Source organism: Cavia porcellus, unplaced genomic scaffold (assembly GCF_034190915.1).
Source record: "Cavia porcellus strain 051 isolate PalLab524CR breed Dunkin Hartley unplaced genomic scaffold, mCavPor4.1 scaffold_7, whole genome shotgun sequence".
Classification (NCBI taxonomy): Eukaryota; Metazoa; Chordata; class Mammalia; order Rodentia; family Caviidae; genus Cavia; species Cavia porcellus.
The window spans coordinates 75,162,664-75,284,559 of NW_026947490.1; the positions used below are offsets into that span (position 1 = coordinate 75,162,664).

Genomic DNA, 121,896 nt, shown 5'->3' on the forward strand with positions numbered 1-121,896 from the left:
GGGCATGGTGTGAGGGAGGCATGGGAGTGAATGGAGCTGCAGGTGATGAGCGCCCTGCCCTCAGCACCCCGAGACAAGGCTGGGAGAGGACTGTGTCCTAAACCTTAAGGTCCACATGTGCTCCAGCCCAAGTCAGCTGCAAGGCCTGTGCTGGGGCTGCTGCCTGGGCCCCACCTCTGTCCCCACCCAGGCTTTTGCCCCTTGCCAGGCTCCAACAGCACAAGGGTGTATGTTGTCTCACTCCATGGATGCTCCCCTCAGACTGAGTCTGACCAGATGGGTTCCACTCTTTGGTCCCTGACCTCTACCAGCAGCTAGCACAGGACAGACTGTGGCAGTATGTGCAGACAATGACTGGGATTTGACAGATGACACATGATCCTCAGACTGAGCACCCTGGCACCCTGCCTGCAGCATCAGGAGGTCCCTGCCTCCTCCCAGGAGAGTCGCTCGTTATTCACCTGGGCGTTCTCCCTCGCCAGTTCACAGTGAGAAAATCAGTTTCTCATTCAGCTTTTCCCCCTCCTCTGCTCCTGTTATCGGAGATGAGGACTCTGGGGCACAGATGGACTGGGAACCAAGGAAGCTTGTGACCACAGAGAAAAGGGTAAGGCAAAACAATAGTCTCAGCTTAGCCTTTGTTTATAAACTGGTGCTCATAAGTGCTTGTAACCCTGAACGCTGCAGAGCGGAATTCCTGTCTAACATGCCTCAACCAAAGAAGCCTCTTTAATTGGGAAGACTTTGGGCCTTCGCTAGCCTGCTGGTGTAAATCACTTGTGCTTTGTCAACTCTGCTCCAGTTACCTCATTATTCCCTGAGCTCATCAGGCATCCTCCCACTTAGAGAAACTTCTTACATCTTCCCATGGAAATTAATTATCTCACTGGTGACCCAGGTCCTCTTAGTCACCACCCCTGTGACTAAGGAAGAGACTGTGGAGAGAAGTCCTGGGCCACTACCAGCTCATTGCAAACACGGCAGTCTCTCCTGGCTAGGGTGTCCTCCACTCCCTGGGGTGGGGGAGCATCACAGGAAGACAGTCGTCTTAAACCAGGACGGTGTGTCTCCTGAATTTGACAAGACTCTTCTTCAAATACAGTTCTTCAATTTTTAGTACTGAATTAATCTTTCCACACTCCCAAACCTGCCCCTGCCCTTGGCCCCCACCCCCTAGCACTGCTGGCTCAGCTTGATTGCCAACCAGTCAGGGCAGAGTAGGTGTGGACAGGATGGAGGTTCTCAGGCTGCTGGAGACCCCAGCAGGCGTCACCAGAGGTGTTGATCGGATTTGATGCATCTGTAAATGTGCTGTGGCATTGTGTCAGCCTTGACAGCCAATCGTGTTAAACAAGCACTAATACCATCCATCAACAGCAGCTGGTACTGTCACAGGTGACTTTAGAATCTTAATCCTCTTGCATCTTTATACCACATTTTACATAATTATTTTCCTTTTGCACATAACATCTAGCGAGGCATGGACTTTTTACAGGAAGTTGAAAAGGATTTCTTTCAAAGATCAAAAGCAGCAAGCATGAAACAATAAGGAACATACAGACAGCCGAAAGTCAGTTTTCTTGCCAGAGAAAAAGGTATTATATAAAATCATTTCTCACTTGGTTCGGAGTTTTATACAGAACGAAATAAAAACAAGTTGCTGTTTTATAATCCCGTTGGGAAATGCTGTCTTGTCCTAAATGGCAGAAACAATGTTGGCCTCTTCCAGAAGAGATGCACCCCAAGGTGCCACCTGAACACCCCAGAAGGAGGAAGCCAGGCCCGGGTGCCTCTTTCCTCCCCTCAAGGTTTTTGCTGGCTAATTGGTTCTGCATGAACAGGCCCCTCGGGCCAGATGTGCTTAGTGCTGTGAATTAAGGGAATGTCAGCTTAATTGAGCATTAATATTAATAAGCTCATACAAATATGCCCCAGGGAACTGAATTCCTCCCTGGTAAGAGAGATGAAACCTACATTTTTTATCATGGGGTGGGAAGAACTCTTCAGAGATGAATGACCTAAACATTCACATCTTCATCTGTGTGTGCTCACAGAGGATTTGGGAACCTCGACCCCCGAAGAATAGCAGCCCACAAAGAGGTCTGACACTGGAAAACTCAATGCTGTTGGTGGGTGGAGATCTTGTAAAGGGCTTTCCAGGCTCCAGGATCCTGGGTGGCGGATTGCCCTTGGCCCAGGCACTCCATCCCAGTCAGTGCTAGAACCTGGGGTTAGCGCCACAGTGTTAGTGACCTTCTAGACTGATATAGAACCAACATCAAGGGTTTCCCCAAAGCACAAGGATGAGCACCCCTCAGCTAAAGGAGTTGTCAGGAGCCCGCACAGTGAGTGGTCAGCACTTGAGGAACCAGGCCTCGACCAAGAACCCCAAGACTCACATATTTATTTCAGACTCAGCAAAGGGTGACAGGAGGAGAACCCCGCTATGGGCCTGGGTCAGCCCCAGCTCTCTGATGAACAGTGCTGAGGACCCCTGTCCTGGAGCACAGACCAGGGTCACCGCAATGACCTCTCACAGGTATCCTCTTCTTAGGTTGATTCCAGCTGTGTTAGCCCTCAAAACAAACATGAAACCTCTTCCAAGGGCAAACACGTTCAGCTGTTTTCTAGATGTTATCAGCACACTGGAAATGAAATTTGGGCACACGCCTGAGAAGAGGAGCCACGGGGCCACCAGGCCCAACAGACTGGGAGGGTCCTGCAAGTGTGTGCCCTGGGGAGGCCCCGGGGGCCATCAGACCACCTCTACACATGGACATGGATGGACCAGTCCTTCTTTCCAGCACCATCATTTCAGATGCTGCAGCTGCTTAGCCTGGTGAACGGTTCTGCAAGGTGGGAACCCACTCTTGAAAGTGAGGGGCAGCTTTGCCAGCCTGGTCTGTGTCCATGCAAATCTGATCCCAACAATCACCAGTTCATTTCTTCCAGGAGGGGCCTCCTGCAGCAATATGGGGACCTACCCCTTCACCCCACTTTTCATGGTCTTCTTACCACTCTCATGGGATTTGAGCAGCTGGGAAACTTCTTTTGGTCAACTGTCACATTAGCTTGATTTTTTTTTTTTTTAAGTTTTTGGTACCAGAGATTGGACTCAGAAATGTATGCTTGCAAGGCAGGTGCTTATGCCAATGAGCTATTGTGACATTAGAGAGAAGTACTCTTTCATTTGCTTTTCTGATACTCTCTTTCTTTTCTTTTGCTCCTAAGATATAACCCTGAGGTGCAGGAGAGAAATTCCAGAAGCCTGGGGTCACCAGGGCTTCAGCTCTGCCTCTGCAGGAGGACCTGAGGACTTGTCACCCCCAAAGTCAGGGTTCTCTCACCCAGAAGGGAAAATCACAGGGTTGGGTTCAACAGGACACTGACTTTCGCAGGAGACACTGCCGGTGAATGGAGTGTGCAAATGCTCAGGGAGTATGGCCCGTGTCCCAAGAGAGTCCTCTAGGAGGCTCGGAGGACACTGGACACTGCCCCAAGGTGAGGCAGTGATGAAGGGGGAATGGCTCTTAGCACGGGATCACGGAGCCACTTCTGTGCATGGCTCTGTGCTTGGCACTGTTGCCCCTGCTGGCTCCAGACTGAGGACCAGTCCAAGCAGCCTCATGTGGGCATCTCCCTTGAGATGCGTGTGTCTTTAGCATGTGCCCTTCAGAGCAAGTCCAGACCTGCCGCCACCCCATTGTGGACTCCCAGTTTCATCAGCAGAGCTGACTATCACCCACAGGACTGCCCAGGGGAGACTGCACTGTCAGGGATGATTCAGAGTTGGGAGAAACTTATTTTCCCAAGTCCCATCAGGAGGGCCACCTGGATGACTCTCCTTAAATAAAGGGCAGTTATCTCCATTTTGGCTAAACCTGGCTCCGTCTCCACATGCTCCATAGGAGCCAATACATAGCTGCCCCCAAAAGACTCTGGTGGCTCCTCCTTGACACGCGTCCACTCTCAGCTCTGCCCCAGCACTCTGAACCCCCAACAGCCCTCCAACCAACAGGACTGGAATCCTAGGGCAGGGCACTTTGAATCACTCAGCTGGAGCTGCAAACAGGATGTTCATCAGGCCCCAGCCACTCCTCAGGGTCATAGCAGAAGGAAGAGGTAGAGGAGAATGGAGTGGCTGCTGTCACCGGAACAGACCCACTGGCCCAGAGGATTGAGCCACAGTCCTCCCCTGGTGGGGTACAGGGTTGGCCAACAGGTGCAAAGGCCAAAAGAGGAAGGTGGCATGTGGATCTCTGTCCTGGGAGAGACAGGACTCTTGCAGTCCTCCTTGCAGTGACAAGGGCCAGTGCTCACCAGGGCAATCCCCAGTCCACGTCTGCTGAGGCTGCCTAGACCTCAGTCACAGCTTCCACTGACTGTAAGTTAGTGGGCCTCTGGGCACCTTGTCTGTGAACTCTGTGTGATAAACACAGCCTTGCCGGTACTTAGGCTTTAGATAAAGTGGGTAAACAGACAAATGGAAAAATAAACAGGTGGGTGGTCAGCCACACATAGCTGCTTACTGTTAGAGGAGGTGACAATGAGGTGCTAACAGACACCCCAGGATGAACAGTGCCTCTTTAGTAGCTGTGGGTCCTACACTCCTCTCCCCAGAAGGACTGTAGGCCATGGGCTTCACATTCGGCCACATGGTCCCTGTGACTATGAAGCCTGCCTATTCCCCAGTAGATTAGGGATGCAGGGCTCCGCCAGAGGAGGAGAACCTCCAGGTTCGGCTGAGCAAGGGCTATGCAGCTGAAGCTCTATGAGCCTGCTCCTTCCAGAGAGGGACAGTCACCCCTTGGTGGGAGAACCCTGACTCTGTCCCCCTGGGCTCATCTCTAACTGTGCCTGATTCAAGTCTTAATAAGTCGGGAACAATGCCGTCAACCCTGGTGATAAAAGGACCACAGCCTTCTAAATCATCTTTTTGGAGGTAGGTCCATCTCACTGGCAGGAATTCTGCCTCTGCTGATTGTTCCTCAGCAGAAATTTGGATCTGAAAAAACCCTGCAAAGGCAGGAAACCAGACCCCAGAATATCCGGTGTTTTCCTCAGCCAATGGTTAGTATAGTCACACAATATTTCTTTGTAAGTTATATAGATGTAGTTCTCCTGGAGGAGACTGTTGAGTGTCCTTCCTCACATGCACTTGGCTGTTATCATCAGAGGAGCTGAGGACATTGTCACTGAGAGTGGCTGTGGTTCACTTTGGGGGAGCCCCAGTCCTTACTTTGAGCATTGTTTCCTGGCTCCAGAGGGGAAGATGGTGCGCTGTTCACTCTTCTGCAGAAGCTTGTCATGCTGGCTTCCTATAATGAACTCAGCTGTTCTTATTGTTGGAGGGGCTCAGGACCTCATCGTCACTGAGCACGGCTGTGGTACTTTTCAGAGAAGCTGTGGTCCTTACTTTGAACGTCACTTCCTGGCTCCAGTGCAGAACATTCAGCCTACTGGCACAGACTTTCTCGCTTCCATCACTGACCGTTGGGCCTTCCCAGTGCAGCTCCATGGAACAGACTTGCATAAGACATTGTCATGGGCTTCAGGCACTTGGGAGGCACTGTCTTGGGTTGTAGGTCCAATTGGACTCATGCAGGACATTACCATTAGATCCAGGTCCTCAGCTGGATTCTTTGGGGTCTTTAGTATGTGGATGGATTTCTTACACTTTTTGTGTTTGACTCCTTGGGTGACCATTGTAAAATACTATAAATTATATATCCTATATTAAACCATTTCCTTATAAACCCTGATCATAACAGTAGTCTAATGAATTTAAGTATATTTAACTTCCTTATAAAGTTTGAACTAACAACAGAAAGTTATTTCACAGCTATTTTTATAGTATTTTATTTTATAGTTCAGTGTGTGACTTCTACACATGTGTGAGGTGTGTACTGATCAAATCCAGGCTCTGTGCCCTTGCAAACATGCAGTAGACACCAGGCCACATTTACATGTGATTGTTTTAGTTTCTATATATGAGAAAAAATCTTCAGTACTCATCTTTCTGAGTCTGGCTTGTTTCACTGAACATAATCTTCTCCAGTTCTATCTCATTTTGCTGCAAAACACAGAATTTCATCCTTCTTTGTGTCAAATAATATTTCATTGTTAATATCTGTCACATTTTCTTTATCAGCTTATTCACTGATGAGACAACGGAAGCCGATTCTCTTAGCTCTAGTAACTAGTGTAGCAATAAAGATGGGTATGCAGGTGGCTCTTGTTATGCTCATTTCCTTTCCTTTGAAAAAGTAGGATAACTGGATTATTTGCTACAACTATTTTTAGTTTTAGAGACCTCCAGGCTTTGCCATCATGGCTGTATAAATTCATATTCCTAACAACAGCGTATCAGAGTTCCATTTTCTCTGCATCTCACGGACATTTGTTTTTGCTTTTACCTTTTTGATAATACCAATAGTATTGCCAGCTAATTTTGATTTGGATTTCCTCAATCTCTAATGATTTGGAGCATTTTTTCATATTTTTCTAGCTCTTCGTTTGAGAAATGTCCAGTTTCCACCACTGACCTTTTGGGCCTTCCCACTGCAGATCTCTGAAACAGACTTGCATGACACTTTGTCATTTGGTCATTTCTTGTTGTTTTTGTCTTTTGTTTTTGTTTTTGAGACAATGTCATCTTATGTACTTCAGACTGACCTGGACCTCACTATGTAACCCAGGATAGCCTCAAACATGTCACAATCCTTCTGCCTCAGTCTCTGGAGTGCTAGGATTACAGGCATGTACCACCCATTTTTAAATTGGATTATTGTTCCCTGGCTAAGGTTTTTGAGTTCCTGATGTGTTGTCAATATTAACTTTATGTTGGAAAATATCCCCAGAGGAATTGGTCCCCGGAATCAACCGAGGGTCCTGTGTAGGCAGCTCTGAGCACAGTTAAGTAACCTTCCAGGGGTCTGAGATCTGGGCGCAGAAGACTCAGGCTTTCTCAGGCTGGGCAGAGGACCTCCTGGGCCTCTCTCAGTCTGCACACATCATCATTGAGTCTCTGGCATCAGTCCCAGGAGTTTAAAGTCCACCATGTGACCTCGGGGTGACTAGAACCTTCTATAAAGCCTGCTTCTCACACGAGGTCACACTCAGAGATCTGGGATCATCAGGGACACAGCCCCATTTAGAACAAGATGGACAAACAACAGACTGGTGAGGAGGAGCTGGATTTCAGCTCTACAGCCACTGTTTCTGTCTCAGCTGATTCCTTTGCAAAATGGGCATATTCATCTCTACCCCCACACACTGCTTATGAGCACAGAGCTGTGGTAAAGTGCTCCAAACTTGTGGAAAGTTCTTCTCAGTTCTCTCACTCCTCCCATCTCTGCATCACTCAGAGCTTCCCATGGCCTAGGCCCAGCTCTTACCCAGACCACCCTGTCTGCCTGCCTCTGAGCCTAAGTCTGCTCCTGTCTGGGAAACTCCTGAGTGAGGCCACAGCCCATATCCACATCTACCCTGAGCCACTGGTGTCTGGCTGCCCTCAGGCTCACCGAGAGTCACCCTAGCTGAGCAGCTGCACCCTCCCACCCCATGGTGTTAGATATCTTCACTACCTGATTTTTAACCAGAATGGAATCAAAATGAAAAGAAATTAACTACATGATGGAGAAAACAGCCATCCAACAATTTTCAAAAGGCTTGTAGCTGCTAACTTATTTTAGCTAATTATTGTTATGAGAACAGATCAAAAGACGTATTTATCAGGAGGATTCAGTGGCGGGGAGAAGACAAAACCAGGCAAATGATCAAAATTTAATCACACGCAGCACAGCTTTGGTGAAGGGCTTTGGTTCACACACACACACTTCATCTCATTTGATCTTGACTGGCTCCGAATGAGCTCAGAAGATATACGATTAGCCACAAAGGACCACCCTTTGTATGACTCCATTTGTAAGAAGGGTCCCAGAGAGGCAAATCTGCACACATAAAGTAGATTGGTGGTGGCTGAGGGCTGGAAGTGGGCTGAACAACAGGCCATGGTTTTCTTTCTGGAGTGAGAAAACCACTCTAAAGCTGGGGCTTAAACATCACTCTTTATAAAGAACATTCAGAGGGAGGTTGAGTGATGCCCTCCTCACTGGTTTGCTCAGAAAAGGCATCTGTTCCCATAGCAGCCTCAGACCCACTCAGCAGCCACGGGCCAGTGCTTGGCATAACACCCGCCTGCAGGCCTTTATCCTGCTCACAAGATCAACCTCAGTCGGTAGGTGAGGAGTCTGGGGGTTCAGGAGTGGTCGTCTCCAAACTCACCCCTGCTCTCATTGCCTCAGCCTGTACCTCTGACGCCCCTACCCTTAACGCTCAGGGAAATTCTAGAAATCTATGGCTCATATCCTTCCTGCCAAATGTGTGCAAATACATCACTGTATTATGTGAGTCTTTATTACCCCAATCTTGTGCATTGACACCAGAAAAAGAGAAAAGCTAGGATGTGAACTGATCAAGAATTGAATTTCAGTCAACCCAGCCTGAGACCAGAGCAGGAGTGCATGAGCGTCATTGCTCCTCTGGCTTGTCCACACTCTCAGCACGGGGACAGTGCCACCCTGGACAGCTGCGAGGAGGACATGGACACCTTCCCTTGGTATTTCTTTCCAGCTGCATCACTAGTCTCAGGGTCTCAGGGAATTATTCCCTTCAGCCCAATTATGCTCCATGAGAACCAAATGAATACATTTTAGGGACACTGAAATTCACATTTTATGTTTGAACTTTGCATACAATGTCTTAAATTCAGCCTGTGTGGATAGCTGCCCGGGTCTCGAAGAAAAAAGAAAACAGTAATTAGCAAGAACCCAGGCAGGTAGGCAAAGTGGGTGCACCCCAGCTGGGCAGACATTCCCATAACTTTCGAAGCTTTTGGAGTTCTTCCCGTGGAGAAAATTTCTCAGCACTCACCGACTGCAAACCCACTTTGCTGGGAAAACATAAACACATCTAGCTCCTAATCACCATTTAGGGAGATCCAAAGTGAGCTCTCCCCAGGGATGGAGAACAGTCAGGAGCCATTCAAACCCATCTCCGGCCACTGAAAGCTTTCTCTCTGCAGAAAGATTTAAGCTGAAAAGGAACCGTTGATTGCCCGAATAAAGCCCCATGGCTTAGGTTTATATCCCACAGCTTGAATAAAGGTGATAGAAAAATAACCACATCCTTCCTATCCCGGGACTTCACCAATCCCTGCACAGAGCACAAGAAAGGTGCTTCCCAGGGAACTGGGTCACAGAAGTCCTTCCTCAGGGGGCTGCCTCAGTGGGTGTTCCTGCAGCCACAAGGCAGTGAGTGATGACAGCAGATAGGCCACAGCTGCCCGCCTGAGACAGTGCTGGCGCACAGCTGCCCAGAGTGGCTGCACAGGCTCGCATCCTCTTCGAGAGGGATTCGAGATCATGTCCCCACCAGGGCCATTTTCTTGTGGCCTGAGAGTCAACCGCCCTGACCTTCCTCTTCACTACATTTTTTTTTAACAAAAAAAAAAATAAAAATGATGATAGAGAATTTTAAAACAAAATAATAGGAGATTAACAATGGTGAGGATATTGCATGTTGTTATTGTCAATGTAGCTGCTCAGATCACAAGACACAGGAATGAAACAAATGATCAGCCAATCAGACATTGACAGCACAAACTGTTCTTTTTGATGCACTAGCAGAGATTAGTAGTTCAATTATCTATCTTGTATATACATTCTTTTCTTTCTTTCTTTCTTTCTTTCTTTCTTTCTTTCCTCCTTTCCCCTATCTCACTTTCTTTTTGAATTGTTTCTTTCCCTTTTACAACATCTATTTACATTTTGGATCTTATTTATTTCTTCAGTTTTTTACACTAGGGAAACAATATGATATTTACCCATGTGAGTCTGATTTATTTCACTTATGAGCATGGTCTCAAGTTGTGTCCATTTACCTATAAGAGCCTCAAGTTAATCCTTCTTTATAACAGAGTCATATTCTATTATATAAAAATCCTGCATTTTTTATCCATTCCATGGTTGATGTGCATTTAGGTTGTTTCTAAGATTTAGCTATTGCAAATTGTGCTGCTGTAAACATTTTTGAGAGAGGTGAGCAAACTTCTCCAAGAAGACTCCCTTTCTCTGGCTACACAGGAGTTCTCTGGGCTCAGGGGACACTAGCTCAGCAGGGGATGAAGATGGGATGGGGCAGTACGGTTTCCCCTCACTTGCCCACTTCTACTCCTGAGAGAAGAGGTGTAGAGTGTCCACAGTGAATGCAGACAGATGAAAGGTAGGAAATGCTAGGGCTCATCTCTTCCCAGGCTCTCAGATCAGGCAGCCCTTGCCAGGCTTTGCAGACCAAAAGGAAACACTTGGGCCATGTAATTTCAGCACCACATGACTCTAAGCTAAGCACCAGTCACTCAGTCATGGAACATTTTACCCAGCGCTTAAGTGGCCTGTTTTTTTGGAAGTCACCACCAATGACATTACGATGTTCAAGAGACATTAAAAAAGGACACGCCTCCCACCTGACACGGCTCCCCAAGAGCATGACTGCACAGAATTGCCCTGCTGTGTGCTTTGAGTCCCATAAGTGACAAGAACCCCTTTCAGGTTTTCCTTCCAGCAAAGATGTTGTCCTAGAAGCATGTGCTCCCACCCAGAGAGGGGCGAGGGCAAGTGTGAGCTCAGCACTGAGACCTGGGGAGTTGCCGAGGCCAAGTCCTCCCTCAGGGTGGCCCAGGCATTGTGTCACATGCTGGAGAGAAAACATCCTACACAAAATACAGCATTATAAGGCCCTGGTGGCCTGGGGAAATTACCTCCTGCCATATGCCCTGTAGTCTTCTGGAAATCATCCCTCACCATTCACCTTTTAATCAGGCTTTGCTGAGCTAATGGCCTGGGGTTAGAAGTGAGAAATCAGGGACCAGGGATTTACCTCAGCAACATAAGCGCCTGCCTGGCAAGTGCAAGATCATGAGTTCAATCCCGGTACCAAAAAATACAAAGCAAAATCTAATATATATATATATTAGAAAAGTGGAGAAGCAACAGTGGAGACTCCCAGGTCAGCCAGAATAGTCATGCCACCAGCTGGCATGCTGAGTGGGACAATGGGCCACCCATGGAGGAGGAGCAGAATGCAAAGCCCATAAATCTGGAAAAATAATGCCAAACCTAAACCCTGTTTGGCATCCACTTAATAAATGCATACCTCAGCTTCAAAATGCATGCTTCTTTTTACTTTCCAAATCACTTTCTTGGGCACATCATTCCAACCCAGGGGCCTCCGTGGTTTCTCTCCTGTGGCCTGGCTCTTATGTGAACCAATGTTTGCTCCGGTGCTACTCTGGGTGATATCTGTCCTCAGCCCTCTGCTCCACCCTAGAAACACAAGATGGATTATCAGGGCAGCTTAGGGGCAGAGTGATGTCTGGGTTGTGAATTGCTAGTTTTTCAGAGGAGTCAGGAGGCCACATTGTGCACCCCTGCCTGGCTGCTGGCATCCCCACTGCGTGAGCTCTGTGACAGTGATGAGAGACACCATCTGGGCTCAGATTCCATCCCTGGGATGGGTGCCAGGAGCTGGGCCTCAGAGGATCACTGCGGATGGGGGCACATCTGTCTGCTGGGGTCCGTGGGACGAGTTGTTATAGTTTATAGCTAAAATGTCCACAGAAGCCTTCGGTGTCCAGGGCTTTTGGAAGGTGTTAAAATGGCAGAGATCATAGAGCAGATTGTTGCTGCTATCTGGAAAGTTTTGCTGCTTTTACTTTACAAACCTTCAGTCCTTCTCCCAGGCAGGGGAAGCATCCACTGGGGCTGCAAGGGAATAGATTTCACCTATCATACGCAATTTATAGAATTATTTTCAAATATTCATCCAAAAAGTCAAATGCAGAGGAGTACAAGAGATCTGTCCACATGTTAAACGTCCAAAGAATCCAACTGAGGGCCTGGATCCCATGCCAAGGTCCAGCTGAAGACCTAGAGCCCACGGCAAGGCATTGCAAGTCTGTTTCACAAATCTGCACTGGGAAGGCCCAACGGTCAGTGGTGGAAGCTGGAAAGTCTGCGCCAGCAGGATGAAGGATCTGTGCCAGAGGGCTGAGGGATTTGCAGTAGAGCCAGGAAGTGACGCTTAAGGTAAGGACCAGAGCTCCCCGAAAGAGAGCCACAGCTACTGCTGGCAACAAGTGAGGACTCAAGCTCTTCCCATAATAAGACAGCTGAGTTCAGAGAGGCAAGCATCTCCAGGAGGATCAACAGCTCACTATCTTCCCTTTCAGTTCTCTTTTGATGCTGTTGGAAGCAAGCGTCGGATGGGCCTTCCATACCCAGCACCACGCTCATTCGATTCAGCTGGGTGTGATGAGGTAACCATTAGTTAATCCACCACAGTCCGCAGGAAGAGGAACCTCAGGAGTCACAGTTAAGAGCAGCAGGTGTACATGTGCCAGAAAGACTCTCAGTTGTTGGGCTCATCACACCTATTTAAATTCCCTAGTGGAAAACCTGAAGGAAGTCACAAGCCTGGGGAAGACTCAAGGAGATCTTTGAAAATATTTTTGAAATAAATTATCCATCATAACTGTTCAAATGACTTATACTCCCTTTGCTGCAGTGGCTAATTTCAAAGCAGGGCTGGAGCAGAGGGGAAGGCTGCCAGGTGGGAGCCAGCATTCTTACTGGTACCCTGAGGATGAGGAGGCTAGGTGTGGATGTGGGGCCACTGAACAGCCTGGAAGTGAGTTCTCTGTACCTAGCCCTCCAGCGAAGCTCTGCTTGGCCAATGGTTATGCAATTGGAGATGGGTTGGAGCAGGAACAGTGTTGGGGGAACAGGAGGCAGCTTGAGAAGGAAGCTCAGGCCACCACTACTGACCTAAGATCCTTCCAGACAAGAGTAGAGCTCCCTGGCTGTCCTTATCAGTCACGCTATCTCCTTTCAGCCTCTTTTGAATTTCGGTACTTTTCATGATCTGGGGATGGTGGCCAGGGGAACGGTACGAAGCCAAAGGTTTAGATATGGGCACAAGGTCAAGGCACAAGAAGCCTGAAGATCCAAAAGAGAGACAGGACAGGCCGGTGGGGAGTCCGTGGGAGAGACCACCGAGCCCTGCAGGGCGTCAGCTCCTTGAGGTCCCACATCTGCATACCGGGCCATGAGCAGGTAGCCTGGTTCTTATCCCTGCTGCCTTTTGACTGGCAACACCAGTGTCCCAGCTCTCTAAGTAAAACGTGACAATTTTGAATAAGAAAATAGTTCATTCTGAACCAAGTCACAGGTGGCCATGCATAAGAATTCAACCCAAGTAACCTGGAAAGACACAGTGACATGGACCTCCAATGAAAGAGGACACATAGCTTTAGAAGTGGGGAATCTTCTACAGGCTACAGACGTGATCTTCAACCCAACAGGGAAACCACAGCTGGATTCATCTGCCAACCTGCTCTGGCCTCACAATCAGGAGAGGCCAGAGGTTTGGTCCAGCAACCTTGATATCCTGATCTGATCCATCTCTCCACAAGGTCTCCATCCTCTAATCAGAGAAATTCCAATAGTCTGGAGGCTCCTTCACACAATCTGCCACTATGGAGAACTTCAGTTCCCACAGCCAGCAAATCGCTGAGTCCAAGGAAACATCACCCAGTGTCTTAGTTACTTTTCTCTCGTTGCTGAGACAAAATACCTGACACCCCAAATGAAAGGAGGAAAGGTTTATTTAGCTCACAGTTTGCAGAGGTTCAGTCCATAATCAACTGGCTTCAAGGCAGGGTGACATGGCAGAGGGGCAACAATACATGGGGGGAGAAGACAGCAAAAGCAACAATTGAAAGAGGTGACAGCCAGCCTCTTTCCATCCCTTATGTTCTACACAGGATACCCACCCGAGGGTGGGCATAGCTCTCGCAGCCTTAATCCCAGCATTGGACCCCTGAAGATTATAGAGCTCATTCAGCTAGAGGACCGGTGCCAGCTTGCCAGACAACCTTGAGTCAGCACCAAAGTTATCCAGGGTTGCTTATGACCCATGACAGAGTCAGCTGTGTAGACTCTGAGCAGGGCGAGGAGAGATTCCTATTTATTTCAAAAGTAGTTTCTTTTTTATGCATCCCAAAATGTGATGGATCATAGTGGTTACCTAGAACTTTCCAAAGTTGCTTCTGCTATAAGCACAACACACAAAGACCCATGTGGTGGGAAGCTTGGACCCAGTTCAACTGGTACTGTTGTTGATGTGGGGATGTGGAACCAGGGCTCCATCTTCTCCAAGTGACACAGAGGGACACAGGGCACACTGTGACCACCAGGGCAGAGCAGGCCTTGAGGGACATGGCTTCTCCTTATCTTCAGATTTCTAAAGTGTATTACTTTAACCAAATATCCACCCTGAGCCCACAAAGAGAGGATACAGTAAAAATAACAAATGTAGAAGCTGGGGAGGAGGGAAAGAGACTCAAACAAATAAAGTGAGCTTAACAACACTCATTTCCTATGATGACAATAGTGGCTAACTTTAACAGAGCCCTGTGATAATAGTGATGGTTGCTAGAATCCCTCTCATTGTATAGTGGGGAAACTGAGGTACAAAGGAAAGAAAGCTTTTGCATAGAGTCTGTCTAAATGTAATGTGCCTCATAGGGAAGGCTGAAGCCAGGGCCACCTCTGACTGCCTCCTGCCCAAGTGGTGGCTCTGTCCTGGGACTGCCAGGCCCACTTCTAAGTCAGAATCCCATCAACAAGTGCTTGGCAGCACTTGTGAGGCTCTCCTGGTGTCCCCCAACCTCCGCATTCAAACTGAGCCCCACAGAACTCTTCGAATTTACAGGGATTTAGAGGCAGGGTTGGAATTTCAGCTCAAGTCCAGCTATCTCTGCAAGGCCAGGCCCATGACCTCATCTCAGTGGCCATCACTTAACACAGCATGAGGGCCATGAGTTCAAAGACAATGGTGTGTGTGCACATGTATGTGTGTGTATGTGCATGTGTTTCACTGGTAATTTTTCAAATTACTGGTTATAAAGATGGAACTTCTCTTTTGATGTGAGCTTTTATAACTGAAACACATTTTCATAGACTGACTTAACTTTTTTAAGAACTTTTAAGAACACAGCGGCCCATTTAAAGGAACTCCTAATCACACAGGCCTTAGGGTCCAGGCACTGTCTCCTGCCCAGGGAGCTGGGGGAGCACTGGATGCTGCTCAGGGTGTCGGCAATTACAGGCACAGAGCAAGACTCACATTGTGAGCTCCCCACAGAACCCAGAGTGCTTCTCAGTGGCCCTGGTGTGCAGGGGAAAGGAACCATGGCATTTCCATACCTACTTCCTCCCTGTGAGGCTGCTCCCATAATGACAGAAGAATGTAACCTCTTGTGTAAAAAGCTAATCAAAAGAAAAGCCAACTCAGAGACTGACTCACTTCTCGTGTCACTGGAAGCAGATACATCACAGATCCATACCCATGGATTTTTCCCAGAGCCCCAAAAATGTCACATCAAAAGAGTTGGGTTGTGACCAGTTCCTTCTTTTCCCACCCAGCCCCAACAGTCTTCTGTCCTTGTCCTGCTGCTCTCTCTGCTGTGTTGATTCTAGCCGTGAGAGCTGAAGTCTCTGGCTCAGCCCTGGGGGACTCTGTAAGGCAGCCCAGGCTACCAGCTGAGCACCATGACTCAATCAGATGTGGTCACTTCCACAGGTAAGACAGCAACTCAGGGGCAACAGTGCTGCATGAATGTGCAAATTCTCTGCTTCTTAGGGGCATCATGGTTGTCCAGACAGGATATGGCCGCAGAAGCCTCACCAAACTTCAACTGCCACTAAGGAGCCAGGACGAGCCTCCTGTTTGCTGAGACAAGTGTCTCAGGGTCACCCAGTCTTCCAGAGACATGACTGGTGGAGACTGTGCACTCACACTCATGCACACACACTGTTACTTGTCTTGCTTCTCACCTGCATCATCCTTCTGCAGAGCCTGGACCCTCGGGGACTCTGTCCCTTCTCTGTCAAAGACAGGAAGCCAAGGGAACCATGGGTAAGTGAGTTTGTACAAAGTGTCTCAGGGATGACTGCTCACTCGGAGAAAGTCCCCATTCCACAAAGACAGGAGGCCTGAGTATTACTCAGCTTCCTAGGGTGCTAGTTATGCAAACCGATCAAGAGGAGGTTAAACGTTGATCCGGCCCGCGGATCAGTCCATGGGGTGTACCTGGAGGGGGAATGGGGATTAAATAAACACATGGGGGAGACACAGAGAGAGACTGAGGCAAGTCGAGAGAATCCAATCAAGCCCCATTTATTCCGGAAGTGATCACATCTTTTATAGGCTAAGGGCGGGCTGGTGGGACAGGAAGAGGCTATGGGGATGAATACAACAGGGTCATCATCACGTCCGGGTATGTGACATAAGCAGGAGAGGATTATGGTTAATGTAGGCAGACACATTGTGCCCATAAGGGAGAGAGAGAGGCAGGGAGGCAGCAATGGGGCTGTCACACGGCTCCCTGTAACACGTCTGAGCTGGATACTGCACACCTGAGTTGCTGTGTTAGGATTCTAGAGCACTGAACAAAAAGAAACATCCAGTGATCTCTTCAGCAGAGGGACCCCCAGTAGTCATCAGACTTAAAGTGAAAAGATCAGTCAGTGAGGATCATACCCCATGCCCACACAGCTCTGCGTTTGATAGGACAGATGGGAACTTAAGGCAAGTGTATCCCACAGTCACGGTTTCCCTTGAGAATCGTTATTTCACAGCTAAAAGTACTGAAGCTTATCAGGGTAGCAACATTAGAAAGTCCACACTTGAAGCAGAAGATCTGAAGAAAAGATCAGGACTCTTGGTGGCACTTTGCTAGAATGTGTTTCCCACAAACTCCCATTGCACTGAAGAAGGCTGCTCAGCCCACAGGGCTGAGGACGAGGTGCACCCCCTCGTAACTCAAGCCTGTCTGTGCAGTTGCTAGAACATCTGCACCAAAATGTACCCTACATCCACACTCGAGCAGGGTGCCCCTGCTAGTCCCAAGGTGGCTGCAGGCTGGTAGGCCACCTCATCACACTCTAGAGAAGAAGCCTTGTTTTTCCTTTGCTCAGGACATGAAACATCTACTCCCCTCTCCAGTGAATACAGCCATCTCTCTGCAGGCCTCATGTGGTTCTCTTCATAGCCTAAGCTGTACCTCTATCCTTCCCACTCTGATAAAGTTCTGGGGCTCCCTCTGCAGTCTCCCAGCTGCCTTCACACGTCCTCCACAGGGGCAGGTCATCCAACCTGCTTCTGATCACCTTTCCACATGGAACAGCTGATCCTCAAAGATCTAGTGGCCTTGGTACATCCTGGTTGTGCACCCTACCAGGTCCTGAGCCAGAGGCACATTGCACTGCTAAGGGTGGAGACACCCACCAGGCAAACTCACCAGCTTTCAAGCACCCTGCCACTGAGACAAGGGAACAGAGACAAGGAAAAGATGATTCACTCTGTTTATTCAGCTGGAGACAGTGGGCCAAACTCCACACTATAATGCTCCATCACAACCCACATGGGCTTCTTTAGCATCAGGCTCTCAGTCTTCCTGGAAATTTGGAAGCCTGTGCTTGGTGATGGAGCCTGCCATGCCTGTGTTCTGAGAAGTAAATCTGGAGAGATTGGGCCCTCTGCTCTGCCAGCTGCAATGCTGAGGGCCCTGCAAGTTGGCACACTGTAGGCCACGTACTTGGCCTGCCAGAGCCGGGTGGAGTCTGAGCAGAGGTCACTGGAAGACAGACTAACTAGCCCATGCCTCCACCTCCACATCACACATGGCAGACACAGAATAGGGCTTCTGTCACCAACATGGCCAGGCCCAGCTTCCTAGGAGCTGTAATTGAATTCTGATGGCATAATGCTTTACAATCACCTCTTTTTCTGCACTAATGTCATCTCCAAAGAAACCAATAAGATCACAAAATACATAGAAAAGTCTTCCTTTCTGCTTAATGTCATTAATAAGGCTCGTGGGTGACCCATCTTTGAAGACCATGGGGAATATGACAGCCACTCCTATCTCAAAAACCCTTCAAGATCCAGCAGTGAGTTTCAGCTTTGCACTTTGTCTGAAATGTCTTCCAAGGATGGCAAAGAAAGCATGCCTGGCTTCTCTCTAATGGAATGCTTTCAGTATGGAGTTAAGCTAAAGTGAAGATATTTATGTTTTCAAAACATACTTGAGACATCTGTGCAAATGTCCTCCTGTGCCAATGAGCTTTAATCGACCCAGCCGTGACAGGGAAGAATCTCTGAGAGAGGAGGAGGCACAGGCATCACCACCCAGTGCCATAAAGGACAGCGCAAGGCTGGAAGTCGAGTCTGGAGCCTAGGACCTGTCCCCTCCAAGTGCTGACTCCTCCAAGCGCTGACTCCAGGAGAGGCTCCAGGAGCTGCAACTAGGGGTGTGGATGAAATCACCTCGCTTTGACTGGGAAGGAAGAAGGAACAGCAAAGGTCCAGGGGAAATCCCCAGCATATCTACACTTGTCACTGGGCTGCCATGGGGTGGGGCAGACACCAAGCCTGACCCGAGTGTGGATTGGGCTCTTGATCAGGATCCTAAGATTTTATCTCCATGGGGAATAATATAGTGCACAGGGTGGGCCAGACTGCTGGAAAGGATGCTGCCCACAGCCATGGTGTCCCAGAGCCACTTAGACCGGCAGGCTCCCCCAGCCAACAGCACAGCTGTTTTCCCCCTGTTGCTTGAGTTCTTGTGAAGGGGACAATAGCCAAGCCCTGCAGCACATGACTATTGTTCTCATGCTAGCATTCAGACAACTACTGTAAACCAAATGCATCTGCTGCATAAGTGATGCAAATCACTGCTTATGGAGCAGCGTTTTCATGCTCCACAGCAGGCGTGTGTGGCTGACAGGCTTCTTCCCCTCATGGCTTCTTCCTCCCATGTTGTCAACAGCCTGGGGCTGAGTCATGGCAGAGGCAGGAGGCTGCTCCCCCCAGCCCAAGAGCACAGCCTGAGCTGAACCTCATCCCCACAGTGTATCCCCAGACCTGCTGTGTATGGTCTTCTCATTCTTTCTAACAACCAAAGCTCCTTCAGACAGGTGAGGAAAGCAACATTCAGAGAGGCTCAATAATGTCCAGCATCATCACAAGAGGGAGCTTGTTTCTATACCACAGGCACATAAAGAGCCCTGCACATCACATCTGGGGACAGCACAGTGCCAGCATCTTCTGCATCTCTGCTTGTGCATCATCAGTAGACCAATACAGAACATTTTACAGGTGCATTTCTGCTTATGGATGTCTTACGGAAGTGTTTTGTTGATTTATTAAAACTAAATTTATGGCTGACAGTGCTAAACTCAAACCTGACCAAGAATTCGTCAACACACGGTCTTCCCCAAATGCACATCAAAGCCTGTTGTGCTCAGATGCTCCAGGCAGCACTTCTGGGGACATTTTAAGTGGCCCCAAAAGAATAACCAAGAGGAAGAGCTAAAGAGGGCAGATCGATAAGCAGCAGAATACAGAGGCTCCCCTAGACAGACAATTCAGATGCTGGAATAAAACATCATGAAGAGGTCCGGACAGAAGGAGCTGGATCCTCTCGACCCAGAGACAAACTAAAGTGAAAAGAGCTGGTCAAACATGCAGTCCCAGCCAGGGCTACTATTGGAGCTGCTAAGGTTAGCGGCCACAGTGCTCTGCCTGGGGTGCCTGACTCCCACTGCTGCAACTTGCCCAATCCCTTGAGCTCTCACCACTGCAACTTGCCCAAGCCATGGTCACACTGAAGTTGGAGGTCGGTGAGCTCAACAGAGAAGGGAGCCAGCAAGGGATCTACATTGACCTGCAGTGAGTGCTGGGAATAAGACCCTCCCACAGGAAAGGGGTGACCTACTGGACCTACAGGACCACATGTTGGAATTGGGCAGGACGGGAAGGAATAAAGAACAGCAGTGACTTCAGTTGGTTGTTCCCTTCCCAGTGCAGGTTGGTGGGATCTGCTTGGCCTGGTCACACCTCTGGCTAGGAACCAATAAGTCCTCCCAAATCAATTCTGTACACGCAGCACACACTAATGCAGTGAAAGCCTCAGCAGGTTGACTGACCCAGAGGGGAGGGGCCAGCACATGCTGCTTTGTTTGCACCTCAATGACCAACCACAAACTGGAAAGGGCAGAAATCCCTAGGCAGCACGCTTTAGAAAAACCATAACCAACAAGAAAAGGGGCTGGGACCTCTACTATACACCTGTTTGGAACAAACCAAAAACATGACAAGAGAAAGAAACAAGAAAAAGCCCCCAGCCTCCAGCCCCCAGCCCTGAGAACACGGATCCAGGAGAGATAAATACAGAAGAGATTGAGGGCAGTAACATGCAATATCAGAAACATCAGTGGACATAAAGAGATATTTTGAGGACCTCATAGATGAGCTCAAAAATGAAATGTTTAATCAAGTAAAGCAAGATATAAGTAGATTAATAAAAGAAATGCTAAGTACCTTTCAAGAAAACAAGACAGAAGAATGGAGGAACACAAAAAAAGGAGAGACATGTTTGATGAAGAATATAAAGAAAACCTAGAATACATGAAGCAGATTCAAAGATTACCAGGAAATAAAAAACTCCACTGAAAGCTGGCAAAGCTACTCAAAATAAACTAAAGATTGACTATCAAAACTTAAAGACAGGTTTGCAATGTGCGATCATGAAAGGAAAAATCTCTTAAAAATAACAAGGAAACAGGCAGTAACAATACAAAGGCTAGAAGATGACAAGAGGATCTATAACTTAAGAATAAAGAATGTGAATGAAGAAAAAGGGGTAAAAACAAAGGAAATGCAAAGGCTATTCACAGAAATAATTAAGGAAAACTTCCCAAGCTTAGGAAAAGGAAAATACAGAACTCCAGCCACCTACAACCAAAACAGAGATATACCCAGACATATAATAATCAAGATCCCATAAATTCAATAGAACAGAATATTAAAAGCCATCAGAAAAAAGAAACAGATTACCTATAAAGGAAAATCCATCAAAATCACAGCAGACTTCTCAACACAGACCATCAAATCAAGAAGAGCTTGGAACGAAGTATTCCAAGACCTGAAGGAAAATAACTTCGAGCCCAGATTGATATACCCTGAAAAACTGTCTAGCAATTAATGGAAAAACAAGATGTTTCCATCCAAAGAGGAACTGAGGGAACTCATGACCTCCAGTCCAACTCTACAGAAAATACTGAAGGACATTCTAGAAAGAGAAAAAAAAGAGTACCAGGATTTCAGGAACAGTGGCAGAGAGGCCTCAATGAATGGGGCAGAAAGTGGAATGAGGGAGAAAATCAGACAACTAATGGCAGAGAAATAGAATATCAGAAATGAGGCAGAGAGGGCTGGCTATAATCTCTAATATAGATGGCCCTGATACATTAAAAAAAAAAAAAAAAAGAAACATGGGCAGAGTAGATCAGAAGGCAGGATCCACCAAGATGCTCTGTATAGGAAATACAATTATCCCAAGGAATAGAATGGGGGAAAAAAGGAAATATAATTAATCTGAAAAAGATTTATGGACCAAAAATCAAATATGAGAAAACAACACTATGTAACGGAACCAGAGAGTAATAGGGGCAACTCAACCAGCACCTGCAGATAGGTTGGAAATACAGGCTTTAATAGGTAAAGGAATATAACTTGAGATCAAGTCCAGAAGAAAGAAGGTTCAGAACCACTTAGGTAAATAGTGTGCAGATTCCCCCCCCCAATCTAAAAACTGAAGGAGTCGATGGGACTCAAAATGCACAGTGCACCCTGTGAGAGTGAAAGGAGAGGAATAATCTAAAAAAAGAAGGCAGAGGATATTGTTAATAGTGTATTAGGATTTAAAACTCACATTACTCACACTGTCATTTCGATAGATTATACTGTTTCAGTTTGTCTACTTGCACTAGATTTGAGGGCACAGACAGCTATCCCAAAAATAGCAGGATATAGTAATCATCCTTAATGTCCTATTAACTTAATCTGAAGCCCTGTATAACTTATACTGTTTTACCATGACTGATCTTAGTTGAATCTAGTTTGTTAGATTGCTATTTGGTATCGACTGTTTGATGGATAGTATCAAGTCTGAGAGTATAGGCAACTACACTGAAGGTGACAAGATTCACTAGGATACCCACTCTAGTTTGATTATTACCTGCTTTTGAAGTTTTACACTGTCTACAATGTTTTGTTTTTATCAATGTTGTTATGTACTGCTATAGTTAATTATACTACACCTGATGATATAGACAATTCTATTGAAGATAACAAGAGACAACACAGTAGCCATTGTAGAACATCTTGTACTGTGGTTTTATACGACTATTTTGTTTCATGTTTTTATAGGAATATGTTTTGTTTTGTCTTGCTTTGTTTTGTTTTTCCCTCTAATACAGAAAGGATAGAAATACATGTTGAGACTCATGTATGCATAGAACAAATAAACAGTTTATGAGAACTGATCTTATAACACATGATGAAATGAACAAATACTTTGAAGAAAAAGAGACACCAAGATGCCCACTGTTGATTCCATAGCATCATGATGTGAAATCCAGAAATACTATTATTCTTTGTTCAGAGTGATTTTAACCTGTTTTGTTTTGTTTAATCTTAACGTATATGAAGGTATGGACAGCTATTTTGAAGAGAATGAGAGACACAATGACAGCCATTGTTGATTTCCCTATTGTCTGATCTTGAAGAGCTAAAATGCCTTCCTCGTCTTGTCCAGATCAGTTCTATACTATGTTGTTTCATGTGAATTCTCTGTATGTAAAGATATGGTCAATTATTTGGAAGAAAACATACAATAGGATAGATAGTAAAGATCTCTAATTGTCTTGCTTTGAAGTTTATGTCTCTTACATTTGCTGTCTTATATTCTATTTTGTTCTGTCCTGTTAAATTTTACCATCTTTAAAATGTAAACAAGTAAAAAAGAAGAATAACCAATAATGAGCACTAAATGTGGAGGGAGGCACTCAGCAGGTGTGAAGAGAAACTGTCAGAGGTGCAGGCTGGGGCAGAGGCAGCCCGTCATGAAAGAGTTTTGCTCTAGAATAAATTACAGGACATTATGGTGGTAGAAGGCCAAATCAGGGATGTTTACCCTGAAGTCACTTCCTCTTTCCCCTATCACAACTTCCATTTTCCTTTCCCGTGCATGCAAAGAAAATTCCAATCAGCCCTTTGAACATCATCAATGCTGGCCCTAAATACCATCAGAGGTTACATACACCCCATACCTCATATCCTGGTGAGAGGAAGAATCCAGACCACTCTTGGTTATGGTATCCTCTCCAGGTCCTTAGAATAAAGACCACTTTTACTTCTATAATCTCTTCCTTTATTGCACCAAAACACACTAACAGGTCTCCTGTCGTGTTTCCCAGGCACATGAGCCTGGGGAGACCAGTCTGCTGCTCTGCTCACGTGCACCTCTTGAGTGGCCTGAGGCACAGTGACTGCTGGTGCTGGGGTGACAAGTGCATTTCAGGAGGAGCAAATCTGCGGATGTGGAGCCTGGGAATCCGAGGCTCATCCGTACTTGCAGAGAAGTGGGTGGGTCAGAGCCTGGGGAACACACGGTGACACAGCCCGGTGTCTTTGCTTATTACAGCTTTCTCAGCTGGGTGTGATAGCTGTGCATACGCACACAGCTCATGTTACACCTTTCTCAGGCATGAATCTTCAGATCCGTGTGCATGTGCAAGAGTCACACGTTAGTGAGGTGACAGCCAAGCAAAGGGCTGGGGAAAGAAGACAGAGTCCAGCTTGGAGCCTGCCTTCTGCGACTAGACCCACCTCCATGTTAAACATCAGCCCAGGACTAAGCTGCCCAGGTCTAACAAGATGAATGGGACTTACACTCCCTGGGTCCCCAGGCATGTGCCCAGCGATTTTCTGAAACCCTCAGTCTCCAGCCGTAACTTCCATGTCATTGGCTGCAGATTTGACCACTCTATGCACTTTGGAAACATTAAAGTTCCTTTCTCCAAGGCCTTAGAAGATTGTAGAGTCCACTGCCCAACAAAGAGGCTAAGTGAAGCCACTCCCGGGCAGGAGTCACACTGCAGACCGAACCCCCATCCCATCCCCAGCCCTAGGCTCACCACCCTCGAAACCAAGCCCACTCGGGGCCCTGAACGCTTTTCACTGGCCCACTCCACTCTGTGGACTGCATCTCTCTTTCTTAAATAAATCACTGGGTATCCTGCTTCGTTATTTCCCTAGGACATCAAGAACCTGGGCAAGACGCCACCCCGATAACTTTCAAACTTTCCCATTCATGAGTCCTGGGTCTCAGCTACGCCTGTCATCTGCGTGCTCCGCATGGTCATATAAAGTTACTCATGATTGGGACCGTCCTCCTCAACACAAGAGCCAGTCCCATCAAGTGGCACTGAACTGGACATGAGACATTTGTTTTAATCTCACTGGGTTGTGTTGAATTTTTTTTTTTTTTTTTTTTTTTTTTACAACAGAGACACTGTATGTTAAGACAGAAACTAGCAAAATCAAAGCACTGCTGTGAAAAATGATACCCTGGTAAAGACTCATCTTCCAGACCTGATTATTATATTTTTCCCATTCTTTACCAGTCTAAAGTAGGCCACAGTTCAGTTCACTAGAGGACTGAAAGCCACTGCTAGGAGAATATAACTGTGGTCCCGTTTTAGAAATAAGCCTAAAATTCTTCTAAAAATTCAAAATAGCCAGGCATGGTGGTGCACGCCTATCATCCCAACACTTGGGAAGCTGAGGCAGGAGGACCACTGTGAGTTCAAGGTCAGCCTGGGCCACAGAGCAAAGTGTATCAAAAAAACAAACAATAGGAACAACCACAACAACAACAACAAAACAGATTAAAATGCACCATATTGTATTCATATTGTACTAAAAGTCCAATAATGATAACAGTGAATTTTTTGACAAGGAAAAAGATGTAGAATTGAAGAGTAAAATCAGGTATGGGGGCACAGACCTGTAATCTCTGTACTCAGGAGGCTGAGGCAGGAGAATGGCTACAAGTTCAAGGCCAGCCTGAATTCCATAGTGAAACCCTGTCTCAAACAAGAAGAAGAAGAAGAAATTGAACCCAACCAGTAAACGCAGGCACCCAGCTCTCCTAGGGGTGCATGGCTGTCTCCATCTCTACTGTCTACACCAGCAAGCCTGTACAAGCACTTCCGGGTCAAGCAGGGTTTACACCTCATCCTCGCTGAGCCTTCCTGAGCTTCATGCTGCTCCCCCAGAAAACAGAGGAGCTGTTTTCCTCCGAAGTCTGAAAAAATACAACTCACAGAGCCCAGCAGACAGTAGCACTGGCGGAGAGCAGGGGTAACGTGGGTGAACACAGCTATAGGTCCTCACTGGCCTCGGCAAGCTGGACCCCAGCCTCACAAAGTGACCCACCTTCCCCCGCCTTCTGTAGCTACAGAGGGAGAGGGATGTTTCTGACCTCAGCACACGCTTTATTTCAGGGTTGCTCCTGAGAACCGCCCCCCAAGAACCTCAGCAAGGAACCAAGAGAAGCCTTTGCCAGGACAGCCACAAATAAGGGAAAACAGGCACAAAACACGGGCAAGATCCTCCAGAAATGCTTCAGTGCTGTTGCAGTTTGCAGCCTGCCTGCCTGTGGATTCTGAGCTCTTGCCCTGGCTTGGAGGCCCCACTCAGCTGAGGTGAGGCACAGTGACTAGGAGAACAAGCATCTCTCCCTTCCCTAAATGTCCAGGGCGGGACACTTGCTTATTAGATTTAGCACTGAGTCCATTTCAGGGGCTTTGGATACACAGAGAAGGGAAGGCCTGCTTACCTTTGGGCCTGTCCATTGCTGCTGGTGTTTCAAACTAACTCTGCAAGAAGCAGAGTTTGTGCAAAAAGGCGTGAGTTTCTGGGCTGGGGAGTGGGGTGGCGAACGCATTACCAGCTGGCCTGGGGACACAGAGGCCTACTTCCCCTTGACTCCCCAATCTGTTGGCCCACTTCCTTCCAGCATGGGACAGGATTTTAGTCCTTCCCAGTTGATGACTGAAAACATGACATTGTTGTGTGAAAAATCTCCGATCCTGTGTGGTTTAATGGCGTTTACCGGCCGTTGGTATTTTTCTTTGGGAAAATATCTTTTTGTACCTTTTCCTCACTTTTCACTCTGCTGTCCCTTACTGATCTGTGTGTGTACTTGAATCACGAGCTGCTTAACATCTGCATTAGAAACACATTTTGCCAGTTTGATGTTTGTATTTGATTTTACTTTCTCCTTTACCAAAACATCTTTATTTTTATTTAGTAAGTGTTGCTCAATTTTCCTCCTTCATTTGGGGGGAAGGAGTTTGGAAAACACCTCCTGTATCTCAATATTATTAACATATGTATTTCTTTTGCTTCTAATATTTTATGGTCTTGTTTAAAGTAAACCCACGATCAGGCTGGACTTCATTTTGGTACGAAGGTGCATTTTTCTGCTTCAATATTCACTTTTTGTAGCTTTAAGTTTGTCAAGAGAGCTGTGAATTACACAGAGAAGCTACTGAACTTCTTTGCATTTTACTTTATACCTTAGAAGCCCAGCACGCGTGCAGCCCTGCAGAGACACAGCTGTCCCGTCCTGCAGCCTGAGCCATGAATGTGGCCTCTCGGTCCCCAGCACCCTCTGGGATGCAGGTCTGGGCCCCAAGCATTGTGAACAGATTAGATTTTCCAAACATGGCCCGTGCTGCGGATTATTTGCAAGTTTGGAGTGCCCCCTGCTGGACAATGATGGGAACAACACAAGCGAACACTAAGCAAACAGGTTCAGGATGGAAAAGGTTTTGCTAGGGACAGAAATAATAACCCTCAAGTCTATTTCTTTGCCAGTACCTTGATGATTTTATTACTGTATCTTTGTAGTATAATTTCAAGTCAGAAATTGAGATGCCTCCTGCTTTGTGTTTATCGCCCAGAATTGTCTTTGCTATTCTAGGTTTATTCTAATTCCAAATGAATTTTAAGAGTGTTTCTCTAGATCTGTAAGGTCTGTTAATGGTATTTTGATTGAGATTGTGTTAAATATGTATAACAGTTTTGGAAGTATGGCCATTTTCAAAATGTTGGTTCTTCCTAACCAAGAGGAAGGGATATCTTTCCATTTTCTAATATCTTCTTCAATCTCTTTTTTGAGAGTAGTGTAGTTTTCCACATATAGGTCTTTTACATTCTTGGTTAGATTGGTTCCTTAGTATTTCATTTTTTTAGATGCTATTGTGAAAGGTGATATTTCCATAATTTCTCTCTCAGTGAGCTTTTTGTTTGTGTACAGGAATGCTATTGATTTTTGAGTGTTGACTTTGTATCCAGCTACACAGTTGAATTTGTTCATTACCTCTAGTAGTTTTTTAATGGAGTTTTTGAGGTCTTCTATATAAAGTATTATGTCATCTGCAAATAATGATAATTTAACTTCTTGTTTTCCTATCTTTATTCTTTTTATTTCTCTCTCTCTTGTCTGATTGCTTTGGCTAGTATTTCCAGAGCTATATTGAATAGGAATGGTGATAGTGGACATCTTTGTCTTGTTCCTGATTCTAGAGTAAAAGCTTTCAGTTTTTGTCCATTTAGTATAATGTTGGCTGTTGGTTTGTCATGTTGGGCCTCTATCAGATTGAGGTAATTACCATCTATTCCAAGTTCTGTAAGGTTTTTATCATGAACAAGTATTGGACTTTATCAAAAGCTTTTTCTGTGTCTATTGAGATGATCATGTGATTTTTGTTTTTCACTCTGTTAATTTGGTGTATTACATTTATTGATTTGTGAATGTTAAACCATCCCTGCGTTCCTGGGATAAATCCCACTTGATCATGATGTATTATCTTCTTGATGATTTTCTGCAATCTATTTGCCAGCATTTTATTGAGAATCTTTGCATCAATGTGCATTAGTGATATTGGCCTACAGTTCTCCTTTTTGGTTGGATCTTTCTCTGGTTTTTGTATCAAAGTCATACTTGCCTCCAGGAATGAGTTAGGGATGATTATTTCTCTTTCAATTTCATTGAAGAATCTGAGGACATTGGCATTAAATCATCTCTAAATTTCACGTAGAATTTAGACATGAATCCATCAGGACCTGGGCTTTTTATTGTTGGTGGGGGGGGGAGTTTTTAATCACATTTTCAATTTCAGTAGCTGATATTGGGTTATTCAAAGTATCTTCTTGATTGAGCTTGGATAGTGCAAATACTTCTAGAAATCTATCATTTCCTCTGTGTTTTCCACCCTATGTGAGTAAAGATTTTCAAAGTAGGTATTCATGATCTTTTGAATTTCCATGGGATCTGCAGTAATTTCTCTCTTTTCATTCTTTATTGAATGACTGAATTTTTTCTTTCTTTCTCTTGATGAGGTTAGCTAGAGGTTTATCTATTTTGTTTATTCTCTCAAAAAACAGCTCTTTGATTCATTCATTCTTTGTATTCTTAGTATCAATTGCATTAATTTCTGCTCTGATCTTTATAATTTCATCTCTTGTATGAGCTTTCGGTTTGAATTGCTCTTCTTTTTCTAGAAGCTTGAGATGTAGCATTAGGTTGTTTATTTGTGCTTGTTCTGTTTTCTTGATATGACTATTTATTGCTATATATTTCCCTCTTAGGAGCAATTTCATTTCACCCTACAGGTTAGAGTATGTTGTATTCACATTTTCATTGAATTGTAGGTATTGCTTTATTTCTTCTTTAATTTCACCTGTAACCCAATGGTTGTTTAGAAGGTTGTTATTTAATTTCCATGTATTTATGCAGGTTTTGTAATTTCTTTGCCATTAATTTACACTTTCAGTGCACTATGGTCAAATAATATGCTTGAGATAATTTCAGTCCCTTTGCATTTACTTAACAATATTTTATGGGTTAATATATGGTCTGTTTTGTAGAATGCACAGCTGAGAAGAATGAATATTCTGACATAGTTGGGTGGAACACTCTATAAACTTCTACCTGGTCCATTTGCTCATAGGTATGAGTCAGTCCTATTATTTATTTGCTGGCTTTTTGCCTAGTTGATCTATCTCTTTGTGACAATGGAGTATTAAGGTTTCCTATTACAATTGTGTTCTTGTGTATCTGGTTTTTCATATTCATTAGCATTTTTCTTATGTAGTTGGTTGCTCCTGTATTTGGTGCATATATGTTTTTAATTGTTAGTTCTTCCTCTTGAATTTTTCCACTAACAAGTATGTAGTGACCTTCTTTATCTCTTTTAATCATTTTAGGTTTGAAGTTCATGTTATCTGCAAACAGAATAGCTACCCCTGATTTTTTCTGGGTTCCTGTTTCATGGAATACTGTTTTCCATCCTTTGATTTTTAATCTATGAGTTTTCTTTAGTGTCAGATGTGTTTCTAGTATATAGTATATTGTAGGATCATGTTTGTTGATCCATTATATCAACCTATTTCTTTTGATAGTTGAATTAAGGCCATTTACATTTATGAATATAATTGTTATATACTGGATCAACTTTGTCATGTTATGTTCTTGATGCTGGTTTTCTGCTTTTTCCCCCTTATTTAATTGCCTGCCCTGTCTGGTGGTTTCTTTCTGTTGCTGTTCTGGGGATTGTGGTCATTTTTATCTCTGTATAGTATGTCCTTCAGTACTCTGTCTAGGGTTGGTTTGGTGGACATGAATTTCTTCAGTTGTTCCTTGTCATGGAAGTATCTTGTTTCCCCATTAAATTTCAAAGAAAATTTTTCAGGCTACATCAGTCTGGGTTGAAAGTTGTTTTCTTTCAGGGCTTGAAACACCCCATTCCAAGCTCATCTTAACTTGCGTGTTTGTGCTAAAAAGTCTTCTGTGATTCTAATGGGCTTTCCTTGATAAGTGAGTTGTTTCTTTTCTCAAACAACTTTTAATATTCTGTCTTTATGCTGTATGTTTCGGGCCTTAATCATTATATGTCTTGGTGAAGATTTACATTGATTATGGCTGTTTGGCATTCTCTATGTCTCACTTATGTGCGTATCAGATTCCTTCCTCATGTTTGGGAAATTTTCTACTATTACTTCTGTAAATAATTTGCTGATATCATTTGCATTGACTCCTGCATCTTCATTGATGCCTATTAGTCTTATATTGTTTCTCTTGGCATCATCTTGAAGCTGCTGAATTGTCATTTCATGCTTCTTTGTTATTTTTATAAGTTTTATCCTTATATGATTGCTAGCTGCAATCCTGTCCTCAAGGTCCAAAATTCTATCCTCAGCTTCATTTAAATGGTTTTGCCAGCTTTCAATAGAATTTTTTTATTTCTTGGATGTCTCTTTAAATTTGTTTCATGAATTCTGCCTGTTTTCTATATTGTTCATTCAAGGTTTCAATCAGTTTCCCAGGCTCCTGTAATTTTTTGTCTATTTCTTCTCTAGCTATGCTGAGCAACTCCTTTATTAAGGTTGTCATTTCTATCTTTCATGAGAAATTCTTTCTAATTTGATTTCCTCTATAGCCTCATGGATTTGTTTCTTTATTTCATTTGCTATCTTTTCAGAGATTTCATGGGTATAACTTTTGAAGTCCTCTCTTTCAATGTCTCCTGTACTTGGTCCTGATGGACTAGATGTTTGAGATTGCATTTTGCCTTTTTGTTTTGTCATTTTCACCTTTTGGGCTAATATTTGGTCTTTCAATCCCACTAGTATCAACTGTCAGTAGCACATATCTTAGGGTCCTTCTGTGTAGTTCGTGTTTGTCCAGTTGCTGGGAACCACAATGGAGAGAAGGGCCCATAACCTGAATTCCTCCTGCAGCACCTGTTGGTTGAATCCTGGTAGCTTGGAGAGTTGAGAGTTCTATTGTCTTGTCTTCTCACATTTGTGTTGATTTTTGTGTGTGTGTATTTTTTTGGTTGCTTTTGTTTCATGCTTAGGTCTGGGTCACTTGTAATGGAAAAGTTTTATTGCTGATATGGAGATCTCTTCAGTTAAACTGTTCTTCTGTGATGTACTGAGACCATAGCCAACTGTAGTTCTTTGCTTCTGTCTCAGTATCTGACTGTTTCTACTAACTTGGGGAAGGGGGATGCAGTGTAACTAGCTTGGCACCCAGTTCTCTGGGAATTGACCACAGCATTGTTAATGTCATCAAGATAATCTTCAAATTAGCATACAAAAAAACCTATTAGAAAGGGAAACTGTATTGCACTGGCAATATTAAATAAATCAGATGTAGTAATAGGGCCCAAATCAAATGGATTCTGAGATACTCTAAGAACCAATAAGGAACAACAAAGCCTTAGCAAAGAAATCTAAAATTATAGCACCAAGATACTGATAAGAAGAACACATGATTTTCAAGAAGGAAAGGAAAATGAAAAGTAAATTATGTAAGAGGTGAGTCTAACATCTAAATAAAGGCTATGCTCTCAGTTCCCTCTCCTAAGTTACATAGCAGACCACTTCCCTGAGCAGCAGTGGGCAAATGTACAAGTCTCATTTAAGGAAGGAAAAGGCGAAGCAATCCACAAATGTGACTACCCACCCAGGGACACTGGGGGCATCCCAAAAGCTGTGACACTGTCATGAGCCAATAGGAGGAATTTGGCAATTTATATCATAGGCATCAACAAAAAAAAAAAATAAAGCAAAGAAGAGCAAGTCTTGAAGACTCTGGGGGTGCTATATATTTTTCACTTTCATTTTACATATATTATTATTCCAGTACTGCATTTGGGACCTTTTCCATGTAAAATAAGCTCCACCAGTGAACTACACCAGCAGGCTAGAACCAGCATGAAGGGCTTTAAAATCCCCAAGTGCCAGCCAAATCATTATGTGCTACACAGGCACGGACAGCATTAGGTCACAAATGTGTTCACAAATTCAGGGATGGTGGAGCTGCTAAGTAACTCAGTGGTGAAGCCCAAAGTGCAAGAGGCACTGGGTTAAACACCCAGGGACAGAAGTTAGGGAATGCAGGGAAGCAGGATGGAGGGGAAGAGCAAGGAAGGGAGGGACAAAGGGAGACAGGAAGGGAGGAAAAGGAAATATCCTGTCCTAAAATTCACATGGTGTCACAAGGGACCCTACTGAACCTGCTACTGAAGGTATTATCCTAACCCACCCAGCAATATGGCTCACAGATGCAAAATAAAGAAAAAGAGAAAGAGTTCCACTGTTGAGGAGCTCTGGGATGAGCCAGTGTTCTTTCTGGAACAAAAGACTTCCTCTGCGAAAGCTCATGGCATTTATTGGCATTAATCAGAAAGGTGGGTAGGAATCTGGGCAGAGTGCCTAGGAAGAGAAGCTTTGTAGTCTTATCGGGCACCGAGGCCTCTAATTAGCAATGCACAGGTAGTTCTGATGTATGTAAGGCTGGCACCTTTACTGCCAGGAACATTTGTTTCAGTGTAACCACTCCACATTATCTCAGTGAACAGCTTGAAGGAAAAGTCGGGGACAGTTTGTGGCCAAGGCTTTATTTTTCAGGAAAGAGCAGCATGGCGGTCTCCCACAGGACCCCAAGTCGCACAGAAAACACTGAAAGGGAACAAGGGTGTCCAGGCATGATGACACAAACTTGTAACTGCAGGTTCTCCCGAGGTCAAAGAGGCAGGAAGATCACAAGTTGCAATTTAGCGAACCCTGACTGAAATGAAAAATAATTGAACTACTAAGTCAATCTGCTGTACTACCTAAGCAAACGAACAAAAGATAAAATTGAAATGCACACAAAACACGTATCATACACAAATAATGGAACTCAGATTCCTGATTTTGGGTTGCACAGAAGGAAAGATGGAGTTGCTGTGAACTGAAAAGGGGCAGCTTTAAAAAGCTGTTTGCAGAGTCAGGAATGCACTGTGCTCTCCTTACACCTCGGGACTGTAAGACCACATGCAGGTGTGTGGCTCTGCAGGGCACCTGGGAAGTCTGCAGGTTAGGGACTTGGGCAATGTTCACGTCCTTTCAAACAAGACTTTAGCAAAGCCACTGCATGGAATCAGTGTTTTTAATTCTAATGCTTGTAAAGTAATAGCTCTATTAATAGCTCTTCTTTTCCTGTCTACTGTTTGAATGTTTGTTGGGTTTATTTTATTTAGATTGCTTGTTTTTGAGACAAGGTTTTGTTAAATGAACCAAGCTGTCATGAAATTTGCAGTAATCCAGCTGATTTGCTGACCACTACAATGACCTGCACCAGGCACAAAGTGCAGTCTACAGTGTCAGGGTTCCAGGGGTCCTTAGTTGTGGAACCTTCTTCAAGTACATGCACATGAACACTGCTGGTCTAATTATATCTGCTTCAGTGCACCCAAGGGTCCAGGAAAGTATAAAATACAAGAGAATACTGTAGTACCCACTCTGCCCAAACTACCTACCTATTCAATGCATGAACCATTGGTTAGGATTTCCCTGAAGTACTCCAGGCAAAAATACATATGAAGACATCCAGAGCAGTAGAATGAACTACCTGCCCCATAATTCTTCTCCCCAGCATCCTTGTGAGCACCCCAAAAGCTTTGAAATTCTGCTGAGCATCATAAGACATTTAGTTCATTTTGAAATAGGCATCATTCAAAAAAATCAAAGCAAAAAAAAAAATCAAAGCAAAATATCTCCAGCCTCAAAGATGGAGCACCTACATGTTTTTAATTTTTTTCATTTGTTATCTCCAGTCCTATGTTTGGAACCCATGCCCTCATGCATGTTAGGCAATAAGTCTACCAGTGACTTAGCCCACCAGCTACAGTCTTCAAAGCTGTCAAGGCACCTTCATTAACATCACCAAGTGCCAAGTAACAAATATGTAGTACTCAGAGAGTGAAAACAGCACAACTCAAATAAGATGAAGAAGGGAAGAGGAAGTACTAGCAAAGCCCAAGACAGTCAAGTTTAGCAGCAAAGAGACAGAGAAGCAAGTATACTGGGCTCACAAATGCATGGGAAAGTAGGGATGGCCATGACAGTGTGGCCAATCTCCTGCACAGGGTGCACGAGGCCCCACCTTCCCACCAGCCTGAGCCCCTGGGTAGCCACACGACTGTCCCATCTTTCAGCTAGTACCAGGACTGCTAGAAACATAGAGTCACTTTTATTGGACTTTCACTACTAAAGTTATTACAAAGTTCATAAAAGGACTGAATCTAGATTGAATATACATATATATATATATATATATTCTTTTCATTCTTACCAATTAAAATTTATATTAATCCACAAATGAATTTTTTCATTAAGTTAAAAGATCCATTTTCTGTGTTTGAAACTCAAATATTACAAATCTGAAATACTTATAATATAGTTAATACTATAATTATATATTATTATAATTTATAATATAATTAACAAACTATACTGTCAAATAAAGCTAATAAAAAAATCAGATTCAAATCAGAACTCCCCCAATGTGAGACATGAAAATTAGGGCCCCTCCTTGATCATGTTAAATCTTCTTGGTTCTGCGTTGGTAGTTTGTATGTACCTAGGAGCCTATCCGTTTCTTCTGAATTCTTCAGTTTTTTGGTGTACATGTTTATGAAGCTCAGTCATTAATAATCTTGATTTCAGCCTTTTCACTTCTAGTTGCATTGATTTGGGTATTTTTCTCACGTGTGTTGGGTAGATTGCCTAAAATTTTCTTTTGTTTATTTTTTTTAGTTTATTTTTAAAAGGAATAAAACAGCAATAAAACGAATTTTAAAAAGTGATGACAGTAGGAAATCTACAATAGCTACCATATTGCATATGGTTGTCCTCTAAGTAGTTGCTTAGCTTCAGGCTTGCAAAGTCAAGCAAACCATTCAGTTCCTCTAACCAGCTGGTGGCTCATGGGAGGGAATAGAGAGGGCTGTTCTCTTCCCAGCCTATGTGGTAGCTGGCTCACAGGCAGGGGCTTAGCTTCCTTCCTGTTTATGTTTTTAAAAAAACAGTTCTTTGATTTTGCTGTTCTATTTGTCTCAATTTCATTTATTTCTGCTCTGATCTCTATAATTTCCTTTCATGTGCTGACAGCACAATTATTTCTTTCATTAATATTTTTTCTTTACAGGAGAAGTCTAACTTCCTGCTAGATGAAAACGCATATGTGAAGTTGTCTCTGCCAAGAACACAGAAGATTTTCAGTAACTAGACTCTGTTCTCAGAACCAAAAAGGACAGTAAAGGATCCAGAGAATCTTTAGGTGTCACTGTGCTGCTCTAGCGGGAGCCCAGTTAGATCAACAGCCAGCTTTCCCTGGGCCAAGTGAGGGAGAAGGATCAAGAAGCTAAAGTCAAGTGTGGTCTATGGTAATTTGGGCTGGGGAGGAAGCTTGATATAAATGCCCTCAGCACAAACTCCGGTTACACACACACACACACACACACACACACACACACACACTCACTCACACGCATTGCCTGTGGGAGGTACAGGTAGAATACAACAAAGTCATCTACATATATGTGAGGGGAAAGCAGTCCTATAGTTTGGGTCACAGAATGGGTTTTGTGAAAAGTTGTCTTATTTTTCAAACCAGTAAAACGATGAAGTAATGTAATATTCCATCAATACATATGGAAAAGACACTAAAAGTATGCTCTGAAAACAATGCTGGGCACATGCAGTCATGTGGTCTTTGAGCAGGCTTCAGCATTTGCTCAAGAAAAAATAGGCTCTCACCTAAGAGTGCTGGAAAGTGATCACACACAGGCAGAAGATTGAATGGAGGTTCCTGTTTCTTGTCATGTACCAAAGTAAAATCGAAATGCATTAATGAACTAGATAAACCAGAAACAATCTGCTGGAAGGTAAAGTACAGAAAACTGGAAAAAATACATGAGTGGGTAGGGATTTTATGAACACAACGCCAATTGCATGAGCAGTAACAAGGAGCAACAAATAGGATTAAAAGGCTTTTGCACAGCAAAGGAAATGAACATAGAGAAAAGAGACAAATGTCAGGACGGGAAAAAAAAATTGGCCAGCGACTCCTCAGAGAGATGGATAATATTTACAATACATTAAAAAAACTTAAAAAAAAGAATAGACTTCTCTAAATATAAGATTCAATCACAAAGGGCAACTGAAATAAGCATTTTTAGTAGAAGATGTTCAATTAGCCAAAAGATGCTGTATGAAACGTTCAACAACTTTGGCTGAGAGAAAAGTGCACATTAAAACGACACTGAAATTCCCTCTTGTTCTAAAAAGAATGACTGTCTTCAAAATGTAAGTTATTACAAATGCTAGTGTGACTGCAGGGCAAAAGGAATCCTTTCACAGCATTGTTATGACTATAAGCTAGAATCCCACCACGGAAATCAGTGTGGGGATTCCTCAAAAAGCTAAGACTAGCAATTCTATGTGCTCAGCAATTCCACTTGGAGGCACCTTTCTGAAGGAGTTAGGGTCTCAGGACAGTGAAACACGCGTACCCAAGCCCAAGCAGCACAACTTACAACAGCTAAATGGTGGAAGCCACCTGTATGTTCATCATCAAATAAATGAAAGAAAAGTTTTACATGCACACTGAGGTACTACTCAGCCATTAAGAATGATAAACTTCAGTCCTCTGTAGAAAAGTGTGTGTTCCTTGAGACCATAAAGTCAAGTGACATAAATCAGACACACAAGTGTAAATGTTGCATGGCTTCTCTTACACGAGAAACCCAAACTAAATCATTGGAGAGTAAAATTAGAGCTAGGTAGATCAGTCCCAGGCAAAGCAGGATCCAGAGAAGCAGGGATGGAGGAGAGAAGAGAAAAGATGAAAAGAACAAAGTGAGCTGTGTTTCATGCTTGAACCAACTTCACAGGATGAATTTAATCACTGTGTACAGCAAACGTACCAATAAGTAAAAATATCTTCTCCTTTTTGAAAATTCTGCTTAAAGGTAAATTTCCTGCCATTATATTGTAAAACATTTGGATTACAATTCCAGTTCTGTGATTCGCTCAAAATTAAATAATAATAATAGTAATAAGTGGAAAATCATGTTGCTTTGAAGAGCATTTTCGAATGTGTAACTTTTGGATGTATAATGTATGCTGATCTTCAGCTGCATCATATTCAGACAGGGACTCAATTTCTTATGCACAATATGAGAATAAAACTGGAATCCTGCCTACTAGGAGAACTAAAGTGAAGATGAAAGACAAAGTATAAATCACCACAATGAGACTCTCAAAGCACCATGTGACAGTGCTAGAGCCATGCATGGGAAGAGTGAATCTGTCCATGCACAGAAAGATTAAAGATCAAGGGAGCCAAGAAGAACGGGCTGATTGAACTGGTCAGCTGTGTGCACCTTTGGGCAGCATCCGTAGATCCCCTAAGTGTCTCATAGCCATGCACACTTCCTGGGTCTCTCACATACTAAGAAAGTTAACTTAATTAGCACAGATCTGAAGAATAGAAAGGACACTGGCTAAGGATTCATTGCACATTTTATATCTCATTAAGTCCAGCTAGCCTTGAATGACTCTGAGGTGTCTCCAAAATCAGGGCTGTGAAAGATCCTGAAGCTCATGCATTTACAGGAAGCTATTTTCCTTTCCTAGAAAATGATTACAGCGATATTCTCTGGTGCTGCTAAAGACTCCTTCTGCATGTTCAATGACTTGTAAAGAGACTGATGCGGGTGTGTTAGAGGGTTCCAGGTGCACCCTCCTTCTGTTTACCTTCCTGAAGCACTTTTCCCAGTGTCTTAGTTACTTTATGCTCCTCGCGGAGACAAAATACCTGAAGACCAAAATTGGGAAAGGAAAGGTTTATTTCTTACAGTTTTTGGAGGTTTCAGTCCACACTCAGTTGGCTCCAAGATAGGCGGGCATGGCTGGGCCGCCGTTCATGGCGGCTGCAAACAGCAAACAGGAACTGGCAAAGAGTAAGACACACCTTCTTCCTGCCATTACATCACATCCTGGCTCCACCCCTAGGTGGGTGTAGCACTAACACCATCAATCCAAGCACTATACAATGAAACATCACAAATGAACAATGCAAACTCATGAGGCCTGGGGGACCCAGACATAAACCATGACACCCAGTGTGACTCAGACACACACTGCACACACCATGTACTCAGGAAAACCAATAGGAGCAGGAAGGCCTGGAAGCATTCCACTTTCTGTTCCTAACAGCTTTATCTATGTGTTGAAATAAAATGCTTCTAAATCAGGAACACCTGTCTCAGCACCTAGCAACATATACAGATGGAAGGGCGCTAATTGGGCCAGACAAACCGCAGTCTCAAGAAGAATCAGAGTGGTTCAAAGCATAAGGACATAGCTAAAAATGCATTTACCTCAGCAATTACGTGTATAATTTCTGAATAATTGTGGCATCTTCTCACACAGGACTGAGCCAAGAACTGTTCCACCAGCCGTGTTCCAATGCCGTATCTCCTGTGCATGAAGGAGACAGTGGTCTGCACTCGTAGATAACAAACTAAACCAACCCAAATGGCCATGGCGAGTAGCCTTTGGCCTCTTTGTCCCCCTGAGTCCTGAAGGAGAATAACACATGCAGGAAACCAGCACCCTGCAAGCACAGGGGTCTGACTGGAGTCCAGGGCAGACTGGACCCACTGTTAGCCTGTCAGGGAAACTTTCAGAAGGTGGGTGCCTTAGCCTAGCATCTCCCAACATGAGCTACTGATACAAACAGAAGGAGTCTAACCCTTCTGCTGCAGCACAGTGCCTGAGTACACATCTTCCTCTAGCATAATTACCACACTAAGAGGGCAACCATTTCTAGGTGGGTTCTACAAGTCAGGGTAGAAGCAAACAGAAATATGATCTGTTGGCAGTACAGATGTCAGCAATTAGGTCTCTAATATTCATGGTGTGTGTGTTGGGGATAACCAAAGCCAGAAATCCCATTTTTCATTCCCAAGAGACTGAAAGGATGGGGATCAGGGAAAGCATCTCTTACTTGTTAGCTGCACCCTAAGCAAGCGGCTCTAGTGTGAAGGAATTTTTAAAACTTACAACCTGACAGTGAATTAACAACAAGAATGGCAGACTTAGCCTGTTTAGATTCAGCTAGCCTTGAGATTGCAGTGCCAGCTGTAACTTGTAAAATGGACCTAACACAGCCAGAAAGCATGCCTTACTATACTAACTTGCTTCAAGGAAAGACTGGCTCACTTAAAGACAATAATTGATTCTTCTTGTTCACCCAAACCCCTAAACTTAAGAAACTCCCTTCAGCCCAGTACAAGTCTGCCTGATAACATATGATCCCATCTATGGAACCAATTACAAAATAACCTACTATCAGTTTTTTGTACATCCTGCCTAATAAGTGTCTGTTTAACCCCAAGACAGGGCTGGTGATTTAGAACTGAGTTTCCCCCAGCCCACAAGAAGAATAAAGAGTTGCCTTCCAACTCCTTGGTGCCTATGTGTCTTCCATCCGATTTGGTTCTTGTTTTCCACAGCATTAGCAGTTCTGGAAATACTCACTTGAAAACCTTGTATGGAGATGTGAGATCACAACTGAGAATGTGGTCTGTATGACTGAGCAGCTCCTTTGAACAGACATTTTGGAAGTGGATTTCAGGAGAAAGTCAAAGAAATGTCAGGGTCTCTGTCTCACAAAAACTAGCAATTCACTTGAGGGACCACACTTTTTAAAAATTATTGACAGATATTTCAGGATTTTGTAATTATCTAATAAACAAATAATTATTTTAGGAAAATTAAAAGATTGAATTTAGTGGGAATAATCCCTACTAAGACACTAAATAAATGGGATTTTTAAAAAAAGGAATCAATGAGTTTTAATTTAATATATATAAAGTAAATTATAATAATGATAAAAATATTCAAGTAATAAAAACATGAACGGGAAAAAGAAAATCTTCCTTCGGTCTGTACCCCACCATCATTCTGATCTCTTCTTGGGCAACCATCATCAGGTTTTTGTACCTTGTCATTGATTATATGGTCACACAAGCAAACACTTGTTTGAAAGGAATTTTTTCAGCAAAACAGAATGCTAAAAATAATCAAATACAATTATTTTCTCGTGTTATTAAAAGAATGATCTTCACCACATCCTTTGCTTATCAGCAATGAAGAAAAAATGATTTCTCACTTAAAAGCAAAGCATCACACACTGATGTTTATCGAAAACTGCTGCTTCCCATCATTCTATACTGTTGACTTGAATGTCAGGTATAAGAAATGATGTCCAGCTATGGATGTGGCTTCCTAGCTGAGCAGAAGAGTTAGTCATTCGGAGCAAGTCATTAGGACAGGGAAGATGTGTGGTGTAGGAGCAGTGGATATGACCAGGGAGCAGAGACTTCTCGAATTTAAGTATTCATTCTGGCCTTCATCTTTTTCACGACCCTCCACAGATCAGGACCAAGAGAGTCTTTGTTCTGGAGAGAAAGGGATGGTTTTCTGGGATACCCAAATGAGTACCAATGCACTAATGGACTTTTTAACAAAAGCTTTGTGTTGAAATCAGTCTCAGAGATCATCTGTTCATTTGTTTTCATTCTCCCATTTTTCCAACAATTTTTCCCTTTTGAGAACAAATTTCACTTCTATCTGGATACATTGCTGGGCCTGAGGGCAAAACCTGTGAAATCAGTTTCTTCAAGTGAGAACATCTTTCTATGCATTCGCCTCTGTCATAGAATTTGCAATGTACTTTCATGGAGGAAAGCTTTTAAAAATTGGTAATTTACAATAGAAACGTCTGTTGTTCTGGGATGGCCCTGACTTATTGGTTTTCAGCTAGAAGGGAAAGGCTGATATGCATCCTCTTTGTGTGTCTGTACCACACCTCAGGACCGTGTTTGGGCCAAGGAGATGACCCCTGTGAACCCCAACTCTGCAGTGAGTTCACTGTATTTTTCCCTTTTTATTTTAAGAAAAAGGAAGTGTGTACTTTGTACATACCCTAAACATGTCCAAATATAGAGTGATTTACAAATTACAACTAAATCTTGAAGCCACTCGTTCAGTACAGTATGTTGAAAATAAGTGAAACAGAAAATAAAATTTAATCCATTTGTGAAAGGTTTTATTTTGCCTCTGCTGGTAAGAACTCAGAAAGGGATGGAGATCTTCCAGATGACTCACCCCAGTGCTGCTAGTGCTGCAGAGGGAGAAATGAAGCCTCAGGAAGCTCGGGTGACCTGCTCAAGTGACCAGAGGGTGCTGAAGCCGGCGTGGCCTCTCGGTGACCTGCAGATATCACTGTGGTGTGGCAAGGACCCTGGTGGTAGGAGAGGGAGATTAGAAGAAACAGAGATACGGAAGATCACCTGACTTTGCCTGTCATCTTGTATTTACAGGAGAGGGCAAACATGCAATCCAATTTAGAAAAGCTACACTCACCATAGGCCCAGATGAACAAATCAGTTAGGCCTGACAATATGTGGGTTTAAAAATAATTACATGCAGGAACATCTTAAAAATAAAATTTTATACTCAACCGTGTCCTCTACAAAGTGTTAATAATTTTCATTTAAATACTTTCAAATTTAGTCAAGTACCACTAGTGTCCTGTTTTATAGATAGGCTCATATTAGGAAAAATACACTTGCTTAGTTCAGTAGACTATATATTCTATTAAATAAATTACAAGTGAATAGGAGTCAAATATTATTTGGTACATATGCATATAACGTGTAAAAATATAAATCAAAACATCACAAAGGTTAATAAGACATGCATAATACATTACTTGATATACAGTAGCGTATATTCAGGTATAGAAAATATAAGTTTTTAATGTCTTTACTAAAAAATAAGCAATATGAGAAGTGATACGAACAAAACTATTTTTAAACATCACACCATGTATTCAGTTTTAAACTGAATAAACTTGCATAAAGTTCTAAGAACCTGAATATTATAAGAAATTATAAATTAAATTGTAAGTTAAATAAATGAAACATAATTAAATAAATGAAGTATCCACCTAACATGTAAGAAGCCACACAGAAAATAAAGAGCTGCTCTGTACTAACTCCACAGCATAAACATAAGCAAAGGTACAGGAAGGAGAGACAGCAAAGGAAAGAGATAGGAATCGCAACATGTTTCTTACATAAGCAAAGGTACAGGAAGGAGAGATAGCAAAGGAAAGAGATAGGAATCGCAACATGTTTCTTACTATGGGCTGCAGCAAAAGCACCTGAAGAAGAGATAAAAGGAGAAAAATTTGTACCCTGCCTTCCTACCCACCGTGGCCTGAGCACTGAGCCCATTTATAACAAAGACCAACAGCATCTCTCCGCTTTGACATACCAATTGAGTTTAGACATACCAATTGAGTTTAGACTTTAAAACCAATAAAAGCCCATGAGTGTCTTTTGGCTTCACTAGCAAGAACTGTACCCAGAGCTCTAGGTGCAGTTAGGTCTCAGACCCATTTCATGAGTCCCAATAAATGCCAACACAACTACTTCCCCATGGTTGAAAAATAATTTTATATATGAAAATGGAACAGTATTAATTCTTTAAGCAGAAGAAAATATTTTGGGGCTGAGGATTTAGCTCAGCGGCATAAGCACCTGCCTTGAAAGCAGGCAGTCGTGAGTTCCATCCCTGGTACCGATAAAAACGAAAAAAAAAAAAAAAAAGCCAAAAAAGAAAATATTTTACCCTGATATCCATATAGATATATATTTCAGTACAGTGTGAACTATTGACATACATTATTTTTTTAAGCAGGAAGACACTGCAGAAAGTTTAACCAAGATTACAAAATGCCAGAGGTCCGTCTGCAAGCATTTCTAATTTCTACATGCTGAGCAATCACATAACACTAACTACCAAATCCTGAAATGACTCAATTATATTAAATTGGTCTCCTGAAACAACACAGCTTTAAACTTAACCATGGATTTTCACATGTATGACATTAGAATGCCTAAAACTATGTGTGAGGATTAAATATTAATTCAAAATGAATCTGCAAAAATTAAAAAATAAAAACAATTCTGCAGCCAGGGATAGATACAGCTCAGCGGCACAGTGTCTGCCTGGCAAGTGCAAAGTGCAAAGTCCTGTGTTCAATTTGTGGTACAAAACAGAAGGAGAAGAAGCAGAATAGGAAGGAGAAGGAGGAGAAGAGGAAGAAGAAAAAGAATAAGAGGAGGAGCAGGAAGAGGAAGAAGAGAAGGAGGAAGAGGAAGAAGAGCAAAAGGAGAAGGAGGAGGATAAGAAAAAAGAAAGAGAAGAGGAGGAGAAGATGGAGGAGGAGGAGAAAAAGGAAGAGGAGAAGGAGAAGGAGGAGGAGAAGTAGGAGGATGAGGAGAAGGAGTAGGAGGAGGTGAAGGAGGACAAGAAGGAGGAGGAGGAGAACTAAGAGAAGACGGAGGAGCAGAAAGAGGAGAAGAAGATGGAGAAGAAGAAGGAGGAGGAGGAAAAGAAGGAGAAGGAGAGAAGTAACCAGAAGAGTCTTTGAATTTGGAATATATAGAAACGAAAATCTCACAGATCAAATAGAAATACTTAAGACTAAGAAATACATTTTTAAAGGCAATCTTTAAATATTAAGTTTCTCTGAACTTGTAGCCAAAGTTTGAAAGGAAAATAATGCAATACAGCATACACAATTTATAGGATTGTTTTATGATAGTCATCTAAAGAGTGAAATACCAAAAAAAGGCAAGAAATCTGCCCACACATTAAAAACTCAAAGTATTCAGCCAAGGGCCTGCATCCCATGGCAATGTCCTTCATGTGTCCAGCTGAAGACCTAGAGCTCATGATAATGCCCCTCACAAGGCCACCTGAAGATCTAGACACCACAGCAATAACTCAAAAAGTCTGTTTCATGGGTCTGGGCTGGGAAGGCCCAAAGGTCAGTGATGGATGCTAGAAAATCTGGGCCAGCAGGCTGAGGGATCTGCACTGGAGATAGGAAGTGATGCCCACCAAAAGCCTCAGAGGCCCCCTGAAAAGTACCACAGACATGTGGCAAAGAGGTCCTGAGCTCTTCCAACAATAAGAACAGTTGAGTTCACATAAGAAATGGCAGCCTGACAAGCTGCTCCAGGAAGCTGAACAGCACACCATCTTCCCCTCTGGAGCAGAGGAGCACAGAGAGAAGACTCTGTTTCTGTATCTTGTAGGCTACCTATCCTTGGAGTGTAGCACTCACAGTCATAATCCCAGCATTGCACCATGAATCAATACCAGATTCTAGAAGCCCCCTACCACCCAATAACTGCATGAGGCTTTGGGGGGACATCCAGAATATCCAATGATCTTGTTCCTCTTAATCTTACATATCATCAAATGGCATGAAATGGTTTAGCATGAGAACACAGGACCAATAAAAAAAAACATTCTCTATGAATCAGAAGAAACCTGGTTTATAAAAGTTGTCACTTTTTTTTTTCTGTATTCTTGTTTCCTGTCCATAGGGTGAGAGATAGCACGGAGACAGATTCTGGTCCTCTATTCCTTTCTCTGCTCAAGGCCTCAGCAGTGCATCAGCTGTGATTCTTCCTGAAACGCCTACTTGCTTTGACACAAGAATGCTGCTTCTGCACACCACTGTTTCTGTTCTTTGGTGAAGCAACAGACTCAAGCAACAGGACTGCCTGGTACCCCCAGCATGGTCGCTGATCCAATAGCTGCTTTATGTATAATAAATTATAGTCTAGACCTGAAAATCTAAGGGTGTGAAGTCAGACAGAAGCACAGAGACACTAAAAGTTCTTTCGCTTTGGGGAGTTCGAGAGTGCTTTTTTGTTCTCGTGCCAACACATCGTTTTCAAATCACAAACAGAAACCTTCACAATCCAAGACAGAGCTCGATGTTAGCATTATTCAGGCTTATATTGACTGTCCTGTGAATTAGAGCGACAGAATCAGCAATCAGGAGGCACTAAATCCTGGATTCAGAGCTGACTGAGGACTCAAGTGGGGACCACATCATCCTTAGCCTGCAGACTCCCATCCTTGGTGACTGCGGTATTCAAACAGGCCTGCTGTCTCCTTTCCATACCCACCCATCAGGGATTTCAAGGAGAGACAGAATGGGCGGTAGTTTCCTACAGACCTCTGGCTCACAGCGGGTCCAGTACAGTGTAATAGTGTGCAACGATACTGGCTGAGAAAGTGAGGCCCTAGACTTCTCTTGCTAGTCCGAGATGTTGGGGATCCAAGGCTGTCTTAAGATATGCAGAAGAATAGATATTTAAACTTCGAAGGAGAAATCCCATCTTGACAACCTCAGGATGGAGGTCATCAAATCATTTTGAAAAGTAAAAGTGTAAAACTCAGTTTAAGAGTGTGGTTTCTGTCCAGGTCTGTGGTGCACACCTGTAGTCCCAGCACTGAGAGGCCGAGGTAGGAGAATACCTGCAAGTTTGACGTGAGCCTGTGCTCTGCTGTGAGCCGGAATTGCCAGCCTGAATGACGCAGTGAACCCGTATCTCAATAAGATAAAAATGAATAAATGAATAAATAAAATGAACAAACACCAGTAGTTTCCTATCTCTTACTATTTGAGACAATCAGCCACAGTGGCTCTGTCACATTCTTGCTATAAAGTGACACAGTGTGAATGCTTGGAAAAAGATGTGGCCTAGTGTCCAGAGTCTAGGAAGCTGGGGAAGACTCGGCAGTTTCAGTTCTGTCACTTGCTGGCTGTGGCTTTGGACAGGCCACTGCACTGCTGTAGGGCTCAGTGTACATATCTGAAAAGTGGTGACAAATGACCTGTGGTTTTCAGCAGGAAAGCGGTAATACGATCTGTAAAACACATTCTAGTGCACTACACAAAGGCTAATCAACATAGGTTAGTTTAGTACTGAAGATGCTCACAGGTTAGGCTTAGTACTGAAGATGCTGGCTGGAACGTCACAATAGTGGCTAAGGTATTTCCACTAGTGACTGCAGCTGTGACACCGTCATCTCAGGAAAACCAGCTTTGTGCACTTTTCAGTAGCAGATTGAGAACTTAATATTTATATAAAATTCATATCATCGTTTTCCTTCCCCTTATTTTAATTCAAACACAAATTTCATAATTCAAACAAATATTTACTATCAATTGTTTATTACTAATAGTCTAAAGCATAGAAATTTCAAACTAAGAAGTCTGTTAAGCCTTGGTCAAGAATGTCTAAATAGCATGCAACAAAGAGTGACTTGGGTAGCATATGCAGACCCCAGGGACCACAGTTCCTGTGATGCGTACGTTCAAGCTATGTTAGAGCACAATGTCTTGCTACGCTTCTGTAATTAGGTTCATAGTATGTGACATTCACACCGTGTGAGGAAGGCTGGCGCACGCACTCAGCACTGACTTTTTCCCTTGCATTCCTCTTCCTTCTCTTCCTCTGCAACCCCTTAACCTCAGTCTTATGAAAAGATCTACCGTACTGCCTTCTCTTACATGTCTTTTAACTGGCTTTTCATTTATATTTCTGCTTTCTCATACAAAAGACTTTATTCTGTATTTAAACTTCTGTGTCTGATGTATGTCACCATTATGGTCGCAGAGTGCATCTATCTACAAAGGCCTAAAATGTCTTCTTTATGGCAGAGTAGAAATTCATTAACACTTAACATCACATTCTCTTTATCCATTTGTGTCTAGATGGACACAGAGGGTGATTCCAAGACACACAAGACTCCAGGTTTACTCCAAAATACTGAAAGACAATTGCTGTTTGTAAAGTACCTCAGCCTAGAGGGTTCTTCAGTGTTCACAGGACAAGACAGGACCTATCACGTCCAGGAGCCTTTAGCCCCTGGCAGCCCGGATGCTCAGAGATTTCATATTTAAAACTCAAAATGGATCAAGATCCAGAGATTGTTTGTCCTTCTTTCTCAGAAGCGGGGCTGTGCTGCCCTGTCCTTCTGCCTTCTGCCATTTTTCAGTCTCTTCCATGGTTGTGTGACTAAAGAAGAATCTGACGGCACTGATGTGAAAAATGTAGAAAATGTAGAGCGGGGTTATGCTGCAGCGGTATAAGTGCCTGCCTGGCAAGCTCAAAGTCCTGAGTGCAATTCCCAGTAACCAAAACAAACAAACAAACAAAAAAAGTGAGTTACAGGGATGTACAGTGAGCAGGGGCCAGCGACTAGCAGCGGGAAGAAGGGAGGAACCGCTCCTGGGCACAGCACTGAGGGAAGGCAGAGGGCACACACTGAGAATGCACTTCAGGCCTCCATACTGAGCAACTGAAGCCACACTAAAATCTTCACTTTTATTTTAAAATAATCCTGTTGTTCACATGAATCCAGAAAATAAGAGCAAAAGTATACGCCAAGACTTGCACCATAGGTAATGGGGAGAAGCACAGGGGTCGGGCAGGAGCTGGCCCCAGGGGGAGCTGAGCCCAGCTGTGGAGCCACCAGGAGCCCCTGACTGCAGCTGGTGCAGAGGGCTTTTCTGGTGCTGGCTCTTTCTCTGGTGTCACAGCTGGGGAGGGAGCTGCAGGTAGAGCTGGTGCGGGCTCCGCAGGTGGGACTTCAGCTTGGGCTGCAGCTGGGCCTGCAACTGCTGTGAGAGGAGAAAAGATCAGCAACTGTCGATGTTACTTCTTGGGGCAAAACCTTCCCACTGCTGTCAGAGACAGCTCTGTGCACAAAGCCACCCCCAGGAAGCCCTTGCAGACTGTAGGTGCCACTGAGTACTGAGGGTCTCCATGCTCAGAGGACGACTCAGCACTTATAAACTCTGTATCCAAAGGCCCATGCCGTCCCCACATGCCCACAGCCCCATAGCCCAAACCTCACCCTTGGGCTCTGCTCAATGGGCGCAGCATACTCTCTTGGGGCCAGAAGTTCAGTTGAAGGATCCTCCTGGGAGTGCAGCTCCAGCAAGGACCAAGAACATCAACCATGGACCTGGGGAAGGCAAGTTACTGCAGAGGGGAGGCCTGGCCATGCCTCCCACTCTCCTTGTCCAGGGCACCTGTAGTGATGGACACGTGGCCTCCACTCACTCCTGTGAGTGGTCCAGCCTCATGCTTTTTATATCCCTCCAGGGCAGTCCTGGCCCAGGCAACACTGAGGGCCCAATAGAAGGCTCCATTGGAGGGAGCATTACTCAGTGTTGTGGCCATCTCTGCCTTCTCAACACAACTGACACACTGTCTCTCTTCCTATCCCCTGTCAGCGCCATGGTGAGAGCCTGGTATCTGCTATGTGGCTGCACTCACAGTCACAGGGCTGCTGTCCCATAAATACCTGAGCACGAGAGGACAGCAGGCGTCTGTCCCGCCCTGTCTCTCCTCAGGCTTCAGCTCATGCAGCCATGTGCTGTACAGTTCTCTGGGCCAGGTCTGGGCTCCTCCTGCACTGTCAGGACCCATATCAAGGGGGGCCAGGAAGGGTCTCATCTACTGTAGTGCAGTAATTGCTGCTCTGATGTCCAGGGTGACTGTGTGGACCTGGAATAGCACTGACACCCCAGAGGTAGGGCTACATCTGCCCTGGCTATTGGATCACAGTGTCTGGAAAAGTATGTGCACATAGTATGTCTTCATGCATGTTCATGGATGTTCCCTCCTGCTCTTCTATGTGAGTCAGCAGGAACCTTTGCATGCACCAAGGATTACTGCTCTTGCACAACACTGAAGCCCACAGAGGGACTCTACAATCTCCTGAGCAGAACAAGTTTCTTCATTGCAGGGTCAGGGTCGGGGAAGCAGAGCTTCCCAGAGGGGATGGAAGGTCTTTGAGAGTCAGCTGCTGCAGCAGGTCTTCCACGGGGCGCAGGCCAGGGTGGACACTTATGACTGAAAGCCCATTGCATCCTTCAGCCATGACTTGGGCTTGATTTTTCAGCATCTGACTGAGGCTGAGATACAGTTTTGACCTTCCCACCAGGTGGATCCTTATGTGGTGACAGTTACTGTGCTGAGGACATCAGAACTCACCTTTCCACCATGAGATCCTGTGGGGAGGAAGTGTTGGCCCTCAAGAGGCTCTGGAAGGGGGGCAGCTGTACATGGAGGCCTGCTCCAGGAGTTCCATCAGGGTGAGTCATGGGCCTGTGTGCTCTGTCTTCACTGTGCAAGCCTCTGCTCAGCTCTCGGCCACTTGATTTCCACTCTGTGATGGGACATTAGGGGGACATTGAGTTAGTGTCCCACAATGACTTCCTTCCCCAAATAATCTTGTGCTGCTAACACACAAGCAGCTCTGTCATAGGCTTCTTCCCCAGAAAAATAGGACATGGCTTTGGGGCCAAGGAAATCACTGAGCACTGCCCTCCTCCCCCTGTAGGCCCTGTCATGAGTGGTGGTGTGACAGGACCCCAGGCCATAGCCTCCAAGCTCCTGCTCCTGCCCAGGAGGAACTCTGCTCAGCACTCTGACCTCTCCCCAACACACACAGACACAGACACACACACAGACACACACACACACAGTAGGGATGAAAGGCAGGAGTTGTGCAGGGCACTTACAGAGGTGGCCGGCCTTAAATGGACCTGTCCTGAACTGGGTAGCTCCTAGTGTTTGATGGCCAGGTCCAGGGAGACCTTCCCTGGGCTCCATCTTATCCGGGGCCTGCAGTAGATGCATCTGGGAAGACCTGCCCCATGCTGCCCAAGACAGTTGGGCAGTTCCTGGGCCAGAAGCCTCTGGACAGAGTGATCCACCTGTACATTCATTCCCAAGTGCTTTCTCTACACAGGATCCTTCGGCTACAGCCTGGACAGTTAGGAAAGCAGCACAACATGTTCACTGCTGACCATGTCCAGCCAAGTGACTGGGGAAGCAGCCATCGCTAGACTGTGCTGCCAGTGACTGTAGGATGCCAACTTCTGTTGGACATGTCGCCAAGAAGTGAGGTCACCTGCTGGGGTCCATAGCTGAGCTGTCCTGCTGATAAGACCCTAGGGTGCCTTTCACTCCATAGTGAGACAATTCTGGGTGCTTGTTGGAAACAGCAGTGAGAAACTAGGAAAGCGGCCTGTGTTGTTAGAGTCTGGTGACTTTGAAGTCATCCATGCAACCAATGCATAGATGCTTAAGTTGCAGCAGGCACGGCAGGGAGTGTGCTTCACCATCCAAAGGGCCCATTCTCTCCATACGCAGGGCTCAGGGCCATCATTTAGAGAGATGTTGGATTTTAGAAAGACCTTCTTCCCTGGAGTGTGTTCAGTTTCATCTCAGGTCCAATAGGGCCCATGGAGATGTCCCATGAATGCCCATAGTCATTTTCCTTAATGGATGTAGAAGTTTGTAATTATAACCCCTGGATGGCCAAGAGTGAAGGGTCTGAGTGGATTTTAACTTCACAGATAACTATTCACACTAGACACTGAACTCAGTGCTGGGACACAGTGAAGGGACAGCAGCAGGTGACTGCGAGACCAGGCTATGTGAGGCCATGGAGCTCCTTGCCCCAGGGGAGATGCAGAGCACATCACACACCACTTGGGGACTTTGCACTACTGTCCCCTCCGGCCCTCCCATCCCACGCAGACCGTGTGCCCTGTCTCCATGATTGGAGTTTGTCTTTTCTAGAAGGGAGAGGCTGTCACCACTCAGTACAGATGTTTGTGGTAGGTCTTCTTCAAGCTGTAAAACCACACTGGGTTCCCTGTGCTGCTTCCTGTAGTGATGGAACCATGACATGCTGCTGTGTGGATGGACCAGGAATTGTTTCTGTCCATCTGCTGATGGCCATCTGCTGTGTCTGGTGCTGAGCTTAAAGATGTAGCTGCTATGCTTGTTCTTATACAGGTATTTGTCTTGTATTTCTTGGAGGAAATACTTAGATGTGACATTGCTTGGTTTTCTGATTTGATGTTAGATAATTAGTCTGATAAGCTATTTGTATTACATAAATCCAATATTTTTCTCACAGAGAAAATTTAAAAAGAAAAATAGGAGAATCAACTGTAGTTTTTCCTAATCTTTTCCAGTTTCTTTTGCATACACACATGGCACAAGGTTTATGTTCACATATACATCAGTCTACTGATGTTTGTATCACTTAAATATTTTACTTTTTTCTTTTGAAAGAAATGGCGGCAGATATGTTGCTGCATATATATTCTCAGGATCTGGATATCTTAATGTGAAATATTTGATCATTATTTTTCTGAAATCTTTACTTCACTAGTAGAATTGGAACCAGGGACTCCTCAAGGAGCTGTATTTCTGGATGATTTTCAGTTTTGTTTCTTGTTTATTTAGAGTAATTTACTATTTGGGCCAGGCTGGGCTTAAATGTGTGATCCTCCTTCTTCAATCCCCTGGGTGCCGGGGGACTTCAGGTATATAGTAATTTCATTTGGTAAATGACAGGAAGTGTGCACATTTACAGGGTAGGATGTGTTCTTTTCACGGCTGACTCGACTGCAGAAAGAGTCAATTCAGTTAATGTAACCTCTGCCTTACTAACTGCCATTTCCTTCACAGTGAAGAGGATAAAAACCGCATTGTCCAGCAGTTCTGGAAGGTTCGCTGCTTACCCACTGTGGTCACTGTGCATGGAGCTGAGCAGATTACTGGCAGTGTCCTGTCTGCTGAAACTGAGAGTTTGTAGCCCTCACGGAACAGCCTCCTGTCCCATCCCTCTTGGGATTTAATCATCTTTTATGTCACATCACCCAATAAGTTAGGAAGGGGTGACTTACTCGGGGGACAGTGCCCTTTAGAGAGATGAGAGCAAGATTTACACAGAGCTGCCTGCCACACACACTCCCCAGATTCTTTCTAATGTCTGGGGTTTGAATTCAGAACCTTTGATCTCAGATAAAATCTAAAATATTTTTAAGTTTTACCTGTATTCTGAGAAGCGTTCTCGATAACTGGTTAGTTTATGCAGGCTGTCCTTGAACTTGGGGTCCTCCTACCCCAGCCTCCCAGAGGGCTGGGGTTGCAAGCATACCAGCACAACTGGTTTCTGCATAGTGCTGTCAACACCTCATTGGGTGAGCAAGGCTTGGAGGTGAAAGCCTGTAACCCCTGCACTCAGGAGAAGACAGCAGGTTCACTTCGAGTTCCAATTTCAGCCCAGCCCAGGACATACGCTGAGTTCAAATCCAGCCAGATACAAAGGAGGATCCTGTCACAAAAACCAGCCAACCAAAAAAATCACTAAATAAAAGAGATCCCCCAGCAAAAGTCAGCTTTGGTTTGTACTGGTATCTGGGCTATCAAATTATTCTGTGTGTATGAGACTCTTTTGATCAATGTCACTTTATAATATACGTTAAAACCAGGTACAGTGAGGCATCTACTTTGGATCTTCTTTCTGTAGATATGGAACGGCTCTTTGTAGCGTTCTGTAGTTCCTATGAACAGTCTGCTCCCTTTTTGTTTACAGGAAAATGTCACATTGATGAGAACGGCACTGACTCCGGCATTTACTTTGTGTAGCCTGGACACCATAACAAATTACACCTCCCAGTCTAAAATGACAATATCTCTTTCCTCCTCCTTGTGGCTTTCACTCATCAATGTTCCACAATTTTCAGGTCACAGATGAATTTGATTAAACTTGGTGTGTGTATTCATTGCTACTGGTGCTACGTATTATCAAATGGTAGTATTTCCATTGCAGGGATAATCTAAATGTACTGAAATGGAATTAATTTTTCCATGCAGATTTGTGGCCCTTCAATTTCACTGAATTTGTTTATAACTTCTAACAGATTCTTAGTACCATTGTAGGTTTTCTGAATACACATTATATCCTCTGAAAACAGAAACAATGTCGCTCCTTCCTGTCTACTGTGGATATCCTGGATTTTTTCTCATGGTAATTTCCATGGCCAAGACCCCAAGTACATTGTTAAACAGAAGATGCCAGATGGGCATCCTGGCCTCATTCCTGACCTTAGAGGAGATGCCTTTGGTGTCCACCCCTAGCCTGCTGTCAAGGGTGATGCAGGACTTTACTGGATTCAGGTGCATTCTTTCCGCACATAGTGGGCACAACAGTGTTTATCACAAAACAATGTTAAATGTCTTTCAAATGTTCTTTCCAAATGCAATGAGGGGTAACGATTTTTGTACTTTATTCTGAGAATATGGTTTTTAACAGTGAATGGCTTATGCATGGTGAACCATTCTTGCATAGCTGAGGTTAATTCTAATATTGATTTTAGTGTTGTAGCCTTTGAATGTGTTGGTACATTTAGTTTACTAGTAGTTTGTTGAAAAATTTTTTGTCTGTGTTTACTAGGAATATTTTCCAGTATGGTGTTTTCATTTTGTTTTGTTTTCAAGACAATTTTGTCTATCTGTGTGTCTCAGTTACTTTTCTCTTTATTGCTGAGGCAAAATACCTAACACCAAAAATTAAGGAAGGAAAGGTTTATTTAGCTTACAGTTTGTGGGGGTTTCAGTCTGCACATCTACATGAGTGTGCAGACTGAGCTCATGGATGTTTCATCTTAGAAACTGAGGCGCCCCTCACACAGGCGTCCCTCACACATCAGGTATCTTTCCATGATCAGCATTCTTGGCCTCTTTCCCTGTGTGTCGGCATCACAATCCCCATTGCCTTCCCTAGTTCCTGTGACCCACTGCACCCTCCACGTGAATGGCAGTGAGGTTCCCAGTTCACCCCCACCCCAAGCAGTGCTCTGACATCAATCTTGAAAAGGGATCCTGAGCAGCGGTGCGGCTCCTGGGGGCTGACTCTCCATCCTTAGCCCTGCAAGCTACAGGGGCGCTCCTGGGGGCTCTGCTGTGTCTCCACAGGATCGCCAGTGCTGGTTGGCGCCACGCTTCAAACCTGCCAGTCTGGGGGGAACATGGGACACCTCTGTGATGCATGCCTCTGTGTGTCAGCATTGGGAGAGTGGGTGTTTTGCACACCTGTTGACTGTGTGTGGAGATTCCCTTTGGAATTACCAGAGTTTTCTTTCTTCTCACAAATGAATACGCTAAGGAGACCTGTTTAAATAGGGACCCTCCTTCGGGCCATGGTCTGTAAGTAACACTTCTGATGTAGGTTGTCAGTCTGACTTTCTACCTTGTTCTTGTTTCGGTTTTATCTGCAGGCAGAGTCTGCCTTCTTTCTTCTGCCCTATAATGTGGAAATCATGGAACAGCTGTTTGAACAATAAATGATAAACATATCACAATGGTATTTACTTTTTCCTTGTAAAGTTTAGTATCTAGGATTGGTCTTTCTAACGTAGACCAACAATGGTCAGTTTCTTCCAGTAATGTTTGGCCAAATAGAACCTGATTCATTGATCTGAAAAACCAAAACAGTAAATCACAGAAATGCAGGTAGCAGATAAGGGAAGTGGGGTGGGGCACGAATGGGAATTGTTCTGAAATTTGGCATGGTGCCAGTCATGACATTTGAGAATGTGTTTAATTCCACTAAACTGAGTATATTAGAACAAATAAAAGCTTAACTTATTAAAATTAACTTAGAACACAATGCATAGCACAGTGACAATACATGAAGGTGAAAATGAGAATGGAAAGAAATCCAGAAGGTGAAGGGCAGGTGTTCAGCAGGTGCTGACCCAGGAAGAACTCAGGAGCTGCCACCTGCTGTGGAGCCACCAACAGGAGCCCATGGAGCCCATGGAGCTAGGGCTCCTGGCACTGATAGTAGTTTTGGTTCCAGAGCCGGGAGGGCACTGCAGGTACAACTTGAACTTGGTCAGGAACCAGCCCAGAAGTAGCAGGACAAAAAAAAAAAAAAAAAAAATCACCAAAGTTCCATGTTCCTTCCAGGTTTAGAAACTTCACAGAGCATGTTAGAGACAATTCTGTACAAACCCACCTTTGGGAAATCTCACGCTGCACCAACCCACTGACTTCTGAGTATCTCAGAGTTCCCAGAGTTCCCCGGCAGCCTCAGCACCTCGAATCTTTCTCTGTGTAACAATTCCCATCCCCACACCATTCATCCATAGGCGAAAAGTCAGTTTCCACACTTGGGCTTTGCCTCCATGGGTTCAGATGCTCCAGCTCAGGCAGGTTGCACTGGGTCTCCTATCTCAGCAACTCAGACCAGGAGCCAATGAGTGAGGCTCTGGCCCTGGGAAAACAGTTGTGGGCTGCAGAGTGTCCCTCAGACCTCATGGAAGGAGTCAGAGGGTGCCAGCAGTCCTCTAACACAATAGTCCTGATAGGGGCACGTGGAACTGCTCATCTCTTGGGCTTCCATGCTAGGGGGGGCCACACAGGGGCTTTGGCAAGAAGATGAGGCAGTACCTCTTTACAGTAGGGGATGGTACACTTCTTTCCTCCCCAGGTATACACACATATGAGTAGTACAGAAGACTAGAGAAGGCATAGAAAACTGGACGATGGCTCATTGCATGAGCTAAAAACGGAGGCAAGGCAGGCAGGATTTACCCTATCCCTTTACTTCTCAGATATTTATAGAGGACCAACCCCGTACCCCAGAGTGCAATCGCACTGCAGACACCATTTCTTTGCGGAGACCTAAGCAGGTCAGAGAGATGCGTGTCAGGGTTTGCTGCAAAAGGAGAGGAGGATTCAGTCCCACAGGGTCACACACTCGATGTCCACAGAATGACTCTGCAGTGTCCTTTACAGTGAAGAGAACAGCATTTCTCCAATTGCAGGGATCAGTGTGTGGGAAGCTGCACTTCCTCATGGGAAAGGGAAGCAGCAGTGCACCAGGGTTCCACATGGGTTTCCGCCACTCCTGTGACCCGGGACAGCACAGGACCTCCCTGGAGTGTCTCCTGCTCTATGGAGGTCTTCCTGATATCAGCTTCCTAGGCACATCATCACACATGTGAGAGACAATGGCAAAGCTTGTGGGCTGTTGTCACGTGTACACAGGACAAAAGTGAGAAGTGAAATCCAGGAAGGGGTGGGATGGGGCAAGGAATACAGTGACACAGGCCTGGCTTTTCCTGTGTGATAGAGGAAATGTCACTTGACTTCCCTGATGACACCATGAGATTCATTCATTCGGACATCCCCATGCCGCCTAAGCCCCAAGTTTTTATCTGCTGTGTTTATCAGTTTGTCGATGCGGTGAATCCAAGTCAGGACCTCACACAGGCTTGGAAGCACTGTGGGATGGAGTTATAGCCCTGCTTCTACCTGCACTGTATCTGCATCCTGACCTCTGTGCATCACCCAGGCCCATGCCGACATGCACATCCAGAGTGATCCACTCTCCTGAGGCTGGGTCACAGCCAGCAATTCTTTTGCATTTCATTCACATAGCAGTGCTAACATGGCACCCAGAGCCTCATGCACTGCAGGCAAGCTCTCTGCTCTGAGCTCCCTCCCCCGTCCTGCAACTCACTCTTATTCAATAGATTATGGCAGAAATCATGGGATATTGCCACCAAGGTTCACACGTAACTCTGCTGTGAGCAGCTCCTAGTTTCGCCCACTTCTGTTCTGTCTTCCTTTCTGTCCTTTTTCTTCTCTATCTTCCTCTCTAGACCTCTGGTTCAGAGGAAGTCGCTCCTATCTGTGATGAGGCCCTAAGGAGAGGCTCATGATATTTCCAAAGAGAAAGACAACAGGAGGAGGAGAAGTCAAGGGTGTGTCTTGAATTCTGCTGTAACCCTGCCACAGAGCCCAGCCTCAGTGGTGGCTTTGCTGAGACTGTAGCCCCAGCAGGCAAGACACCATGGCAGAAGCCTCCAGCAGAGCCTCCTGGATTCCTGCTCCACACTCATTGGGAGAGAACTAACATTTATGGTTTTGCTGGACAGGACTGGAACATATTTCCCACAGTATTGGGCACTGATGCCCTCTAGCAGGTCTGAGGTTCTTCCTCGGTTTCAACTAAAGTTCTGAAAGCCAGTTAGAAGCAATATATTTTCTTAAGGGAAACAAGCTGACCTTAGTCAAATTGGCCCTGTGTGTTATCAGAAGAAAAGCAGCCACACCCAGACAGTCAAGGCCGACTTGAAGTTAGCAGGCCAGCTATGTGACAAATAGCAAGAGCATAGGCAGAGCTTACTATTTGATTTTAACTTGCTATAACAAGTCTGTTCATTTGCTGTTCTGTAACTGCCCCAGCACTGGGATTACAGATGTGTCTAATTATAACTGGTCACTCAGAACTTATCCTGAGTTCCAGCCACTGACCAGTTCAGGTCTTGGAGAGTCAGCCCTGGCTGGTGAAAGGCTGGCTGGAACGGCTTCTGTTACACATCAATGTGAGAATCTGAGGCACTAAAGGGAGGTCACATTGCAGCCTATGGACAAGTGGCCCAATGCTATTCCTACTTCTGACCATCCCAAGTTTCAATCTTTTGTCTCAGAGCAACCTCTAAGGGAATAGAAAACATTCTAAGATCCTGAACAAAGTGGTCACAGGCACCATAAAAATGGTAAGGCTGTGGGACCCTGGGGGTGATCAGTTCAAAGCTCTACAATGTACAGGGAAGGAAACCGGGGTTTTCTCTTCTCTCTCTCCACTATATGAGGCTTGTCCTAGTCAAAGGCTACTTGTATGGAAGACATAGGGCTCAAGCTCTGTCTTGTCCTGGCTGCCCAGGAGACTAGACCAGCAAGACCCCTAGATACTTGAGGGATCCACCAGCCTTAATTTCTACCATCTTCTTTCCCAGCTGTGGGCCCTGATCCTAGGAAATCTGCCTCTGATCTCTGTCTCCGGTTCACTGATAACTTCCCAGGCTCCATCTTTGCTCTGATCCAGCCTCTGCATCCCACCTATGACATCACTGTGTCTGTGCATGTGTGCATGCACATGTGCTTGTACTTGGGTGTGTGTGTGCGCGCGCGCGCGTGTGTGTGTGTGTGTGTGTGTGTGTGTGTGTGTGTGTCTGCTGGAGTGCTGACAAAAGTCCATCCCAGACATTATGATTAGGTTGAGGGCCTCAGGATTCTGGCAGCTGCCCCTCTAAAGTGAGGGATCATGAAAAATCAATTCAGTAGCTGCTATACCATGCAAAAAAGACTAATATAAAATTGCAATCAATGAAGAATCAGAAGATAGCACAAATTGTATTTTAAAAGTGCTCCACTTTCTGTTCATTTTCTTCTCTATCTTCCTCTCTAGATCTCTGGTTCAGAGGAAGTTGCTCCTATCTGTGATGAGGCCCTAAGGAGAGGCTCATTATATTGCCAAAGAGAAAGACAACAGGAGGAGGAGAAGTCAAGGGTGTATCTTGAAACCTGCTAAAGCAGAAAACCTTCCAATAGAATTTCATGCAGAGAAGTGAGGAATATAGAACTCCAAATAGTATCAGAAAAAACTACATCAAGGTATACAAAAGTCAAGATTCCACAAATTCAACACACGAACAGAATATTGACAGCTGTTAGAGAAAAGAAACAGGTCACTTCTAAAGGAAAACCCATCAGAATCACACTGATTTCTTAACTCAAACTCTTTTTAAGTTGAGGACAGCTTAGCGTGAACTTATTTCAGTCCCTAAAAGAAAACAACCTCCAACCTAAATGGATGTATCCCACAAAATTATCTTTCAAAATTGATGGGAGAAACAGGATACTTTCATGACAAAGAACATCTGAAGAAATTCATTACCACAAAACTAGCACTTAAAATTCTGAAGGGTACTTCAGAAAAAGACAGTGAAGCCAACAATTTCAAGAATTGCAATAGAATGAAGCCACCAGGCAACACAAACAGTTAAATAAAAGGGGGAAAAAGAAAACAAGCAACAAAAAATTAATGCAACAAAAATAAATCAATACATATGAGTTGTAACCATCTGTGTGAATGGTTTATCACTCAAAAGAAAGATTGGCAGAATGGATTGAGAAATATCCAATAGTATGGTGCATACAAGTCACATTTAGCTCAACATTTAATTCAAAAAGAAACTCAGACTAAAAGTCAAAGGATGCAAAAACAATATTCTATGTGATAGAAACCTGGACCAAGGCAAGGGTAGTTGTACCATTTGCAGACAAAGTGAACAAAGTGGTCACAGGCACCATTACTGATCAAATGGGACAAAGAAGGTCACTTTATACTTGTTAAGGGAACAATCCAAGAAGAAGATATAACAATCCTAAATATATATGCACTAAATATTGGTGTATCCAACTATATGAAACCAACACTAATAGATATGAAAAATCAGATAAGCAGTAATATAACTATATGGGGGACCGCAATACCATACTATCATAAATAGATCAACCTGACAGAAAATCAACAAATATCAGAGCTCAACCAAACAAATGGGCTTATTACATATCCACCCAACAACAACGGAATACACACTCTTCTCAGCAGCACATACATTTTGGACTTTCTCCAAAATAAAGCATATACAAGCTCATAGAACACATGCAAAGGAGCTGAAATGATCAGTTGCATATTATCAGGTCATAGTGTAATAAAATTGGAAATCAATGGCAAAAGAAACCACAACAACTGTATAAACATGGAAATTAAATAAAATCTTCCTGAACAATCAACAAGTAACAGATTAAATTAGAGAAAAAATTGACAGTTTATACAATTAAACAATAATGCCAATATGATATACTAGAACTTGCAGGGTACAAAGAAAGCAGTACTATGAGAGAAATGTATAGCAGTGAATTTGCACATCAGGAAAACTAAGTAAGCTCAAATAAATAACTTAATGTTGAAACTCAAGATCTAGAAAAAGAAGAGCAAGTTAAACCCAGAGTACATATAAGGAAGGAAATTATGAAGATCAGAGCAAAAATTAGTGCAAATGAGACAAGAAAACAATACAAAGAATTAATGAATTGAAGAGTGGGGTCTCTGAAATATCAAGTAAAATTGACAAACCCTTATCCAACTTTATTCTAAAAAAGAAAGCAAAAATCCAAATTCACAGAAATAAGAATGAAAAAGTGAAATCACAGTAGATCCTGCAGTAATACAGAAGATCATTGGTATCTACATTGAGACCTGGACTCCCATTGGATGAAAAACCCAGAAGAAATGGACAGATTCTTACATACAATGAATTACCGAAGCTGAATCAAGAAGATATAAGCATTATACATAATCTGGTATTAGTCAAGGAAATTAATGAACTAATAACTTCAAAAAAAGAGAAGCCCAAGTACTGATGTATTCATTGCTGAATTCTACAACAAAAATTTAGAGAAGATCTAATGCCTCTACCCCTCAAACTGTTTAATGATATTGACAGGGAAGAAGTACTCCCAAACTCATTTCTGAGAGCAAGTATTACCCTGCTATCAAACCCACAGAAGGACCAACAAAAAAGAGAGCTACAATCTGACCTCCTTAATAAAACATAGATACAAAGACCCTCAATAAGATACCGGCAAACAGAATGCAGCAAGTTGTCAGGAAAATTATACATCATGATCAGTAGGATTCAGCCTGGAGATACTGGGATGGTTCAGCATATGCAAAACAATAAATATAATACACTATATTAACAGAGGCAAGGGAAAAATCATATTATCACCTCAATAGACGCAGACAAGCATTTAACAAAGTCCAACTCCGTACAAAAATTTCATGATAAAAACTGCATCAAAAGTTGAAAGATAAGGAATTTATCTCAGTTAGATAAAAGTCATCTTTGAAAAATCAAAAGCCAACATCATCCTCAATGGTCAAAACCTGAAAGCTTTCACACTAAAATCAGGAAAAAGATAAGATGTCCACAGTCACCACTCCAATATTGTTCTGGAAACATTAGCCAGAGCAATAAGAAAAGGGGGAACTGAAAGGGATATGGATAGGAAAGAAACAAGTTAAATTATCATTATTTGATGATGACACAATACTCTAATGAGGAGACCCAAAAACACCACCAAAAGACTCCTAGAATTAACAACAACAACAACAAAAATTGGCATCATAGCAGGATAGAAAGTCAACACTCAAAAATCAATAGCACTCCTGTAAATAAGTAACAACCTGATAGCGAATTTAGGGAAACAACACTTTCATAGTGGCATCATTAAAAATGAAGTATTTAAGAATCTAACAAAGAAAGCAAAGGACCTACATACATTGAAAGCAATGGTAGTCTGGAACAGGATATCAGAAAATAGAAAGATATTCCCTATTCTTGGAGATGCATAAGAAATATAGTGAAAATGACCATATTTCCAAAACTGTTATATAGATTTAATGCAATCCCAATCAATATATCAATAGCATACCTCACAGAACAGAAAAAAACTTAAAATGCACATGGAACCAGAAAAGGCCTAGGATAGCAAAAGCAATCATGTGTGTGGGAGACACCTAGAGTGACTCCCCTTGAATGCAGAACAATTGCTGCAACTTTGATTATATTGAGACTGATCTCCTTATACTGTACAGAACTGACTACAGTATTTTCTTCTCTCTTCAGTTGGCTCTAAGCATTGCAAATAAGGCTAGCTGAAGTACTGGTATGTAATTTCTAAAGCCAACCGACAGTCTCTATTTCCTCACTTAGTGCTCTCTGTAAAAGATATGAGCACAGTGGGACGGTAGAGCCATCAGCTCCAGGAATGTCAACTGGGTATGAACCTCAAAGCTATGACTTTCCAGGGCACAAAGTTTACATCTCAGAAACTGAAACCACAGCCTCCTAAAACAATTCAGTTACTACTTTGAGTTATGCAAATTGATACTTCTGCATATCCTTATCTCTGTATTTTCAGAGGAGCTTTTCCCTCTACTTGGCCAGCCCACTCAAATTATTGATTATTATCACATAATTACTGCCATCCTCACTGTCACTCATCCCTGAGCCACACCCCTTTTTCACAAGATAATAAATTCTGGGAGAGGCCTAGGATCAGGGCCTTTGTCTGCACATATTCATGGGGATTGGATTCAGGACCCCTTGGCTGCCGATATTTGGCATATGTCTTGATGTCTTTACTCTCACTGTGGTTTGCATTGGAGGTGGTAGATTGGAATTAACTTGCTGGGATTCCAATAATGTCTCAATGGGATTACAAATGTAACTTTTTGGATTGTGAGGAAAAGTGGGAAAGGGATTATGATACTTAGATAACTATACTCAATATTTTGGTTTACAATATTTAGCACTCAATGTGGCCAGAACACGACCTTCACAGCACAAGAACCGACTATCATCCAGGAGACAATCCACTGGACCTTGCGTGGCAAATTTTAAGGTGAGCGGAGCATTTTCCTAATTATATTGCTCACACACAAGTAGTAATTTATACTCTAATCACCAAGGGTAACTGTAGGCCAAAAATATTATCTACAGAAGAGAAAGACTTCAGCTTATTAATTATAAAATTATTGAAAGATGTAAACATTACTGTACAACCTAAAAACGTTTTTAGACTGCTCCAACAAATATCTGTATTCTTCCCTTCCTTCCCCAAAACTGGTACACTTGATATGAGAGTTTGGGATAACATAGATAAAATTCTTCATGAAGTCATAAAAGCAAAAATAAACAACTATACTCTGAAACTATAGCTATCTTTATTTTAGTAAAAGTAGCTCTCCATCTTTACAAATTACCTTAATAAAAGACACAGACTACCATCAAAGTTATATTACAAAAGACAACCTAATGATTAAGGCAATTAAACTAGAAAAGAGCCCTAAAGTAACAATATCATACAATTCAGATCACCACAGTAACATGTCCCCAAATGAGTTGAGAGAGATGAATGAAGCCTATTTTAATAATGCAGAGCATCGAGTTCATTGTTACAAGATATTCACAAAGATATTTGTAAAGAAATACAAAATCTTTCCAATGTATTTCCATCGCGCTTCACTCACCACACCCACCTCAGAAGCTGCTACTGTGGTTCCTACAGCTCAACCCTCTTCCTTACCACAGATTCACCACAGCACACCTCCTGCTTCCCCAGTCACAAAAAACTAGGTACCATGACATGATCTGTGCTCAGCTATGTGTTTCCCAGTAACTGAGAAAAATGATCCAGGTAATCCCACAAAAGAAGTGGGATACACTGCCTTTAATTTTCTACTCCTCAAAGAAGTCAGACAGTGTCCTCAATAATGGGCTTCAAGGTCCTCATACTCTAGGTTGTTTAGACAACATAATTCAAGGTTTTCCAATGGTGCTAGGTGATGTGACCCACCTAGGTCGCACATGTCTTTCACTCGCACAATTTCTACATTTTGAATTATAATTAAGGACACTGATTTCAGAACAAGCAGAAAGTAGCCAAAATAGTGAAGATGAAAACATTCCGGCTCTAACACTAGAAATGCTATCCAGTGTGGGCAAACATGCTTATGTAATGTGCCCCACCTCTTCTTTTCATGCACTGTAAGAACTACTACGTCATGCATGGATTTCTGTCCCAGATGGAATACCTCATAAATCCTTTACCCAAATTTTACAAGGCCCTACAGAAACTTGTACACAGTTTGTAGCTAGACCACAAGAAGCAATACATAGACAAGTCACTCATGAAGAGACCGCTAAAATTATTCTTTATCAGTTAGCATATGACAATGCTAATGAAGACTGAAAAAGAGCATTAGCATTAGTCCTTCACACTAGATTTATCCACTTACATTCAAACATGCCAGAATACTGGATCTACTATGTATGCTTCAATCCTCATAACACACACTATATCCAAACCTCCAAACTGCTCCATTCCTTAGTGGTCCTTATGAGTAGATTAAATGTAATTAAATGTTTTAATTATGACAAAGAAAAACATACTAGCCAAAACTATCCAGCATCTCTAAAGTCCCTTTAACTTCTCAGGCAGCGCCTACTCTGTGTCCATGTCATTATGAAAGGGTTCACTGGAAAAAAACATTGTAAATCTAAATTTCATAAGAACAGCACACTTTTGCAGAAGAAAAAATAATGTGCCCAAACAAAATATCTCAATAAGAATAAGAGACCCCTGAGCCTATACTCCAGTAATTCAAAACCAATTAAGATAGTTTTATCCAGTCCTAATCGGGCTAACAACAAATCTCTCTGTGCCTCTAGTTCCCCTGTTCCATCGAACCAATCAGCATGCAGAATTCGATTTACCCAGGGCTCCTTACATTTGTTCTTTAGGAGTAAAAGGGCCAACTTTGAATTCCATGAAAATTACCACCCTTGCCCTTAACCTTGTAAATAAACCTATTAAAAACAAGCCTTTAAGAAATAAATCTTGTTTTTCCCAGGGTATTTCACTTCATATAATTACTCATAAATTAATTGACAAAGTTTTACTGCATTGCTGAGTATGAGAACTGAGGTCACCATAGTAAACAACCAATCATGGATGCATAATTGGTTGCTTAGTCCCGCCTCCCCAGCCTTGCTAGGTTCAGACTCTCCTCAGTCACTGCTGCCACCTTATGTCGGCCATGACAGACAGAGAGGCATGGTAACATCACTTGTGCCCTAAAGCTAAAGTTGGATGTATGATAAAAACTTTTGGTATTTCTATGCAAAAAAGGTTGGAGGTCTTATTAACATCATTAAATAACACCAAGGTGGTCAATTCAAGACCACACTATTAAAGTAATTTGAAAAGTGCTATGGGATATATTCATTAAAACTGCCCTGCATTCCTTAGTGGTGCTATTACAACCTATTTTAATCCCCCAAATTCATTGGCATTTGGTGATTCTAATCCAAATGCTCTGGTAAATCTGGTTTCTAATTTTAATAATTCAAGACAAATCCAAAATTTTTTTCATTATATTTCTAAACCTTTATTGAAGACATTTAAAATTATCATAGCTCAGGCTGGACAAATTGTGTTGTTATATTTTGCCTGTAAACTTATTTCTGGGCCTGTTCCTCAACAGAGTTATAATCACAGAGATTTTACAGCTAACCTGTTATACCTCATAAATAATAACAAGTTTAAATGTATTCATGCCTCTATAGATAGCTTCCATACTACCTGTCATTCAGGTAAACAGAATAAACATGTAATCATACATCATTGTGCATCAGCTTTTGCTAATTTAAGGGTTATCATTAACAATAAAATCTAATATTGGTCCTACTTATATTAGCAAACTTTTTCAGTGTTTTCCTGATAACTAGAATATGAAGCATTTTACAAGGACACCCTATAATCACAAAGATCAATAACTGAATGTACTCATTTTAAATTAAAGGATCAATTAAACAAAAAAGGTGGAATAGAGGATCAGATGTCTCCTCAAATATAGATTTTGCTACATATGTTTTAAATTTTCTGAACCCTACCTCTGATTCTGATTTGCCACCAGCTGTGATACACTGGGGATAAGAATCTGACCATTCTCTGAAGTTCTTGCACCTTGTAGCTTGGCATAACCTCCAAACAGGTGTTTAGAATAGTCCGGCATCACTTTTAAATTGTGGCTGAGAAGAGTCTTATATTTCCACAGATTATTGGTAGACATTATGACCATGAGAGCTGTTGGATGGCCAGACTCTCACCCACCTGCATGAAGTGTCAAGACCTCGAGCAATAAACCTGAGCTCAAAAGTAAACGATGATGGGACAGGTTAAACAAATGATTGTCCGCAGAAATCCCATCAGCATGGTCTTCACTTCAGATAGCTTGTGGCTTCACACCGCAGACATCGCTCAGTGAAGGACCCTGGCCTGCCAGGTAGGGCTCTCAGCTCTGTGCAGGCTTAGACTCACTTGACTGTCATATTTCTGTTCAGCTGTCAGAATGGCACTTCCTTTTTTGTTGTGTTTCCCACATCTTACACCTTTGATTAGTGCATGTTTGCACTACGCGGTTACACTCATGGGGTTGATGCATTTAATGTACAGAATGGAAATGAAGCCCTACCCAGTGCATTATGGTACAATTCATAAAGCATAGCTCATCATCACAGTCATTTTAGTGAAATCCTCATCCCGGAGCATTGCTGGAAGCCAGGTCACAAATATAAGCCTAGTTTGGCCTACTAATTGAAAAAAACTGAAAACAAAATTTAAAACACTGCGGGAATATAGCTCAATGAGACGTCCTTACTTCAAATGTCTTCAAAGAAAACATTTAGCAAGAAAAATGATCAAATATTTTTCATTCTAAGATATCCCAATCCTGAGAAAGTAAGTATACTATCCAAATATTTCTGTATCTCATTTAAAAGGTTAACAACAAAAAATTTCAACCAATGCAAATACCTAAGAGTAGACCAGTGTCTCAACAATCATAAATCTTATGCCACAGGTGTTGACCAAGGCACATATGCAAGGGAAACTGCAAAAGTTGAATTGGTGAAAATATAGGTGATTTTTGTATTTTCCTTTTTAAATTTTCTTCATGACAAAAAATATTGGATATGTGCAATATAAATAGCTTCTACTCAAGCTGATTATACAAAATCAAATCAGAAAGCACTGAAAATTTAAGGATACTTTTGCACAATCCTCACCAAAAACAGCAATAAAATTGAACTAAAACAAAACCCTCAAGTTCCGCTTCAATCGACTGCTTCAAAACAAACCTTACTAACTTCTAAATTAAACACACACTTGTGGTATGAAGGAGCCATTGCACATCTAAATATTGTCCCCAAGAAATTCAAGTCTTCACTGTATAAATACTTATATAAGAATAGTCATAGCAGCTTCATTTTTTAAAATTAAGTTTATTGCTATCACATAGGTATACACAATGATCACATCCATCATAGGGAATTTGTAACTATATTTGATATATCTTAGTTCTTTTTTTCCCCATTTGCATCCCCTTCAACACTTCTTATCTCTAAAGTTTTGTTTTCATTTTATCCTTTTGTTCTCATTTTTTTCTTTTCCCTTCCTCTCCACTTCCCAGTTATCCTTTCTTTCTTTTTTTTTAAAAAAATTATTTTAAAGAGAATAAAACCAAACAAAATAAAAAGTCAATCAAAACAATGAGAATGATACAGGTCTTCAAAACAAAATAATAGGAAATCAGCAATGTCTAACATTATGCCTCATGTTTCCCTCAAAATAGCTGTCCATACCATAAGACATAAAAAAATCAAACTAGAACAGAAAAAACCAACCAAAATAAAACAATGAAAGTGATACAGGATTTCAAAACAAGACAATAGGAAATCAACCATGGTTATCTCAATATATCTTGTTACTTTTAAAATAGCTGCCTATGCCATCACATATAATAAAATCCAACAAAACAAAACAGAATAAAATTTTAAGGTCCGCACTGGACACAGCACAAAGGGCCATCAGGAGACAGATGGGAACAATTCCTGCTCCATCCACACAGTGGTGTGCGATGGCTTCACTACTGACAAGCAGCAGCACATGTGAAAAACAGCATGGTTTCACTGCTTGAAGTAACATCTGTACTCAGTGGTGACAGCCCCCTCCCTCTAGAAAAGACAAACTCCCCACCGGGGACACAAAGCACACAGCTTCTGTGGGATGGGAGGGTGGGAGGGGATGGCAGTGCACAGTCCCCAAGTGGTGTGTGATATGCTCTGCATCTCCCCTGGGGCGAGGATCTCCACGGCCTCACATAGCCTGGCCTCACAGTCCCCAGCTCCTGTCCCCTCACTGTGTCCCAGCCCTGAGGACTGCCGTTAGTGACTGAGTTCAGTGTCTAAGTGGGATACCTATCTAGAGTACCTGAAGTTAAAACCTGCTATGAATCCTCCACTCCTGCTCATCTGAGGCTTATAATTAGAAACTTTTATATCCATTAAGGAAAATGATCATGGCCTTCATGGGACATCTCCATGGCCCTATTGAAACTGAAATGAAACTGAACACAAACCAGGAAAGAAGGTCCTTCTAAAATCCACCAGGTCTCTAAGTGATGCCCCTGAGTATGGCATCTGGAGAGAAAATAACCCCTCGGAGGGAAAAGCATACTTCCCCTGCTACCTGCTGTGTGTGAAGCATCCACACATTAGCTGCATTAAAACTTCAAATTCATCAGACTCTGACAACACAGGCAACTTTCCTGGTATCTCATTGCCGTTTCTAATGAGCACACAGATTTGTTCCACTAGGGAGAGAAAGGGGTCATGGGGTCTTATCAGAGCAGGAGCTCAGCCTCTAGACCCCAGCACATGACCTTAATTCTTTGGTGACAGGTCCAACAGAACTTGGAGACCTAAACTCACCAGGCAGCATAGTCTAGCGATGGCTGCCTCCCTGGTCACTTGGCTGGACACTAAGAAATGAACACGCTGTGTTGTTTCCCCAGATCTTGAGGCTGAAGGCGCAGGATCCTGAGCAGAGAAAGCATTTGTAAGCGAATGGAGAGGATGGATCTATCAGCCCAGATGCTTCAGGTCACTGGATAGGAACCACCCAACTGTCATGGGCAGCACAGGCCCATCTACCACTATCCCTGAGGTGAGAGAGGTCTCCCTGAGCCTGGCCACCAGACACTCAGAGCCATCAAGCCCAGACAGGTCCATTGAAGGCCAGCTACCACTGAGAGTCCCTGCACACCTCCAGCCCTTGGTCCTCACTGTGTGTGTGTGTGTGTGTGTGTGTGTGTGTGTGTATGTGTGTGTGTTAGGGAGAGGTCAGGATGCTGAGCAAAGTTCCTTCCAGGAACTGGGAGGTTGTGGCCTGGACTCCTGTCATATCCTCACCCACGACAGGCCTGCAGGGGGAGTAGGGCAGTGTCCAGTGATTCTCCATGGCCCCAGAGCCATCTCCTGTCCTCCTGGGTGAGAATGTTGTGACAGAGCTGCTTGTGTGTCAGCAGCACAAGGTTATCTGGGGCAAAAGCAGCACCAACTGTGGTCAAGCAGGGCCTCATGCTTCCAGCCAGATGCTGGGCACTGTCCCCCACAGAGCTGCATCCAGGATATTGCCCTGGAGCTGGCCACAGGGACCTTTGTGCTGTGTGACTGGAGTGAGAGAGGAGGAATCAAAATAGCTACGACACCAAGTTCCATGACTTCACTCATGGTTTACTTTTGCCATTTCACATCATTGTCACTCCTGGCCCAGGTGTCCATGTGGCATATGCCAGATATCAAGGACACCGGGATTAAATGTCCTTTTACAAGGGTAGCAGTGAGTGCAGCGTTCAGCCTTGCATGGGTAGGCTGAACGCTGGCTCTTTCCAGGCCATTTAAATAGAAACAGGGGGAGCGGTCTGAGTGACCCCATAAATGGAACTGGGGCCCCAGGACAAGACAATTTCTTCCTCTATATGAGTGTCTGTGTCTCTGGCCCTGTGGGCTGCTGCTCCTCATCCACGAGATCATATACGATCTCTCCTGAGCGAACAAGTGGCCTGAAGATGCTAGCATTGCTCCAAGTACCCCATAATAGTTAATTTTTGCTGGGATCCTCCTGTGCCCCTTGTGATAGGAACCATTAAAAACAATATAGAGTGTGATCAAGGCTGCATCTCCATATCATCCTAAGAAGGCAGGATGGGACATGAACTCCATGCTGCCCCCGAACTGTTCCATCACAGAGAGGAAATAAGGTGGCCAGTACTCTAAGAAAAGTCTACACAGTGAGGACGGAGCAGGCAGGCACATGGCTCACCCCAATGGAGCCCCTAGTACAAACCTCCCTGGATAGCTGCCCCAGCATCTTTAAGCCCCCCTTCCAAGACCCCTCAAGGTCCAATACTTCCTCCTCACAGGAGCTGATGGTGGGAAGGTGAGTTCTGCTGTCAGCAGCACAGGGTGTGTGGAACCACCTGTGACATGAAGTCTTGGGAAGGTGCAACCCCTACTCTCAGTCTCAGTCAGGTGCTGAGAAAATCAAGCCCACATAATGGGGTCTTTGTCGTAAGTGGCCACCCTGGCCCTGGCCCCATGGAAGACCACCTGCAGCAGACATGCTGATTCTCACAGGTGATCTTCCATCTCCACTGGGAAGCTCTGCCTCCCCGACCCCAACCCTGGCACTGGGGAAATTCTTTTGGTCAGGAGAGTGCAGAGTCACTCTATGGCTCAGGGTGGTCCCAGAGCAGGAATCCTTGGTGTTTGCAAAGGTCACAGGACATTCACACGTATTAGAAGAACAGGTGGGAACATGAATCCATGGATAGACATGAAGACACACTATGTGCACATACTTCTCCAGGCATTGAACATGATCCAATAAACAGGGCAGATATAGCCCCAGCCCTCTGCAGTGTCAGAGTGATTTTGGGTGTCCACAGTCACCCTGGACAACGGAGTAGCTAGTACCACATTATAGTAGATGAGCCCCCTTTTGGCCCCCCAGATGTGGGTCCTAACAGTGCAAGAGGAACCCAGATGAAACCAAGGAACTGGGCAGCACATGGCTTCATGAGCGGAAGCCTGAGGAGAGGCAGGCCGGGACAATGTCTGCTGACTCCTCTTTCTCAGATATTTATGGGCAGCAGCCCTGTGCCCTTGAGTGCAACCACACAGCAGATATCAGTCTCTGTCCCCATGGAGCTGACAGTGGAGCCAGGTAGAGGGACAGTGCGTCAGCTGCCCTCAAGAAGATAGAAGTCTTCACATTACTGGGTAAGTGCTTCTTCCCACAGAGCCTTCTGTTAGGGGATCAGGGCTGCCTGGGCCAGGACTGCCCCGTGAGTGTGGAGAGGGTGGGGCTGGGCCATGTACAGACTGAGCAGGAGGCCACATGTCAGGCATTCTGGATGATGAGTGTAGGATGCAAGGCCAGGCCTCTCACTCTGCTGCTGCCCACCTTACCCAGGTCCCTGTCATCTGTCCTTTACTCCTTGCTGGAGCTGCACTCCCAGGTGTATCACACAGCTAACCTCCTCCTAGCACAGCTGGAGCAAGCTGAGTCCACTGATACAGAGCCCAAGGGTGAGAAGGACTAGGGTGTGAGGCTGTGGGCATGAGGGGAGAGGATGGGCCTTTGATTTAGATAGAGCTTCCAGGTGCTGAGATGACCCTGAACACTGAGACCCTCAGGATGCAGCTGCAGTTTGCTAGGGCTCCCGGGGTGGGGGAAGGGTGGCTTTGTGCACACAGCTGTCTCTGACAGGCAGTGGGAAGGTTTTGGCCCAGGAAGGAACATGGACAGTTGCTGATCTTTTCTCCTCTTGCAATTGCAGGACCAGCTGCAGCCCATGATGAAGTCCCACATGCAGAGCCCACACCAGCTCCACCTGTAGCTCCTTCCCCAGCTGTGACACCACAGGAAGAGCCAGCCCCAGGAAGCCCCTCTGCACCAGCTGCAGGGCAGGTGCTCCTGGCGACTCCACAGCAGGGCTCAGCTCCTGAGCTCCCCCTGGGGCCAGGTCTTGCCCCACTACTGCCCTTCCACGGAATTACTGTGGTTCATGTTTTAGCATTTACTTTTGCTTGTTTTTTTTTGCTCTTTGTAAACAATAGGGTTCTTTTTAAATAAAAGTTAGGCTTTTAGTTTAGTTCTAAACAATCAGCATGGTGGCCTAAAGTGCATTCTCTGTGTTGTGTACCCCTCATGACTGTCCAGGGCCTTCCCCCACCCCGCTGCTGGTCCCTGGCCACTGCTCACGGTAGGTCCCCGTAATTGACCTTTATGTTTTTCACATCAGTAAATCAAATTTCTCCTTGACCACATAATCCTGGAAGGGACTGATGATTCTTGCATTCTATCCAAAAGAAAATCAATAAATCCTGTTTTCACTCATTTATTCAATAAGTTATGAGAATATTTGTCAAGAAATACTTATTATAGTTAAATGAGCAGTGCAGTGTGGATGGATAATAAATAAAAGGACACAGTCACAGTCATCCAGGAGACACTGTCTCCTCCGAGATGGTGCCCCTCCTGTCTTCATCTTAGGGTTCAGGCCTGTGTGTCGTTATTGCTGGCTGCGGTTTGTCCACCCACATCCCTCTGTCACTTCGTGCACACACTGGAGACTGGCCCGGTCATCTCCATCTCTTGCCCAGTCAGTGGTCACAGTGACACAGTTGTGTCAGCAGCCTGTCCTCTGGAGGGTTTTTCCTTTCAGTCGAAAGGAACATATGCATTTCTAAACCTCATTTTCTAAGATGGAATCCTAGCAGTGGAGTTTCTGGGTCACTGACACTGGGGAAGGAACAGAGAGAGGCTCAGGTTCGTTAGATCTGTGCTGTCCACAGAGCACTGGTTTCCTGGGACATAGAGCTCCTGGAGGCCTCTAGGAAATGCCCTTGTACAGGTTCTCAGAGGACAGCTGAGGGCAGTTCATCCCCAGTGACATGTTAACATGTTGGAGAATAGAGGGACAAGACAGCACAGTCCCAACTCTCTTGCTTAAAAAGGTTATAAACATCCTCTAGATCTTGATGGGATTTTATATTTAAAATATGAAATCTCAGAGCATCCTGGGTTCCAAGTATTGAAGGTTCCTGGGGTTGATCTGTTCAGTCTTGCTCAGTGTTATGGTTTGTGTCAGGCTGTCCCCCCAAAGCCTCATGCAGTCATGGGGGCAGATTTCTACAGTTTGTGATTGGTTCATAGTCCAAGGCTGGGATTATATTTGTGAATGCTACACCCACCTTAGGGTGGGTAACCTATATACAATATAAGGAACAGAAATTCTTTTCTCTACGCCTGTCCCTTTTTGCTCGTTTCTTTTGCTGTTTTCTGCTGCCATGAGCTGAGACTTTCTGCCATGAGCTCACCCTGCTTTGGACCCAGCTGATTATGGGCTAAAACCTCCACAAAATGTGAACTAAATAAACCTTTCCTTCCTTAATTTTGGACAATGGGTATTATTATCTCAGCAATGAGAGAAAAGTAACCAAGACAATACATCCTCTTGACTGAGGTATTTTACAAATCAGCAAATATTTCTTCTCAGTAGTGAGAATGGATTCCAGGAACTACATCTGAGCTATATCAACAGCCCATTTAATTTTTGAATTTTGTCAGTCTAAGTAGCTGAATTGCTTTAGCCTCCCAGAGTAGCAGGATCACAGAAAAATACCACCTTCACCCAGCACCATGAAGCAGTTTTGAAAAACAAACTCCAAAATCTCTTACTATGCCTAGTTGTCCACTTTTAGGACTTGAGTCAATTTAAAACCTCAGGCAAAGGGTGTTGACTCCCCTAGAGGGCTGGTTCTCCCTGAGAACCACTGAATCTCTGCCCTTGCGCTAGCTGAGTGATCATTTCAGGGCTGCCTCCCTGGGTGGTACCCAGGCTCTGCACTGACCTCTTCCCCAGCCTGGCCCTGATGTACAGAGATCCACACACTTTCTACCTCTCAGTGGGCTAAACTGGACACTGAGCAGAACAAGCCCATTCCAGGGAGAACTGTCCTGCTCTGTCCCCAAGAATCCTACACAAGGGGTCAGCTGGCCATAGCCCTGTGCCTGTCTGCATCCACAAAAGCTGGAGGAACCGTCTTCTCGGTCTCCACCTCAGCGCACAGCTCATGACCTGCACTGGGCTGTCACAGGCTCCCTCCATGCCTGCACACACTAGCCCCGTTCTTGCCACCTGCCGCTAGACACTCACACTGCACTTGCCATAGAGAGAGAAGCATCCAGGCACAGCCACGCCTCATGCTGGCAGTGCGGGGATGGGCGTGTGGCTCTATGGAAGTAACTTGGAGAACAGCCTGTGCTTATGGGCCACTCCACAACGCACCAGAGCCTAATTTTCATTTTATATATTGAGTGTCCAACTCCCCATCAAGAATGGAATCATCATGTACCTTTAAACACGTAGTAATAAAATAAAGTATCAACATTCAATTTTTATGTTAAATATTAAATTTGTAAACATGAAAAAAGCAATGAAGTTCTAATAAAAGAACACATCATCATGCCAGTCCCCGCAGTCGGACTGGCACTTGGGTTGCTCTATGGCAAGGGGTCTCCAGCTGGACCTCAAATTCCCAGTTGTGAAGCGAGGCTGGCACAGAACTGAGACCTGTAAACGGCAGGGCAGGGTGCCTCAGGCTGACCCAGTCAAACACAAAGCCCCACTGCCTGAAGCCACCTCCACACTGCTGGGATTGCTGTGGCCAATCTTGGTATAAAAGAACATGCATTTTCATGATGGAACCTTTTTTGTGTACACAATCCTGTGCAGACCCAAATAGAGCTGGCTGTTTGCTGTCAGAGACTCCAAAAGCAGCTCATCTTTAGGGGAGACAGGCGAACCTTCCCTTTCCCAATACTCTGTGATTACTGAGTCATGGAAGAGAAAGTGAAAACCAAACTGAGGCAAATCTTCTCAAGGAGTCCTCAGTCTCCCCCACCTGCTTCACACCTGTGCTCAGGTCCCTCAAGCCCCAGTTCTAGCAATGGGACTGAAACTGCTGTCCCCTCTCTGGTCCAGGGTGGGACTGAAGTGACAGTTGGAGATGCCCCTCCCCCTCTGTAACTGCTCTCAAGAAAGGCCTGGGCATTCTCCACCCCCACGCCTTTCCCAAGAGGCTTTGCAGACTGTGCTGGTGTGCAGAGGTCAGGGTGGAGATGGTTAGGCAGGGCTTCCAAAGACACGTATCCAACCTGGGGAATACACACAGCTTCCCAGGAAGTGTTTGTGGGGAGGACAGGGGCGGGACAGAGAAGAATGACAGGCACCTTAGAGGAAGCTTGCTGTACACATGTCTCCCAGTGTCAGGGTGACCTAGAGGGAAAACACATGGAGACCCCACGCCACAGCGCAAGACACAGCTGCCCCTTACTGATTGCAGACACCTGTCCCTTCCCAACACATTCACCTTGTCAGCCTTACAACTACCTGGGTCTTGGGTTCCTGGCCGTGGGACTCTGGCACCAGCGTGCAGGCCAGGTGAGGAAGCAGGGGCAGCCTGGCAACTGCCGGGTCTTCAGCCCAAGCAAAGGAAGACAGCCCCAGGCCGGGACCCCTCACCTGAGGGCCAGAACTGGACTGAGCACCACTCATGGTGGGCCCTGGATCCTCCTCATCCAGGGGCTCCCGAGACATGCCGCCTGCAGGCCTATCCTCATCTCCAGGTCTTCTAATGAAGCTAGACAACACCTATGATCTCATCCTTGTCGTTACTGGGTAGCCCTTCTGGAAACACTGTGTCCCCAGACCCAGTTGGTCTGGTGTACTCTTACTTTCCTTTGAGCTGTGTACCCTGAATGAGGGCCCAGCTACACACTCAGCAGTCACTCGGGCTCCTCAGCCAGGCACAATTCTGCCTGTCCCCCAGAAGCCACATCCTGTGTGCTCAACTGCATTCTGCCACATGGGGATCCAAACTTGTCACCCCCAGTGTCCATGTGAATGTGTAGTACACACAGACCCCGCGGTTGGACTGGCACTTGGGTTGCTCTATGGCAAGGGGTCTCCAGCTGGACCTCAAATTCCCAGTTGTGAGCACCAAGTCCCTTTGAGAACACCAGTACTGGGAGCCACTTGAGGCCACCATAAGCCAAGAACAGGGGCCCTGGTGGCCTCAACCTAAGGCTCTGGACCAAGGGCACAGCACGTTAGCTCCAACTTGATCTGACAACAGATCTTGGAGAACTGGCTTCTCCATGGGCCAAAGGGACGGGGTGTACAGCAATCCCCAGGCCAGGCATGTGCAGCACAAGGCCCTCCGTGTGCACTGGGAAGAAGAGAGGACAGAGACAGGAAGAGGAGGAGACAGGAAGAGGATGTGGAAGGAATGGAGGGAAAAAACCAAACAAACAGAAAAAGGCACTGAGCAAAGGTCTAAACCCTGATTCTTCCAGGCTCCGTACCTGCTGGGTGACAGCCAGGAGCATAGCACATGCAGCCTCCTCCTCTTGTGATCCTATCCTAGGGCCTGTGGGTTTTGGGGGGACAAGGAAGGGGCTAGGAAGGGAAGGGTAGGCAGGGGAAGAACAGAAAAACATAGTATGGGTGTGTCCTGGGCAGGTAGCAGTGGGACAGTCTGTGGCCCCTACATGTCCAACTGGGCCACCAGAGGCACCCAGGGCTCACTGTTCCCCACTTTGACCCAGCGCCTATAGCAGGGATCTTGCTTGGGCATCACAAGAAAGCCACACAGATGCTCACAAAGCCTTGCACTCATATACATCAGAGAAGCCCTCTGTGGACTCCCCCCATCTTCAGTGTCAGCTGCAACAGGGTACCGCATGTCACAGCAGCCAGCCTCTACAGCCACTGCCAGGCACAGGGAATCAGAAGAGACAATGTACCCAGGTGCGGGGCTGCACTGTGTGAGACAGGGGCAAGTGACACTGCTGTCCATGTCCCCAGTGAATGACACCCAGCATGCCAGTCGGTCCAGTGTGCCTGGGAAGACCACATCCGTGGCTTGGGGTGTTGTGTTCCCATTCTAGGGCAGAACAGCTGAGAACCTCTATGCTCTGGGCAGTAGGTACAAGAGTGGATGGAAGTGGAACAAATGCCCATCACGAGGGCTTTGGTCATTAGGCTGGGATCAGCGCAGGGCCTTTAGGGCTATGGGCCACTGAAGTCCTCTGGAGCTGGGGTCTCAGAGTTATTGCCAAGCAGCTGGTTAGAAGAGCCTGGGAGGACGAGGATGCCAAAGGGACCAGAAGTCAGGAAAACTGCCTCGCTCTGGACCTTAGAGGGTCCCTCCAGACTTCTGCAGTGTAGTCAGCCACTGGGCAGCAAGGACAGGATTAAGCACCATGCTTCCTGGGGTAGAGGGGGAAAAGTGCTGACTGCTGGTATCTCTTCAGGTTGGCTACTGACCTCAGATGAAGCCCTCTGGGGACAAACACGGGACTGCCTTAAAGCAGCCCAAACTGCACAGCCCCTTATAGGCAAACGAGACTAAATTTTGTTACAGTCACACCGGGAACCAGGCGAGTTATGCAAACCTTAATTCTAATACTCTAAGATGTTGAGTCAGGAAGATCATAAGTTCAAGTCCAGCATGGACAACACAGACCCTTTCTAAAAACAATAAAAAAGGGGGACAGGGTTCAGGATATAGCACAGTGCAAGGATCCCAGGTTTAATCTACCATACTGGAAAAAAAAAGCCAAGCACGTGTTATAATGCTAAATTCCCTATTATACCCAGATGTGCAATATGTAAAGAGCATGATCTACACAGTGATCTCCCTAAGAGGCATGTGCCCAGCTCTGTGAAAGTGGCGGGTGCCCCCTGGAAACCCAGCTGCCCAGGCTTGGGGAGACAGTGCTGGCAGTTACCCCAGAAGCGCTCCTTACTCGCTACTGGCTTCAAAGTTTTCTTCAACTGGGATCACATCCAATTAGAAAGCTTTTGCAAAGCAAAAGAAACTAGCAAGGAAGTGAAAAGACAATCCACAGCATGGGGAAAAATTTTTCAAGCTAATCCTCAGGAAAACAACCAATGTCTACAACACAGAATTCAAACAAAAAATCAGATGCCCTAAACTTCAAAGACCCAGTCCAAAAATGGGCATCTGAAATGAACAGATACTTCTCAGACAAAGCAGTACAAACAGCAAACAGATATATGGGAAAACGTTCAACATCACTGGTCATTTAAGAATTGCAAGTTTAAAAAACACTGAGATTCCATCTCACTCTGGATAAAATAGCTATCATCAAGAAATTAATCAGTCACAAATGCTGGTCAGGCTGTGGCGAAAAAAAGAGACCACCTCTGTTGTTGATGGTGCACAAATGATACAACTACTATGGAAACTGTATGGTGATTCTTCAAAAAACTACAGATTCCACTGGACCTGGCTATTCCCTCTCTAGGTATTTTCCTCACAGAGCTAAAAGCACCATAGCACAGTGATATATGCATATCCACATTTACATCAGCACCATTTATAATAGTTAAATCTTGGAAATACCCCACAAGCTCATCACAAGATGAATGAAGAAATGTGGTACTACTCCTCGGTAAAAAAGAATAAATTTGAGCCATTTTAGATAAACAGATACATCTTGAGACCATAATCTTAAGTGAAATAAATTGGACACACAAGTTTAAATATTGCACTGCTTCTTTTGTGTAAGAAATCCAAAGAATAAATAAGGGGTTTAATGGACGACAGACATTGGAAAGCAGGAAAAACATGTTCAAATGGGAAAGGGAACAAAGGAGTGGGTAGAGGGAGGGAAGGGAGAAAAATGGATGTGAAAGAGAATAGAAGAAAAAAATGAAAGCAATCTTTTAAATGGGGAGAGGAAGGCTAGAAGGGAAGGGAGGGGAATGGGAAAAATCATTTAAAGTGTGTTATGTACAGGTACAAGTTTCCTACGATGAATGTGATCATTATGTATGATAAATACGTATTAACTATATCAAATGAAAAAGATAACATAAAACAGCAGAAGAGAAAAAATGACCTAAAAAACTGGTAACAGATTTTACTTTTAAAATTCAGACAAGGGCTCATAAATTTAACCCGAGAAGCACTATAGGAGCATACAATTTTTATAAACACCAAAAGCCTGCATTCATTATAGTGATGAAGTCCACTTTATTCTTACCTATAATTTGGGCTTCTGCTTCTGTTAAAACTTAAATTTACTGTGTTAAGAGGTTAGAATCCAGGTAAAATTTTCTATTTATGTATCTCAGTACTGTAATGCTTTATACAAAGGACAACATTTGGAATTCAAATGTAACCTTCATCTTCTCTGGATGGAAATGACAAATTATTCCCATTCCTTCTGCATAAACCCCCTTCCTTCCGTACATAGAAGCAGCCCACCTTTGAGTGCTGGTGCTACAGACAGGGTCTCTCTCCAGCATTAAACAATGGTAAACATGTAATCTTCTGTCCCCCAAAAGAGGAAGTCAACAGAAAGTGCTGTTACGGTCAGTTTATTAGGTTCGATGATGAAAGTTATCAGAAGAATATTCTCCTGAAAATCATTTTTTTCTTAGAAAAAAAAGCAAGGAAAATCAAAACCCTCTCGGCATAGCCACAGATGCTGTGGCCATTGGGCCTCTCTGGAGACAGAGCCACTCTGTCACTCTGTGGAGTCACTGCCCCCATCCGCAGGATTGTAGTCCGGGTCATCTTCAACGTCCTCCAGTTCTAAGTCATCCATTTCTTGGAACAAGGACTCATCTACCTCCACATTGTTTCCAGCTGTGCAAGGAAAAACAAATTCCCCTTTAGTTTTCTATCAGGGGCTGAAAGACACAAGTCACTGACAATACCAAGCAGAAACTTCTAAACATGTGTGAGCTGCAAACGATGGAATCCCAAGTCACTAATGCAAATCTCACCTGGTTTGGTCAGCAGAGATTCTCAGGCATTACGAGCAACTTCACTCTTCCATTTCAGACTAAGATTCTGATTACTAAAACAGCTGCCAGCATGACTGCTTACAGTGTGGCCTGATGCAGGCTGAACACAATGGTGATGGCACACTGCTTTGGTTATAGAGCTGCTATCACTAGGCCTGTGTCTGCGGTTATCACTCCCGATAGCTGCAGGTGTGCACATCATTAAAGCTCAACGTTGCTGCACTGAGGTATTTAATTTTACCTTCACTCTTACCCAACTCTGCTTCTCACCAACAAGATGACCCTCCAAATACCTAATCACTATAGGCAGTAACCAAGCTCTGTATTTAGCTGTTAGTCTTTATCTGAAGTAGATCAAAGTAAGATTTTTCAGCACTCTTGACTGACAAGAATTGCTAGCACAATTTCTTCTCAGACTGGAGTTTACTGAAATTCAGTTAAGTGAAAATATAAAGAGAATAAGTCCTTTCCAGTGCCTCTGAGAAGTTCAGCAATAAAAACACAATACACTAAGCATAAGTCAAAGAGAAATTGCCTCTTAGGTGGGCAGTGGAAGATTCACAAAGCAGATGAAGTCTAAAATGCCTGAGGGATAAATTCACACCTACTAAGAAGAAAACAGAATGGATGAAGCAAGTCCAGGCAGAAGGACACACAACAGCAGAGGAAATGGATGAGCTCTTGATTTCTAACTGGAAGACGAGACTTGAAGAAAATTACCTAGGATAGTTTAAGACATGAGGACCAGAATGTACATCAGTCTTCTTTTCTAAGCAGTCAAAATCAAAGTAATATAAAAGGTAAAATATGGGTTTCAGAAATACTACATCACAGGCCACAACTGTAAAATACTGTAAATAAGGGCATTAAAAGGAAGAAGAGTATAGGGAAATAATTTAATAAATTAACACAAAAATCTCAGCAAAAATAACAAAACCTTCAGATAGAAGAAACTGCTGAGAAGGTATCTCAGAGGCAGAATTAATGAGCATCGTTTAACAACTTCCTTGGAATGAAGATACATGATCCACTAGCGAGAGAACTGAGTCAAGAACGAGGGCAAAGATTAAAACTGGCAATGCACAAGAAAAACAGAAGTGAAGCTTTTTAGGGTTAGAATCTCTTACTAAAATAGAAGAGGACATCTTGCTGGGTTTTGACTGACATTTTTTTGTTGTTGTACAAGAATCTTACTACAGATGCTGCAGAGAATATAATAAGCCTAGGAATGTAACTCAGTGGTCCAGCACTTGCCTAGCATACACAAGGCCATGGGTTTGATCCCCAGCACTGCATCAAAAGAGGAAGGAAGGAAGGAAGAGAGGGAAGGAGAGACAGGGAGAGGGTGAGTAGCAGTAAGGGGCCCAGCTTCCTTTAAGAAGGACTCAACAGTGGGCCTTCTCAACACTACTTCTTAATCTTCTCTAGCAGATAACCCAGAGGAAAACGGATAGACCAGAAGCTACCAGATCTCCAACAGGGAAAGCAGACATTGCACATGGTGAATGAGACACAGAGCTCTCTCTAAGGTGTCAGCAGGGGTGGGACCAAGTATTGAGCCCCCTCCAAAGCACATGTAGGCCCCACAAAGACAGAACTGATTATCTTCTTCAGACTATAGCTCAGAGTTGAACTAGAAACAGAGCAATTTCATTTAAGGTAAATCTTGCCTTTCAAGACTGTTTAAAAAATACAGTTTATAAATTCTGACGGCTGATCAACTCATACATTTGAACAGATATATTTGAATAGAATGCTTTACTTCTGTAACATGTTTTACCAGTTTTTGTTAATTTAAGCCAATTAAAAGCAGTAATAACAGGTCGTTCTGTCCACACTAGCCTCTAAAGTTAAACACAGTGCAGTATACATAATGCAATTCTAAAAGCACCTTACCATCCTCTAGGAACTGGATGTCAGAGGTGTCCAGATTATGATCTGTTTCAAACAGCTGTTTGCCTAGAAGAAATAAGCAGACTTTAATCCAAATGGCACAGTATTTGCCTTCCCTAAAACCACTTGTTAAAAATGTAGTAACTCAAGGAAACAAGTCTGGAAATCTATTTTTCACAAGAATTTCTATAAAATGAAAAACTTCCTCCACCACTAGGGGCATGTATTCATATTAAAATGCAAGTGAAAACCTCCTCCGCCTTGAGTCCCAGAAAAAATGGGATTTGACTCACTACTTCTAGGGCTATGACCCTGAATATCTTTCTGTCTGAGGATCTACTAACTGCAATGTATTGCAAAGCTAAGTTACAAAATTAACTATGAATCATCTGTGTACACACGTTTTATCTTTTTGCCATCAAGACCCAGGTATACCATTTGTTCCTACGCAGCCGGCTAAGTGGTCCTCTGATCACCCAACACAGGGCTTGGGGCTATGGTGCAAAGTACAGGGCAGGAGAGGACATACCACTCAGTTTACTTTTTCCTGCTTGTTCTTCTTCTTTCATCCGTTTCTTTTTAATTTCCAAGAGTTCTGCATCAAACTTGGCTTTCCAACATAAGAAATTCTCAATTGTAACAGGGGTGCCATGGAATAATTGCTTAGCAAATTAAAAAAAGGCACGAGACTAGATTAGCAAGGCAGCAGTTCAACAAGTAAAGCAGAAGAGTATGTCCTAGACAAACAGACCACTTTTCTGTAAGAAACAGAAAATGACGTTTAAAGCTGAAACAGCTCACAATTTCTGCCTGCACTGCCTTTCTCACTGGTGCTGAGGAGGAGCTCCAGCAAAGCCCAGTTTTGCTCTTCTCACAAGAAACAAATGTACCCCAACACTGTGCTCAAAGGGCTTTCACCAGTAAGAAGCAAGTCTCTGTCATTATGAATGTTCTGAACATACACTGACTTCTAACATTAAATCACTGTTTTGCAATTCATTTTAGAGACGTTTTCTCTACATTTGCATCTAAATAGCAAATGTAGAGAAAACGTCTCTATTTAGATCACTGTACCAAAGGCTTTATAAATTTAAACTTGGCACCACAGACTAAGTAATTTATATTTTTCACTCTTACTTGCTAGAGCTTTACTACCCTGATTATCACAGCCATGACAGATTTTCGGCTTTTTGTTTTTGTTTCTATCTTTCTGAGAAAGGGTTTCACCATGCAGTTTGGACTGGTCTTGAACTCTTTGTAGCCCAGACTGGTCTCAAAATAGCAGCAACGCTTCTGCCTCAGCCTCCCGAGTACTGGGATTATAGGCATGCCCCACCACATGTGTTCTAAAGTCTTACACAGTACAACTTTACAAAAATTTCTATCTACTGTGATTTCAAAATTTATTGAAACTTCCCCCAAGAAAAAAGAAAATACAACTTCTAATATAAAAGATTTAAAGGATAATGAAAGGAAACAAGTCTTGTAAATGTACCTTCTCTGCTTCTTCTGCTTCTTTTTCTTTTAGTTTTTTTTCTTCCTCTCTTCTCGTTTTTATCTGGTCTACTATTTCATTTAATTTTTCTTGCACTGCCGTCACTAGAGTAAAGATCATGACCACACCAAGATTTTCTTCAGCCTATGTAACAAGATAGGTAGAGGAAACAAATTTCTTAAAGAAAAACTCACCAATGAAAAATGTGTTTCTATAACCACCACATAATCAGTGTTCAGTTGGCTCATTTATAAAGTGTGTATAAATGAACATTTTATTTTACAAATCATTTAATCTGAAATACCTAATATAACACAAATAATTCTCACTTAGTAGATTCTGTTTAGGAGTCATACAGATGCAATTCAGAGAACAATTTCCTATATAGTAACATATAACATGTTTTCTAGCTCATCTTCAGTATGATAGCTTTTTTGAGAACTAGAAGTTGTCATAGTGAACTGAATTTGGATGCCTGAAAGAATTTTTCATCCATTACAATAATAATGTGGATATTCTTGTTACTTAACTTTACTATTTATGTATTTTGCTTAGATCTGAAATGTTTACAGCAAATATAAATGCATCACCTCCTGAAAGGGATATAACAAAAAGACTACCATAAACTGGTGTCGCCGACAGAGTAAAATAGACAAAAAGGGTTTTGCAAAACTCAGTGCCACACTCCCAGTCCAGAAACAGGAGGTCTGAGCACTCCTCTGTCTGGTGAGGTTGGCCTCCGCCATAAACAACAGAGCAGGCACTGCACCTGCGGGCCTCTGAGTGGATCGGGTTCAGGTCAGCTTCTGTAATTCTTTTAGGGGGTTCTCTTTAGGGCGCAGAGGATGCCAATCACCCCCACTCCTGACTGCCACACCCTAGGACCAGCCCTCACTGCATGGTCCCACAGCACTGTTGTAATTTGTAACTAGATGCCCCCAAGGCCTTGTGCATGCGGACATGCTGGGGGGTGGGGCAGGCAGGCTTGGAGTGAGGTGGTAGGCGGGTCACTAGGGTCACGACCCAGAGGAGCTCCTCTCTCAGGCTTCCTGGCTGCATGACATGAGCAACTTCCCTCCGCCACACACACCACGAAGCTTCTGTTTCTTTGAGACTGGGTCCTGCTATGTAGTTCAGGCTGGCTTCCAACTAATGGGAGCCCCTGCCCAGTCTCTGGATTCCTAAACTTAGAGATGTTGCCCCACACTCAGCACAGGCTACTCTGCTAGTGAGGATCAAGAAGACATTTTTAAAACACTGTAGGCAAGTCGTCTGAAGAGTGAAGTAACCACTCTCTCTCCATCACTTTTCACCTTCAAATTTTCATTCAATTAATGGTGTGTAACTGGGCATTCTTGGAAAACAATCTCTTTGTGCATTAAAATTGAATAATTCAGCAGTCATACTAGTTTTACATCAAAATTATAACTACATACTGTGTTCATTTTATCAGTTTCATTTTTAAGTGAAAATTATCTAATGTTATCCATTAGTGGCATCAAATAGACACTGCAGTGACTATGGGGAGACTGGAAAGTAGCACAATCATTTGGAAGATCAATTTGGGAAGATATCTGAAATTGCAAAGTAGCTGTGCACTTTCATTCAGCAATCCTACTCTTGAAAAGGCAGGTTAGTACACTAATCAGGGATTCATTCCTTTCTCTTATTTAATAATATGTGAGTATCTCTCATGTGCCAGGCACTGGAGGTACAAAAGAGGACTGTTCTAAAGACTTACAAGTGGTAATATATAAATAAGAATGTTGAAAGAATTAGATAACAAAGCAAAAATCAGCATTATAAGTTGTTCTTTAAAAGATAAAGAATCATTAGGGGTCAGGGATTTAGCTCAGTGGCATAAGTGCCTGCCTGGCAAGCATGAGGTCTTGAGTTTGATCCCCGGTACCCCAAAAAAAAAAAAAAAAGATATAGAATCATGTATATAGTTATTGAAACCAACGATTCACATATATGTTTATGCACATTCTTATACAAGAGTGCTATAAAACATTAAATGAAGATGGGGTGGGAGGTGGGTCTACCTACATAAATGCAGGGAGGTAAATCTGACATTACCATAGCAAATATTATTAAGAGTAATTGTTATTTTCTTCTTCGTGTCTTCCTAAGTTTTGAGTTTCTTAGGATATAAATTATTTGAGTAACTGAAAGATAATCTTGTTTTTGGAGAAAAAGTATAAACATTGCTTCTGTATATTTTTATCCCAGGAAACTGCTAAAGAGATTAAAAATGTCTTTTTGAAGCCATGCTTGGTCGTGCATGCTTGTATTCTTAGCACTGTGGGATGCTGAGGGAGAAGGATAACAAATTCAAACGCAGCTTGGATACTAGAGGTACCTTGTCTCAAAATTAAAAAGTAAATAAATAAAAACTAAGAAAAAGCTGGGTATGTAGCTCAGTGAGAAGAACCTGGGTTCAATCTACAGTACTACTAAAACGAAAAAAAAAAAAAAAAAAGACCTTTTTGAAGTGAGATTACAAACACAGGTGGAAAAATTCACTCAGACTGAATCATCAGACTAAGTGATTGACTAGAGTAACAACCTCAGGTTTCCTGCAGTGTTTCAAATGAAACGTAAAGCCAGATTATACTTTCATGCTATGTAATAGAGTGAACAGGGCCAAGCGTCCTCAGAGATTCTTGCTGGACAGACTTTCAAGCCTTTCTCTAGCAGCTCCTGGTATTTTTGTTACAAAATCAACATTCAGAGAACCACCAATCCCAAGAATGTGCAAGTCACAGCAAAGGTAGAGACTGTTAAAAACAAACTACTAGGGCTTCAGATTTTAACACAGTGGAACAGGGCCTTCATTTTCCTTGTTATGGCTGAGGTTTACATGTTCCCCTAAAGCCTCATGCACTTGTAGAGCTTTCGGGAATAATTGGATCCTGGTATGTGATACTGGGCTGATCCACTGACTGGTTTAGCGGAGCTCTGGACATGGATGATAGACTCACTGAAGAGGAAGTGGTATGGGTGACATCAACCAACATGCTTGCAGCCTAAATGGAATGAAAAGGATGGGATGGAGGACGTCTCACTGTTTCCTGCCCTACACACCACAAACTCATATTACCATGGCAAATTATATATACTGCTGACCTGTTGTGGAATCAGACAACTATGGACCAAAACCTCTATAACTATGAGCTAAAATAAACCTCTCCTCCTCTGACCTGTGGGAATCAGGGATTTTGTTCCAGCAATGAAATACTAAGACACCTCCCTTCTCCCTACCCTTAAATTTCAAAGTAAACGCCACTACTCAAGCACACGTGAACTACCTATCAAGCACAGGTGTGGGTAGCCCACAGCATAATGGACCTAGTGCAGCAAAGAACTTCCTGATACCCGTTCTCCAGTCTGCACAACCTTCACTTCTCAGAGGGGTCACAAGCGAGCGAATGGGGTCTGCAAGTTTAAGGAAAGAGATGGAGAAAAGAAACAGAACACTCCGTCACAGTTCTCTGCAGGCAACCGGCCCAGCAACAAGAATGAAGGTATCAGTTTTAATTTAACCCAGTTTTCTTAAAGTTAGAATTTTTAGCTACGCCATGGGACCAGACATCTAACAGCTAAACCATACCTGTGTGAACGGAGCTTTTCATCTCTCAGACAGTGAATAGACAGGAGCACTAGGGCAACTTTCACTATTCATTTTGGGAAAGGGACAGGAAAATAAAAGGACGCTGTGATCGCACATTATGAATTCTGCTTGCCAATATACTATTCACACAGAATTAACAGCATTTTCCAATCCTTAAATGCATACATTTAAGACAAAAGAAATAAGGCCACTGCAGAACAAAATTGCAATTCCCTTACCTGCAATGCTAATAATTTTAAAATGTCTGTGATGTCATTATCTTCTAGATTTTCCTGGGAGAATATTTCATAAAGAGGAGCTTCATCTGGGTATTTTTCACTGTATGTAAACTTGAGGGTAGTCTGGACAGCTAGGACAAAAAAGTGATGTGAGTACACTGACAGTATAAAGATGAGTATTTTTTTGTTGGCTCACTAATTTATAATCGTTCAATGAAAAGTAGCTCAGCAGATTTTCTTACAAAGAAAACTGAAGGATGCTAAGAGATCGGGTATATAACCACTGATATAAACAACACATCCTCCTGAACAGTAAGTGAAACAAATCAAGGGAACGCCAAATGTCACTTCTCACAGCTGAAACACATTTATCACCTACTGGCCTGTTACTCTATTTTATTTCTGCAAAGGAGAGACAAAAGCTACTTTTAAAAAATCCGTAACAGCAACAAAAAGCAGTCAATATAAGACACTGGAAAAGTACTACCACAAGCTCATTTTCAGTCTCCACCAAAACTCCCTGTGAGCTGTCTATGATTTGGCTGTGTTCCTGGAACTGTACTGACACTGCCAGCAGGATATTGCCGGCTGGTGGTGAGATAACACGGTCTTGAATTGGGCAGTTTGAGATGGTATCTGCCAATTTACAGATCTAGCACTTGGGTAGAGGACGTTCTTATGCGCGTTATCAGTGCCAGGAGTCTCTCTGCGCTCGGCCACAGAGTTCTCTGTGCCATCAGACAGCCGGACACTATGCAGCAATGCTGACATCTGTGAAGACCATCAGTCACAGTGCCCTAATCTACTTCGTTTTTTTTCTTTTGTCTTTTTTGAGACAGGCTCTCTATGCAGTTCGGGCAGGCATTGAGCTCACTTTGTAGCCCAGGCTGGTCTTGAACTCGCAAAGATCCTCCTGCCTTAGCCTCCCAAGTGCTGAAATTACAGGCATGAGCCACCACACCCGGTTCCTAATCTACTTCTTAAAGCCTGTTGATTCTGACGTGGTAACTCAGATCCATATTGCTCTTCATGCACGAGATTAAGTGGTGCCTCAAAAGCTGCACATTGCTGTTATATGTATCATATCTTATATATTTATGATGTTCATAAAGAACATTATGAGTCAATAAATGCAAAAGACTGTCAAGGGTGAGCAAGGAATAAATATAGTGTCTTCTGGCATTTTTCTACCTCCCTTTACTATCATATTTCTGATTTTATTGCTAAAATATGAGCTCTTAATTTTTTCTTTGTCCAGATTTCCTGAGGTATACTTGACAAATAAAAATTACATGTATGACATAGTATTCACATATATTACGAAATGATTAGCGCTGTCAGGTTAACTAATAGAACCATTACCTTCTAGCTTTAACTTTTTGTAGGTGTGATGAGAACAAAATCACAACTTATTCATCCTGCATAGTGAACCTAAGTACTCGCTGGCCAGTATCTCTCCCCTCTTCCTTCTACGCTTAGCTGTAGCAATAAGAGCAATCAATTCATCAGTGAAGAAATTGAAAGGCAATCAAAAGTATCTGAAGCCGAACACTAATGGAAGTGCAACACACACAAACTTATAGGTTGTAGCAAAAGCAGTTTTATGAGAGAAGTTCACAGCAATAAATGCCAGCATCAAAAAGGAAAAGAATAATGAACAACTCAAATTTATACCTTAGGAAAGTAGGGGGAAAACCCTACTCAAATACTAAATCAGCCAAAGAGAAAAAAATAATAAAGATCAGAGGAGAAAAAATGAAATACAGTACAGTCTAGAAAACCAACAGACAAGACAAATGAAACAGTAAGGAAAAAAGCAGAGAACACTAAGGTAAATGAATGATGAGACTTAGCGAGTTACAGGGATGGGCTCACTTCAACCGCATCTGCAAACTGACAGGGATAGAGATGCTCTTCACGAGATACATTTTTAAGTGGGATGAATAAACTCTGGATATGTGTGATACAAAACGGTAACTACACGGAGATACCAGACATGGCAGCCCTGGGTATGCAGGCACACGCAGGCCTTCGGTAGGGATAGTAATCAAGAGAGACCGGCAAAGCACGGTGTCTAAAAGTGTCTAATGTAGCCTTACAGAGCTAGCAGCTGGACTCTGGAGAACTCCAGCAGAAAAAGACCAGTCCGGTCCCCACATCCAAAGGCCCAGCTCAGCTCCACACTCAGCACAAATCTTATGGCAAACTGGCTGGGGTATATAGCATGGTCACTATGATTAAATTTTCCCCCAGCACTAGCTAGAGATGGTAGCTTTCTTTGGACATGCTAGGCAAGCAGCGACTACTGAGCTGTGCTCTCGGGCCATGCATCATAACTAAAACCTGCTAAGCAATTACTATTGCATGTACCACTACAAAAAGATAAAGAGGTAGATTTAATGAAACATCTTACTATTAAACTAGCAGCCTTTCCTGGTTTTACAGTTTACCTGCTTCATGTTCTTTAGGCAGGAGAATCACCTCAAGTTCCAGGCTAGCTTCACTACATAGTGAGTTCAAGACCAGTTTAACTACTGGAGAGACAGAATACGTACATCTATTTTGGACCATAAAATGTATACACACTTCGGTCGTTCAGCATACTAATAAATGCCTAGGAGCAACCATTTTCAGCAGCTCCTGTAATTGTCGAGGTCAAGGGTAACTTGTATTAATTAATCTCATGTCTCACAGATTGTACAAGAGATAAGGTGAAATGGTAAGAAGCTGTTTAAAGGGAAAGGGGAAACTGAAGTGGGGGCAGACAAAGGAAAAGAAAAATGACAATAGGAGGGTAAAATGGAAACAAAAACTTTGTAAATATGGAGGCCAAGAGGGGCTGGAGAAGAGAGGAAGGGGGGCTCAAATCAAGTTGTATCATGTACAGGTACAAACTCCCTATGATAAAGGTGACCATTGTATATACCTGAATTATACTAACAAACAAAGATAATTTATGTTTTGCTTAGTGGAATAAGCGCCTACCTGGCAAGCACAAGGTTATGAGTTCAATCCCCAGTACAAAAAAAAAGATAATTAAAAAATAAATTTAATATTTATACAAGTTTTTCTTTTCCTCATATATATATTTTTGGTGGACTCTATAAGTATGTTTAACTGTTTCAAAAGTATTTTTAAATAACATTTATTCTACAGCAAGCAGTCCTAGACATTCATTACAACAAGGGAAAATATTACACATAATTACACCACCAGGAAAGACTCACTGTTCCTATTTTGGTATGTTCATTTTAAAAATCTTAAGAGCTGTACTTAAAAATACAGTATGTCTTTATGAAAATAAATTAGAGTATTTCTAATTATAGTCATGATACTATGTATATGATCTAATCATTCCATAATACACTACATATATGTAACAAAATATCACATTGTACCACATAATTATCAAATTAAAATAAAACAAAATACAGAATTACAAGGGTAAATAATTTCAAATATAACATGAATATCTAATTTCTTAAATATTAAATAGAAGCATATGTCTTAAATATTAAATGCAAGCATATTTCTATAAGCATGCACCATTCACTGGGTAAAATAGAAACAATTACATTAAAACCCTTTTGTGTATTTTATCACACAATCACAATATCTTTCCTAGCCTAAATACTCCATAAGTATATGGCCAACAAGGACCTGGAAAGTTTTCAGTCTCCTGTTTAGTGATCAGGTGGCCATCGTGAACATGCCTGTCAGTTTATCCTTGCTCCTAACATCACAGTGCTCTCTCGCTGTCTCTCATCAGGATGATAATTTGCTGGATGAAAAAGAATGATATTTCCATTTTATTTGCTCTTTTTTAATTGCTACTGAGATTAAGTTTTATGATAATTTATAATGCTGCCTCTAGACACTATACACTTGTTTGCTAGCTTTTCTACTACCTGGTTAATTTTGTGGGGGGAAACAGTATGATAGAAGACTCACTTCAAACAAATTTAAAAAGCATTCTCAAATCAGTCATGATGAAATGTGAACTACTATTATAAAGTCATTATTAGCTCCTAGTAAAGTTAGTGTTCAGAATATGGGAAGGATCTCCAGACATTTTTAAATTTTTATGAAAACAGTACAATCTCAATGGAGACGGTATTCTGGATTTTTACCAGTAGGTACCACTATACCATTCCAGCACACAGCACAGCCTCAGATGGAGGTCAAATGATGCCACCACCTTCTCTATAAAGTTCCACATAATTAAGTCAGTATAAAAGTTATGTTGTATTTTAATGTCTTACAAAATACTATGTTTCTATAAGAGTATATTCATTATCAGTTTAATAATAACTATGTGCAACATCCTTTTCATTCAGATTTCAAAATATCTCAATGGTAACTTTATTTTCAGTTGTACAAAACAAATGTAGAGTTATCACACGATAGCATTAAAATTCACTCTTGCTGATTGTTCCTGACAGAATTCTGGCTTACCAGTCTAATATGAAAAAATTGGGGAAGAAACAATTTCACACGCCATTGGACATGCACTTAAGACAGTATCTTATTCACCAAATTTGCTAGTGTTTTAAATTTTAACTTATTGGTGATAATTTACTGCTAGTTTAAGAGAGAAAAACCCCCAATAGTTGTATTCCATACTATTTGTAAGCAATCTTAATGAAAACAGCCATAAAAAAAATAATACTTAATGGAATTCCACACGACTGCATGAGAAGTCATTTTGGAAAAAAACCTCCATCTTCCACTGTCCTGTTAACTTTTAAAACTGAAGATACTGCAGTGTATCTCCTTAGCTTCCATTTTTCCAGGAGTCATGCGGACACAGTAAACACAGAATGTGAACCCGTAGGTACTGCTCACAATAGAGCCTGAGCACCACCTCAAAGCCACCACTGCCAGCCCAGCATGAAGGATGGGAAACCCTGGGGCGGCGCTCAGATAACACTCAGTGTATTAGGTGGCACTTACTTTCATCATTTTCTCCAGCTTCAGACGTCACAGTAATGGTGAAGCTGGGTGGATTTTCTGATAATACTGTAAGAAAATAAACATAGCTGTTATTATCCTGGCCCCTAAAGCAGACATCCATCACTTCTCAGTTCTAGAAATTGATTCATAGCCTGTGTTTTCATTTCCACAAACACAGACCGAACAGATACTGCAATGATAAAACCTATTCAATTTAAAGTGAGAGTATTCCTTAAGCTGGAAATACCTGTGGAGGATAACTCTCTTGACATTTTACAAATCAATTAAAATATTAAGTAGTCTACCATTTATTTTGAAATCTCTACCCATACACAAGATTCCTAAAAAACATAATAATAGTAGTAATAACAACAGTATCAGAATGACAAAATTTGACACATTGCACTGGACACCTACCCAAGGAGACTCACATTATCACTGGCTTTTGTACTTGTACCTTCTTGTTATTTTCTACGTTGTAGGTGGACAAACTTAATCTTTTCACAAATACTGAACTGTTATCATCTTTCATGAAAGTAAAAAAGGAATTAACTATGACCGTAAACATCAATTTACTTTCCATTCAATAATCAAGACATGTAAGTCAACATTTACATAAATAAGCAATCCTCATAAATCACTTTACAGCCGGTATCTGTCTCTGAACTGTCTCTCTCCTACTCCATATGTGCTCCACAAGAGCACTGACTTACAGAAATGCAACCAGAGCTCCAGGCCAGTACCTGGCAGGACCTTGTTGACTCAATAAATACTGGTTTAATGAAAGAAGGACTGACCTAATGGGAGAAGAGAAAACCAGAAGCAAAGGAAATTGCATTCCAAACCACGTGAACAGAAAGTTTTAAACTGCAGATAGTTGTTAAGCCTGTGCAAAAAGCCTCTGCCTTGCTCCATACCTGAAAAGCATTGGCCGCAACTCCAGAGTTTCTGAAATAAAAGACCACAGGATCACTATCACCATGGAGACTATTTGATTCTACTACCCAGGAGCTTCCAAAACCATCATAAATATATATTGTCAATATCAGACAGATGCTTTCATTTTATGTAACTGAAATTAAGGGTCTTGAAACAAGGAATTTCTACAATCACTAAAAAGGTCTTTGGCCATCAGTATGAATGACCCATTGCCTCTGTGTTGTACTTGGTCCACCTTGTGTAAAAAAGCACTGAAAGATCATTGTAAGAAAGCTTACATAATGCTTGGTCGTATCTATTTGTTAATGAACCCGTACAAAATATGTTTCATGTGTTTCATTCTTTTCATGACCAACTCTAGCGTTTATATGAACTGTAAATACTGTCACTAAGGGTTCAACACAATGGCATTTCTACTTGCTCCATTTTCTAGAACTCACTAAGGCCGTAAATCAAGGGTTACCTATACCTGGTGCCATGATTTATATCTAAATGCCCCCTCAGGACTCAGATACTCAAGGTGTGGCTTGTGGAAATGAATGGATCACAGGAGTAACATAGTCATTGATGAGCTTAGAGCCAAGGTGCTGTCAGGAGGTGGGGCTTGGTTGGAAGAGGTCCCTGGGGGTGGAGCCTGAGAGGATGTGGTTCCCTGACAGGCTGTTCCCCAGGAGGTGGGCAGCTTTCCTCTGCTTAGGCCAGTCCACCATGGTGCATCATGCAAGGACTGAAACTTCAAACACATGAGCAAAGTAAACCTTTCCTCCTCTGCTGTTGGGTAACAAGTTCCCACAATGAGAAAGTGACCAAGACACCGAGTAAAACATTTCCTGAGCTTCACTTGTGCCTATGCTCTACATCTGCATAAAAATTCTTTAATTCTAACACCAACACCATGAATTTATGCTATTATTACAGTTCATCAAATTTAAGATACCATCAAGTATAAGATATACTTTAGTACTAAGAAAAAACCTGCCAATTAAACTATGACATGTAATTGGTAAGTTCATAATTTAGTGATATTAAAACATAAAATGTATTTGTTTATACTCAGCTGGCTTCAATGCAGGGCAGCATGGCCAAGGGGAACTGCATATGAAACAGTTCACGGCAGGCAGAAAGAAGCAATGCTCAAGACAGAAGGGATATGCATGTATGGATACATTTGAAGCTGTGAGTGCCAGGGACCCAAATCTTTCCACTGGGCTTGGCCTCCCACATATAAACATACCCAGTATCACCTGCTCATGATCCAGCCACCTCCCAAAAGCCTCAACCTTGTAAATCTTAACAGGTAAACTACCAGCCCATGAGAAAATCATGTTGAAAAGTATATAAAAGTAGAAGAACAAAAGAACTGTGGGTCTACAAAGGCTAACGACAATAGGGAGAATTTCAGAGGCCAAAATTTTAGAGATTTCCAATGCGCACCCATACCAGTGTATGGCTGAAGGAAATGAAGATCAAAAGTTTTGGTTGATAAAGAATTATGAAGTCACAATACTAAAAGAATCAACAACTATGACGGTAAATTTCTAGTAAAGCATATCTTACACTTGTGACAGTCAGCAAGTATTCACACTTATATTCTCATTAAACAGTTCAAAGAAGATGGAAACAGTGCTGTCCTTTAACAGTTTTGAGGCAATTTCCATAGACTCTGCTGGCTTTCACTTTTCTTTATTCCTGTCTGTCCTCCTGCCTATGACGGGAATGGTGCAGCTACCTGTACTAGGAGGATGAGTGTACAATCAGATGACAGAAGGTTAAGTCTGAAGAAACCTCAGACCTTAGAAACTCTTAAGTTGGAGCTGCTGCAATTTTTTCCCCCTAGCACTAGGGATCAAACCCAAGGCCTTCACCCCAGGCTACAGCCCTATTTGCAAAAGTGGATTTCAGATGAAGGAATAGTTCCGTTCTAATGCACTGGTGCTGAGATGAAGTAGTGGATGCCAGACTTCCACATCTGTGAGAAGATCAAAACACTTTTAAGAAAAGTTGCTGGGTATAGTGAAATGAAGTAGTGAAATGGCAGGAAAGAGATTAGGTGAGAGACCAGTGAGACAGAATAAAGGATTTTATCAAAAAGAGAGGTAACAGAGATAGTAACTAAAAGGCATGCTAATAAGATATACAAATGACCTTACATTTTCACAAAGAACCAGACAGCCTATATTAAAATAAATTCCTTTGGTTGTTATGGAGTATCTGACCTCACAAAAAGCATCTCTGCTTTTACAAGGTGACTTCTACTCTAAAATACAATTATACCTCTTAAATGCTAATGCTGGCTACTTAGAGAACTGAGACTTAGCAAGTAGAGGGTTACATACCACTCTTGATATTGTAGACAGAATTAGTGACATTGATTTTGGATTTATCTGGTATCAACCAATTCCAACCATAGCCAAAGATTCTGACAGAGAAATGGAAATCATCAAATTCTACCACCTTGTTCACTTAGCAGGACCTTGTCAAGTGAAGCACTACTGAAGAAGAATCAGGTATCAGGTGAGTCCACTTAAATTTTGGAAGACCAATTGTTAGGAAAGATGGATCAATGTGCAATCAAGCTACGGAACAGGCAAAAGGAAGAAATTTTATTATGATTTCTTATAATTCATGACAAATGCAACACTGGACCAGAAAGTCTTTGCAAATAGAAAAGTGATTAATTCTGAGGTTAGGCTCCATCTGTGTGGGAAGAGGTACAGAACTGTACCTCTTTGGCACCCAACATGTGGTCATGAATGCTTAACAAATGTTTCTTTCTTAAGTTCTCAGTCATTGGTGGGGGGATATATCCTTTATCACTTATCACACATTTACCAATCCAATATGAAATGTGTTTTGAAACAAAGTCAGAAAACTCCAAATTAGTGTTTCTTGGCAAACTAAGACAAGCTATTTCTTAGTTTATAAAAGTATGAAATCATAAACACAAAAGAACTCTACAAAACAGCAAACTTTGCAAAACCTCAAAATTTGAAGATCAAACATGAAAACATTTTATTGCCAAGTTCTCTGCCTTTTCGCTAAGAATATTCACAAAGAATGTAATTACTTACAGTAAAGCAAAGTTCCCTAACTAAATACAGCCATTTTATTTTATGTATTGCAAAGATTGTAGGGATGATGATAGAAATTAGAAATTAGACATAGGTTTAATTGATAATTACAAAATACTCAGCTTCACCAAGCGATAAACTGTAATTTATCTTTATTTATAAATTATCATTTATTACCCTGGTTTTGAATCCTCAAGCACTTGTATATCTGGCAGAAATTCACATAATGCATTACAGTAGGGTTGTAAGGTATAATACAATCTGAAAATACTCAGAATGTGTCAAGATTTAAAGTAGATCACTTTTATAAATGTTCACAAACACAATACTTAATAATACCTTTGGAAATTAAAAGAACAGCACATTCTAGGATTCCTTGCCTCTGCCTACAGTGTTCATGCCTATCATATTTTCAAAATATTGGAAGTGACTAAACATGATTAAGAACATCTCCAACTATTGACTCTAATAGCCTTAGTTAGACCATAAGGTACAAGCAAGGATGGAGAAGGGAACAGACTACACAGACACTCCCTCAGATAATGACACTCTCAAGCCCCTCTTCACACATTCCCTGAACATCCCCATAGGACAGCGGGTACTCCTGGTGAAAGAACATGAACAGGACTGAAGCTGTGCAGGGGTAGGTAAGAAATATCTGCCTGTTGGCAGAGCAAGACAAAATCTGCTACCATGGCAAGTGGTGGTCAACAGGTGAAGGAGGAGGAGGAGGGAGAGGGGAAGGAGGGGGAGGAGGAGGAAGAGAAGAAAAGAGGAGGAGGAAGAAGGAGGAGGAGAAAAACTAAGCTAAACAATGAAAATGGGAGGCTTAAAGTAACAGACCTTACACTGGATTCTGACACCAGTGATGACAACACTCACAGGAAGAGACTGGGAATATAAGCCCTATCCACTCATTGTCCATAACTCTAGGTGTGACTCCTACTGGCTTGATAGGCTTCTCAAATCCGAGAGAAAGAGGAAAGACCCGCAGTGCAGGCTTTATTTGGGATAAAGACCTGAGAGGGGGCTGCGAGGTCCAAGCACCAGAGCAGCTGTCTTGCAGTGTCAGGGGTTTATTATATACGGGGCAGCTGGGGTAGCAGAGAATGAGGATGCTGGAAGCCTTTCTGGGATGAGGTCCTCCATCTTAAGTCTGCGGTCACTCATCCTTTCGTGTTTGCCTAAGGTTTATCATTCTTGAAGGGCTGCGGGCCTAAGAGGCCCGAAATGGTTTGTTCTATAAACAGGACTTAATTGGGGCTACAGGGATTTTTTTTTTTTTACAAGGTTGAAACAACGTGAGGAAGGGTCAGAACTCACGGGAAGATACCCTTTAGACTTTTCCTTACAAACTATATTGATACGGTGATCTTGTAGCACTTTGAGAATCAATGGAAGCATGGCTTAACATGAAAAATTCTCTTCCTTACAAATATTAATGAAATCCTCCTTAATAATTTGCCTGAGGCCGACCTATTAAGCACTGTGCTCTTCCTCGTGTCACTTCCCGGTGGATCCCAAGCCCTATCCTTCGGAGGTGAGGTAACAAAAAAGAGCTCTGGATTCAGCCCTGCAGCAGCCCTGACATTTGCCCATCAGCGGAGCCGGAGCCAACCTCTCCCCACCCTGAGCTTTCCTTTGCCCAGCGGTAGCAGAAGAGGCTCAGACGTCCAACATTCTTCTAGACTAACAACCTACTAGTCTACAAGGCCCGGAAATCTGGGCCACATCACTCCTGGGTATTCTGCAGGAGGCCAGAACACGAAGAACAAGAGGGGGAGACAGAAGCCAAGAGGAGGAGGGAGCTGAGGGAGGAAGAGAAAGTGAAGAGAAAAATGCAGATTTCCAGAGATGTGCCACCCTCCAATTGATTCTGGGTAGCTCTAAGACCAGAACTCGGAATCCCACACAGCAACGGATCAAAACATCTTCGACCTCAACAGTGTGAGGTCTGACAGCCTCGCGGCTCCGGAGGAACACGAGTGGCTCGAGTGTGGCCGCCGCTGGTCACGATCCCAGCAGCAGGCCTGACGGTCTCCTGGACCTCCCCGTCCTCCTCCGCCGCCAGGCGCCCGGACCGTCGGGTTTTGGGGCCCCGCCGGGCTGGCTCTGCCGGCAGGGCTGGAGCATGGCCGCGCGCGGCCCAGTCTCCCCTGCCCGGGAGCCCGCAGAACACTCCACCTACAGGCGGCGGGGGCCAGGGACCGCGAACGTCACCTGTGAAGGAGTCAGGGTAGATGGACTCCAGAGCCTCCAGCTCGTTTCGCTGCTCTTCGCTGTAGTCCGTCATCGCGGCCCTGGCTGCTGCCCATGGATCACGCCGACACTCGGGCAGCACGCAACAACCGAGTCCCGAGGCCTCGGGTCAGGCCCAGCCTGCTGAGCCAAGGCCCCGCGCCCCTCTCGGCCTGATCGCTGGTTCTGCGTTCGGCTCCTTCAGCCTGGCCAGCTAGCGCTGATAGGCCGCCTGTCCCACGCCTGCGCAGAATTGGCTGGACGATGAAAGCGCCGGCCCGGCATTTGCGGAGGACACCCAACGCCGGCTGTGGGGCTTTGCGAGGCAGGACCCCGAGAAGCCCCCAGCTACATTCGCCGTGTTTTAGGGCCACAGAGCGGATCTTGCATGGGCTGGAAGATGTCGCGGGTGGCTGAACTTGGATGTCGGCGAACTGTCACGGCTCCCGATTTCCGGTTTGTGACCTCCGCGGCGCTCTGGGAGTCCAACCTAGTGTCTGTTGGTTATGGGCTTTCTGTACTCGCTAGAATCCCGCCCTTCATGGCGTCGCACAGGAGTGGAGCGTGCGCGAGGACCGTTGGCACGTATGGAGTCCCTGAGGCTGGGCCGGGTGCAGGGGCTCCGGTGCGCCCGAGGGAGATATCCACGAGCCTCTAGAGGTCTGACCTGTAGCTTCCGGTCTTTGAGCTCTCTTTTTAAATTTGTGGAACGAGGCGACTGGGCACAGCCCTCGAGATTTCTGTGATGTTGAATTTTTGTGACTTTTCGAGGTTGTAAGACCGGTAGTCAAAGTTGTAGGACCGTGAAAAAAAATGTTTGATTTGGTTATACCACCTCCTAGAATAAACCTGCACTCATCGCACTAGCAACTTTTACGAGAAAAGTATTAAGCAACTGTGTTTATAATGAAGGAGGCTGTGTTCTTGTATTATATCAAGTGTTAAATGTGGAAAGATGTAAGAAAATACTACACCGTGTTAAAATTGCCCCCACATTTCTGTGTTTTCATTTGCTTTGTTTTTCTGTGTTAAAGCTGATTTCACGTGTATACCTGAGGGAACGCTTTTGAAGTGAGAAGCTACCTGACGCTAAGTGCTCTGAACTTTTCTTAAAATGATTGTCACTTGAACCAAAATGCATGTTTTGTTTTTTTTTTTTAAGTTGGGCAGTATTGTTTCTGTATAGCAGAGGAGTATGTTATATAAAGGTACTCAGGCACACCGATAGTAATTCCACGTTTTAAATATTTAAGGCAGGCGTTTAAAGTTTAAGGAAAAAAAGTGAAAAGTCCCCATACTGTACTGAAAATCAAACAAAATACAAGAAGTCATCCTGCAAATACCAGGTGCTTATTTCTGGGTGTCCTTAGTTTAGGGTTTTCTGTGTTTTGGTTATTGAGATGTTTGAAGGTCTGGTTCCCCTGGAATGCTGTTCCTTCTATAACCACGGGAGTCACTTCCTAATCTTACCTCAGAGTCAGGGATCCTTGTTCACTACTGTACTTTAGCAGGTACAGCAGTGCCTAAAACATAGTAGGCACTCAGAAAATATTTGAATGGACCCAATAAAGTGGTAACATGGTATGATTATAGAAGCACTAGATCACAGGTTATAAAAGTATGTTATGGGTCTTCTTTCCAATTAATTTAATTTATGAATTTGGGTAAGATACAACCTTTTTGGGTCAGCTTCCCCATTTATAAAATGAAGACTTTTGATGAATAATTTCTAAGATTCTTTTCCAGATGTAAAAGCCTATAATTCCTCAAAGTCTTGCGCATATTGAAGCCTATTTGGGAACCAGATTTCAAAGTAGCCCTTACCTTCTCTGACCCAAGGTGTCTTAGCTAACAGAGTATCTGTGTGCAGAGTGACTACTTCACGGCCTCATGCTAACATTCTTAATTCCTCTAACAGGTGGACACCTAAGTAATATGCAGCAACAAATGAGGAACAGCTTTAAATGAGCTGTACTTTCAATGTGACCTTCCATATAAAAACACAGTGGGATGTGAACAGACAAGCAATGAAATTTGTGCATGTTCCTTACCTCCAACTGGAAGTGACTCTTTGGGTCATTTTTCATCTCTTTGATGTTTTACTCCTTTCTCCTGTTTGTTTCTGTCTCTCTCACATAAACACATGCACACACACACACACACACACACACACACATCTTTCCTCTGGATTTGAAAAGACCTGTGTAGAGAGGAAAAAAACAGGAGCAAAGGGATATAGAAAGACATACTAAAGTCAATACAAATAAATTTATGGGAGGAAAATGAGCTTAAGAATTAAAATGGCAAATCAAATTCTAAATCCTCAATTACTCAGCTTCCTGTGGGGAAAAAGTAAAGGACTGAATCAAGGTATTTTGGGGAAAGGGGTCAGGAGAAAATCTTAGCCCTCTAGCTTCACCTGCTTTAGGTTGACTTAAACATCACTAATTTTGGAGGTCACTTGACTGACCTATTATTAATCGCCCCCAGCTGTGCTACAGATGGCAACTCTGATGTGTGGGCCATGATGATAATAGTTGCCTGGGCTACTTCTCAGGGAATTGAAGGCCACTTGTGTTGAAGTAACAGACTGTTTGCTCAGCTATGGACATTTGCTTGCACAAGTGTCCAATGATATTTAACCTTTGACATCAGGAGGCCCAAAGTGCCACCCTTTTTTGAACATGCATTCAGTAAACAGCCACTAAACATATACAAGCCAGCAGTTATTCCCCCTCTAGTCACTTTCCCAACACCTTAGAAAGTCATCCTATTTCTTCATCCCCAAAATTTCCCTGAACCCTGTCCTGCAGATCTGACAAATTTGAGACTTGGGTGTCTCATCTTCTACATGTGCTACATAAACTCTTCTTTGCAAAACTCATCCCTATATTATTATATTGTGTAGCAGAACAAAGTGGCCTGATTTGGTAACAGGGTCTCTATTTAAATAATTTTAGTTAATTGTATAAAAATATATTTTTAAAAATTAATAGACCTATGTAAGGTATAGTGGACTTTGTGGTGGCAATTTAGAATTGCTACATATACATTTGTCTATTGTTTAATCACTGTGAAAGGCTTCTCCAAAGTGTTCGTGTAGCATCCCTTCCTGCTTAGGTTGAAGAGCTTCAAGTTCTTTATTTTCAAATATACTCGGCCTAATTTCATATCTTTCATCTGGTTTTAAAATAAAAATAGTAATGTTGCTAAACACAATTGTATGGCTCTTTGTCCTTTAGCTGTAAAGTTCTTACCTCTGTGTTATCCTAATACCATTTATGTAATCCTAATCTTACTGCTTTAAGGTCCATGACCCATGACAGTGTTCCCACATACTGGCTTCCAGTGACTTAGTCAAATAAATGTGTTTTGTTTCCACAAATCCAAGTCTACTCCAAAATAGGCAGTACAATGTGAATGATCATTTGTGTTTAGTCAGTTCAGTGTATCACTTGGGTTCCAGCCTCGTCTTGTTTTGGTTTTTTGAGGGCATGAACTCTGCATCCCCAAAATAGGATCACTTTCAGTACGGGCTATACCTTGCCTTCTTGCCACATCCAAGGGTGGGAGGACAGTGAGGATGCCTGTGGGTATCCTTGATCTGCAAAAAGCACACCAACAGGACATTGACCAGAGGTTAGTGAGGACTGCCTTGATCTGAAACACCAGTTAAAATCCCTTTGGGCTGCTGGGTCAAAGTGCAGGCTGCTGGCACAACCCTCGCAGCCCACAGTGTGGCACTGAGTTACAGGTGGGACTGACACTTGTGGTGAAAACCAGAGATGCCCAGGAAAGCGTGTACACCCGCTTTGGTGCCCACTCCAGTGGTTTCCAGACCCTTTCAAAGGGGAGCTCAAAATGCGCCTAATATTTTAGCTCTGCCTTGGATTTTTTTTTTTTTTTTTTTACTCTACCATCCTTAACAAGTGTAATCTTTCTCATAGAATCCCATAGGATCTTTTAATTGTTACTGAACAGAAAGTGTATTTGTTGTGGTTTTCTTAAGTTATAAAGTTATGGTGACATGAAAGAGTAGCAAGAATAAACATATCTATAATAGACCAGCTACACTTGATATTTGAAATTTATTTAACCTGTAAAGCATATATATATATATTTCAGATTCCTTTTTTTAAATTTTTTCTTAGCCTTGGCTTCCACTTTCCCATATTTCAACTACTGGCAAATATCTACATTATAAAATAATTTATAGTATATAGTTCTACTGATGCCATTAACTGGCAACTGCAAAACAAAACCTTAAAGTACTTTATTTGTAGCTTAAGAGTAAACATCTATAAATCCAAATAAAGTTTTTTTCTGCTGTTCTTTCTATATGTTAGAACACCTTATAATATTGGAACATATATTTTATTAGTATCATATAGATATTTATTTTCCAGGAATGAAAGTTTTGCTAGGGCAGAACTTCAGCACATACTGAATCTTAGAATGTTTTAGTTCTTCAAGATTTGGAAATTACTTTGAAGAGGTCTTACTTCAGAGCATGTCATTTCTCTATAGACTTGTGGATTTGTAAGCTCCTGAAACACTGGCAGGATTCCAGTTTCCTGTCCCCGCTGTATGGATATAGTTCTTAGTGTTCTGATGTAGGTCACAGTGAGCTAGCACCAAGGTGCCAACCGAAGAGACCATTGCTCTGCCTGTAAGTTTTCCTTTGCCCACGTTCCTTAGCTCATGACCTACTCTTAGTTCCTCAGACTACACTCTGACATTTCTGTTGTCACTTTGATTTCTCTTGACAGGCTGTTCCTGAGAATCTCCTTAAAGACACTTGAGGTTATACTGAGCCCATGATTACATTAGGATAATTTCCCAAAATCCTTACCTTGAGCACATCTATAGTCTTGCTTATTTTCCTATAAAGTAACTTTCACAAATTACAGGGATTAGGATGTGGGCGACATTAGGAGCCATTAAATGTAGCCTGTCAGTACTGAAAACTGAGTTATGTGGGCTTCTGTCTGTGTGAAAATAACTTTTACCAGAATGGCCTGCACAAAGAGGTTTGTGACTCAGTGTTCCGATCACCCATCCCACAATTTATTCATTTCACATATTTCATATAAAAGAAAATTCCAGAAAAGTCCCAGAGAGCCTGACTTGTGTAAGAGATTAAATAAGGGGCTTTTCCCGATCATTTTGACCATAACTATGACCTACTAAAAACAAATCAGAAGATGTCAGTGTCGTCCTACCCAGGCCCTACCTTAGGAAAAGAGCATAGAGTGGTGCTGAGCTAGAGGCCAATAGTCAGTCCTACTGGCTTTTATGCCCGAGTCCACAGTTGTTTCCAGTGAGAGTGGACTTGGTGAGAACAGTGCCTTTAAAGTGAGCCCTGTGTGTGCAGGTAAGGGGGAAACACAGGGCTACTTTGCACCTTGGTATCAGAGCTCAGGATGTTCCAGCTATCCACTGGTGCCAGTATGAGGAGACTCCTCCTGGCCGCTGTATCTGTTGGTACCAGTATAAGGAGACTGTAGGGCGCTGGACATCAATAAGCTGTCTCTATCACCATACTCTTAACGCAGTGACTTGGGGTACAGGTGCAGAAGACAAGCTGCTAGGACTAGACTCCGGTTTCATTACTTGGAGATACGTGATCTTTGGTCCATTGCTTGACATCTCTGTATCTCAGTTACCTCTCTTATAAAATAGGAGATCGTACTTTATTGGAAGTAGGCTTGGGTTGCAAGGAGGACTTTTGATTGACCATTTATCTAGCAAAATAAAAAGTATTTTATTTGAGCAGTAGTTTACAAAAAACACTTGCACTCTATTACTTAATGTCAATTCAGCAAGGTATTTTCTAACTGATAAATAGAATACATTGTTTAGAGTAGTTGGCATATAGGTAGCACCACAATTATTTTTGCCACTCCCAGCTCATACACCTTATTCAAAATGCTTGATGCCAGAAGTGTTTTGGATGTTTTTTTAGATTTAGGGATGTTTGCATAGATCATACTGCTTGAGTATTCCTAATCCGTCATGTTGATACTGAAAATGTTTTGGATTTTCCACCATTTGCAATTTCGGATCTTTGTATTACAGATGTTAACTGGATTGAGGTCACCTCTGCAAATGTCTGCATGTATGAGTGTAGACCACTGGGTGGCAGCAGAGGAAACCATGTTTGAAATCCCTTTTCTTCCTGGAGTTCTGGTGTGCTGAAATTAGAAAAGCTTGAGATATTTAATGCTCAGTACAAAAAAATAATTCAAGGAAGAATAGTGCAGTTTGCCCCCCTGGAAAGGCTATCCACTGTGTTTTTCCAGGAGGCATATTTACAGATTTATGCCCCTCCAGTGATACAGGCAGTTATGTAGCTCTCTTCAGCCTGCTGATGTCTGTTCTTCATTTACAGAGCTAAATCTTGGGAGATTTATTTTGGAGTTAAAATTGTATTTCAATGCCTCTTTTTTTTTTTTTTTTCATTGCCTCTTAAGTCTTATATTCACAAAGCCTTTGGCTTTGGTACTTCAAAGTTTTAGGGTTTGTATGCTTTTCCTTTATGTACAAACAATGCAAGAAAAACAATTTTAAAAGCATATTATTGTGTATTGTAGTTACGAATCTGATATGCTTTAGAAGTGGAATTGGGAACCAGAGACCGAAAAGCGACTAGGGGGACAATGGAGCTGTGTACAGTTCAGGTTTGGAAAACAGAAGTCTCAAGTTAAGCATATATGAAGGAAGCAACTTCGATGGTGGTGGCGGAGTACAGAAGATGAACAAATTGAAGTTAAGAAGTCAGCAAGCCTCTGTCAAGCTACAGAATTTGATGTGGTAACTGACAGCAAAATATAAGGTAGTATTAGCACATAATTAATTTTAATGATATATTTTATAATGCTATAAAACCAGTGAGCATAAAAGGGTGGTGAGTACTGTGACTTTAATGAAAGAGTTTTATTTAATTGGCCGTGGAACAAAAGAATAGACAAAAACATAAAGAATTAAATTTATTTCATTTGAAATGCATAATATACAATTAGATCCCAAAGATGCATACTGCCCTTTAAATATTCATATAGATACCATGAAACACTGAAACTGTGTAGAAGAGCCAAAGAATTTTATACTCCTTTTCCAGAAAGCAATGCTGGAACGTCATGATTAACTGTCTTAAAGTATAAACCTCATGTGTCATAGAAAGGGTTTGATTTAGACAGGACTTCAAAAATCAGCAGAGACAAACTTGCCTGGTAATAGCTATAAACAACAAACTTCTTTCCAATGATGTAATGCTATAACTATACATTCTTTGATTTTGCTGCTAATTAAATCTTATTGGGGTTGGGGATTTAGCTCAGTGGCATAAACACCTGCCTTGCAAGCAGGCGGTCGTGAGTTTAATCCCCAGTACCAATAAAAAAAAAAAATTATTGAGTCTTTACTGTGGTATAGTTTGTGAAAACTAATGAACTTCCTCTGAGCATGATATGAAGAGTTCGTTTAACTAGTAAGTCCCAGCACAAAAGAATTCCAAAAACCCTCACGTAGACAGAGCCATAGGACTTTAGAGCTGGAGGAAAACTTTGAGAACAGATGGGTAAGACTTCATGTCTACCAGCTCATGTGTCAAAGGAAACTAGGGTCATAGGTGCCTTCCACAGCTACACTTACACTCTTGTAAGTTGTATCAGTCCATTGATAGTTGACAGCTTTTCCTATCAATTTGAAAAACATTCGTATATTAACATTTTTCAGAAAGCAGAATGCAAATGAATAGCTTTTAAAGAAAGTTCAAAATCAAACTCAGTGATACTTTCTTCCAGAAAAAGCAACCTGGTCTACTGTGATGCCCAAAGTAAGGTATTTACCTGTCAACGTAAAGCTCTTAGCACAGTTAGAAAGTCTCAAGAATTCTTTTAGTTTCCTTTCTTGTGTTCCATGAGATAGGTTATAGCTATCCTTATTTTGTATGCTCAACAGTAACACCCAGAGAGATGAACTGGTTCATGCACAGTTAAAGAACTAGTAAGTAACAATGAGAAAAGACAAGTCTTTTGACCTACTCTAACCAATCTCTTATGGTAGAGGAAAAAACCCTAAAAATATTTTTTATTGTCTGGTTTTTGAAGGACTCAGAATTTGATTCATATTAGAATCTTCAGTAATTGTATAAAAATACCAGGAATTTAGTAGCATACATATTAGATAATCAAGTTATTTCGTCTCCTTGAAAGTGAATCTTGAAAGTCAAGTTGACCTTTGGCCATTAGCCTATTGATAGTTAAAAAAACAAACTGTTTTTGCTTAAAAATGAATAAAAGCCTTCAGATTGTACATTTTGGCCAGCAAGCTAGTTTCTCAAGTGAAATGGCAAAAATCAGGCATGAGACAAAATATGTATTAGAAATAATCTAGGTATATTTAAAAATTGTCCAATAATAGAGCTTGCATTAGCACAGTTAGACCATGAAAGTCAAGCAGCTGTTACCACCTTTGAGGTTCCGGTAATAGATGTACAAATATAAGCTTCAGTCCTGGTTCCCCATACAATTATACCATAAGGCCAAAGGTAGTTTGATAGAGAAAATGTACATAGTGGAGCACAGAGGGGAAGCTTTCTCAAATAGATTTTATATATTCTAGCCATGAAAATTCTCTTAGAATGGAGTTGCTACGAATAACACTTAGATGACAAAATAACAGTGCATCATTTCCTCTTGAGTATGGCTGGATGATACCACCTTCCTCAGGTGTCAGCAGGTTAGAAAGTGCATTTTATCCTGATTCCCAAGATGTCACACCTTCAGGCTTAAAGAAAGAGGAGAAGATCATGAAATTTTCCTGGGTATTTTACAAAGTTCGAGATAGAGAAAACCAGAAATAAAGGGGCGAGAAAATAGTGATGGCATGGAATTCAAAGAAGAGACATTCATTGCACTTATTTTATTAAATATTAGTTTTCACACAGCTACTAAGTCACAGAACTAAGATGCAAGCTAAGAAGAAAAGATCTCATATTTTTTCTTTATAGTTATGTGATAGATAATAATTACATCTTGGGGAATTGATGCATATACATAGTACATCTTAAATAGTTTTTACTTACACTTCCCCCCTCCATTCTTTTCCTCTCTCTCATCCTACAGACCTTCTGAGCTCCACAAAATCTACCTCCCTGATTCCTATCATCTATCTCTATTTTATTTTGTACTCTTTAAATTATTTGTGCTTTGGGCTTCCTTTAAAAGAGTAACTGTGATATTTAACCTTCTTCATCTAGTTTACTTAAAATTAGGGTCTAAAGTCTCATTCAATTTTACTGCAGATGACAGATTTCTCTTTCTTTACAGCTGAGTAGTACTCCATTGTGTATATATACAGATTTTCTTTATACAATTTTCTGTTGATGGACATGTCACTTCCAAATTTAGCTATTATGAACAGTGGTAGTATAAATTTGAGTATGCATGTATCATTGTTACATGGTGTCTGACTTTTTCTGGAAGATATCACAAAAGAGATATAGCTGGATCAAATACAATTTCTAATTTTAGTTTTTTGGGGCATCGTCATACAGATTTCTGTAGTGGTTGTACTAGTTGACATTCCCACCAACAATGTAGAAGGGTTCTATTATCTAAATGTACCCCAGCACCTCTTTCTGTCATGGGTGGGGCTTTTTCAGAGGTGGTTGAATCTAGAGTGTGTAGTGCTGGAATTGAGGCCATGTGATTAGTAAATCAGTCCACTGCCTGGTTTGGTACCACCTTAATCCTGGTGGGCTGCATGCAATAAAAGGGACAGAAAGAGGTTTGTCTCCCTCCCTTATGGCTTTGCTGCCTTCTGTCTGCCATGAATTGTTGCCCTTCTGCCATGCCACCCTGCCTTGGAGTCACCCAACTATGAACTAGAACCTCTGCAAACTGTGAGCTAAGTAAACCTTTCCTCCTTTAACTTGGTGTGTTAGGTGCTTTGTCTCGGCAACAAGAAAAGTAACCAAGACAGGTTTCCTTTTCCCTCCAGCCTTACCAGGATTTGTTGGTTTTTGAGTTCTTGATGATAGCCAGTCATGTAACGTGGAATCTCAGTGTTGTTTTGATTTGCATTTGTCTATTGCTCAGAAATATGGAACATTGTTTCATGTACTTTTTGGTCAAATGTACTTCTCCCTCTGAGAAGTGTCTGTCGATTTGATTGCTCATTGTTTTATTGAATCTTTTATTTTGAGAAGTTCAACTTTTTGAGTTTTTCATATATTTTAGATGCTATATGTTAGGTATTAGAAGAATAATATCTAGAATATGTGAAAAACTCAAAAAGCACAACTCCAAGGGGTAGCTTGGTTTGGTTTGTTTGTTTGTTTTTATTAGACCAATGTAACACTATAGGCATTTTACACCATCATGAAATTCCAAAAAGATAGATTGCCATGATTGTCAGATAAATTGACTATGGGATTAATGATTCAGATAGGCTTCTTAAAACAAATATCAAAAATAGAAAAAACTAAAAATTCCCTTAAAACCCCGTCATTGTATCAAGTACCTGTTAAGCAGCTTGAACTGTGAAAGGTGATGTTATCAGGGTTTTAGTTCAATGTCTCCTACTTTCTCTTCCTCATGGTCTTCACCCACCCTGTCTCCAAGGGAGCGATAGAGACCTTTTGTGTTATTACCCATGCACAGGAGGCTGGGCACTGAGATCTCTCTCCAGTCCTGACATGAAGGGATGCGGATCTGCTCAATGTCTTCGCTCCCAGGAATGAAGCCAAATAACTTCTTTATGCGCTGCCGGATGAGGAGCCGGGAGTGCTCCTCAGCTGCTTGTTCAAAGAGCTCTCTCTCGTTTTCTAGGTGGCGCGTCCAGTAGTGATGCTGCAGAGAGGTGAAGGGGGAGCAGCACCTTGCCAGACAGCAGGACACCAAGATAACAGTGGTCGCCAAGACAATCAAAATCCAGCCCAGCATCTTCACATCATTATTAGAAAGAAAAACAGAAATAATCGATGCATCAAATATTCAAGGGATTCCTACAAAATTGAGAGCTAAAATGTGAGTTAAAGCTCTATCTTCACCCAGCACTTATCAGCCCAGTGCTCTGAGAAGAGACTAAGGCAGAAAGATTGTTAAGTGCAAGCCTGGCTTTGTCAATGTCGCAACGTAGCAAGACCTTGTGTCAAAATACAGAATGCAATGGCGGGGGGGAGGGATAAAACACATAAAAACTTTGTGTTTCCAGACTTTAACACGTTAAAAAAATTTTTAAAAAGCTGATCATTTGATGCAGAAGTAGACCTGATGAAAGGAAAGGTCAGGCCGGTTTAACTTGATTTTTTGCTTTTTGGATTACAAAGGAATTTAACCAATTAACATAGAAAGGATTCTGAGTACTGCTCTTAAAGTGATAGATGTGGTAGCCCATGACATAACCTTATATAAGATATATAAACATTATTGTTTGCTTATAGCTCAATCTTTCAACCTTGAGCTACAGGCCCATACATTCTTTGGGAGCTTAATAAATTCTTGATAAATGATGGTGATGAAAATGATGGTGTGATTAGAATATAATAGCAGCCTCCAATGTCTTCAGTGATGTGCTAACAAGTATGCACTGATATTTCTTCCTGTATTGCTCTTCCTTCTTTATGTCTTGTAACCCAGGAAGTCAGTGAACAGACTGTGTCTTTAAATGCATTGTAAATAGTATAGTCACTGCCTTACAGTAACTACTTTCCGTCCAAAGTAACTGGTTTTTGTCTGAGACTATTTAGTACCTGCCTTTAAAGACTGACATAACTTGTAGTCTTAGAATCCTTTTTTGCCTTTTATTATTACTCTTTTTTAAACATTTAGCAATTGTTAAAGTGAAGAAGACAAGTCACATATTTCAGGAAGCGAGCAGTGTATAGCCACAGTCCAAGCAAGAAAGGCCTCTCTGCACCTGGGCCTGGCATCACAGGGATATGCAGAGAGATGGTTGCACTCTAAGAACTACACAGTGCTGTGTATATTAAAGTAGCTTTATAGAGGGCAGTGCAGAAGAGGAAAAAACACTTCAGATGCCCATTAATTCGTTACCAGGTTGAGCTCCAAGCTGACAACCACTGTAAGTAGCACATGATGTTTCATAATGAAAGGAAGGGGATTTATCCTCTGTATGTTCTTTAAACTTGCAAAGGGAAATGAGAAAGCCAAGAAAGGATAGTAGAGTGTAGTAGTTTCTGATCTTAGTAAGCACAGCAGTGAGGAAACACAATGGAAAAGAAATGTATGGGAAGGAAAATGAGAATCAGCAAAGGAGGAGGAGATAATCATGGAAGGGAGATAAGAGTCAAGGAACACTTCCACAGATGATGCTTACTAAAACGCAATTATTAAAAAGAAGTTCACCAAACTGAAGAAGTGCAGGAGAGCCCAGTAAAGGAAAAAGTAGGAAAATAACACATGAGAAGCTGGGAGAACTGAAAGGTTGGTAACAGTCAGGGAAAAGTGATCGAGGGTCAGATAGCGTATGTCATGCCAAGGGGTTTGGATGTAGGCTAGGATGGGAAAAAATCATTGAAAGAGTTTAGGAGGGGGAAAGAGAGATGATAGTCTAATTGGCATTTAGAATGATTTTTTACCAGCCTAGCACATGGCCAAAGAAGGTAGATTGAACTGAGTGAAATTAATATCCAGAGCTTGTTATCAACCAAGAAAAATTCAACTGAAAAGCATTGTTTATTCTTCAGATAATACCACAGATCAAAGTAATTGCAGAAGGCAGCCTGGCAAAATGGGAACAGGGTGACTTTGGGTATCATAATCTGCATTTGTGAGCTCCGTGAATTTCTGCAAGTCACACATTCTTTGAGGTTTGGTTTACTCATCTGTAAAATGGGGTTAATAACCTTTTTCTTAATGGTGAAAATTAGAGTTAAGGTATGAAATATTTACACAATTCTATATGTGATACATGGGTTTGTTATCACAAAACTAAAAATTCCACTGATAATGGTATTCACAACTATAAAACTAACTTTTCACAGAAATCTGTGTATGCATTTAATGACGTATTATTTTTATCTTAAGATAATCTTATCATTGTGTTACATTTTACTTTTTCTTAAGCAAGAACATTTTTGAAAGTTACAGTTGTACCATTGGTTTTTTTTAGACTTTTCATAGATCTTCACTTAGCTCCTCTACCTGAGCTGTAGGGTCAGATTACAATGTTGGTATTCTCTGTCTTGGTTGTGAAGTTTTTCAACTAAGTAACATTAGCATTTCTAAACTTTAATAATGGCAAGGCTAGAGATCAAAAAACATTTGTGCATTTACAGTAAATAGTTTTTAAAAAGCCGGCGCCTAGTGTATTGCAATGGTTTCAAAGTATGTTTTTCTCCAAATCCTTTGTAGAGACTGATAAAAATCAATGGCTTTTTCTTTCTTGACAAAATGCAAGAATTGCAGTTCTAAAATTTAACCTCTAAATATAGTAGGCTTCAGTTTTCATCCATTTACCCTTTGCCACAATTCTGCCATGAACACTAAATTTAGAAACATCACTGGAGACTTTTGAATAATAATCAAGCTTCCTGCCATTTCAATGTGTAAGAATGTTTATTTAGGTTATATATACCGAAAGCTGAGTTTGGCAATATAGTATTAATATTCATAATAGTATCAAAAATTCGTTATTTCACACTAGATTCTAGTTACCGTACTGAGAATTTTAGATGCCTTAGCTCTTTTATTCCTTATAACAAACCTGGGGTGTATCCTGTTAATGTTCCCACTTTACAGCCACGAAGGAAAGCTGGCTGTTTTTACATTAATAAATGGTAAAGCGAGACTGAAACCCAGGTGGGATGACCCCAAAGCCCAATATCCTAATTATGTGTAACTGCTCAATAGGACTCATTTGGATGAGTGGCATCTAGTTCACGTTCTGTGATCAGGCACACGAGAAGCAGCAGAAATAGGAAATGTTTCCCAGTGACTGCAGTAACTATGTGTGTAGTATGACAGGAAAAACAGTGCACTTACTTGTGACTGGTACCTGTGTAGAAGAGATACATCCTCTCTTGCTAGGATCATGTCAGAAGAAGCCAATGGTCTGTCACATGGGAATCCAGCTAGCAGTTCTTCTCGTTTGCTGGCAGTGATGTTATCGAACACTGGGTAATGGTCCACAGACGTGAACTCACTTGCTGCACATTCATAGTAGGTGCCTTTCAGCAGGGTCACTGCCAGCCAGGTCAGTGGAGCAACAAGGGCCCTCCCACTGATGCTGAGGAATCTAAGGCAAGCCAGTCTGCGCTCCAGGGGGCTGAGTGTCCGTCGTGGAAGGCTACAGCTGCAGCAGTAGTCACTGGCAAATGTCCACATTTGGCCTCTCAGAGAATAGCCAACAACCAGGAGGATCAAGGCAGGAACAACAAGAAAAGCTGAACCATAATAAAAATTTCTCCCAACCTGACAGGGACATCTGAAAGTATAAGCGGAGAACAGTTGTTGTATACCAATAGTCAAACCTGCAATCAAAGAATTGGTAAGTGTCCCACTTCTCTGTAGAGAAGATACGATGTTGTCGAGATACAGACTCATCCTTGGAAGCTCTGCTGCAAATCACCTGCCACACTGTCTGATCATTGCACTGCACAAGCCATGACCATTTTATAGGGTCTTACTGGTTTAACTGGTTGTGTCAGGTGACCCAACATCCTTACATGTTTAAAGGATTCTAGCATCTTTCCTTATGTACATTGTTAATCCTAAGCTAATAAATACATGTCAAGTTGTGACTAGAAGAAATTGAAGGGATCTCAATTCTCATCTGGTAGGTATATAAGGGGAAACTTTTTTAAAGTACCCTTTTCTTTAAAAAAAAAAAAAAAGAACATAGCTTCCTTACCAATCAGCATCTTTCTGTGTGCTGCCTTATACAACACAAAATGCTAGGCACCAGTAAACTGTGCTGGAAGCAAAACAGAGATATTTTTATCTTTGTGTGAAACCACACTTCCAATGCCATGCAGTTATAATATTCAGAAGAATTTATCAAATACGAGAGCAATCCAAAATTTAGGCCTAGTTGGAAAGTCCATAACCTATGGATTCTGCCAAAAGAATCTAAAAATTTTTCCAAAGGAGAACAATCTTAAGATTCCTGCAAAGCCAATTCGCAACAGAAACATTCTAATTTTGTGAAAGAATTTTAAATTTGTTGGTTTTGACGTAATATTTCTATGTGTTGGTTTCAAATTTGCAAATGTACCTTTTATGTGTAAAAAAGCAGTATTTGTCTTTTGATAAAGTTATACATCTGTAAATAATGAAATGGTCAAATGGGTAAGCTATTTTTAACCACCAAATATTTAACCACCAAATATTTATAATTTCTATATGACGAACATTGGACTAGGCTGAGTTGGGTTTATAGATTTTTCTTCTTAAGTAAACACTCAACTGGAGGTGATTAAATGCCTAATTGGTGAATTCAGACATGATCCTGGTAAATTTGCCCAATATACAATTGTAGAAAAAGACAAATAATAAAGCAAGTTAAGGGAAATAAAAGATGGATTAAGCAGCTACACAGTCTATCTATGAGGGGTTCCAAAAGACAAAAGATAAGAATAGAAAGAGAAGCAATCACTGAAGAAAGATAATTGAGAATAAAATCAAAGGAAGATTTTCACATCAGAAGAGTGTTGGTGGCTCTAGCAGTATAAATAAAGATAGAGGCACATCTAGTCACATCAGAGTAAAACTAAAATATGAAAAATGAAGACATTCTTAAAAGCTACTAGAAACAAAAAACCCACCAGAGAATGACAATAAACTGACAGCTAGCTTCTCATCAGTAACAACAGAGACAAGAATCTTTAAAATTTTTAGCGTGCTTAGTATCATTCCAGACAGAGCAAAGTAAAAAACACATGAAGACTTAAGATCATTTATATCCCAAAGAAACTCATCAAGAAAATTACTAAAGGATACATTTAAGCAAAAAGAAAAGCAAAGCCTGAGGAAATATACACCAGCAAAAAGTAATGATAAATCCAATATTTTAAAAGCCTCTTTAAATACAATTAAATAATTCAATTTAATTATTAGCTATACAAACAAGTTTTATTTCAAAAAATGTAACAAAGTGTGTTATATTGCTACATAGCTACTAAAATGGCAAAAATTAAAAATATCAATCATATATAATACTGATGAGGTTACAAAACTAAAACTCTCATGTGCTAATAGTGTGACATCAAATGGGACAAACTATTTCAGAAAACTGTCATTTTCCTTAAAGGTGAATTCTTATCTCTGCTATGTAACTTAGTCATCTGTCTCTTAGTTGTTTACACCAGGAAAGTGAAAACATATTTCTGCATGAAAACATGTACATGAGTATCCATAGCAATTGTCTTTATAAGAACTGTAAACTAAATATGACCCAAATGTCTACTTCTGGATGAATAAAATCACCAAGCTTTATATAAGGGAATACCTCTCAACAGAATAAAAGGAAACAATAATTGATATTTGGATGAACTAGAAATAAATTTCTAGGTAAATCAGAACATGAATACAATTCTGCTTGAATAAGATTCTACAAAATATAAATTAATCTACAGGAAACACACCAGTGCTTGCCTCAAGAGTCGGAGAGAAAAGAGAAATTACAGAGTAGCACGAGGAAATGTTTTGTGAATTGTATCAACTTACACTGTCAGAGTTTTAAGTTATGAAAGTGACTGATAAAAAAGAGGTGCCAAAGCCATTTTTGTGCTATCGAGAGAATTTGTTACTTATCTTCCCTCTTGCAAGGGAGTATATCTGGTGACCTGCTATGCATGGTCATATAGGGAAGTATCAGACCTGGCCAGGAAGCAGGAGGAAGCGGAAGTCTAGGCAACAGCTTTTATTAGGGTTCCTATGAGTAGAGCAAGTAAACAGGATTGGCTGGTTTAAATAATTCCAGTGGGCTTTGGAGCCCACAGAGTGTCCCTGCATACCTGCAGTTTGGTCACATTGAATTAAGGCAGGGAAATTGGCTTAGTATGTGAGAATTAGATAAGCAAGTGGTTCAGTATATGGGCTCTGGATCACAAAGACATGTAAATAACTTGGTCATTATTCGGCCTTGTAATTAGTGGATGCCAAATAGAGGAAGAATCTGTGAAAATATTATTAGAACAGGGGTAATGAAAATGTTCTTTATTCTGATTAATGAATATATATATGTGTATGCCATATATAAATATATGTGTTCACATCAAATAGCACTATAAAAGTTTTAAGAATAATCACTTAGAATAGAAATACAATGTAAAGAAATACATGCAAAATAGAAGAAAAAAAGGGATTATTGACAGGAAAGGACCTAGTAAACAGAAAAGAATGTGGTAAAGAGAAAACACAAAATAATAATAGAAATGAGACCATCAAAGTAAACACCATAAAACTTTCTAAATTGCAGTTACTAAATGCTTACTGTGGATTAGGTTCTGTTCTAAGGATTTTATCTTATTTAATCTTTACAGTGACCTATAATGAAGCACTCATATCCAAAGTGGTTTTACACATAAGCATACTGAGGCATAGAGAGATTAAATAAACTTCCCAGGGTCATACACAGATGAGCAGAAAAAACAGAATTAGGATGCAAGTGGTCTGGCATGTTCTTTTATCTGTTGCAACAGAGCTGGCTTAAATTTGCCTATAAAGTGATTAAAATATAGGCATTTTACTTACAAGACACACATCCAAAACTCTGTCATGCAAAACTTTAACAGAAAGGTATTGAAATACAGATCACTGGGAATAAATAAAATTAACAGAATATTAATATTGTGAACTAAAGGCAAAAAGTGTTAAAAGGGCTAATTCTGAATACTATTGTACTAAGAGCAACAATCCATTATGAAGATGTGACAATTTAAAATGTGTAATGGAAAAAGTTGATCAAATTATGAGAAATTTTTATCATAGAATTTTAACAGACTTTCATTGACAATGAATTGATCAAGTTAACTTTAGGAAGAGTGGAAAGGCTATAAAGAATGAGTTTAATGACCTCTTTCCCTCACTCATACGACCTTAGCACCCCACAGGAGTAGACAGACTTTCAGACCTTCAAGACAAGATCACAGCTAGAGATCATGAAAGAAAAAAACTTAAAAATAATAAGGGACCAGGAAATAATTCAACAGCTCCAAGACGATGCAAAGAAAAACAATATGACTCATAGGTATCAATCAAAAAATAGGAACCAACACAAATGCCATAAAATATATTTGCAGAAATAATATCAGAAAATTTCCTAAGCATGGGGAAAGAATCTGATATACAGATAAATGAGACATATAGAACTCAAAATAATTCTGCAACCACAAATATAATAATCAAGAGTCCAAAAACTAAGCACAAAAAAGAATATGAAAAACTGTTAGAAAAAAAGAAACATCACCTATCAAGGAAAGCCCATTAGAATCACATCCAACCTCCCAACACAAATCCTCACGTAAAGAAGAGATTGGAGAGAAGTGTTTGAAAGAGAACAACTTCCGACCCAGGTTGGTGTACCCTGCAAAACTGTCTTTCACAATTTATAGAGAAATAACATGCTTCCTTGACACAGAACAACCAAAGAAACTCGTGTCTACCAAGCCAACCCTAGAAAGAGTACTGCAAGATGTTCTAGAAAGAGAAAAATGGCCACAATTCCCAGAACAACAACAGGAAGAAACCATCAGGCAGGGCAAACTACTAAACAAAGGAGAAAAACCGAGAGCCAAAACAACAGGGAAATAACATGACGATGAGCCAATACACAGTAGTTACAACCATTAATATAAATGCCATCAATTCACCAATTAAAAGGAATAGATTGGCAGAATAGATCAACAAACAATGTCCAAACATATGCTGTATATATAATAAGCAACTTAAAGTGAAACACATTCATTGAATGTCAAATGAAGGAAAATAATCTGTACAACAGGAACTCAGGAAAAAGCAGGGATAGCTATTCTACTTAACAAAACTGAACCAAACGTATGAGCAAATAGATTTAGTAGATGTCTACAGAGTATTCCACCCAGCAGCATCAAAATATACATTCTTCTCAGCTGTAAATGAGATGGTTTCTAATACAGACCATATACTAGCCCATAGAACATGCTTAACTAAATACAAAGGAGTTGAAATTACACAGATATCAGTAACCATAATGCACTGAAATTGGAAGTTAGTGGCAAAAGAAACTGCAAAAACTACATAAACACATGGAAATTAAATAAGACCCTCCTAAACAACCAGTAAGTCACAGATGAAACTAAAGACATTAAACATTACCTACAATTTAATGAAAATCCAGATACAACGTACTAGAATCTATGGGCGCAATGAAAGCAGTCCTAAGGAGGAAATATATATAGCAGTGAATTCTCACATCAGGAAAATAGAATGAGCACAAACAATTTAATGCTGCCTCTCAAGCCTCTAGAAAAGGAAGAGCAGTCAAGACCAAAGCTCATAGAAGGGCGGAAATTACAAAGATCGGAGCAGAAATTAACACAATTGAAGCTAAGAAAACAATACAAAGAATTGATAAACTGAAGAACTGCTTCTTTGAAAGAACAAATAAAATTAACCCCTAGCCAACTTTATCAATAAAAGAAAAGAAAAACTCAAATTCATGCAATGAATGAAAAGGATGAAGTTGCTACAGGTCTGTGGAAATTCAGAAGATCATGAATACTTTGAACATCTTTACTCACAGAGGCTGCAAAACACAGACCAAATGGACAGATTCCTAGAAACATGAATTACCCATAAATAAATTTTGATAACCCAATGTCAGTTACTGAAATGGAAAAATTAATTTAAAAACCTATTAACAAACAAAAGCCTAGGTCCTGATGGATTCATGGCAGAATTTCATAAGAAATTTAGAGATTTAACACCAATACACCTTAAACTCTTTCATGAAATTGAAAGACAAGCAATTCTCCCTAACTCATTCCTAGAGGCAAGTATTACCAAAAGCAGAGAAAGACCCAACAGAAGAGAACTACAGGGCAATCTCTAATGAATACACATGCAGAAATTCTCAATAAAATAATAGCAAGTAGCATGCAGCAAATCATCAAGAAGATTATACACCATGACCAACTGGGATTCATCCTAGGAATTCATGGATAGATCAACATATGCAAATGCTACATCAACAGAGCCAAAGACAAAAATCACATGATCATCTCAACAGATGCAGAAAAAGCTTTTCATAAAATCCAACACTCATTCACGATAAAAGCCCTACAAAAAATCAAAATAGATGGTCTTTTGTCTCAATCTAATAAAGCCCATTTATGACATATAGCCAGCCAGCATCATACTAAATGGAAAGAAACTGAAAGTTTTCACTCTAAAATCAGGAACAAGACAAGGATGTCCACTATCACCACTCCTATTCAATATAGTTCTAGAAATGTTAGCCACAGAAATTAGAAAAGAGTGAGAAAAGGAATAAAGGTAGGAAAGGAAAAAATTAAATTACTATTATTTGCAGATGATATGATACTCTGCAAAGAGCACCCAAAAACTCAATCAAAAGACTACTAATTTTAATAAATTTAGCAGCATAGCTGGATACAAAGTCAGCACACAAAAATCAGTAGCATTCTTCTATACAAACAACAAACTCAGAAATTATTTTAAAATAGCATCCAAAAAAACGAAATACTTAGGAATCAATCTAACAAAAGATGTAATTGAAAACTACAGTACTCTCAAAAAGGAAATGAAGAGGATATCAGAAAAATGGAAAGATATACCTTGCTCTTGGGTAGAAAGAACTAATATTGTGAAAATGACCATACTATGAAATTTAATGCAATCCCAATCAAAATATCATTAGTATACCTCACAAATTCAGAGCAAACATCCTAAAAATTCATTTGGAAACAGAAGAGACCTACAATAGCAAAGGCAATCCTGGGCAAAAAGGCAATGCAAGAGGCATCACAATCCCAAACTGGACATTATACTACAAAGCTACTGTGATAAAATCAGCATGGTACTGGCAAAACAGCAACAAAGCAGACCCAAAGATCAGTGGAACAGATTAGAAAATGAAGACTACAAAGTGGCTCAGCCACCTTATCTTTGACAAAGGGACCAAACATGTTCACTGGAAGAAATGTAGCCCCTTTAATAAACAGTGCTGGTGGAGGAGCTGGGGAGGAGCTCAGCCACAGTGTAAGCACCTGCCTGGCAGGTGCCAGGTCATGAGTTCGATCCCTGGTACCAAAAAAGACCAAAACAAAAAACCTTTTTAAATAAATGAATGGTGCTGGAAAAATTGACTTTCCACACACTGAAAAATAAAACTAGACACATGTCTAACATTGTATACTAAACTAAAATCAAAATGGATCAAAGATCTAAATATTAAAAAAGAAACACAATCTACTGGAAGACAAGGTAGATAGAATTTTTGAAGACATAGGAGTAGTCAAAGTTCATGAACAAAATGCAAAGTGCATGGGAAGTACTTCAAAGAATCAACAGCTGGGATTTCATCTTACTAAAAAGTTCTTGCACATCAAAAAAAAATATCACCAACAGAATGAAAAGAAAGCCCACAGAATGGAAAAAATTTTTTAGCCAACTGTCTGTGAGACAAAGGACCTATATCTAAAACATACAAAGATTTGAAAAAAAAATCAAGCTCCCCAAATTCAAAGACCCAATTCAAAAATATCCATCTGAGATGAACACACACTTCTCAGATGGAAGAAATACAATGGCAAATAAATATATGAAGAAATGTTGAATATCACTGATTATTCCAGAAATACAAATTAAAACAACACTGAGATTCCATTTCCCTCCAGAAAGAATGACCATCATCAAGAAAGAAAACCAACAAAAATGCTGGTGGGGCTGTGGGGAAAAAGGAATGCTTCTCCATTGTTGGTGGGAGTGTAGTCTGGTACAACCACTGTGGACGTCATTATGGAGATCACTCAAAAAACTAGGATTGATGGTCCCATTCAATCTAGCTATTCCACTTCTGAGTATTTTCCTAGAAGAATTCAAAACAGCATGTCACAAACATATATGTGTTTATAGCAGAACAATTTGAAATAGCTGGATCTTGGATACAACCCAAAAGCCCATCAGCCAAGGAATGTATACAAAAGACATGAATTTTTTTATACAGTGGAATATTGCATAGCTATAAAGAATAAACGAGACTTTATAAATAAATGGACACAACTTGAGACCATTGTTACGGATTAAAAACTGATGGTCAGCTTGACGCCATTTGAATTAAATCAGCATGGTGCTGAGCGTAGATGATCCACCTGAGGAAAGTTGCCGAATAAATAAGAGACATGGAGAAGAAGAAGCATGAACAGGCACACAGATGATGAAAATCAGATCTGAGCAATAGAGCTACCCGTAGGAAGCCTGAGCTCCAGATCTGGAGCTGTTCACTGCTTCACAGCTGGTGTCAGCTCCTGGACTTGGACAGGTCTGTCAAACACCTGTCCTTCCCCTCATTTCTTGGCATTTCTTTCCATTTTCAGTTTCACCTTCATGCCCATTATTAAGGGACACAGTTTAATGTGTTCAGCTTTCCTATGTCCTTACGTGCTCAGCTCAGCAGGATGGAGTGCATTCTCAATGTGCACAGTCTGCACCTCTGTGCACTTGCAGAATATTTCTACCATTACAATGCCATACATATCCCTTCGCTCTCCCCTTGCAGTACCCCAGCCACCACTGATCGTTTGTCTTTGTGATTCACTGCGCTGGGTTTTTCACATCAGTGCATCAGATTGTGTCTGGCAAAACATTACCAACAGGGACTGGATGGCATTGCTCTATATTTCCTTACAAGGTAAAAGTAAATGCCATTGTGTATATCTTTATCATTTGGCCTTCAAACAGCTGTTCATGAATTCAGTTAGGAAGACAAAAAAAAAAAAAAAAAAGACTTCCTATAGATAAAACAGAAGCAAAAAACCATGTTTAAACTAATATACACAAAGTCATTCAAAAAAGTGTTACTCAGAACACAGCTGACAGAACCTGTAGAAGGGGTAGAAACAGGTCTGAGCACATTCATTTCTGTCATAAAAGACAAACTCTGGTAATTCCAAAAGGAATCTCCACACACGGCCAACAGGTATTTAAAACACTCACTCTCCCAACGCTGACACACACAGGTACATAACACAGAACATCCTTGTCCTCACCCCACCCCCCACTAATAGGTTTGATGTGTGGCACAGAACAGCACCGGCGAGCCTGTGGAGACAAAGCAGAGCCCCCAGGAGCACCGCTTTAGCTGGCAGGGCTGAGGCTGGTGAGCCCCCCATGAGCCACACCACTACTCAGGATCCCTTTTCAAGATTGATGTCAGAGCACTGCTGGGAGTGGGGGTGAACCGAGAACCTCACTGCCATTCATGTGGAGGGTACAATGAGTCAATGTGGGTCACAGGAACTAGGGAAGGCAATGGTGATTGTGATGCAGACACAGGGAAAGAGGCCAAGGATGCTGATCATGGAAAGATACCTGATGTGTGGGGTTGCCTGTGTGGAGGACCTCAGTTTCTAAGATAAAAAGCCATGATCTCACTCTGCACATTCACATAGATGTACAGACTGAAACCCTCACAAACTGTAACTAAATAAACCATTCCTTCCTTAATTTTTGGTGTTAGGTATTTTGGCTCAGCACAAGAGAAAAGTAAATGAGACAGACGTCTTGAAAACAAAATAAAATGAAAACACCATATTGGAAAATATTCCTAGTAAACACTGACAAAAAAATGTTCAACAAACTACTAGTAAACTAAATGTGCCAACACATTCAAAGGCTGCAACACCAAAATCAATATTAGAATGAACCTCGGCTATGCAAGAAAGGTTCACCATGCTTAAGCCATTCACTGTTAAAAACCATATTCTCAGAATAAAGTACAAAAATCGTTACCCCTCATTGCATTTGGGAAGAACATTTGAAAGACATTTAACATTGTTTTGTGATAAACACTGTTGTGCCCACTACGTGCACAAAGAATGCACCTGAGCCCAGTAAAGTCCTGCATCACCCCTGACAGCAGGCTAGGGGTGGAAACCAAAGGCGTCTCCTCTAAGGTCACGAATGAGGCCAGGATGCCCATCTGGCATCTTCTGTTCAACGCTGTACTTGGGGTCTTGGCCATGGAAATTACCATGAGAAAAAAATCCAGGATATCCACAGTAGACAGAAAGGAGTGACATTGTTTCTGTTTTCAGAGGATATAATGTATATTCAGAAAACCAAGGATGGTACTAAGAATCTGTTAGAAGTTATAAACAAATTCAGTGAAATTGAAGGGCCACAAATCTGCATGGAAAAATTAATTCCATTTCAGTACATTTAGATTATCCCTGCAATGGAAATACTACCATTTGATAATATGTAGCACCACTAGCAATGAATACACACACCAAGGTTGATCAAATTGATCTGTGACCTGAAA

At 42.2% G+C, this 121,896-nt stretch overlaps 2 protein-coding genes and 1 long non-coding RNA gene across 5 annotated transcripts; 1 reads left to right on the top strand and 2 right to left on the bottom strand.

Annotated features, from left to right (window-relative positions):
* Window positions 1-78,494: 78,494 nt before the first annotated feature.
* Window positions 78,495-97,555, bottom strand: Rwdd1 (RWD domain containing 1). 3 transcript variants are annotated; one of them, XM_013148979.3, is made up of 8 exons: window positions 97,334-97,479; window positions 92,053-92,083; window positions 91,136-91,201; window positions 86,183-86,313; window positions 82,331-82,474; window positions 81,365-81,497; window positions 80,839-80,901; window positions 78,495-78,781 (listed from the first exon to the last, which is right to left on the bottom strand). In XM_013148979.3, exons 1-8 carry the CDS (start codon window positions 97,436-97,438, stop codon window positions 78,660-78,662), a joined length of 795 nt encoding a protein of 264 aa, XP_013004433.1. In that variant the 5' UTR covers window positions 97,439-97,479; the 3' UTR covers window positions 78,495-78,659. The 3 variants fall into 3 exon arrangements, with proteins under 3 accessions (XP_013004433.1, XP_003466530.1, XP_063109933.1); XM_003466482.5 differs by lacking the exon at window positions 92,053-92,083 and having other exon boundaries at window positions 97,366-97,555; XM_063253863.1 differs by lacking the exon at window positions 86,183-86,313 and having other exon boundaries at window positions 97,366-97,543.
* Window positions 97,556-97,681: 126 nt separating this feature from the next.
* LOC134477033 (uncharacterized) lies at window positions 97,682-110,950 on the top strand. Its single transcript, XR_010048929.1, has 2 exons — window positions 97,682-97,839; window positions 108,219-110,950. It is a non-coding gene; the product is annotated as an uncharacterized LOC134477033 (long non-coding RNA).
* On the bottom strand, window positions 106,307-112,002 carry Calhm4 (calcium homeostasis modulator family member 4). The gene is made up of 2 exons (XM_023563643.2): window positions 111,396-112,002; window positions 106,307-108,332 (listed from the first exon to the last, which is right to left on the bottom strand). The coding sequence occupies exons 1-2, from the start codon at window positions 111,954-111,956 to the stop codon at window positions 107,946-107,948; spliced, it is 948 nt and encodes a 315-aa protein (XP_023419411.1). The 5' UTR covers window positions 111,957-112,002; the 3' UTR covers window positions 106,307-107,945.
* Window positions 112,003-121,896: the final 9,894 nt, after the last annotated feature.

Excerpts from the sequence above, each read along its gene's own strand:
- Rwdd1 (XM_013148979.3), bottom strand. The coding sequence starts at position 97,438 with ATGACGGACTACAGCGAAGAGCAGCGAAACGAGCTGGAGGCTCTGGAG. Across the intron at positions 86,314-91,135 it reads AGCTGGAGAAAATGATGAAA|CTGTCCAGACTACCCTCAAG; the intron begins GTAAGTGCCACC and ends TTTTTGTCCTAG. Across the intron at positions 78,782-80,838 it reads CATCCAGTTCCTAGAGGATG|CTGGAAACAATGTGGAGGTA; the intron begins GTAAGGTGCTTT and ends TTCCTTGCACAG.
- Calhm4 (XM_023563643.2), bottom strand. The coding sequence starts at position 111,956 with ATGAGTCTGTATCTCGACAACATCGTATCTTCTCTACAGAGAAGTGGG. Across the intron at positions 108,333-111,395 it reads TACACAGGTACCAGTCACAA|ATGCTGGGCTGGATTTTGAT; the intron begins GTAAGTGCACTG and ends AATGATGTGAAG.